Raw genomic sequence first — 112,031 nt, 5'->3', positions numbered from 1 at the left:
CGTGTGCTTGTGCTCAGATGTATATCTGCTTATCTAGGTCCGTCCATCCTTCAGTCCATCTAACTATTTATCCATCTGTCCATCCATCCATCCATCCACAGAGATTTATTCTAAGGAACTGGCTCGTATGATTGTGAGGGCTGGCAAACCTGGAGTCTGCAGGGCAGGCAGCAGGCTGGAGACCCAGGGGAGAGTGGACACTGAGCCCAAACAGGGCATCTTTAAATCAAATGCAGTCAGCTCTCTAAAGCAGTGCTGGGCTTACACTCCCTGTCTTCCTGGCTTGGGTTCCTGTGGTTTCTCTGACCCTCTCTCTGTTCCCCACATCCCCGCCCTGCCCTCTACCCCCTTCCCTGATGTGCTAACTCCTCTTCTCCCCCCATGGATGCTGCTCACTTGGTTGATGGGAGAAGCCCTGCAGTTTGTGAGGTGGGCAGATCCGGGCTCAAGCCCAGCAGCTCTGTTCCTAGTTGGTGACCCTGAACAAGTCCCTCAGCCCAGGCTCCTCTGTGAGGTGGTGTCGTTCGCCTCCCATCCCTCGAAGCCCCCGGTGGAGCGGGCGCCTCCTTGGCTAGGATGTCCTTCTCTCTCCTGTGATCGAGTGAGGCCTCCTCCCTCACAAGGAGGCTTCGCAGTCCCCCCGCCACGCACACGGGTTGGAAGACTCAGCGTTGGTGTGTCAGTCGGGGTCTTGTGAGAAATAGCCAGTGGAATGTGTGTTTACAGAGGGAGGTGGTGGGGACTGGAAAGTCGGAACTCCATGGGGGAGGCAGCAACTGGAAAGTCAGATAGGTGGACATTGCAGTCTGAAGGCAGAGTTCCCTCCCCCTCACAGGACTAGGGGCTCTTCTCTGAGGGCCGGCAATTGATTGGGTGAGGCCCACCCACATTAGGGAAGGTGGTCTGCCTGACTCAGAGGCTATGAATTTAAATGTTACTAATCATGTCTGAGAAACACCTGCACAGCAACATCTAGGGTGACGTTTGACCAATAACTGAGCACTATGACCTAGACAGGTTGACACGTGAAATTAACCCTCACACTCTCCCGCAAGGCTCATCTCTGATGGTGCTGGTATGAACTGGCTGACATACCAGTTGTTGCATAAAGCGTGTTCTTTGGCTCGTATGATTTAATCCTCATAGTAACTGTATGAAGTATGTTCTATTTTGAGCCTCAGTTTATAGAGCAGGGCCCTTAGGTTCCTAGAGGTTAAGTAACTAGCCCAAGGTTGCACAGCAAACTGTGTGGCTGGGGTTTGAAGTCAGGCAGTCCCACTGCGGAACCGACTGCTTTGGCCTCACATCGTCCTGCTGTCTCTCCCAGAATCCTCAAGAGACTCCAGCCTCTTCCCTCAGCCCCACTGGGACTTGCCGGTCCACTTCCCTGCCTGTTAGGAGCAGGCAACAGGTTTCTGAAGTACTAAAGTCTGGAACTGCCTGCGGCCAGGCCTGTCTGACTCCACTTTGAGCCAAGGAGGAAGGAGACCTACCGGCTCTCTGTCTTGGCAACTGGGGCACTCCTGCATGACCACCATCCCTGGTGGGGCAGAGGCCAGACTACAGTCCTGCAAAAGGCACTGTGACCATAGGCTCAGCTGATTAAGTGTCGGGAGGAAGACAAGCTCTGAGCTGCAGAGTCAAGTGAGTTCGGCCCCTCTTCCCCGCAGGGCCCCGTGGCCGGAGCACAGGCGATAACAGGACTTCCGCCTTCTCGGAATACTTGAGCAGTCCAGGAATGAGGTTTTATTCTGTCCTGGCAATGCTGCGGAACTAGCTTTCTGTCCCTGACCTCCCTGAATCTCAGGAAGCTGTGATCTCTGCTCTGTGTAGCCCTACACTGAGTTCACTCGCTGCCCTGGGCACCAGCCTCTTGCTAACCATGTAGTCATTTCATGAACCCAAGATGTTTGTATTATGATTCACATGGTGTTTATCTGTGTCTCGATGCATTTCTACCTCATGTCTTCGTGCCTTCGTGTAACACAGGTATGGAGGAAAAGACGGTTTCTAAGCTTTTAATGTTTCCAGGATTTAAAATGTACTTAAAGAAACTTGCTTGTTGTTGTTTAGTCACTAAGTTGTGTCCAACTCTTTTGTGACCCTGTGAACTGTAATTTGCCAGGCTCCTTTGTCCATGGGATTCTCCAGGCAAGAATACTGGAGTGGATTGCCTTTTACTTCTGTAGGGGATCTTCCCAACCCAGGGATCGAACCCATGTCTCCTTTGTTTCCTGCACTGCAGGTGGCTTCTTTACCAGCTCAGCCATGGGGGAAGATGGGTATCATTATACACCCGGGGCCTAACACATAATGCCAGGCACATTGTCCCCAATCTCAAGGGTTTATGGAATGACTCAAGCCCTAACCTGGAGATTGAGGATGCTCTAGCAGTTTATAGGTTTCAGCAGGGAATGTTGCCTAACTGTTTCCAGAAGACAAACAAAAGAAGGTGGATATGACCATTTCCTGTGTCTAAAAACCTGACATGGCTGATTTACAATGTCAAAGTCACCAGCAACAGTGGGTGGACTGAATGATTTGCAGAGAGGAGGAAAAGCGCACGCAGGCCAACTTTCAGATTATTGAAGGAAATCAGAAATGGGGAGCGTAGGATAGCACTGAATGGGGGTTGGTAGTGCACAGTTAACACTGTCTCCCAGGGCTTCCTGTCCAGCTAGGTCGGTCAATAGAGGAGGCAGCGGGGTGGTTAAAGGGCTACCTGGAAGCTCACAGAGAGTGGTGACTGGATGCTCAGAGCTTCTTGGCCGCAGGACTCTGATCTGGTTTTCAATCTGAACTCCGTCCCTAGCCCATTGTCTGACTTTGAGCATGTCACTCTCCAGCTCCTAGTTTCACATCTCTAAAATAGGGACAATAATATCTACCTCAGCGGGTTGTGGTGAGGACCAAAAAGGTCACAAGTGAAAGCATCCAGTGGTTTCTGGTACTTAACGCCACATTCGAGCAATGTAAGTTTCCTACGCTTATTTCACTGACTGCTCTTCTGAACTTCAATTTTTTTCATCTGCAAAAAATGGAATATGCGAGAGTGCCTGGCACATCATTGAAGCTCAATAGAGGCCTTATTTTTATTTTTTATGACTTTTATTTTTGAAACAATTTTAAAGTTGCAAAAAATACTAGAGTTCTCCTATACCCTACACCCAAGCTTCCCCTAATGTTACCATGGTACCTAATCAAATTAGTAGCTTCCCTGGTGGCTTAGCAGTTAAGAATCTTCCTGCAATACAGGAGACTCAGAAGACGCAGGTTCCATTCCTGGGTTGGGAAGATCTCCCGGAGGAGGGCATGGCAACCCACTCCAGTATTCTTGTCCAGAGAGTTCCAGGGACAGATGAGCCAGGTGGGCTACAGTCCATAGGATCGCAAAGAGTTGGAAGAGACGGAGCACGCACACATGCAATCATATTAGTACAATGATCCAAACCAGGAAATCAACATCTCACAACTCAATGCCATTAATCAAACTACAGACCTTATTCAAGTTTCCCATAGATGACATTTTCTATTCTGGGTTCCAAATCAGAATCCTATATCCCATTGAGTTGTTGTATCCCTTAGTTTTCTGTGATTTGTGACAGTGTATTTTGGTGTTTCATGACGCTGACTCTTTATATGTGTACTGGTCAATAACTTGGGAGAAACACTTCTCAATTGGGGTTTGTCTGGTGTTTTCTCATGATTAGATGGTTACTCACTCTTTGCAGAAATACCACAGCAGAGTTACTGTGTTACTTTTTGTTTTTCTTTTTCTTTTATTGTGATAAAATACACATAAGATAAAATCTACCATTTGAACCATTTTAAAATGTACAATTCAGAGGCATTGAGTACTTTCACAGTATTGTGTGACTGCCACCTCCGTGTTGTTCGGGAACATTCTCATCACCACCAGTCCCTAGCAATCACTAATCTGCTTTCTGTCTCTTTGGATTTGCCTTTTCTGGACATCTCATACACTGGAATTGTACAATATGAAGTCTTTCCTGATGAGCTTTTTTTTTACTTAGCAGCATGTTTTCAAGATTCACCCAGGTTACAGCAGTGAATCAGCCCACCACTCCCTTTCCATGGCTGACTAATATTCCACCATGCAGACAAACGGCATTTTACTTTATTTTCTAATTTAGCAGTGAAATCTGGTGAGGCAAGGTGGTCGCAGACCCTGGTGACTGGCAGGAGGTACTGTGAGGTGTGTGGAGGACAAAGTCAGGACTGGTGCCCTAGGGAGCAGAGGGCTGTATTTCACCTTGCAGACAGTGCTCACCAGGTCACTGTTGCTTTGAAAACTTCCTCTGTGGAAACGGAAAAACAGTTGTCCAGGAGGAGGGGGAGACGACCCAAGGACGGGAAGGGAAACCTTCCCTAGGGCTGCAGAAGCTGGGTCTCAGTGGCACCAGCTTTCCAGGGTCAACCATGACCTCCTGGGGGTCTGTCCGGCCGGGCCAGCAGAGGCTGGGGCTCGGACTGCACCGAGATGGTCGCCCCAAACACGCTCAGGGAGGGGCTCGAGTCCCGGGTGACACTTGCTCATTGCTTATGAGGAAAGGGAAGCCTCCCTTTAGGCACAGCAATTAGTTGCAAACTTCCATTTATAAACAAGGTGTGCTGAGCGGGAGGGTAAACATTTTCAAGTCCCAAACGTCGCACCTCAGGAGCTCCTTAACTAGCAGATGCCCTCAGGTTTCTGCGAGCGGGTCTGCTAGGCCGACCTAAGAGGGACGGCGGTCTCTCAGCCGCGTCCGCCGCCTCCGCATCGCGCGCAGCCCGCGGCCAGGGCGCGGCGCGGCCCCAGGCGCAGGGCGAAGGGCGGGGCCTCAGCACACGGCCCGCCCCTGTCCCGCAGCCTTGTCGTCCCGGCGCGGCACCGTGCGCGTGCCCCGGACCTGGCGGCGGCGTGCGCGGGCCGCGCGTGCGCGCTGCGGAGGGGCGAGGGGCGGCGCGGGCGCGAGTCTGTCAGTGACAGCGGGAGGGGGAGGGGGCCGGAGATGGTGGCGACGGCGGCGGCGGCGGCAGCTCTTCCGACATGAGGCAGCGGCAGCGCGGGGCTCGTCGGCGGCCGCGGCCGGGGCGGCATCTCTAGCTCAGGAGGCGGCCCCAGGCGGCGGGCGGGCGTCCCGGGTCGGCGTCGCGGGAGCGGGCTCTGCGGCAGCGCCGCGCACGGGCCGCCGGCTGAGGGGCCCGCGCCCGCCGCGCCCTGCGCTCGGCGCCCGGCGGCTACGGGGCGCGGGGCATCCCCGCCCGCCTCGTCGGCCCCGGAGGCCGGGAGGGGCGGCGCGGCCGGGTCAGGCCCCGCTAGACGGGCCGCGCCGACGGGGGCGGCCGCAGCGCCGCGGGCTCCGCAAACTCGCTCGGGGCACCGGGCCTCGCCGCCCGCCCGCCCGCCGCCCGCGGGGCCGCCGCGCGCGGGGCGGGGGCGGGGGTCCGGCCGCCGGCCTTGACGCGTCTGAGGCGCCGCTCCGTGCACAGCATGAGTGGCCGGCGGCCGCAGCCGGGAGAGCTGTGTTTGCAAGAGCGGCCCGCGGCGTGAGAAGGCTCGGCTGGACTTCCCTCAGGAGCGGGCGGCGGAGCAGGCGAGTGCGCGCGGAGGAAACGAGCTCGGGCGGCGGTGGACGGGCGCGGGGGCGGCCGCCCGCGGACCCCCGGGCGCTCCCGGTCCGGCCCGGTGGCTGCGGTCGGCCTCGAGGGTGGACGGTGGAGCGGTGCTCAGACATTCCCCAGTCGTCGTGAGCAGACGGTGGCTTTCCCAGTAGACCGCCAGGGCCCCCGCTGAGGAAGCCGGTAGGGCTGGTGGCCTTCAGGTGCGCGTTCCTGCAGGAACAGACCCCGGGCTGACTCTGGCTGTCTCGCCGACAGGTCCCGGTGACCCCGGCCGGCAGGGTTCCGAGCTCGGCAACATGGCTTCCCCGCCCCACCAGCAGCTGCTGCAGCACCACAGCACCGAGGTGAGCTGTGACTCCAGCGGAGACAGTAACAGCGTGCGGGTCAGGATCAACCCCAAGCAGCCGTCCTCCAACAGCCACCCGAAGCACTGCAAGTACAGCATCTCTTCCAGCTGCAGCAGCTCCGGGGACTCCGGAGGGGTCCCCCGGAGAATGGGCGCCGGAGGCCGCCTGCGCAGGAGGAAGAAGCTGCCCCAGCTGTTCGAACGGGCTTCCAGCCGGTGGTGGGACCCCAAGTTCGACTCCGTGAACCTGGAGGAGGCTTGCATGGAGCGTTGCTTCCCGCAGACCCAGCGCCGCTTCCGCTATGCGCTCTTCTACATAGGCTTCGCCTGTCTTCTCTGGAGCATCTACTTTGGGGTCCACATGAAATCGAAACTGATTGTCATGGTAGTCCCTGCTCTGTGCTTCCTCGTGGTGTGTGTGGGCTTTTTTCTGTTTACCTTCACCAAGATGTACGCCCGCCATTACGTGTGGACTTCGCTGGTTCTCACCCTCCTGGTGTTCGCCCTGACCCTGGCTGCCCAGTTTCAGGTTTTGACGCCCCTCTCAGGACGAGTTGACAGCTTCAATCATACTCGGGCCGCCAGGCCCACAGACACTTGCTTATCTCAAGTGGGGAGCTTTTCCATGTGCATCGAAGTGCTCTTTTTGCTCTACACCGTCATGCACTTACCTTTGTACTTGAGCTTGATTTTGGGAGTGGCCTATTCTGTTCTTTTTGAGACCTTTGGCTATCACTTCCAAGACGAAGCCTGCTTTCCCTCACCTGGAGCGGAGGCCCTGCACTGGGAGCTGCTGAGCCGGGCACTGCTCCACCTCTGCATTCATGCCATCGGGATCCACCTGTTCATCATGTCCCAGGTGAGATCCAGGAGCACCTTTCTCAAGGTCGGCCAGTCTATTATGCACGGAAAGGATCTGGAAGTGGAAAAAGCCCTGAAAGAGAGGATGATTCATTCTGTGATGCCAAGAATCATAGCTGACGACTTGATGAAACAGGGGGATGAGGAGAGCGAGAATTCTGTCAAAAGGCATGCCACCTCCAGCCCCAAGAACAGGAAGAAGAAGTCTTCCATCCAGAAAACCCCTATCGCCTTCCGCCCGTTTAAGATGCAGCAGATCGAAGAAGTCAGTATTTTATTTGCAGATATCGTGGGCTTCACCAAGATGAGTGCCAATAAGTCTGCCCACGCCCTGGTGGGTCTCCTCAACGATCTGTTTGGCCGCTTCGACCGGTTGTGTGAGGAGACCAAATGTGAGAAAATCAGCACCCTGGGAGACTGCTACTATTGTGTGGCTGGGTGTCCTGAGCCAAGGGCCGACCATGCCTACTGCTGCATCGAGATGGGGTTGGGCATGATAAGAGCCATCGAGCAGTTCTGCCAGGAGAAGAAAGAGATGGTGAACATGCGCGTTGGGGTTCATACGGGGACCGTCCTGTGTGGCATCTTGGGCATGAGGAGGTTTAAATTTGACGTGTGGTCCAATGATGTGAACTTGGCCAATCTCATGGAGCAGCTGGGAGTGGCTGGCAAGGTTCACATTTCCGAGGCCACTGCAAAATACCTAGATGACCGGTACGAAATGGAGGATGGGAAAGTTACCGAACGCCTTGGCCAGAGTGTTGTTGCTGACCAGTTGAAAGGTATGTGCATTTCTTTGCCTCATCACCTCCCTCCCCTATCCCGTTTGTGTTGAAAAAACAAAACAATCTCTTTCCAGTATCTAGAGGTAGATCAGTTGTCTCCCAGGGCCAGTGGGACTTTTCCCCTAGTGAGTCAGATATCACAGGTCTGTTCACTGTGACAGTGCTGACCTAGATGACAGCTTTAGAAGGAAGGAGAGCTTTGAAAATGTGTTGCCCGTCAGCCGATTGTTAATGTCTCTCAGATGCTGGGGCAGGTCCAATGAGTGTGAGGGGATCCGAGCCCTTCAGTGGTCAAAACTTTGAAGCACCATAAGAAATTGCCTTTGTGATCCATTAGGTTGCCCTTAAGCCCCATCAAAACATTTTTCTATGCCTTTCTCCTCTCTAGGCCTCACTTTGCTGGAATAAAGAAGTCGGCTAAGCCCTGCAGGACCCTTGAGAATTAGATGAAATTATGTACCCCCAAGTGCACACTGCCTTTTGCCTGGGTCTCTTTTTTAAATGTTTGCATTTTCAGCTTTCAATTTTCATATGTTCATTATGGTTTCCAATCATGGTATTTGTCTTACCTTTTGGACAGCAGCATTTTAGAATGGTGAACTTCTTAAACCACCAGGTGATTTGAAAGTGGGACATATACCCAGAGCAGTCTTTAGACCTCCTCCCCCAGCTCCTCAGATTTGTCCCTGTCTTAAGTTCCTTACTGCTATTCTTGTTTTTTCACCAAGCTACTTCTTTTAATTTTCTTTTTTTCACTTAAGGCAAAAATCTTTGAGGTCTGGGAAGTGATGACTTATAAGTAACTGGGATCAAAAGTAAGAATTCTAAATAACATCCTCTCCCCTCCTTTTTAAAAAGAATCCTTCTATTTTATTAAGGTCTTCAGGTGAAGGAGAACATCTGTTTTGGAAATATGTAGAGACAATAACATTGATCTTTAAAAGCCAACATTTGTAAAGCTCTATTGTGTTTTGTGGTACCCCGCGTTGTATAATTACATGATGAAAAACCCCTGGAAAGGGAGTACTCAGGATAAGTAACATCTTAAATCAGAGACAGGAGAAGTAATGGTGTAAATCTGCGCTCATAAGTGGTTGAGTTTGAGGGCCTGGATGGATTGTCACACCGCCTGTGTGCTCAGTTGATATTTCCTTTGTTCTCCCTATCATTTACTTATTTGTTATCTGGTGAAGGTACTTTATCCTTATCCTGATCTTTCTTTGTTCTGTTGATTTTGCTAACAGTTGAGGAATTTGTGGGTAGAATAGAAGAATATTTTCACCTGATAATTCTCTCTGCCTAGAGAGCTTTGTGTCTGCTTTCTGCTAAATACTTTCTCTCCTTCTGTCCTCCTCAAATTTCTCTCTGCCTCTCCTTTGTGTTAGTTTTGCACAGCATTATTAGCAGTGCTGTATATCGGGGAAGGGGGCTTCCCAGGTGGCGCTAGTGGTAAAGAACCCCCCTGCCAATGCAGGAGACACAAGAGACACAGGTTCAATCCCTGGGTGGGGAAGATCCCCTGGAGGAGGGCATGGTAACCCACTCCAGTATTCTTTTTTTTTTTTTTCTTTTTATTGCTAAGTATATTCTTTTTTTTTTTTTTTAATTTAATTTAATTTTTTTTCAGTGGGTTTTGTCATACATTGGTATGAATCAGCCATAGAGTTACACGTATTCCCCATCCCCCACTCCAGTATTCTTGATAGAGGAGCCTGGTGGGCATAGGGTTGCACAGAGTCAGACACAGCGTTGGACTTAATGCTAGCAGAGAGCTTGCAGTGCTACATTGATGAGGTCAGAAACTGCAGTTTACAGTTGGCTTGAGGTTCTACTGTGACAAGTGTCTTCATCTGTAGGTTGGTGGCCCCTGCTCTGGAGTCTGGAGATGCCTGTGGAGTGGGGTACAGATGCAACCATTGCTACTTTTAGGATCTGAGTGTCCCTGGCTCCATCCGCAGGGATTGTGGGACAGATTCCAGAGAATGGAGCAGCACTGTGCTATGTTAGATTAAGTGTGACGATGATAGCAATTTTGTAAGTGGTGCTCTGAGCAGTGTATTACTTGAATTTCAAAAATGAAGACAGATGTAATCAGTATGTCTGGAAATTGCCAGGTCTTTGACTCTTTGGCAGTACCCATTTTGGTTTATTTATGTGTAATTTTATTTTTAACTTACAGATCAAAGTTCTTGAAGACACTGACACCGCCCCCCAAAAAAAGCTAGAGTAAATTTTTAAAAACCCACATAGTGTAAATTTGGTAAATTAATTTCTTCTTTAAATTTGTGTACACTGTGTATTTATAAGGGAAGATTTTAGCACTGGATGGAGGATGGGGAAAGATAGAAGCCTTAGCCAAACTGGTGATTTTTTAAAATATAATATTCTCTTCTTTAACAGTTTCCCTGAGACCATGATTTTTGCTTTATTCAGCTCATTTTGAAACCCTCTGGACAGGACCCCAGTAATAGAGGATGTCTACACAACTTCCTGACCTTTTTTTTTTTAAACTGCACAGTTCACTTCTCCTGATGCTGTACAAATCTACTCAGCTGAGATGTTAGCATAGTTTGTAGAAGACCCTTTCCACAAAAGAAGTTAAGGTTATATAGATAAGATTCCTTTTAGCCCATCTTTGGGTTTGTGGCAGGTATTTTTCTCTATGCAATGCTGAATGCTAGCCTTTCCTCTCGTCCCCTTTTCTGATATTGGGGCTAAAAATACCCAGTCGAGGACTTTGTAGAAATGAAGATCCGTGGAGTGAACTGGGGGTTCCAGCGCTAGCCTGGCAGTGTGGGAGGAAGCTGCTGCTCTGTAGTTTGTGTGAATGGGCTTTGTGGAAAGTGGACTGACGTTATTTCTGCACTGTCACTCACCCCTCGAACATCTTTATTGTCCTCTCACGGCACCTGGCCCTGTGGGCACACAGGTGGAGTCGTGATGGTTCCTGCCCTGGGTGAGCTTGCAGATTGTAAACATTCTTCGAGTCCACAGAATTGGGAATTCTACAGAGATGTGCACGCACCCAGGGTGGGTCTTGAGGTCAAGCAGTGGCTCTCTAGGGGATAAAAGGACATTCAGTGCAGTGGGGGAAGCGTGGGCAAAGGCTTGCTGTGCTGTGCTTGGTCGCTCAGTCGTGTCCAACTCTTTGCGACCCCATGGACTGCAGCCTGCCAGGCTCCTCTGTCCTTAGGGATTTTCCAGGTAAGAATACTGGAGTGGGTTGCCATGCCCTCGTCCAGGGGATCTTCCCAACCCAGGGCTACCACAGTGCAGGCAGATTCTTTTACCATCTGAGCTATCAGGGAAGCCTGGGCAAAGGCTTGGGGTTACATTTCTTGGCAGACTGGGCAGTTTAAGTAGTTCATCAGGACAAAGGCAGCTGTGATTACCTGGGAAGGAGTTTGGGTTCAGTCCTGTAGGTAATGAGGGGCCATGATGGGCTTTAGGCAGGAAGCTTAGGTTCTCTGACTTGCAGTTTTAGAAAGTTTACTCTTTCAGTCCTAGGGAGTGTGGGTTGGATATTAGCAAGCCATTACAGTAAACCCTTGGTGGCCTGGACCAAGGGAACGAGAATGGCAATGGAGGTGAGGCAGCCGGTGTGAGCAGCAGTCAGGTCACCTGGGTTGGACCCACAGCCACATTAAACAGAGGAAGGGGGCAGGCGTGGGGCTGGATTGTTTGAGAGGCTTTTCAGGTTTCTGGAATTGATGTGGGGATCTTTTGGCATCAGGAATGGGTGAGAGGCCTTTGAAAAATCTGTGGTGTAAGTGGAAAGTGCAGGATCAAGTTGTAGAACTTGAAATAGGCCAGGAATCCCTGGCTTGTCCATTCATTCATTCAGCATTTTGGGGCACATTTCTAGGTGCTCACTGTATCCACTGCTGTGGATACAGCAGTGAACAAAACACAAAAATTTCTTCTTTGTAAAAGTAAAAGTTAGTTTGTTTTGTGTTCAGTTCTAAGGAGAAGCCATAAAGCAGGAAGGAGACTATGGAGTGTGTGTGTGTGTGTGTGTGTGTGTGTGTGTGTGTGTGTGTGTGTGTGTGTGTTCAGTTCTAAGGAGAAGCCATAAAGCAGGAAGGAGACTATGGAGAGAGAGAGAGAGAGTGTGTGTGTGTGTGTGTGTGTGTGTGTGTGTGTGAAATTTTAGAGAGGGTGGCCAGTCACTGAGAGAGAAGGTTAAAAGAATTTTCAGCAGGAGACTAGGATTTGAAAATGATCCAGAAAGTGAGGGGCAATTATTATTAAAGATTAGGAAGAAATAGTTTGATTTGAGTGATGGGAAGAAGGGTCCTTCAACTCCATTTGGGACATACCACTGGGCCCAAGAGGATGCTGGCTGCTGTTGTGTTCTGTCTTGGGCCACAAGCAAAAAAGATGAGTACTGTCAGTTATTACAGGTTTCCCTCTCATAGGCAGAGAATCACAAAGGAAGTGAAACTCAGAAAATACCTACAGACATCTTATTTTCCCTCCTTAACTATTGATCTAGGAAGATAAAGGTGCTCGGTCACCCTAAATCTACACCAACAATTGTGTATTTGTAGAGGGAATACCAACCATATTGCATTGTTATAAGCCAAACAAAATAAGACTTTCCCTGCAAACCAAGCTTTGGACTTGTGGAGCAGCTTGGGGAAAGATCTGTTGATGTGTCTGGGAGAGATGGTCACCCAGTGGCCATTTCAGTGACTGGCTCCTTCACCATGTGCTGCTGTCACTTGGGAGAGTTCCTATCTAGACCCTGTCTGGGGTCTCTCCTCAATCTGACAGTGGGCAGAGACACTCAGCACTTCAACCTCTGCCAGCAGCTGTCCCAAACTGGGAGTCTGGGCTCCTGGTTCCCTGCCAGCTACAGCTAGGATCCCTGGCTATGTACTAGTTCGGGGTGCAGGAAGCTTAGGTGCTTGCACCCCTGGCTTCACTTGATAGCTTGTCCCCAGCCTAGCCCATACCCCTTGCTACTCATTGAAAAAGACTGTGATGCAGGGAAAGATTGAGGGCAGGAGGAGAAGGGGGCGACAGAGGGTGGAATAGCTGGATGGCATCACTGACTCAATGGACATGAGATTGAGCAAACTCCAGAAGATAGTTAAGGGCAGGGAAGTCTGGTGTAGTCCATGGGGTCACAGAGAGTTGGACACAACTTAATGACTGAACAGCATCTTGCTACTGTAGAGCTTGCCCATGGCTGACCTCTTGGCGTCCCCTCTTAAGTCCTGTTGAATAAAAACTCCATGCTCACCTGCATCCTTGAGCAGACTCTCATGCATGTAGCCAACAGCCTCTGGAGTAGCAAGGAGGCAGAGATAAGATGAAGCAGAAAATCTGGCTTGACATCTGGGATCGGAGACGGCAAACAGCTGTGGAGTTGGTGCTCAAGCAGCCCCTGATGACAGTTTATTCAGACTCCTTCAGACCAAATTATATGGCTTCCAGAAGGAGCACACAGCTGTTGATCCTGAGGACCAGCTTTTGAGTAAATTAGCCTCTGGCAAAGAAAGTTAAGGATATGGTTTGCTGAATTGCAGGTGGAATGAAGGGAGGAGAGTCATCTTTTCAGGCAGGATAACTAAGAAAGGAAAAAATTGAAAAGAAGCAAATAGAATAGGTAAAGAAATTTCAGTGTTCTCGCCTACTAACCAGCCTTCAAATGATTGTGTTTTTACCTATACCAGTCAGTGTCTCCTGTGAACTTTGCTGTGGAATAATAATCTTGAAAAGAAGAACACAGTGAAGTTTCTATGGTGTATGCACATGGGCCTAAATTTTCATCTCTCTGCTGATTGGTGATTTCAGTATTGGTATTTCTGTTTAGATTTTAGTATTGCGAGAATATGGTCATTACATACAACGTAACAAAAATTTACCATATGAGCCATTTTTAAGCCTGTCAGCTGGATTTTCTTAACTGCTTTGGCATTGTCTGTTGCAGTATGTTGAAGAATGTGTAGAAAATCTGACTCTACAGAGAGAGATAGTTGGAAAGTAGAGGAGCATTTTAATAGCCATTTAGATAGTTGTGGATATTTTTCTTTGGTACTGCACGAACACCCAAGAAGTGGTAGTTTATTGAGGATTAGTTGCAATATCTAATCAGCCTTTTGTCTGCTGTCAAAAAACCCTGTTGGATTTTTGAACAGAACTTTTTACCCAAGTGTGACTTTGTAACATCATCATTGGTCTTTTAGAAAATTATGGTTTCTTGAGTTACGCAGATCTTCCAGATGTCGACATAAAGTCTTTAAATATTAGGACGATGTCAGCTTCACAGTGGTGGGTAACAATGTTCTAAAATTCTGGTTTTCCCTTGAAAGTTTGAGTTTCATCCTTGGCAACAAATATACTCAGTTGTTTTCGTTGAAGGGACAGACTCATTTCCTTCATTTCTTAGGAACAGTCTGCCAGATACTCAAGTGAATGACCAGAGTCTGTCTGTGCATCAAGTATAAGCGATGTTCTATCAAAAAAGCAGCCCAAACAGGAGCATAGACGCTTTTGGAGACAACTGGTCACTTTAGTTCTTAGGGCAGAGTTGTAGGCTCATTCCAACCTCATCCCTCAGAACACACTCAACATTTAACACAATTATTCGATTTTACTGCTTTATCAGGGGACATTCTTAAGTGCAAATGACTGTTTTTTCCTTCTGCAAGTGTGTGATGCAACAGAGCTGGTTAATGACCAGAAGAGTTTGGTGCTACTGCTCAGTTTCATGGTCAGGCACCGGCAGTTTCTTTAGGGGTCAGGATGAAGAATGTTGGCTTAGTATCATCACGTTTGCTTTTGTATCATAAAGGCCAATATCAACATGTGCGTGTGTGCTGAGTCACTCAATCATGTCTGACTCTCTGCGACCCTATGGACTGAAGCCTGTCAGGCTCCTCTGTCCATGGAATTCTCCAGGTAAGAATGCTGGAGTGGGTTGCCACGCCCTTCTCCAGCCAGAGATCTTCCCCACCCAGGGGTCGAACCTGTGTCTCTTGTGATTCCTGTAGTGGGGTGTTCCTTACCACTAGCACCATTTGGGAAGCCCAATGTCAACACGGAGAAAGGCAAGTCATGTGTTAGTATGAAAATAGTTTCGGCCTCACAGATGCCCTGCAGAAGTCTTAGGGATCCCTGGGGGTCTGCACACCACCCTGAGAACTGCTTCCCTGAGTGGTGGGAAAGGAAGAGCGAGAGTTTGTACATACTCCCCGGACACATTCTCGTGTAGATGGTAGAGTTCATGTTGGAATGAGGATGGACGTGTGACATTTATTGTGGAAGTAGCAAGTGACTTCAGTTCATGCATTTCCTTTTTCTCAAAAAGAAAGAAAAAAATCCTTTGTGACTCTGCCAAGTCCCTACTGCTGGTGTTTAGAGGTCAGGATAAAGAACGTCAGCTTTGTTTTTTGATTTATTTTTGCTGAGCTCCCTCTTTGGCGGAATAGTGTAGCGGTCGGTGCATGGGTTTTGGTTTCCCATACATTTGGAATCAGTTCTCAGTTCTGAACAGTGGAACCCAGGGAAAGCAGGAACGACAGTGCCTCTGTCAGAGGCCTGTTGGGAGACTATGAACAAGTTGATCATTCAAATAAAGCAGTTATTAGCATAGCGACGTGACTGCAAAAGACGTTCAGTAAACAATAACCAACTCTTCTGCCTGAGGAATCACGTTCCATGTTGCACTCAGTGGTGTGTTTTTTCTTGCTCTCTATCTGGTACACCTCTTGTGTAATTGGGTATTGAAACTGAGAACACACCAGGGACTGTGATTGTGACAGTTTCTTGAATGAAAAAGGGCAAGTGTCCAAAATACAAAAACATGGATAACTTGCCCTAGTTAAACTGTAGCTGCCAAGTTTGGCAGCTTCATTACTGAAAGCTCGAGGGAGTTCAGGCAGTATTGTTCTTGGGCTGGTCTTGTCCCCAGAGCTTAGAGGTACTTAAGGCGACGTGACCCTTGATAGTTGAGAAATTATGGGAAAATCTTCACCTCTGGGACTCTGGAGATATTGGATGAGATTTGTACCAGTTAGTTATTCAGCTCTGCTGTGTTCTACTGTAAACTCATTTATTTATTCAATAAACATAGAGTGACTTTTTTTTTTTTAAACTATTTGCAATGGCTCGACTAGGTTCTGGAGATAGAGCACGATGCCCTCTTAAAAGCCTACAACCTAGAAGGCAAAATAGATACGAATCAAATAATCACCTAAACAAATACTGTCTAAACTTGCTGATCTTATTACAAAAAGGCCTGGAGGTAGGAAGACTTACCATCTCCTCCTTATAGGTGTGGGAACTGAAGTACTGAGAGGTTAAAGGTTAAGTAACCTGTGATGGTCATCCAGCTAGAGAAGTTGCCAAATGGTGGAGCTAGTATTTATTCCCAAATGACTGTGTTAGAAAACATTGGTACCTGCTTCACAGAATTGTTGTAAGGATTAAAGGAGAGAATAATATTAAGTACTTAGAAATGTACTTGGCACATAGTACTCAGTAGGGATTAGATTCACTAACTAGCATTACTGAAAGTGGGGAACGTTTTCTTAGCAGCAGCAGCAACAGAAAAACAGCTATACTTTTCTTCATTCAGCTCTCTCCTGTTCATACAATGTTTTCAGGCATGTTATTATCTCAACCATTGTGAAATCCTAGGATCTTGGGATCTGTGTATCCCAAGAAGTTTATGTATCTGTGTATCCCAGACGTTTATGTTTCATTTACTTGATTCCTTCCCGTTGTCCACCAGTTTTCAGGCTGACTTGGTTTCTTAACATCCTCTGAAGAGGACTGGTGGCTTTTTTTTCAAGAATTAATGTAAACTCTTGGATTTTAGCTTCTTTGGTGTATTTCACTCCATTACAGATATGGTGGGGTTTTTTTTTATGCTCAAATTGTCCCTTCTTGGCCCCTTGGGAAAATCCTTTTGAGTTAGCCCCTGAGTTCTTTTCATACAAACTGGCAGTGTCTGAGGGCTCTTGTACTTACCTCATAATGTTTTTATGGAGTAGAGAAATTATAGGCATGAAAATTTCGTTATTTCTGTTTGTCTGGTATTTTTGTTGAGTGAGACTGAGCTAAGCTTTACCCTCTTCTTTTTTGAAAAGAAAATTAATAGTATATGCGTGTTTATATGGAGAAAGAGCACTTCTGAACAAATGGTTTGTACTTCTTCAAGCTCCTCAGAAGCTTTAATTTACATTCTCACAGTTGACAATTACAGAGCAACGCAGCTTTCTGTCTCCCGTATCTTCCCGCTAATGCTTGTTGAAGGACAGGTGCCCTCGAATGTTGGTAAATAAGGATAAAGAACAAGAAAATGAAAGGAATCCTAGACCAAAATGTAGGTCACCTGTTTGCAGACTGAAGCGCACGCCCCCTGCCCCTTAAGCCCCATCTTCCAGGATAGCTGTGGAAAGTTCCGGGAGACCCCGCTCCAGGAATTCCCTCCCTGGGCCGCTTGTTCTGAGCGACAGCTTTTGGAACGATGCCCCGCCACTTCCCTTCCCGCGCGTTACGGTAATGTGTATCTGACTTCTCATCCGTATCCACCGTGCTTGGATGTGCCTCAAGAGCAGGAATTTTTGCGTATTTTATTTACTGCTGTATTCCTGGTGCCGGAAACATAACTGGTATACAGCAGAGGCTCAATATTTGTGACATGAACAAATGAATGAATGAACATGGGTGGTGGTGTTCAGTCACTAAGTTGCATCTGACTCTTTGCGACCCCATGGACTGTAGCACACCAGGCTTCCCTGTCCTTCACAATTTGAGTTTGCTCAAACTCATGTCCATCGTGTCGGTGATGCCATCCAACTCTCTCATCCTCTGTCACCCTCTTCTCCTCCTGCCCTCAATCTTTCCCAGCATCAGACCTGTGTGCGAAACCATGCCCCAGACATCTGCATGGAAGGTGGAGAGAAGGCAGCAAATGGCCTTCCAGGAATAGCTGTGTGGTTAATTAAGTCGAGGCTGTGAGCAGGGTCTCTAAAGGCCCTAGAGAATGAGATGGGAGAGTGCCTGGGAGTGTGGATGGCCCGCAGGTGGGGAGTGGGGGCAGTCCTGGGCTCCCGGGTCCGTGGGGAAGGCTGCCAAGCAGGAGTGCAGAGGATTGAAAACCCAAGTGTTTATTCAGGGCCCAGGAAATGTGGGGTTGAATGGCTTAGTTTTGGCAATAATTTTTAAGCTTTTTAAGACAGAGATTTCAATAAGTATATTTATCTTTAATAATACTGTAGCTCCTTAAAATTCTTATTCGATTATCATTTGTGAACATGGAAAGCCAGTATATCCTTTTTTGGGCAAAGCTCCAGCATAATCTTTGTGCATAATTTCCAGGATTTTATGTAATGCTATTAAATTCTATTCATTTTTTTTCCTTCCAAGGAAAAATGTGCTACTGAAAGCAGCTTTTGGATCATTTATATTTGTGTTTGAATTGTGTGGGAAATATCAACTTTGTTTTTTTGTTTTTTTGTTCAACTTTGGTTTTTTACCAGGTAGTTTGTAGAGAGGAAGAAAACCCACATGCAGGTGATTTTATTTTCTTGTTTATGGATATCAACATACAATATCCCATTAAGGCTTTGACATTTTAGGTGGAAGAGACTATTGCCCGTGAATTTAGTTAGTTTTATCCTGTCGTCAAATGTTGACATCGCAAGTGTGGGTCACACTGCATTCTGTAACTTCACAAATGAGTTATCTTCTCCATGAGAAATGCTTCTTATGGTCATTAATTTTTGTTTTGTGAATGAGCTGTATAAAATCAGGAGAGGGGAGTGTTTTTGAAGGAAAAGTATGTTTATAGAATTATCTTATTATTTGAAAAAATTAATTTGTTTAGTAGGTTAGCTTTTCATCTTGAAATGCTTTCTCCACTAACTAGATAAGCACTTCCGGGAAAATAATCTCTTTGGTTCTCAGTTTCCTCCTGTCCGTAAAGCGTGAAGTTTGAACTAGATGTACTTAAAATTCCCTACCGTTCTTTAAGACCAGCTGAGCTTCTGTGATTGGAACACAGTACACATTCTTCATATGAGGAACTGTTTTCTTCTTCGTCCACTTGTTTAAACTATGAACCCTCATTTAGATAAATTTAGCATATGGAAACTCAGATTTACCTAACCACTAAATTGCAGGGCATGGTGAAATTCTTAATGTTCTAAAGGATTCTTTACTTCCTTCAAATATAAGTAAATAAAGATTGAGCTATAGAAGTGTAATTTACACATGGTTTTGTTTTTTTTTGGGGGGATCACAATTGTTGTATAAAGCAGAATATCATTAGAGGAATCTAATTTGATTTTGAAAGTTTGAGACATTCTCTGGAAATGTCTTGGAGAAAATGTAAAGTGATTAAATAATAGCAAAAAAAAAAATGTGCTTTGGTTCTTGTTTGAACATTATTTGGGAGAGAGATTGGAAGGTTAGTTGCCAGTAAAATGAATTTCACTTGTGTTGGCAAGTTTCTCCCTAATAGGACAGAGCAAATACTGGGTTAATAATGTGCTTACTGATTATTCCATTAATAAAAGACTCACTTGCTCCCAAGGTGGGTTCCTGGATCAGCTGACTGTATATTTAGGGTGCCAAGGTCCTATATACTTTGTAGTTAGTATGACTTCAGTAGGCCCCAAATTAATACACCCAGGAAGAGTCTACCTTAGGCCTCTCAATTAGAAATTACAGGTCACAGTGATAAAAGGAAACCCTTGGATTTCATTATAAAGGATTTATAAAAGATTTGAATGGTTTTCTTATCCTATCTTACAAAATAGCAAAGCCTTGCAAAGTAGCTCATGGAAAGTAATATGACATTTTCTGTGATCTGCAAGGTTGGTGAAACAAAGTAAAAAGGAAAAACACTCTACTACTCTGTCCTGAGAGTTAGCATTGTCCCTGGGTACATGTGCCATCCGACCTGAGAGAGAATTTCACCTCAACAAAGGCCCAACTTGTGAAACTGTAGCTTCCCTTAGAGAAGCTGTTATTCACAGCCTGCTGGAGTCACATGTTTTCTACTGACTAGAGCGCCTGACTCAGTGTCAGTCATTGCAGGAGGTTAAAGCCTTGTGGAACTACCATGCAAGCAAAACATCTCAAAGAACTTTTCTGGTCTTTCACACACATTTCATAGTGACTTTCTCAGCTGGGATAACTTAATTAGTCCTGTGTTCTCTCTGGCTCCTGAAAGAAATGGTGATTTATGAACACTCTTAGAGCCCACGATCCTAAGATAACAACTTTGTCCCTCTGCCATTTGAAGTTCAAATGGAAATGTTTGCTTTCATAACTCCAGTCATGATGTTGCTTTATTTAGTAGCTATTAAATTTCCAGTTCCATATACTGCCCTGGAGGCGTTCCAGTTTGCACTAAGGTTTCTACTTCTTTCAATAACATTGCTTATGGTGTGTGGAGCTTTCCTGAACAAGGAATATGAACGAAGTTCTTGGGGTGGATGATTTTGAACTTTTTTTTTTAAATTACAGCTTTTTTTGAGGTATAATTCATATACTGTGCCATACTATTCACTTGTTTAAAGTGTGAAATTCAGTGATTTTTTTTAGTACATTCACAGAAATGTGCAACCATCACCATAATCAATCTTAGAACCTTTTTTTTTTTCAGTTTATTTTTTGACAGTGCCTCGCAGCATGAGAACTCTTAGTTTACCAACCAGGAATTAAACCCATGCTCCCTGCAATGGAAGCATGGATTATTTAAAACATTATTTATTTATTTATTTTTATTTTTGGCTGTTATTGTTCCTGCTTGGGCTTTTCTCTAGTTGCAGTACATGGGCTTCTCATTGTGGTGGCTTCTCTATTGTCGAGCACGGGCTCTAGGGCTCGTGGGCTTCAGTAGTTGCAGCACATGGACTCTAGATTACAGGCTCAATAATTGTGGCACATGGGCTTAGCTGCTCCGCGGCCTGTAGGATCTTCCTTGATCAAGGATCAAATCTGTGTCTCCTGCTATTCTTTACTACCAGGCCACCAGAGAAGCCCCAGAAGCGTGGATTCTTAACCACTGGACTGCCTGGGAAGTCCCTGGAACATTTTTATCACTCCCACATGAACCTCTGCACAAATTAGCACTCAATCCCCATTTCTCCCCTAAACCTCCCAGCCCCTGGCAACCACTAGTCTACTTTCTGTCTCCGTGGATTTGCCTATTCTGGACATCTCATGCACAAAAAATTATGCAATATGCAGCCTTTTGTGTCTGACTTCTTTCACTGAGCATATTGTTCAAGGTTTATCTGTGTTGTACCTGTATCATTACTTCATCCCCTTATTTGGTCATATGAATAGACCACATTTTGTTTATCCATTCATCAGTTGATGGGAAAGAGATTCCTTTTTTGAAATCAACAGTCACACTGAATACAAATAGAAATGATAAAAGTATCTTTTATTATTTAATAATATAACTTGACTAAAATTTAGCTGTTTAATTTTCACTAATGTTTAAAGTTTTTCTGAAAGATGATTAAATGAGATTTATTGCTGAATTGTAATTTAATGTAAATGCTTCACATAATCAGCTTAGTGTTTTTTTTTTTTAAACAGCTCTCCTCTTTTCTAAGCTTGATTTGGGTTTACTAAATATTAAATTCTCTGATGCTCTTCCTTTCTCCCAGCCAGTTACCGAATAGACAGCTTTGGGAGTAGCAGGTGGTTGACTTTGAAACCAGCCTCATTTGATATGTTGTTAGATATAAATATCAAATATAGTAAAGCTTTTGGAATTTCTCAGGTGTTTTGAAGAGTTGAGGATTTTCCTCTGTAGTCAGTCAGATGTTTTCCTGTTTTAACCAGTTTAAATGTTTGGTTTTATGTTTCCATTTCAGAAATGTTTACATTTCATATGAAATACTTTTTTAATCTTCATAAAAATGAAATATACCAAATAAAATTTAATTTTCTTGCTGACTCAGTTATTTTTATTGCTTGTTGTTTGGCTTTTATTGATATAGCATTTTGCCTATAAAAATAGGAATTTTTGCTTTTTACTTTTGATAAAATAAGATTGTTCTGTTTTCCCAGTTCTTATGTTTTTAAATACCTTTTCTGCTTGCTCTCTTGCTATCAGCTAATGTAGCTATCAGTATGCTTTCTTGTGACAGGTTTGCTCCTGGTTTTCACTTTATTCCATTAAAAAAACCCCAAATAACCAAACTCATTAACCCTGCAGATATACTTTGATTAAAAAAGACTGAGTTCCATCTTTGTGTGATTTTTTTGGTTGTCTGCTATATTCTGAATAAGTTGCCAGGTACTGAGTTCAGGATGAGTAAGATGTTGTGACAGTTATTTTTAGTATATTTTTTAAGGGGAGGAGAAAGGGAAATTTGAATCAAATCTGTGCTTTCATAAATGGAGCATGTTTTCCACAAGACCGAAGTAGGTTTCTTTTGAGTGTGTAGAAATAGAAAATGGGAATTATAGATTAGATTATGAAGCTAATAATGAACTAGTTAGAATTCACTAACCGTGAATTCTATAACTGGTTGTATTGTAAAGGTAAAACATGAACGTTAAATTTGGGAAGTGTTGATTGTTGTTGAGATTTACCAGAGCTTTGAGAAAGTACTTTGCAGACTTTCCCAAGAAGCATTTGGTAAGAGCTCCTTGCAGAGTAGTCGTGTGTGTCAGGTGTCCTCGAATCCACTGCCAAGGAAGGAGAGGCCATGTTTCTTCCTTTTTGGTTTAAGCTGAAGGTGTGCCTGGGTTTGCATATCCCAGATTTATTCTTATGGCCTTTAAAATAGGTTGGTCTGTGGTGGTTTGTTTTAGAATGGTCTGTTCTTCCTGAAGGGCCTGGCCAGGGCCCAGGTGCCCAGCGCAGGCCCAGGTGACCCCAGTTACCTGATCCATGCTCACATCTCACTCCTCAGGTTATGTTCCTGTGTCTCTGCCCTCTAGTTCAGTAAGGTGTTCTCTGAGGTTAAAAACTAAGGTAGACTCCATCTGTAGGAGGATGGATTGTCAGCGTTTTAACTGTCCAGGTAGTCAACGTGCTAACATATGCCATCTGAGCACTGGTTTCCTCTTTAGGGAAGTGTGTTGTCTGACCTGAGAGGTTCTAGCTTCAATCAATCCAGTGCCATCATGCATGTAAGAGTGCCTGGTGTGTGGTAGGCATTCAGCAGATGTTGGTTTTCACCCTGCTCCCCTCCCCACAACCGGTTTCATCAGCGATGAAACCCATGCAGTCAGTGGTAATGTCGGTTAGAGACTTCCCTCATACCCGGGTGGAGCTTACCTTTCGTCTTTGGCGCCCACCTGCCTTTTGCAGATGCGTGTCTCCTGCTGTGAGCTCTGGACACAGCGGATCAGGGCAGGGGTGGCAGTCAGGGAGACTCTAAACCAGAGAACAGGAGGCCGACACAGTGGGGCTGCACGAATGAGTGGAGCAGCATGAGGGCGTAGTCGCTGCAGGTAATGAATTTGTGTCTGGTGGGCAGAAGATGCATTCGTCTCTCCAAAGAGACGTTCATTAATATTGTGGCTGAGTTAAGACTGTTGGCGCAGCACTTGAACTCATTTGTCCCCTTTTACAGGTAGAGAAAAAGGTATTTTCCACAGATCAAGTGCTCAGTTCATGCTTCCCCACGGGGCCTCCCGAGCTGCTTGCCCAGAGCCTGGGAGGGGGTCGACATTTCTTAATGATAATCGTTGTAAGACTGTCATGGAAAGTCTTTGGGTGGGGACTTGGGATTTATCTAAACCTGACTGGCTCCCAAGCCTGGTGGTGCTGCCCCTGTTGCTTTTATAAACTGATGCCAACTTCCTGTACACGAGAACTTTCTAAGGTCTCTGTTCTGCCACCCATCCCCTTGCTGTAATCCCAGTTTTCTGATATTCTGTTCACTTAAAAAAAAAAACTGGTATGAAATTCACAGAACATAAAATTAAGTTGACAGTTCAGTGGCATTTTATGTATCCACTGTGTTGTACAACCATCGCCTCCCACTCTAGCACATATTCATGGCTCCAGATGAAAACCTCACATCCATTAAGCAGTTGCCCCCCATGCCCCCCTCTCCCCAGAACCTGACAAGCGTCCAGTCTACTTTTCATCTCCATGCACTTGCCTGTGCTGGATACTTCATGTGAATGGACCATCTGTGACCTTTGTGTCTGGCTTCTTTGACGTATCATCATAATTTCCAGGTTCATCCGTGTTGTAGCATGTATCAGAACTTCATTCCTTTCTGTGGCTGAATAATACTCCACTGTGTGGATGGACCACATTTTGTTTATCCACTCATCTGCTGATGGCCATTTGGGCTATTTCCACCTTTTGACTCCAGTGAATAGTGTTGCTGTGAACCTTCTAATTTTTGAGCACATGTTTTCAGTTCTTTTGGGTATATGCCTAGGAGTGGAATTGCTGGGTCATAGAGGAACTCTATGTTTAGCTTTTGGACAAACCTCTGCAACTTTTTAAAATGAGAAACTTGTAAGAAGGACTGTGTTGAGTCACATCTGGCAATCAGATGTCTCAGCAAACATCCTCCAGGTTGAGAGCCAAGGTGGAATAGGTAGTGATGAATGAGGGGTCCTGATTGAAATCATGACTTTGTTCCCTGTGAGCTGGAGTGGTATTGTGGTATTAGGGAAAGGATAACGTAGATGACACTTGTTTAGAGGTCTTTTCTTTCTGATAAACATATGGGTTTGAACTGTCCCCTCTGGGCTGGCACTGGATTCAGCAACTTTGGAATTGTGTCTTAGATAAACAGTTGGTATCTAGGGCAAGCTTTAAAAAAAAGTGCTATTTAAATATTGACCAAAAGGAAAAAGAAGCCCTAAACAGCTCTAGGAACTTTCTTGTTCGAGTGAATCCAAATTATATAAATACAGCGTGGTAGGATCAGGCTCCCCTCTGGTTCCGTGAGTTGATAAGCCGGGGGCCTCCTGTGCCGTCTGGACACTCCTGTTAGCTGTCCTTCCAGCTCGGGGATTCGGACTACTGTGCACAGCCAACAGCGTTCCCACAGCTTGGCCTTAATATAGAACGTTTTTCCAAAAAAACATTGGCCGCTGAAAGAGCCCAACTCCCAAACATGGTCATTGGTTCATAGTTCGTTTGTATTTGTTTTTACGTAGTTAAAACAAGAAAGAGTATGTGAACTGGTCGGTGTTACCAAGCGTCAGTCCTGTTCAGGGCAGAAGAAGAGGAAAGTGAGTTTCTAGTCAGAAAATGACTCTTCCTCCTTCGGGGCAGAGGAGGGGGCAAGGGTCACCTCTGCAGTGACGAGGGTAAGGGTGGGCCCTCTGCTCAGAAACTGGGGTGGGCAGATGCTCCACCTCGGCCCCCACTCTGGGAAGTGGTGTCACTGCCTCAAGGCATGTTTATTGTTCCCCCTGAGAAGGTACCCTGTGCACGGCTTGGAATGCCCTGTAGGGCAGCTGGATTACGATGCCCACGAGTAGAGAGGTTTTGTAGCTCATCTCTGCACAGCGGAGGGTGATGAGGTGGACGGTGCTGCTGTAGCCTCCTGGGAGAGCTAGCAGTCCTGGGGGGAATCCATGGGCTCCAGGGGGATCTGGTTCACCATTTCAGTCATTCGGAACCTTCGTTTCCATCAGCATTCTGAGTTGTAGAAGTTTAAGACGACTGATTCATGCTGGTCATGAGACTGATCCATAAACTCGGTGCCAATGTGTTGGTTTACGTTGGGGAATATAGTGTATTTTTCTAGGGGTTAGAATATTCTTAACTACTGCCCAGGGCATTTCCTCCATGAACTGAAGATATGTGGGGGCCTAGGAACAAGGTTGCTAAGGAGGGTAGTGTAGAGTGAAGGATCTTACAGCATGTGACGCTTTACGTAGCCATGGGGGAATCACAGTGTGTACCTCTTACCAGGACCTGGAACACTTATGTCCACCAGATCGAATGCCTTCCCTGAACTGTGTAAGGTGCTGCCAGAGCTCTTATCTTGTGCTTTCCTTAAAGAAGAAGAGATGCTGCAAAATAAAGCTTCACCATAAAGTAAAAAGCTCCCTACTTCATAAGAGAGGGAAACATATGTAGAAAAGCTTACAAGTAAAATGAAGAGGGTTTCAAATTAATACCGTGTGAACTAATGAAGACCTAACTAAAAACTAGGCTTCTCTTGTGGCTCAGCTGGTAAAGAATCTGCCTGCAATGCAGGAAACCTGGGTTTGATCCCTGGGTTGGATAGATTCCTCTGGAGAAGGAAATAGCTACCCACTCCAGTATTCTGGCCTGGAGAATCCCATGGACTGTGTGTATAGTCCATAGGTTTGCAAGAGAGTTGGACACAACTGAGTGACTTTAACTTCACTCAACTTCAACTAAAAGTAGCTAGAAATAGAGGAATTTTAAAAAAAATCTCATGAAACAAGAAGTGTGACAGTTACAGGGTTGCTTAAGTCAGAGGTTTGATGATATTTTCAAGGGCCCAGGTGCTGACTGCCTTTGCTCTCTGCTGTCCCTGCTGTGTGGGAGATGTCTTCCCTCATGGCACAAGGTGGTTGCAGACATTCCAGGTGACACATGACATCCATCAAAGAAGAGGGCCTTTCCCTCACATGCATGTCTTGTTTTATTAGCAATGAAACTTTTCCTTGGTGTCCCCAAGCAGACCTCCCTCAGGTCCCTTTGGACAGAGCAGGACCATGTCCATGATCACCGGAAGGGAAGTGAGACCCTGTTGGCCTAGACTTAACTTGCTTCATCAACTGGGGCCCGGGGTGTCTTCCAGAACAAGTGGGAGAACCCCCAAAGAGTATCAGGCTTCTGTTGTTGAGAACAGTTGGAGGCGGGGCCTGAAGAAAGAAAATGGCCCCTAGGGATGCACAGCCTTAAGGCTGTGATTTCAGTGAAAACTCCATGTTTTTAAGATGAAAATTTAGGTGCTTGTTCTTAGGAGAAACTTGTGAAACTGGATCATGCAATCAACTCAGACTTTGCGTGTCTTCTCTTCATTTCCCCCAAATGGATCCAGTCCCCTAGACCTGGCACAACAGTTTTTTCTGCCTCGAGCCCGTACCCTCACCGGTTGAGTTTTTTTCAAAGGGCAGGTCCTCTGTGCAGTCCGCCCCTCTCCTCAGCCCGCAGACTGGAAGGACGTCCTCCTCCCCCACTCTCCTGGCCCCTGACATCAGCTCTGACCCGCTGGCCCCCCGCAGACGTAGCCACCCTCCTCCCCCTCTGGATGGGGGCTCTGCCATTGACCCTGTGGGTGTAAATGAATGAAGGAAGATATTTAGACTTGATGTGATGAGAGGTAAAACACTCTTGAAGGTTTTGAGCGGTGTTGTGACTGTCGCAATGAATGTGGTTTTAATGTGTAAGAGATTTATTCCTTTATAGTCACCTGCTAAGTGTCTTGGATTTCACCTCTGTGTCTTTTTCTTTTTTCTTAAAAAAAAAAAACAAATCCTTGTAACAAACATATTTCTTAAACTTTTGTCGGGAGCTCTGGAAAGTATTGGTTGTCCTGTAGGGATGATGAAGTGTCTAGAGCAAAGCTAGTTCTTCCGGAGCTGAGGAGCACTCTCGGTTCCAAGGATGGCAACAGGAGGAGGCAAAGATGATTTCACAGTGGGCTGTGAGCTGTTTACAGCATTTTCTTTAATGTTAAGTGAAACAGGGTTCTAAAATACTCTGCGATTATTGGTTCTAATTTGTATTCCATGAGAAAAAAAATACGTGAAGTGCCACTGGCCCCTGGAATATAAACACACAGTGAAAGTATTTTCCTTTCCTGAGCCTCCTGTCCTGGCCCTGGGCTGTTCCGTCGACATACATTAGCACGCCTGTCTTCCTTTTCCATAGAGCACAGGCCTATAAATATTTCGCAGTTTAAAAATAATGTTTTCCCTACCATGAGTCAAGGTTCAACTCTCGCCTATCCAATTTTAGTTCCTTGTTTTTATGAACTTGCAAATGTTTTCTTTAACCAGAAAATGGTGGGGGGTGGGGGAAGCACACACAGAGATGAAGGAGACTTCTTGGTACGTTTCCTATAGCATAGGCATTTCTGTGTGAGATTTGCTGTTTTGTTGGACAGGTTATAGAAAAACAAAATTTAACTAAGGAGTTTAGAGAAGATGCGGAAAGAGTGCTGTCTGTTAGTATCTACATGGAATGTTTTTCGAGAGTACTGTTAGAGACCTATGGAATGCTGACGTGGTTCTGGAAAGTCTTAAATTTTTGCCTCTATTAAGCTAATTTTACATGAAAAATGGAATGAAAAGATAAAAACAAAGAATTATATAACACCCATTACCTGAAGTGACCTCTTTGAAGACCGTAACTCCTTCACATCTTGAGGTACAGGCAGTGATTTTTTTCTTGGGTAAGATTGATGTCATCCAATACGGGTTTTCTACTTCTGCTGCTATTTTTATTTAGATTTCTCGTGCATCTGCTTAATTCACATATTCTTATTTGTGAGGATGTAATATCCCTTGGAACGAATGACCATGATTTGTGTAACGGTGTTCTGCCTGAGCTGTTAGATTGTTTCATCTTTTCTTCCCCTCTTGTCAGTATTGCATCTTTAAGGAGTTGTGTGACATTTGAAGACTTATGCTTAGACAGATGACCAGGTGGGTGGATATCTTATACTTACATATTTTTAATAACAAAAATGAAACATGTTTGTGGTCTAGCTTCAGAAGAGGCAGAAGAGCAAACAAAAGATTAAAAAAATGCTTACCACCCAGAGATGGCCTGTAAGAGATGTGAACCTCTCAATACAAAGCTTTTAGACCTTTTCAGTTCAGGTATACATACCAATAATTATCTTTTAACAAAATGGAAGGCAGCTATGTTCACCACTATACCACCAACGCAACAAAATGGTGTCACAGTAAACATGTTGTTTTATAATTTACTTGTTCATCTAATAGATTGTGAGCGTCTTTCCACCATTAATCTTTATATACATCTATATCGTCATTTTAAATGACTGTAAACTATTATCACAGGGGTATACTATGACTTGTCCAAGAAATCTCCATTGTTGGAAATTCAGATTGTTTCCAGTTTTGTTTTACTACATGTCGTGATGCTGAGAGGTGCATTTTCCAGACATCCCTCAAATCAGGATGCATCACAGAATTTAGTGTATGCCATAGTTTAATGGACAAGTTTCTTTTGCTTAGAATAACACTTTTAAGATTTCATCCAGGGACTTTCCTGGTGGTCCGGTGGCTAAGACTCTGAGCTCCCAATGCAAGGGGTCTGAGTTCAATCCCTGATCAGGGAACTAGATCCCATATGCTGCTGAGTTCTCATGCAGCAACTAAGACCCAGTACTTCCAAAGGGATAAGTAACTTAAAAAAAGATTCATCCATGTTGTTGCATGAATCCAAAGTGTGTTCCTTTTTATGGCTAAGTAATAGTCCTTGTATGGATGGATCTACCACAATTAAAAAGCTCCACTCATCAGCTGATGGCTGTTTGGGTTGTTCTCAGTCCTTGGCTATGATGAGTAAAGCCTCTATGAACATTCACAGGTCTTTTGTGGACATGTAATTCCATTTCTCTTGGTTAAATACATCAGAGTTGAATTACTGGATTGTGTGGTGAGTGTGTATTTAATTTCATGTGAGTGTGTGTATGCTCAGTTGTGTCTGACTCTTTGCAGCCCCATGGACTGTAGCCCCCCAGGCTCCTCTGTCCATGGATTTCTCCAGGCAAGAATACTGGAGTGGATTGCCGTTTCTTTCTCCAGGGGATCTTTCCAGACCCCGGGATTGAAAACATGTCTCCTGCAGTGCAGGCCTTCTCTTGCATTTCAGGCGAATTCTTTACCACTTCATATGACACTTTAAAACTGATAGTTATTTTTCTGTGTAACAGGCCTCTTAACTGAATGCTTATTTGTTGTGATGTTTAAAACTCACCCAGTCTTTAGATTTTCTTGGTATATATTCATACAAATTTAAAATCCCTTCCTTTTCAGTGCTTATAGTTCTTATTTCTTTTTACGGAACTGACATGTGCAGGCTCCACATGTGCCTTTTCTCTGCGTAGAGCTGCTGTAACATATGGCTCTGGGGTGTGTGTGTGTGTGTTCTTTCCTTAAGAAAAGAAAGGATGATGTAAAGTGCAGGAAATAATAATAAAGGAAATGCTGACCTATTTCTTAAGTGCTCATCGCTGCCAAACGAGGCTTCCCGGCGGTGGCACCCGCCTGCCAACACAGAAGTCGTATGAGACTTGGGTTTGATCCCTGGAGAAGGGCCTGGCGACCCACTCCAGTGTTCTTGCCTGGAGAATCCCATGGACAGAGGAGCCTGGCAGGTTACACTCCATGGGGTTGCAAAGAGTCAGACACGACTGAAGCAACTTAGCACAAACTGGTTGAAATGTGCATTGAAGGCATAGGTGAGGCAAAGTGAATTCAGAATAAACCCTGGTTGTATGCTGGGTGTGGATCAGAGGTGAACTTGTTCTGGGGTGAAAATATCACATTCTATACATTCTTTATTTCTTAAGTAGCTTGAATTACTGTGGAGAAGGCAGTGGCAACCCACTCCAGTACTTTTTTTTTTGGTTTATTTATTTATTTTTTTCACTTATTTTTATTAGTTGGAGGCTAATTACTTTACAGTATTGTAGTGGTTTTTGCCGTACATTGACATGAATCAGCCCTGGATTTACATGTGTTCCCCATCCCGATCCCCCCTCCCACCTCTCTCCCCATCCCATCCCTCTGGGTCTTCCCAGTGCACCAGCCCTGAGCACTTGTCTCATGCATCCAACCTGGACTGGCGATCTGTTTCACCCTTGATAGTATACTTGTTTCAATGCTATTCTCTCAGAACATCCCTCCCTCCACTCCAGTATTCTTGCCTGGAAAATCCCATGGGCAGAGGAGCCTGGTGGGCTACAGTCCATGGGGTCTCAAATAGTCGGACACAACTGAAGTGACTTAGCAGTAGCAGCAGCAGCTTGAATTACAAATCATAATATCCAAAGACTTGGTTTTCCCCCCAAATAGAAAACTTCTTAAACACCTTCAAATTTCAAAAGCGAAAGAGGAAAAAAAATGTTTCTGCTACCTTTTTTCTCTCTAGCCTATTTAATGAAAGAAGGAATCAATTTTTCACCAAAGGTGTAACTGTGGAGTTAGTTCAGTCACCAAAAACAGATTCAGTCATTTGATTCTGTTCATGTAGCGAAGTGTCGTGTCTGACTATGCTACCCCATGGACTGTAGCCCATCAGGCTCCTCTGTCCATGGAATTCTCTAGGCGAGAATACTGGAGTGGGTTGCCATTCCCTTTTCCAGGGGATCTTCCCCCTAGGGATCGAGCCTGGGTCTGCTGCATTGTAGGCCAACTCTTTTACCATCTGAGCCACCAAGGAAGCCCACTTAGCGAAGATGTACAAATTCACAAAGTAAATATTCGCATGCATTAGCTCACGGAGGAGAGTGCGTCTTGGGAGGTGACATCTCACTGCTGGTGGCGGAGAGCCCATCCTCTTGATCAGCTTGGGCCCTGACTTAACCTGCTCCCGAGGGTCACCTGAAGGCTGCGTTGGTTTTGGAGTTCCTCTGGGGGCCCAGTTATGTTTAGGACAGACCCTAAGCACAGCCCTCTGGGATGCGCAGGGTTACCCCAGAGCAGGCATTTAGCCTTGACATTGGCTCAGCCGCCTGTGTGCAGGGTGACTCAGTTGAGCCACAACTGTCTTAATTTGATAACTATCCTAATTTGAACCATAAGGCTTGGGTTTGCCCTGAACCATCTTGGTCTGCAGTGGAGTTGTGGTGTGTGTAACGCTGTCAGATTATGTATATTGTTAGAAGCCTGGGGAGAGGAAGTGACTTGCTTGGCCAACATAAAAATAGCCGTGGTAAAAGAAGAAGGATTTAAAAAATTAGTGTTTTTAATCTGCTTGTGAAGTAATGTTGGTTATAAATACTGTTTCAATCTATTTCTTAAATCCAGTTTTTGAAAAAACCTGCATTTAGGGCAGGAGTTCAAGTTTCTAACTTGGGGTGCGTTTTTCTCATCCCCTCCCCTCCCACTCATTATTCTAATTGAAAAAATAAGTTGCTAGTTTTTAAAACTTTTTCATAAGAGCTAGGCATCAGCAAAAATTTCCTCTTGATTCTGTCTCATGATGACTTTCAGTTTAGTCATATAACAGATAAGGAAATTGAACTAGTAAAGTTGCATTTGCTTTGATGTAATAAAGAATCTTTTCTGCATCTAAAGAAAATGGAAATTTATGGGAAAACAAATCCTTTCTTTGAATTGTATGTAAATAAGAAAGCTGGGATGGACAAGGTTATGTTTAACTGGGCAGTTTTGAAATTGCTCCTGTTTGAAGCCAAGTTTTTTGATATGAATTATTTGTTGTTCTAAAGAGTAATATTCACCTTCTTCTTGGGGCTTATGGAAATGTTATTGGATATATGATCTCTGTCATTAAGAAGTAAAACTATTGGATCTAGCTTAGGGAGAGAAAATTAAAATATAATCAAAGGACTTCCCTGGCAGTCCAGTGGTTAAGACTCTGAGCTTCCAATGCAGGGTTTGGTTTGATTCCTGGGAAGTAAGATAGCACGTGCCACAAGCCATGAGCAAAAATATAAATAAAATTTAAAAAATAAAATATAAAAAAGTCTAGTCGAGGAGCAAAGAGGAGTTTGTTGTAGTTGATCAAGATGATAAAACCAAGTGTTTTTCCAGACAAAAGACTTATGCAGTATTATGTATTGTAATTGAGCTACTTAATACTTTTTAAAACTTCAAGAGTGTACATTTTTGTAAATTTGAGGGTGTTCCTTGATGAGATGTACATGTAACTTCCCAGTTGCCCATCACAGATACTCAGGCAAATTCTTACCCATCCTTGGAACAGGCCCCTTATCTGTTGCTTGGAAGTGCCCCCATGCCTTGGGAGGCAGCAGCAGGAAGTAGAAAACACATCCCACTTGTTGAAGTCACGGGCCTGTACAGGAGGCTGATTGCTGCTATGTGACATTGGACCTCACCATTATTTCAGATTTAATGCCCTCCCTGTCTCTGTTGTGGTGGCGTTGTAAGGATCTTAAGAGGAGATGAATAATGCATGACAAATGTAAAGTATTATTCCATTTAGGGAAGAAAGAAAGAAAACTGGAAAGCACCAAATGTTTGGGAGGAAACTAAAACACAGCTTACTTTCCCTTTCTGCGAGGGCTGTATAGTGTGCACTTGGGGATAGAAAGTGAAAGGAATGCGCAGGTGTTCCAGACAGGATGGGGTGGGGCAGGACAGTGAAGATGACAACTTTAAAACCCTGGATGCTTTGATCTTAGAGCACCACTAATTTGTACTTAGCTCAGATCCAAGTAAATTACGGTGTAATTGACATAACAATAGAGGGGCGTTTTTGTAACAGACTCTAGTAGCTTCCAGTCCAGCACATAGATCATTAGAGACTGACACATGCAGTTGTGGAGTGGCTGGCTGGAAGCTGCCAAAAACTTAAGCCTGGTGACTGACTAGACTTCAGGAACTGCTGTAGCTAATGCTTCTGATCTTTCCCTTATCCTTCCTTTGTTACTCTGTATGTTTGCCCTCTTAAGTCTTCCCCACCCATCCATCCACTAGCCATGTGTACCAAGAGTGGGCCTGGAGCCATCATCAATCTAGAGGTGAGTGATGTAGGCAGAGGAGTGAGGAGTAAGTATTAAGGCAGCCCCTGAATTAGTTGTTAATTTTTTTATTTTATTTTTGAGATCTCATTGTCTTTGTTTGATGATGCATGAATTGGGAAGCATCTTATCTAGCAGAAAAAAAAGTTCTGTTAATTATTTTTTAACAAATAACGCTATATTATGGGTAACTTCCAGCATACAAAGGTGAAGACAACAGTACAATGAACTCAAGTACCCATAACTCAGCTTCAGTTATCTACTCATGGCCATTCTTGTCCATTTCTATAAGAAAAACTTACTGGATTGTGTCAAATCTGTATATATGGGGAGAAAATCTATTTTAACAATTCTGAGTGCTTCAATCTAAGAACCAGTATCTGTCTCCTTCCACTTATTTAGATGTTATTTAATATCTCAATAATAATGTTTTTTAGCATACAACAATTTTGTACTTCGTTATTAAATTTATCCCTAAATATTTATTAATTTTAATGCTGTTACGAATGGAGTTGTTTATTTTTGGATTGTTCATTGCTGGTATGTAGAAATACAGTTGGTTTTTGGATATTGATCTTGTATGTTGTGAGCTTGTTAAAGCTCACATATTCTAGTAGATTTTTTTTGTAGTTGCCTTAGGATTTTCTATGTACAGGACCCTGGCATATGTGAATGAGGACAGTTAACTTCTTCCTTTTCAATCATCTATTAATATATTTAAAATTCTCTTTTCCTGCCATGGTGCACAGCTGAGAGCCTCCAGTAGGTACGCTGTTGCCTGGAAGTGAGGAGGATGGACATCCTTGCTTTGTTTCTGATCAGAGAATGAGCTTTCAGTTTCATTGATTTTCTCTATTTTTTTTTCCTAATTCATTGATTTCTACTTTAATATTTATTCATGTCTGCCTTCTGCTTCTTTGGGGTTTAATGTGCTCTTTTTGGTTTCTTAAGGTGGCAGCTTAGATTACTGGCTTGAGACTTTTCTTTTTTTCCCCTCCAGGATTTTTAGAAAAATTATAAACTTCCCTCTCAGTACTTTCTACAGCTGAATTCCATAATTTTGATCTTCTGTGTTTTAATTTTCAATCAGTTTGAAGTGATTTCTTCTTTGATTCTTGAATTATTTAAACATGTTTTCTAATTTCCAAATATTTGAGGTTCCCCCAAATTTCTCTTCTTGACTTCTGTTTTAATTACATTGTGGTAGACAACACACTTTACATGATTTTGATCCTTTAAAATGTATTGTTAATTATTTTTTTGGCCTAGCCTATTGTCTACACTGAAGAATGTTACACGTGCACTTGAAAAGAATATGTATTTCGCTGTTGTTGCTGGAAGTGTTCTGTAGATGTCAGGTTAAGTTGGTTGTTCAAGTCTTATATATCTTTGCTAGTTTTCTATTTAATTGTTATATAAATTAAAATATCATTTTGAGTTGTAATTTCTCCCTTCTGTCAGTTTTTGCTCCATGTATTTTGGGGTTCTGTTTTAAGTGTTTATGTGTATATAATAGTTATATTTCCCTTATGAACTGATTCTTTTATCATTAAAAAAATTTCTCTTTGTCTAAGATTTTTTGTCCTACAGTTGGTTTTTCTAATATTAGTATAGTGACTGCAGTTTTCTTGTTGTTTTGTTTGCGTAGTATCTTTCCCCATCATTTTATTTCAACCTATTTATTTCTCTTGTAGCCAACATATGTTTGGGTTTTGTTTTTATTTAATTTTTTAAAATTTATTTTGTGTCGAATACAGTTGTTTTACAATATTGCATTAGTTTCAGGTGTACAGAATAGCAAATCGGTTTTTTTCCTTGCACATTACATTCTGCTATAGATCATAACAAGATATTTGATACAATTCCTTGTGATATACAGTAAATGGGTGTTGCTTTGTTTTTATTTTTTATCCAATTGGATGGTCTTTGCCTTTTACTGGAGTGGTTAGCCCACTCAAATTTAGTGTATTTATTGATATGGTTGGATTTATGTCTGCCATTTTGCTATTTGTTTTCTCTATCTTATAATTTTTTTTTGTTCTTCTGTTGCTCCTTTATGTCTTCTTTTGTGTTAAATAGATATTTTCTAAGGTTCTATTTTAACCCATAAATTTAATGTTAAATGAATTAAATTTAAATTTAATAAGATTTTTCTTGAGTTATATTATTAATGGCTAGAGATTACAGTATGAACTTCATCATGATCTACTTTAGATTAATGCTAGCTCATTTTCAATAAGATAGAAAGTTTCCCCGTTGAATCTCTGTCCTCTTCCCCCCTTTTGTGTCCCTCTCTGTGGTATTATTGTCATATATATTACATCTTTATATAACTGAATTATGAGGTCTAGAGTAAAGGTCTGTAGTTATTGTTTTATGTTCAAGTCTTTTAAATCAGTTACCTGTTGGGGGGGGGGAAGGCAAGAGACTATTCATAACTCTTTTTTATATTTATCTGTGTAATTACCATTACTGGTGCTCTTTCCTTCTTTGTGTAGATTCAGATTACCATCTGGTGCTGACTTCCAGACTTAAGGATATCCTTTAGTATTAGTAAGGCAGGGCTAGCAGCAGATTCTCTCAGTGTCTGGAATCTAGGGATGTCCTTGTTTTTACTTCATTTTTGATGTACAGTTTTGTTGGATATAGAATTATTGGTTAACAGTTTTTTTTTTCTTTTTTTTCTTTTAGCATCTTGAACATATTTTGTCACTGCCTTCTGGTTTCTATCATGTCCAATGTGATGTCAGCTGTTAATCTTTTTGTGGGTCCATCTTGGATGATGACATTTTTCTCTTGATGCTTTTCAGACTTTTCTCTTTGTGTTTGGCTTTTGAAGATTTGATTGTACTGAGTCTAGTGGATATTTTTGTGTTTGTGTTTCTTAGAGTTTATTGAACTTACTTTGAGTTTGTTGAATGGGAAGATCAATTTTTAAAAATCAAATATGGGGAGTTTTGGCCTTTTTTTCAAACAGTTTTTGTGCACTTTTCTGACTTCTCCTTTTGGGGTTTCCTTTACATATATGTTGTTATTCTTGGTGGTATCCCTCATGTCTTAGAGACTCTGTGCATTTTTCTTCATTCTTTTCTTATTTCTTCATCATATTGGATACTTTAAAGTTTGCTGATTTTTTTTTCTTCTTCCATGTCAAATTTATCATTGAGCGTTTAGTGAATTTTCTACTACATTTATTGAACTCCAGAATTTCTATTTGGTTCCTATTTATAATTTCTCTGTCTTTTTCTCTTTTTATTTTCTTTATTTGGCAAATCATTATGTTCATACTTTCCTTTTTTCTTTGAACACAGATTCCTTCATTTCTTTGACCATATTTATAATAGTTACTTTGAATTTTTTTAAGTTCTGTATCTGAACCCCCTTAGAGTTTCTGATGATGGTCCTTTTTCCTGAGTATTGTTCACAGTGCTTTCATGTTTCTTTGCTTGTCTCATATTTTACTTTTTAAACTGGATATTTTAGTTCACATAATATAGCAATTCTAGATTCTGATTACCCTTGACAAAAATCTAGGTTTGTTTTCATTGCTTTTTGTTTTTTTTTTACTTGCCTGGATTAATTCTGTAGAGTATGTCTTCTTAGCAGTGTGCAGCTGCTGCTGATCCTGTTCTTTTCTTCTTTTTGTATTTAAGTCCAGGTTCCTAAGGGTTGCCCCTGCATCAGCATAGCTTAATGGTCAGCCAGTGATTGATCAGAGTTATGTTTAAACACCTTAAACTGGCAGAGCTTCGTCATTTTGCAGTAAATCTGTGTTTACACTGAGGAATATGTGCAAGATTCAGGCCATTTAGGTCTAGCTTGGTTTACTTTTGGCCACCACCTCGCTTCAGCCAGGGAGAAATAGACCACTAGGGCCCTCTCTGGTTTCTCCTGCATGTCTGCACCCTTTCAGGATGCCAGGGACACATGGGAGCTTACCCTTGTCCACTATAGCTGTCTTGTTTTTAGCATCTGTCTCATGTATTTTTGGCTAGTCTTCTCGTCCATTTCTTACCCTGACCAGTATTGCAGCCTAAGGCTCTCTGAGATGTTGGCCTTGTATGACTTTCCGAGATCGCTGTTGTTTATGGTAGTGCCCTGGGCGTGTGCTCTCTCCACATCAGTCATTTCCTCCAGCAGTGGAGACACCAGTTTTCAGAGCCTGTCCTGCCCTAGTGGATCCAACACTGTGATGGAGCTGGGGTGAGGGGTGGGAGCACCACAGGGCTAGAATGCCGTGGATCCACACTGCTCTAATGCAAGGTTCTGTAGTTCTCTTTGAGTGAACACTTCTTGATTTGTTGTTTGGTTGATTTCCGTTCCCGAAATGGTTGCTTTTGACAATCCAGATCTTCTCTTTGCTTTTGGAGAAGCTTCTCACTTATTATTCCAGAAGTTCTGTCCTCACCTCCCCTTTTACCAAGCTGCCATTTTGTATCTTTTTCTCCCCAGGGTCCTAAGTGGTGTTAAGTTAGTTATAAAAACACAGTAGCATAAGGTGTATAGAATGGAAATGAAAAGCATCCACTGTTCCCATAACGACAGCCTCTGCTGATAGGCCAGTGAGTGGCTTCCAGACCAAAGGCTTGCTTTAACCATCGTGCTTTTGGTTGCATCCCCTCTCCACACAGTTCACTTACCCTTTGCCACAGTGGTTTTTAACTCAGGGACTTCTTTTAGCTCCAAAGAGATAAACTTAATCAATAATAATTAGTTGAACTAAAAGGAGACAAGGGGCCCTCTCATAGCAAGGATATAATACTCAGACTGGTGCGATTTGTGGCTTGTGAGTAACTCTAGTTCTGCCTGCACCTTTCACAGCACTCGCCTGCCTGGTCCCCTCTCTGCTGGGTCCCCGCCCCTCTGCCCTTTATCCCGCTGAGAGTGCATGCCTTCCCAGACTCTGCGGGAAAGTGCCCATCAGTCATGTCCCCTGTGATGTCACTCTGGCGTGACTGCATTTTAGAGAGTTCTCAGAAAGAAGAGGGGACACAGAGCAGGGTTAGGGCCTGAGCTCTGGCATCATGCTGCTCAAGGTTCAGATTTCAGCTCTCTGTCCTCTAAGCCTCTGTGACCTCAGTTTTCCTGTCTCTGCAGTGAGCCGGGTAGCAGTCCTTGCTGTCCTGGGCCTTGAGAAGGAGGTGGCAGCATTCTCTATGTCATGGGCTTTGCAGTAGCGCTTGGGACTTTGGAGTAAGCAGCAGATGCTTTCCCTGTCTCTCCTCCTGTTTTCCCTTTTGTTCATCATCATCTTTTTGTTGTTGTTCTTTATTACTAACGAGGAATCAGATAGGAGAGGATATCTAAAATGGGGCCTCTTCCGTGCTCGCAGCAGCTTAGTTAAACCTCTGAGTGGAGTCGAGCCTCTTCTACCAGGCGGGGCATGGGGGATGCCATTGCAGGGGCACAGGGGTGGAGGAGCGGGCGCTGCTGGCAAGCACACGGCAGAGGCCTGAGGCCAGGCGGATGGAGAAGCACAGAGAACAGAGGACATAGAAGCTGCTGGAGGGCACAGGGCTTGCTCTCAGGTTGGTGAAAATGTTCTCCGTGGACCGGCCTGTGTTTGCACAACTCTGTGAATACATTGAAAGTCTCTGACTTTTGTACTTTAAATGGGTACATTGTATGAGGTGTGAATTTTATCTCAATAAAGCTACTATTTAAAAATGGTGTTAAAGAAGTAAGGAAGTTAACAGTGGTTAATCTCTCCGGTTAGGGTTGCTGATCATCTTTATTTTTCCATTACACTACACATTTCACTTTTTAAGGTATTTCCAGCAGAAATATACTTATTGCCTTTAAAATGAGAAAGCAGCCATCAATTTTTTAAAAGATTTATTTATTTATTGGCTGTGGTGAGTCTCTGTTGCGGCATGCAGATTTTCTTTAGTTGCAGCAAGCAGGGGCAACTCTTTGTTGTGGTACACAGACTTCTCAGTGCAGTGGCTTTTCTTGTTGTGAAGCACAGGCTTCAGCCACGTGGGCTTCAGTAGTTGCAGCTCATGGGCTCTAGAGTGCAGGCTCAGTAGTTGCGAGGCACGGGTTTAGTTGCTCCGCAGCATGTGGAATCTTCGTAGACCAGGGATCAAACTGGTGTTCATTACATTGCAAGGTGGATTCTTAACCACTGGACCACCAAGAAGCCCCAAACATCAGTTTTTTAAAAACCATGTTATTTTATCTGCCAAGAGCTATGATAGATGTAAAATAGTAGCAGAATAAGATTGAGGTGAGTTTCGCCAGTGCAGGTGACGTGAAAGAACTGAGGTCTCGGGCTGAACTCAGCTGGAACCAGCCCTGCACCGGCACCAACCGTGACCCTCATAGCAGGGCTTCGAGACTGGCGCTCGTCTGACCCCAGGCCTGCAACAGCTCAGGCGTGACAACTTCAGAAATCACAGGGGCAGGGAGTGCGCGGGGCGGGAGTGTGTGTGTGTGTGTGGACTGCTGTCAGTGGGAACCGATAATAAAAACACACATGTAAAGCTCTGCACATCTCTGGCCTTCATCATGCTCAGATGTAACAAGGAAGTGTGTTTCCTGAGGACCCCCTGCGTGCAGGTGTGGCACTGGATGTTGGATGCAGAGATCAGCTGGGGTGTCTATTGGTCTGGCCCTCGTGGTTCATCCGCTGCCTCCCAGTGGTCCCAGGAGACCAATTTTGAGGTTAGAATTCTGCTTTTTACAGTGAGGGCTGGTTCTGATTCCTGAGAGGACTATCGCGTCCCTCCCCTTCCCCCCCTTACATTTGCTTTGGAGCCACAGAATTTTTGTGCAGGTAGAAAGATAGCTGTGCGTGAGGCAGCGGGTCTATAAATGTTTTGAGCTCTGCTATTGAGGAAGTTATTCGTGAACCCACAATGTCATAGATTTTTCTGAAGATGACCTCTGTGGGTAGGGGAACAGGAGTCTTTGGGGGAAGTTGACCCACTGCTTCTCACTTGTCGACTTTTAGATTCCCGAGCCCTGACTGACAGCTCCCCGCCAGTGCCTTTCAAACAGTGCCCGACAGCAAGGCTTAAGAAGTGGCTTCAAAGCCATTTGCCAGAGGTCCTCAGCAAGCCAGTCATCTCGCCGACCACCTGCAGGGGCTTTATTGTTCCTCAGGTGTCTTTGATAAGGAGTTACTCACATTTAGGAAGCCACACCTTTATTCTGCTAGTGAATTTCCACCCCAAAAGCATTTCTAAGCTTTTCTAAAGACTTCCTTACCTGTGAATTTGCTGAGTAGAACTAGCTTTCTGAGTCTCGTCATGCCTGCACAGCGTGGAACGGAGGCTGAGCAGAAGCTCCCAGGATAGCCCCCACCATGTCCCCACTTACTCTTCTCCCGCCTCTGCCTGTGCCCTCTCCCCTTTCACTGGAGCCCTGATCTCTGCCTCTTCCTGACCTTCCAGAATTCCCTGTGGTGACTTGAATTTTATTTCCCTAAAATCAAATTTTGTGGCTCAACTGGTAAAGAATCTGCCTGCAATGAGGGAGAGACCTGGGTTCAATCCCCGGGTTGGGAAGATCCCCTGGAGAAGGGAAAGGCTACCCACTCCAGTATTCTGGCCCGGAGAATTCCATGGACTGTATAGTCCATGGGGTTGCAAAGAGTCGGACATGACTGAGTGACGTTCACTTTCAGTTTTCATCAAGTTTTCATGATATACTGCTGTGAAGTGGTGCTGGAGTGACTGCAACCACCTGGATGTTGCTGCAGAAACACACGGTGGCTTCCCGTGGAGAGAACCTCAGGTCTAGAATGTGTCTCCCATCCTGTGTGTGTGCACAGTGGCTCAGTCATGTCCAACTCTTTGCGACGCCATGGACTGTAGCTCGCCAGGCTCCTCTGTCCATGGGGTTCCCCAGGTAAGAATACTGAAGTGTGTTGCCATTTCTTACTCCAGGGCATCTTCCTGACCCAAGGATCAAACATGTGTCTGTTTGTGTTTCCTGCGTTGGCCACCCGGGAAGATGCATACTGCTGTAAGACCCCGAAAAAGACTAAAATCTCAAGTCATTTGTTGTGCACAATAGAGTGTCCTTTTGCCTTAGTTGATGTTCTTTCATACTCGCTGAATTAGGGCCATGCTTTTCATTAGCACCAGTGCCTCCCAAGTCCGACACCTCCAGCAGGGTTTGCCCAATGGATAAATAGTGATTCAAATAGTGTCAGAGACACAGTTTGAATGAAACGATTTCAGAATTGAACACTGTGAGGCATTTTACCAGTCTTTCTTGGCATTTTACCAGTTTGAGGACATCAAGTATTTATGAAGTCCATTTTTGTTTTTGCATGCTGTGAGTGTATGTGAACAAAACCCGAATCTTTATGTTTGGGGGAGAATTCTGGAACCTGACCCTGGTCCTCAGGATTCCCATGTGCTTCCTGAAACCATTGTCTGCTACTTAAGTCACTTCACAGGGCCACACTCGGTAACTAGTGTGGGCCAGCCCCATGTCTCAGTTCTGCAGATCCATAAGTGAAGGGAACAGACAGTCTGCCTGTCCCTGCTTTTGTGGACCACACGTGTAGGATGAGGGCATCAAAATGTGGGCACGCATCTTAGGGAAATATGTGGTGTGTCAGAGAAAATTCAGCCAGGAGGCCGGGCTTTGGGGGAGTTGCGGGGTAAGGGCAGCAAAGAGGCTTAGAGGGGGTGGTTGCTGCGGGAAATAAGGCCACCAAGGAAATCCTTGCTCCGTTGGGTCTTCCCTGTCAGGGAGACCCTCAGAATATGTGTCCAATGCAGTTTTTTTTACCAGGAAGGAATGGTCTGTGAGCACTTCCAGGCAAATAACTTGCAAAGTTGGCATTGGTGGGAGGTTGTGCAATCAGGCTCTCTGGCTGAGTCCCAGGCCGCCGGTCTGAAGGGCCCACGACTGTGCGCTCATTCCCGTGCCATCCAAAAATATTTTGTGACCTTGCTGGTTGGCAATTTTTTAAATGTTATTTTAAATCTCCAAAAAAGGGAAACATCAAAGTGCAGGCTGTCCACGGCTGCCCTTCTCGATACACACAAACAGCTGCACAATACAATCGCCCATTGTGGCGCCCGATGCCGGCCGTTATAAATAGACCCGCGGCCCCACGTGAAATGCTCCCGAGGAAGGGCAAGTGCTCTCTTGATGAATGTGAGCCGCTGTTCCCATCGAAAGCCCTTCTCAGACATCAATATTATTTTATGTTTCACTGACTGAACTACAAGGACAGCAACTGTGTTTCTGCATAAGCCCTACGTTGTTTAACTCTTTCCAGTCCTCTCATATCACTGTGCTGTGTGTGGTGTGATTCATGGCTGGGAATGTCCAGCTGTTAAATATCCTGTTCATTCCCACATTTTCACCCCTATTCTAGGAAGTTTTTATTGTGGTTTACTTGGAACATGTCAGAATGTCTAAAACTGTGCCATTCATATAGTTGGCTGTCACTAATCTAGAAATCAGTTTGTCTCTTAAGAAAAATAAATACAGCATACACTTCTGTCAGTCTCCACTATTCCAGAGCAGATTAAGAGCAGCTCATAAAGAGTCATAAAGAAACAGTGCTTATGTGGTGTGTGGCCTAAGATGCTATGTCATAGTCACTTAGCTGAGATATGAATATGTCAAATGATTTACTTAATTATGTAAATATGTTAAGTGAGATTTTAGTATTGTTCACAAAACCACTTTACATATTCTCGGAGTTATAGATTCACTCCCCAGGGCTGCTACAATAAAGTGCCACCCACTGGGTGGTTTCTGATGACAGGAATTTACTCTGGTACAGTTCTGGAGGCCGGAAGTCCAGAGTCAGGGCGTAGGCAGTTGGTTCCTTTCTGAAGATTCAGGCGAACCCATCCCAGGCATGTCACCTGGCTCCTGGGGCCACCGACCATTCTGGGTGCTGCCTGGTGGTAGACACAGCGTTCTCCATCTCCACATGGCTTGCTCTGGGTCTCCACGTGTTCTCTTCTGTCTCTTGTAAGGACACTTGTCGAAGTTGGGGCCCACCCTAATCCAGTGTGATTTCACCTTGAACCTTATGTGATTACTTATAATCACATCTGCAAACACAGTGTTTCCAAATCAGCCCACCTCCTGAGGTTCTGGTGGACATGAATCAGGTTGGACACTTTTCAGCCCACTACAGGGAGCTTGCATTCAACACTCATTGTTTGAGCACACACTATTTGAGCATTTACAAGACCCCAAATGTGGCATGGGGGCAGGGTTCAGAGATAAGTGACATAGCCTTTCCCTTAGGCGTTTGTGGTGTCCTAGTCTCCACTCTTGGCATCGGTGATCAAATGTCATGGATTAGCATTTACAGTTAGAAGGGCACCACTGACATGCCTTTCTGTCCAGTGGGTCGTCTTAAGAGCTGTGTCCAGTGGCTGTGACAGAACTGCGTGGCTGTGTCTCTGGGGTCCACTGAAGCCCTTTGCCCAGATTCCCCAAATGCTACTGTTCTGCCACATTTGTCTCTCTCCAAACCACATACACACATTCTTTTTTTTTTTCCTCTCTGACCCGTTTGGGAACAGATTGCAGACAAGAGTCCCTAGAGTCCCTAAATACTTCCTTGTATACTTTTTCTTTTCTTTTTATTTATTTATCTATGGCTGCTATTGGTCTGCGCTCCTGCACACAGGCTTTCTCCAGTTGCGACAAGTGAGTGCTGCGCTCTAGTTGTGGTGTGTGGGTTTCTCATTGTGTTGGCTTCTGTTGTTGTGGAATGTGGGCTCTAGGGTGCATGGGCTTCAGGAGTTGTGGTTCATGGGCTTAGTTGCCCCAAGGTATGTGGGATCTTCCCAGACTAGGGATTTAACCCATGTCCCCTGTGTGGGCAGGTGGATTCTTAATACCTGGACCACCAGGGAAGTCCCTTCCCTGTGTATTTCTTAAAAACAAGGACATATTATGTGTAGTTACCGTATACCCACCAAGTCAGGAAATGAACACTGTCACCATACCCTCCCCAGTCGCCCTTCACATTTTGTCACTTGTCCAGTCATTTCCTTTATAGGCCCAGGAGCCAGTCTAAGCTTACACATTACATCACCTGTCATGGCTCTTCAGTCACCTTCAATCTGAAACAGTTCCTTGTCTTTGTGTTCCATGACCTTGACATTTTTGAAGAGAACAGGCCAGTTACTTTGGTAGAATGTCCCTCAGTTTGGTTTTGCCTGTGTTCCCTCATGGTGAAATTCACGTTGAACATTTTTGGCAGGACTGCAGAAGTGGGTTCTCGTAAGTATGTCAGTGGAAGGGCACTCAATTTTGATTTGTCCCATCTCCAAAGATGTTAGTTAGGGGTTATCATTGGCTGAGAAGGTGTCTGCCAGGTTTCTTCACTACAAAATTAATTAGCATTTTTGTAATTATTGAATAACTACTTGATGAGAAACATTTTGAGGCTATATAAGGCTGTGAGACTGTCTTTCGTTCAGTTTTTACCCACTAGTTTCAGCATCCTTTCCTGTGGCCCAGGTTAGGTTCTGCTCAGCTGTGGGAGGCGAGGAGCGGTCCCTGAGTAGGCCACAGCGTTGGGAGCAGACCCGTGGCGGGTGTCATGCCGGCAGTGGCTCTCCTGGCTCCCGTTGGTAATGCCTTGCAGGGAGTGCTGCCTTCTCCTGACCTTTGCTCTCCCCGTCCCTGCTTCTGTGTATTTGAACCTTTCTGATCTGGGATTACTGTTTCCTTATCGGAATCATAACTGACAAAGGCCCCTCGGTCGTTTGGAGTCCTGATGGCCCCAGGGAGTTTCTGGTCACTTGCTTGGTCTTCAAGTCATGATCTGGAGACCCGGGGCTTCATTTGATGGGGACAGTGTTGGGTTTTATCCCGTGAGTGACCAGAAGCCCTGCCCACCTGGCTCCTTGAGAGCTCCAGGGTTGTGAGTGGTCTGGGGGCTGGAGCGGCCGTGCTGGGGGTGGAGGATGGCCGGTGGAAACGGTGGGAAACCAGCGTCACTGAACACTTGCTCTGTGCGGGATACCGGGTCACGCTCTGAAGAAGAGAGGGTGGTGAATAACGACACATGTTCCTCGCTTCAGGGAATTCCTACTGTATCTCGAAAGGGCAGAGGTGGGCCCTTGGAAGGCAGGGAGCAGGCCGTGACCACGGCCCTGTGGCTCCCATTTGGTCTTCCTCTGCAGGTGGGGCGAGGTGCCAGCCTGAGCCGTGCTTGAAGGTGTGCCGACGTTTGTTTCACCTTTTCACATCACAGAAGGTGGTGTTGTGTTATTCTTAGGTAGGTTTTAATGGCTCGGTTTTCACAGTAAACTCCGTCTTGGCCTTGCACCACCGTTTGTTGAACAAAGAGAAGTTGCTTGGCTACAGAAGGGCGAGAACTTGACAGAAAGATGAACTGCTGTGTGTCTCAGTAAGTGTCTAACTCACTGAGGATGGTTCTTCAGTGTCGAGCAGAGGTGATTGAGATTTGAACAATGTGCAGTCACTCTCCTTTAATAGAGGCTTCATTCTAGTGTTATTAGTGTTATCTCCTTTTAAAATGGCAGTGCAAATACAACTTTAAAGGAGTATTTTTGATTAATTAAATCTCTTTTTATGTCTGTCTGATAGTTTCTGATCATCAGGTGTTTCCTTTTCCCTGAAAAATGGCAGGGACTGGAAACCCACGTAAAGATCTCTGCTTGGCGTGCTTCCCAGCCTCAGATCTGATCCCGCCCAGGGGGACCTTGGTGGAGAACTGAGTCCTCCCTTGAGGCCAAGGGGAGGACGGCCTTACAGATCCAAGTGGGTCAGGGCGGGGCGGAGGAGCACAGAAGTATGACTTCAGAGCTGCTGCCGCCATGAGGCCCCCTTGTCACCCAGTGAATAGTCCAGGGGGAGGTTAGATGGATCTGCAATTTAAACAATGGCGGACATACCAGGGGATGCCGGTTCATCCCAGAACCAAGGTCTGTTTCTCTTATATTCTGAGCGTACGTTGTATGGTTTTCAGACGCTGTCGGCAAAGTCTGTGGGTAGCTCTGGATCCATCTCCCACCCCACTGATCAGGAAAGCAGGCCGTCTGCCAGTCCTGGAACCTGTGTGTGTGCAGTTTTGAAAGCTAAGAATGAAAGCTGTCCAAATGCTATTTATGTTTAAAGTGTGTGTTGGAGGGGGTAGGACTGTGGTTACCTGGCTGCTCTCACACGGAAACTCTCCTGCCCAGAGCGACTTCTCAGTTTCCCTCAGGCAAAGCTGTAAAGACCTGTGATTGTACGTACCCATGTCATCTCCTTTTCCATCCTGAGTGAACACTGATATCTCAGAGGCCACACAGAAGTGAGTTGCTTGCAAAGAAAGCCTCTTTGTCAGTCCAGTTCCTCCCTCCCCTCTGCAAAACAAACAAACAAACAAAACCTGAAGATGTTTTTACATAGTGACTTTGTAACAGATATATAAATCCCCTGGTCTTTAACTGGAGAGAAATACTACCTTGATAAGGAGACTAGTAAAGAATCTTGGTTTAAGACTATGTACACTGATGACTTGCCTGGAATTTTTAGAGACTCTTATTTTCTTTCCAGCTCTGCGAGAGAGAGTCAAGTCCTAGATCTAAGTGAAAGGGCACTATAACAGTTAACTTCAGCCCTTTTCCACGAAGTACAGGCATTTAACATGGCCTTGGAAATAACCACTAGCCCTCTCCTTTAAAATTGATTCCTTCTGCATGAGTGGAAACATTGTTGGTTTCTCCCTTTATTCTCCCTTTATATAAAGGGAGTGCTTAAAATACACATGCACTGTGAACATACACAAGCAACAAAGTTGCCTGGCTGGTACAATTTTGTCCCTATTTACAAAGCTAATATAAACAATGTAGCAGTGCTCACACATGACTCTTCACAAAGTATACCTAATTACATAACTATGGGAAATACAGGAAAACCTATGTGCTTTGGTTCAGGCTAAACCCTGCTGCTTACTACTAAGGTGACCTTGGACAGTTACCTAAAGCTTAGCCTCAGTTTCATCATTCAAATGAATCACAAAGTCATGAGGATTTTCAAAGCTAGTTATTATCTGAGGTCTTTTTCCTCTCTAACATTAAGCAAGAAAATTAGAAAACAAAATTGTTTGGTTCTTCTTTAAATAAAAGAGTACAAACTGCTTATTCTTTTTTTAAAAATTTATTTATTTGGCTGCTCCAGGTCTTAGTTGCGGCACGTGGGATCTCTTTTTGGTTGTGGTATGTGGGATCTACTTCCCTGACGAGGGGCTGAACCTCGGCGCCCTGCATTAGGAACATGGAGTCTTAGCCACTGGATCCCCAGAGAAGTCCCCAGACTGCTTCTTCTTACTTAGGCTTTGATATTTTCTCAGTAACCATTTTATTTTGGTTTTATTTCTGTTCTCAGCGTCCCCTCAAATATTGTCAAAGGGTCTAAAAGATGGAACTGGGCTCTTCAATTCAGGGCTCTGTTCAGAGTCACTTATAAAGATTTATAATTTATATTTCTACCCATAAATTAAGAAGGTTGTATTAATTTATAGGAGTTTATTCTAACAAATGTTTATTGCGTGGTTGCTTCATGAACAATGCAGAGCCAGCGCAGTGTCAGAGAATTTATAGTTGGTTAGGGCAGCCGGGAGCCAGTCACTGGAATGCTGGGGAGAGGAGTGTTTGTCTGGGGACAGACAGATTGTTCCCGGGGTGACAGAGGCGGGATGGAGCGTTTACCCACCTGGCCGAAGGGCTGGAGTGGCCTCTGATGAGGTCCTGGAAGATTGGTAGGACTTAGATGCCGGCTCAATCTAGGGACGGTATTTAAATATATTAAGGTTGGGAAGTGACACCCTCCATCCTTCACACAGATCAGCCTTCTAACCTGGGATCTGTGACTAACCAGAGACAAAGCTGATTTCCATGAAAAACAACTACATACCTCTGTTTCCAGGATTAAATGCAGTATGTTTGTTGACACTGAGCTGTGCTGTCGCTGGTGGCTACATTGTTAACAGTTTGATAACATGGGTTTATGAGAAGTCCAAGTCTCTAAAACAGGTCTTACTATCAAGGAGCCTTGATTTAGATTTCCTTTTGTCTTGGACAAAAAAGCCTCCATCAGATCATAGACTTTTATTAGTTTTATAAATCCTTTTTTAAAAGATTTAGTTAAAGACATTTTGTAGTTTAGATGATTCTAGTTAAACTGTCTTTTTTTTTTTTTTTCTTCTTCTTTTTTCTTTAAGGGAGAAACTGAGGTCCGTAGAACTTCTGTGCCCTGCCCTAGGTCACACAGGTTTGTTTTTTTTTTTTTAGCAACTGTTAATGTGTTCCTTCTTACAGTGAGCAGAAGTTCTAGGGGAAGAATCAAAGACTCCAAATTATCAGAAAATAAGAGAATGAGATTTTGATTTTGTTCCGTTGGTACATTCCTTTTCTTATGATACTTTGTCTGTATATAAGACTATAAAATAATCTAAAAATAGTGTGTGGGGTCCTATATTTTTTCCTTTTTCTTTTTAAAAATGAATTCAGGGACTTCCGCAGCCATCCAGTGGTTAAGACCCCACACTCCTGATGCAGCGGTGTGGATTTGATCCCTCGTTGGGGAACTAAGATCCGTAAGCGGGTGGTGTGGCCAAAAAATAAAAATACAGTGAATTCAGATAAATAAAAACAAAAAGAAACTTTAAACTTATGAATCATCGCCAGCTTTTCCTTTGCACATCATCTCTCTCTCTGGTACTTGCACAGCAGTAAAATGATAGAACATGAGGGTGGAATTTGCTAGTACTTTGTGATTTCAGAGCTGTTGCAGTCAAGTGTTCCTTAAGTCTGGCAATAAATCTAAAAATTTAGATAAGAGCCTAGCTATTTAGGAGAAAAAAAATATCGATAGAAACCTAGAGAATGGTGAGTAGAGGCAGCTCCCTTGTTGGTGAGGGTGAGGTGGTCGTGGAACCCTCTGTCCTTGGAGAAGTATGACAATACTGCTGGTCTTTAATGCTCCATATGTGATTTTGCTCTCTGAGCCTTTGTTTTCTGTCTTATCTTACGTGGTCTTTTCTATCCTGACGTTCTGGATGAATATTTACCTCCAACTTAAGCTTGGCCCTGGTGGTTAAGTACTGCCCCTGCCAACCCCCCCCCCCCACCCACCCCCCAGCCGTCTCTACTGGAGGCAGGATTATTTCACCTATCTCATCGGAAAATCAAATGAGGTAATGGAAATGAAAAGTACTACACAGGTATAGTTATTAAAGACAATTCAATCAGCAGGTGAAAGGCTTGTTTTAATACTTTAACCTGGAATCAATATCTTGCACTCAGTAGATACTCCTTAAATGTTTGCTTAATTGAATGTCACTTTAATGAGCAGTTCCTTTTCAAGGAAGGAACCAGGAATCTGATAGCACCCAGCAACTTCACCAGGCACTTGTCTTCAACGCAGAGATACCCAGAGCAGGAGAGTATCACCTTGTAACTTCCCTGCTCCTGCCAAAGAGGCTTTCTTGGTTAAGAAAGAATGAAAAAAGAAAGAGAGAAAGCCTCAGCAATGAGACAACAGACCACCATGGTCTGAGCTAAGTGCACCACCTAACGTCCTGAACCTAGATTCTCTTTGGAGGAGAGGGTGAGCGTGGTTTTGGCTATAAGAGGGATGATTGCGTTACATCAGGTGCAAGCCCAATTTTACTATTGACTTCATTAATTGTGGTTAAAAAGAGGAGCACATTGGCACTCCCCGGTGGTCCAGTGGTTAGCCCTCTGCACGTGCATTGCAGAGGGCACAGGTTCGATTCCTGGTCGGGAACTAACATCCTGCGCACCACATGGTGCACACACACACACACACACACACACACACACACACACACACACAGAATGTGTATGTATGGGTGCCAAGCCGACAGGTGGACTGTAGTGGACTCATGTGTCAGCTTGGTTAAGTTGGATCTCTGCGTGTGCAGCTTCGGCCACAAGAGGCAATCTGCACAAGCTCTGGGAGGAAGAGGCGAAGCAGCAGGACCTCTTCTCACATTCACAGTCAACGCAGGGCCTGGAGCACCTGGTCCTGACCTGTTGGCTGCCCTGGTCGGGCGGGGCAGCAGTTCCTCCGACACCCAAGCATCTTTGGTTGGTCCTCCCATCTGCACTCGTGATAACCAGCTTTTCTGTGTCTTCATCCATGCTGTTGACCAAACAGTAACATGACTTTGTAACAGGCCAGCATCAGGGGCACAGCTCTCTGTACGGTCTCAGGCTGCAGACTGCAGATATCCTGGCGTGACAGTAGAGGAAACAAACGTTTCCTGAGTGCTTACTATGTGTCAGGCATTTTCCATACATTATTTTAATCCTCACAACTGTCCTGTAAGCTTGCAACCGTTATTGCTCCAGTTTTACAAATGAGTAAACTGGAGCAAGAGTGTTAAACAACAGGTAGTTTTGAGGTGGTAGAACTGGTACCTAAGGCCAGACAGCCTGTTGCTAGAACCCGCGTTCTCAGATTCCAGAGTGGTGTGTACCCCCCAGAGCCCATTCCTTCACATGGGATACTTTCGGCCGCATTCTCTGGGTGTGGTGGTTTGGCCAGCTTATTACCATGTACCGCTGCTGCCCCCTTTCATGTGAAGATGGTCTTTCGTCAAAGCCTTGTGTGATGTCTGTATGTGCCCGGCATGACCCTCAGCATTCTGTGTGTGTTTACTCGTGTAATCCTCAGAACAACCCAGTCAGTAGGTGGTATTATGTCCTTTAAGATGAAGACATGGAGGCACCATAAGCTTAAGTCATTTGCTTGAGACGCCACAGGTTGCACGTAGAGAGTTCTGAACCCAAGCAGTTTGGCGCTGGAGTCTGAGGGCTGAAATGGAACACAGATACTGTTGTCGCTTGTCGGAAGTGACTTCACTGAGAGGCTGTGGAGGGTTCCTCTATCTGTGTGTGGAGAGGGTTTGTCCTCAACATGGAATCATGCAGGTTTAGCTCTGCAGTTAATTTGTCTACTGACTAACTCATTTGGAGTTAAATTCCAAGGCAGCTGTAAACAATAAACATTTTGTTTCTAGTTATCTTCATAGCACTGCCCAGAGAGGAGAATTAAGAACCAAAACCTATGGGAGTTTTCAATATTTTTGCTAAGTTTTTATTTGCAATTTACGGGAAAATGACTTGCTGGGAAACAATTTTGTTTCCTAAAAAAAAAAAAAAACCCCACCATCTTGCAACACCTTTAATAAATCATCCTTCAGTGTAAGTTAGGTATGTTTTCATAGCAACCAAATTGTGAGAACATTTGGCAGCGAAGAGGCAGTAATGCTATTATGATCGTGTAACCATGCCAGCAGCTGCCACGCCAGACGTGGCTACGCAGTGAGGCCTGCAAAGTGTGGTGGCAGAGGCTGTGGAGCTGGAGCAGAGCGACCGAGCTGGTCTCTCTTCGTCCAGCTTGGCTATAATTGCCTTTCTCACACTGCACACACAGCTCCACCCTGCTCAGGCTCTCTGTTCCTCCGTAAAACCACAGCTTTGTAAAAGTCATGAAGCAACACAGCCACAGAAGGCTGCATAAAATACACCTGCGACCTGATTAAAGTGTCCACCCTGTGTTTCTGGACCAAGTTAAAAAAGAGATCTCTGCCACTGCTCATGTGCTCCCAACCTGTCTCGTCCTGCCAGAGATAACTGTGGTGTTGCGCTCTCCTGGGGCCACTTCTCTTGTTTGTGGTTTTCTTATCAAGTGTGTGTGTGTGTGTGTGTGTGTGTGTGTGCGCGCGCGCGCGCGCACTGAGTTGCTTCAGTTGTGTCCAGCTCTTTGTGACCCTATGAACTATAGCCCACCAGCCTCCTCTGTCCATGGGATTTCCCAGGCAAGAATACCAGAATTCCAGAATTTTCCATTTCCTCCTCCAAAGGCTCTTCCAAACCCAGGGATCGAACCCAGGTCTCTTACGTGTCCTGCATTAGCAGGTGGATTCTTTACCACTAAGGCCATCTGGGAAGCCCTTTCTTACCAAGAGTGCTTCCTTAAACACCTGGATTAGGTTGTTTGCTTTTGCCAGATTTTTGGTTCTCTTTTGCTTCCCCCCACCACAGTTTTTATTTTGAAAAATTTCAGACCCACAGAGAAGTTGAAAGAATAATGTAGTGAACAGTAGTTTGCCTTTCTCCTGGATTCACCAACTTAACATTTTACCAAATTTGTTTTCTTTTGCTCTATACATGTATCTATGTGTACATTTATGCAAACACATATATCTATTTGTCCTTTATATATGTGTATCTATACGTGCTCTTTATATGTATTTATGTGTGTATGTGTGTATCTCCTCTTTATTCTTTCCTGAGCCACTGAACCACTTGAGAATAAGTTGCAATCAGTATGACCGTGCCCCCTTAAATTCCTTAGCACGTGTCTCCTAAGGAGGAGGACATTCTCCCGCATACAAAGACTTATCACATCAAGAAGTGTCACCATTAACACCGTGCTCCAGGCAGATGTGTCGTTCACAGTCAGTTGTCCCCAGTTCTCCTGTGGTAGCTTTCAGAGCTTTTCTTACTTGCATCCAGGGTCCAGTCAGGGATTGGACTGTTCATTGTGTTAGTTCCACATCTGTGTGGCCTCCTTTGACCCAGAACTATTTCCTAGCCTTTTTTGTCTCTAGTGATATTGGCATTTTTGAAGATTTTGGATGCTTGTTCTTAAAAAGAAACTTCCATCTTGACGTATAATTTGCATAAATAAAAATGCATGACTTGTAAGCGGACATTTGAGGAATTATCATAAAGTGGACCTGTCTCCACAGCCAGCACCCAGAAGAGATGGAATGCTCCCAGCCCCCCTGAACCTCCCTTTATGTGCCCCTCAGTACTGCTGTCTCTTCCTCCTGCAGGGACCTCATCCTGACTTCTGGCCCCATCAGCTGGTTTTGCCTGTATTTGCATTTTATACAGATGGAATCCGCAGGATGTCCTCTTCTGGGGCTGCTCCGTCACTCCACATTATGCTTCTGGGGTTCATCCCTGTTGGACCGTCCAGACGTTCATCATTGCTGTTTTCCCATCCTCACTACCATGATGTGTCTCCGGGTCTGTACTGCCGCCTCTGTCTCTCCTGTTGATGGACGTGTGGCTGGTCCATCCTGACTCCTGCTGAACTCCTGCAAACATGTCTGTGCCGTGTCCTGGAGACACTTGCATGCACTTCTTTTGCATAAATAGTCATCCAGGAGTGGGAGTCTTGGGTCATAGAATATGAGTATCTTCAACTTTAATAGACAGATGACACCCAACTGTGAATTTACTGATTTTTTTTCTCCCACCAGTAGCTCCTATTGCCCCATGTCTTCATGGGCACTGTCAGTCTGTCTGACTTTAGCCACTCTGGTTGGTGTGTGGAGTTTCTGTTGGTAGCTTTAATTGGTGATTCCCTGATTTGGTTCGCGTTTCCCTGGTCGAGTGCCTTTTCTTACGTCAGCCAGCCATCTGGTTTTGTTCTTTTGTCAAGTGTGTACTTGAGTAGCTTGCCCATTTTCCATGGAGTGGTCTGGTTTTGTTTGGTTTGGTTTTCTTATTGATTTTTAGAAGCTCTTTATATTCAGGCTACTGGTCCTTTGTCAGTGATATGTGAGACAAATGCCTTCTCCCACTATGGTCTTGCCTTTTTACTATGAAATAGCCATTTTTAGAGATCACAGTGATCAAATTCTGGCAGTTTCATGTGATTTAATCTAGTATGAATTTTTTTTTTAAATTAATTTATTTATTTTTTTTATTTTTCAGTGGGTTTTGTCATACATTGATATGAATTAGCCATAGAGTTACACGTATTCCCCATCCCGGTCCCCCATCCTGAATTTTTTTAAAATATTTATTTATTTGGCTGTGTTGGGTCTTAGTTGTGGCACACAAGATCTTTGTTGTAGTACTTGGGCTCGGTAATTGAGGTGCGCAGGCTCAGTTGCCCCGTGGGATTTGGGATCATATTTCCACTACCAAGAATTGAACCTATGTCTCCTGCATTGCAAGGTGGATGCTTTTTTTTAAAATTTATTTATTTTTAATTGAAGGATAATTGCTTTATAGAATTCAAGGAGGATTCTTAACCACTGGACCACCAGAGAAGTCCCAGCTCATGGTGTTAGTTTGCATTTCCTAAGCGGCTAATAATATTCAGTAGCTTTCCACGTGCATATTTACCAGCCTAGAACTTTGAGGGTGGCTCTAAAGGAAGCAAGCGATATCCACTCAGAGCTTAGCACCGTTCTTAGAAAGGCCATCCTTTCCCCATGCTCTGCAGTGTTGCTTTTGTCATAAATTGTGTCCATATGTGTGAGTCTGTTTCTGAACACTGCCCTTTCATCTATTAATACTTGTCTGCCCCTGTGTTGATACTCTGCTCAACTGATGTAGCTGCGTAAGACCTGTTGGATTCCCGTAAAACAAGCCTTCCCCCTTGTTTTCCTTCAGGTCATGTTGTAGAAATGGAATGATCTTTTGTGACTGTCTTCTTTCATTTAGCGTAAGAGTCAAGGTTCATCCGTGGTGTAGCATGGATCAAACCTCCGTTCCTTTTTGTGGCCGAATATTTTATTGTGTGTCTAGACTGTCAGTTGATGGACTTTTGGGGTGTTTGCATTTGGGGCTGTTACGAATAATGCTGCTAGGATATTAGTACACAAGTGTTTGTGGACGTGTGTGTCATTCTCTTGGGCTGATAACCTAGGTGTAGAATCACTGGGAGCTCAAATATTTAGCATTTTGAAGAACTGCCAGTGTGTTTTCCACAGCAGCTGCCCCATTTTACTTTCCCACCAGCAGTGCATAAAGACTGCAGTTTCTCTTTATCCCTTGCCAGCACTTGTTATTGCCTGTCTTTTAAATTATAGTCATCCTAATGGGTGTGACGTGATAGCTCGTTGTGGTTCTGATTTGCGTTTTCCTGATGGCTAATGATGTTGAGCATCTTTTCACGTGCTTTACTGGTCACTTGTATATCTTCTTTGGAGAAATGTCTATTCAGACCCTTTCGCCTTTACAGAAAAGAGATTATTTGTTGTTTCACTGTTGACTATGAGAGTCCTTTGCACACGTCACCTCCGGGCATCCACAGCCCATCATACTAGTCTTCTCTCCTGTCGTCTCTTACTCCACTTTCGAATAGGCTTCAGGTTGTCAGTTGGCGAATTAGCATGTCAGCCTGTCTATTCTCTCTTTGATTTCTATATTTGTTCATCAGGTACTTAAGTGCCTCATCTGTGCCTTTGCTCTTTCTCTGCCCTCGAGTGCTGTCCTGAGAGAGTCGGCCCCCTGCCGTTTGGCTGGCTGGTAGTACTGTCACCTTCATGATTCCAGGTACCCACCCTTGGGAGCATGTCCGCCAGCCTGAGCCCGACATGACATCCTCACAGTCACAACCAAACCTTGAGAGTCCCGTGCCTGCTCCCACTCTCTTCCTGAGAAGCCTGCAGATGGTTACGTCTAGTTGGTTCTTCTTCCTTTTACAGAAGACGTTTGCCTCCTGGTAATTCCCCAGGCCCTTCACTTGAGTTATGGGTTCTGTCTTCTCTCCCTTTTCAGCAGCATTGCTCCTTGAGCTGCCTTCCTTTCCCTGCACCTTTAACCTCCCCACTCTCCAGGACCACCCTGTCAGCCAGAGCTTTCTTGAGCGCCTACGCCCTGCACAGATTCCCCCCCCCCCCCCAGAACACCAGATCACCTCAGTTCTCTGCCACACGTCATGACCACACTTCTCTGACGGATTGACATGTGCTTTCCCCACTCAGCCCACCAAGTCTAACCACTCAGGTGCATCCCTGCTTGGCATGGCGCTGCCAGTCTCCATGCTGCCTAGCCCAGGATGGCTTTTCAACAGCATTTGACAGAGTGGCCCATTCCTTTTTCTGAGTTGGCTTCCTCAGAATCCTGTTTGTCTGACTGTCTTCTTGGACTTCTTTGCTGGACTCCCTCCCCTACCCCTTCATGACTCAGAGGTCCTCAGGCTCCCTTCCTGGCCCCTCCTTTCTTGTCATCCTCTCCATGGGTGTAGCAGGCACATCCCATCTCTGGTCTGGATCTCCCCTCTTATTGGGACGGTGTGATTGCTTTCTTGATGTCCTTGCTGGGGGATTTCACAAGCGTCTTATAATTAAAGGGTCTGGAACTGAGCCTCTGGTCTTACCCCTCAAACTTGTGCCTGCCCTGGTCTTCCTCAGCCAGTGAATAGGACGGAACACGGGGAGTCGGCCTTGTTCCCCTTCCTCACCCCCACGTCCAGCCTGTTGGTTCTGCCTGGAAGTCATTTCATGAATCTGCCTGCTTCCACCCAGCGGTAACCCCAGGCCGGGCCTCTCTGACCCTCCGCTTGAGTCACAGCAGCAGCGTCAGGGTGAGCCGCTGCTGGCTCTCGATGCCCTCCAGCCGCTCACCTGTCCCAGCCAGTCAGGGTCTGGGTAGGGTCTTGGATCAGAAATCAGATCAAACATTGGTGACATTTCATTTGAATAAAGTTTGTAGTCCAGTTAGCAATATTATACCAGTGTTGATTTCCTTTTCTTGATTACTGGTCTATATTTTTTTAATTAATTTATTTTAATTGGAGGATAATTACTTTACAATATTGTGATGGTTTTTGCCATACATCAACATGAATTGGCCATAGGTATATGTGTCCCCCAATCCTGGACCCCCCTCCCACCTCCCTCCCCTTGTTCTATGTTTGACGTTGCACAATAAGACAGTAACACCAGGACAAGAGGGGTGAGGAATAGAAGGGAACTCCTAGTTCTTTTTGTAACTTTTCTGGATTGTCTAAAATTACTTCAAACAAAAAGTTTTTTAAAAATTAAAATGAAAATAAAAACAGGGAAAATTGGGCTCTGTGCACCCACACCTAAAGCTCCGCCGAGGTCTCCCCTGCGCTGACTCAGGCTGCGCCCGCTGGGTCCAGCCCTGCCCGCTGCTCCAGCCTCACCCAGGCCACACTCCTGCCTTACCCTGCTCAAGGGAGGAGCAGCTGATTGTTTATTCTTCACTCCCAGTTCCAGGGGGTCAGGGACAATGGTCTGTCCTGCACACAGTTTTGTCACTAGCCTGGCATATAGTGGGTGCTCAGGTAGAGTCAGCAGACAAGTGACTCCTTGTTCCTGTTCAGAGGAAGCACAGCACTTTCAGTGCTTCATTCTGCCCTCACTTGGTTTTTATGCCATGTAAACGAGCCCCTGATGCAGGGGTGCGGTCCGCTCCTGATGCGTGTGGATGCCGCGTGTGCTAGGCCTTCAAGCCGGTGCTGTCAGTGCTCAGATGAGTAAGGGAGAGGCCATGTATGGTATTAAGGGCATTTGTAGTGGGCCTTGCCTCATGCTTGACAGATCTCAGGAGCTCATTACTTGCTGAAGGAGTGAGGAAGATAAGTTCAGAATCTTTTCCTTTTAAAATTGCTGCAGATACACACATAACATGCACACACACATACATTATATGTACAATTATGTAATAGATGCATATGCAGCATTGTGGAATTTTTCAGTTTTTTTAATATCCTTTCAGCTGGTTCTCTCTTGGCAGGGGGAGGTGTGGGAAGAGAACTGCAGGACTTCTGGCGACTTGTGGGCAGGGGCCCTACCGTGGCCTGGCACCCACTTTCCTGGGCACCCCCTGCTGTGTCCCAAGGCGGCTTGACACAAAGCCACATGGTGGGAGATGGGTAGAGATATGGCTGATGATCTCAGTGGTGAAGGTTGCATATTGTCCATGAATTTAATTTCATTCAGGAAGGTAAAGAGGACACTGCAAAGGAAGTATGTAGTAAAAATGGGATAACACAGGGCCTTTGAGGTGGATTGGATTGAGAACCATCTGTTCTCTTGAAGGTGTCAGTATAGGTCCTCAAGGAACTTGAAGTATTTCAGAGGATCCAGCGGGAATGCTGTGCTTCATGATGATTCCAGACGAAGCTCAGCTTTATGCTGGAACCAAGACCTGCCCTTGGCATGGGGGTCCCTTCTGCAGTGCCTCGCAGAACCTGTGCCCGACTGTTGGTGACCCCAGAGTTTCTGGGCTGTGACGGGGGACCAGATACTGTCACCGAATTCGCGTCAGGAAGGCACAGCATGCAGGTCAGCCAGCTGCAGGGTGAGTGCCTGATCACTGTGGGCAGCTGCCGCGTGAGAGAGGAGGCAGGGGCGGGGTCCCTGGAGCCCCCTCCTCCCTCCCGTCCTGGGCGATGTCACAGCCCCCTGGGACCCTTCATCTCTTGGATGCCGTGGGTGCAGACAGCAGGAGACAGGACAGAGGGGACCCAGGAAGAAAAGAAAGGGGAGGTTGGCTGAGGTGACCAGAGTCGGTTTACCTGCTTCACAAGTTGCTTGGGGTTGCAAGGGCCGGTCAGCAACACGGCTCATGAGACGCCTCCTCTGGCCTGGCCTTGGCCGCTTGCAACAAACCCATTAGCAGCGTGGCCGCGTGCCTAATTCAACATTCAGGCCGGTGCAGTCAGAGAAGCCACCCCCCACTGGATGGTCATTTGTTCAAGGGCGTGTTTTACTACATGTGTTGCTTTTAATGAGTGTGAAAGATCACCGAGCTCAGTGTTCATTTTACAAACTGCTTTTAGGAATCATGAAGTAAATTTCCAAGCACTCCTGTTTCCTTATTCTTAAAGATTGTCTACCATTTTGTTTGCTTTCAATTTGTTTCTATATAGTGTCTGTTTCTACCCTGCTTTTCCAGTTTGCCATTGCTGCTCTCAGTGTGAAGGGTAATTTGCCCGTTGTCTTTGCTACTAAATGTTATCTATAAAAAAGTTCATACTGGTTTCACATTTAGTTTTCCTCTTCTCTCCAGTCTTTTTTTTTTTTTAATACCTCTTCTCTAGTTAATAAAGATAAGGAGTTTTTCTGTTGCCTGTTCATTCTGGTTCTCTAACAAGGAAGGATCTAGATCTTCACTGTTCAGTGTGGTGGCAGTGAGTCACATGTAGCTATCTATAATTTATAACGAGAGAACATTAGAAATTGAGTTTTTCACTCGTGCAGCCACATTTTGAGTGCTTGGTGGCTTGTGACCGCTGAACCGATGGCTGTAGGACATTTCCTTCATCAGAGACAGTTCCCTTGGACTGCCGGGCTACCTGCTTTACATACCCCAGTAGTGCTCTTCCTGTATTACCTCATCAACCCCCTGAAAGCCTCTTCAGTTTTCCAGAACCTTCTCCTGTTCCTCCCAGCCCAGCTGTGCGGGGCTGAAGAGTAGAAGGCACATAACCTAACTCTGTAGCAGTCCCAAGGGGTCTCTGAACCAGGGGAATGGAGTTGTCGCCTCTCAGCCTCTGTAACTCACCGTCTGAGAAGCTCTGTGTTCCTCTCATTTCTCTCGTTTGTTTTTTTCTATTTCAGTATGGTTTTGTGGTGCCTGGCCTGCCATCTTAGCTGAGCTGGATTTCTTTGACTTTTGGGGGGCAACTTTTCTTCCATCCTTGAGCTCCTCTCCTGATTTTTTTTCTTTTAACTAGTTCCATTTCTTTTCACAAGTTCCATTTCTTTCTTAAATGTGTATTTATGACACATTCTTTGAATCAGTGTCATTTTTGCATTCAGTATGTCTTTATTGATTTATCATATTTCTCTCTTATTTTAAACAGAACACAGGATTTATCATTGGTGTTAATTAATGTAATACTTGGAGGTTTTCTTTATTGAATAATGATATATTTATCCAGTGGGACATTTCATAGTTTTGAAAATAAATGAATGTGGATCACATGTATCAGTATGGATGACTCTCAAACATATTGCTGCACCCAAAAAAAAAAAAAAAAAAAACTTTTAGAATGCGTGTAAAATAATATCATTTAGGTGAAGGCAAAAAAATATATTAGTGCTGAGTATTGTTAGCATGATGTATGTACTTAGTGAAAACCTAAAGAAATACGTGGGGAGAAGCCCCTGACTGTGAGTTCAGGACGGGTCTCTGCTCTGCTGTGGAGGGGTTGGGTGGGGAAGGCCTGCAGGGAACCTGGATGCTGCAGACGACCCTTGCTCCTTGAACTGGAGGGACTCCAAGTCTTCAGTCTACTTTTCCTTACATGTTTCTATGTCTGAGAAATTTTCTCATAAACTCAAAACCTCATGCTTATTTAAAACATAAGTAAATAAGAAAAAAATCTAATATGGAGAGTGTTTTCCATAGTTCTGTTGCCCTGTGAATATTTTGGTACATTTCTGTGGGTTTTTCATTCCTTAAATTTTTTCAGCTTTATTGAGGTGTAATTGACAAATAAAATTGTAAGATATTTAAAGTATAAATTGTGGTTTGATATATGAACATGTTGTGAAAGGATTTCCCCATCTAGTTAATTAACACGTTCATCATCTCATGTATTTATCTTTTATGTTTGTGTGTGAGAGAACATTTAAGTTCTAGTCACTTAGTAGATTTCAATTATGTAATATGGTATTGTCAACTGTTGTCACCACAGTTTACATTAGCTCCTTAAGCTGTAATTCAGTGTTTTTAACGTAGTGGTTTAGCTGTTAGTCGTGTTCGACTCATTGTGACCCCACAGACTATAGCCCACCAGGCTCTCTCTGTTCATGGGATTTCCCAGGTGGGAAACTGGAGTGGGTTGCCATTTCCTTCTCTGGAGGATCTTCCCAACCCAGAGATTCAACCCATGTCTCCTGCATTGGCAGGTGGATTCCTGACCACCGAGTCACCTGGAAAGCCCATCTTCTGGTGTTATTGGGAATAACACATTTTTCTTTCCTGTGACGCCAGCTGCTCTTCATGCCTCCTCTTGTCCAGGTACTCAGCTGTGGGGTTTTGGGCCAGCACCTCTGCAGCATAGGGACCTGCTTGCTAGAGTGTCTGCCCCCGCTCCTGGGGAAGTCTGAGTCCCTGGCCTTCTGCCTGGGTCTGCCTCTCCTTTAGTAAAGCTCCACTCTCTGCCCTTAGATTAGGGGACTTGTCAAGATTCATCCACCCTTCTTGGGCATGAGAAGCTGTTTCCTGCAGCTCCAGGCCACATGTTTATGTAAGTCGCATCTCTGTGTGTCCACATGCCCCCTGCATTGCCCCTTGACCTCTTCTCACAGGTGGGCACTCACTACTCCCTGCCTTGGTTTCACTTTCAGTTTGCCTCTGGGAGAGTCTACAGCATAGCTGTGATTTTCCCGAGGCAGGAATTACAGTGGGAGGCTAGCATGGGAGAAGGAACCCCCAGCCGGTGTCCCCCCACCCCACGGAGGTGCACTGTTGCCCGGCAACACTTTTCAGGTTGTCAAGAACAGACCACACAAACACAGCTGAGAAAGATCTAAGAAAGGAAGACCACCTCTAGTGCTGAAGTGAAATTAGAGAAGCCGGCGATGTCCAAGACGATATTGCTTCCTGATCAGGAAATAGAGATTGGGGTTTCCCAGTTCTGGGCTTGCGCAAGTCTGCCTCTGGCAAGAAAATGCCATCTGGGAAACTGTTTCTGGCGGCAATCCAGCTGGTATGCAAAACACTCATCGAGAGAGAGAAAACTTTGATGTGACCTGAAAACTGGTTGACTTGGAAAGTGAGGACACTCGCAGCAGGCGTGTGACTGTGCTGGAAGTGTGATCTGGGAGCCTGCCAAAGCCTACATAAACATTCCCACGAAGGAACAGGTGGTGACGGCCCCACGCCGTCGCTCCTAGGAAAGGCTAGTCAGGAGTGGGAAGAAGTGTGGGGTTTTGTTTTTGCATAAGGTGAAGTCTCCAGGTGAGGCAGGGTGAAGCTGTCAGCGTTGCCTTCCATCCCAGCTGTAGGTGCTCCTGGGAAGTGTCTCGTGGTGGCTCCCCAGCCTCTGCAGATGAAGGTCCTGGTGGGTGAGAGGGGAGCGCAGTGCTGGGGGTCTGGCAGCACCCCGCCGTCTGCCACGGTGTGGTAAGGCTGTGGCCCCGCTCGCTGCTCAGGCAGGCTTGCTTGCAGCGCAGTGAGCAGTTGTCTGGGGGGCGTTGCTTCGGTGATCTACGAAGACAACCTGGGTGTCAGCCCAGCTCTTCTGGACTGGCCTGTAGCAGTGAGTGTTGCACATTTGCTGATTCTTGGAGATATCTTGTGAAGGTCAAACTTCTGTTGTGTTTTGTTTAATCTCTCCCAGACTTCTGAACTTTTGCCATGTTGAATTTTTAGTTCTTCAAAGCTGTTTAGCTTTATTTCTTATTTATATGTTTTTCCGTCCTAGCTCTACTGTGTTATCTACTTCCAAGCCTTTCTTTGTAATATTTTTCTTTCACCTGCTACTGCCCACTCCTTTACCTTGAATTCCCAAGGACAGTGTATTTCTTACTGACTTTTTTTTTTTTCATTTCTCCTTCAAATCTCAGGACTGTTGCATCTTAATGTTTGTGTAGTTTTTGTTGTTTAAAAAAGAAGCAGCCTTATTGAGGTATAATTAACATACTGTATAGTTCACACTTCCAAAGTATACAGTTCAGTGGTTTTTAGAGTGTTCTCAGTTGTGCAACTGTCACCACCATCTGACTTTAGAATATTTTCATCATTTCCCCCAAAAGGAACCCTGGCCCATTAACAGTCGCTCCCCATCCCTCAACCTGCAAACCTCTGGCCACCACGAGGCTACTTTCTGTGGATTTGCCTGTTTCAGACACTTCCCATCAGTGGGATTATGTCAGACGTAGCCTTTTGTGTCTGGCTCCTTTCACTTAGTGTCCTATAGCTTTATTTCCATTTCAATATATTCCCCTCTTAGGGTTTTGCTTTTCACTTATTCCCAGATCTTAAGTTAAATCTCCTATTTATCTATTTTCTAGAACGTATCTTCCATTGTCTGTGTCCTGTGTGCAAATCTGAAACTCTTAACATTAATTTTTAAACTATTAGTTTAACTATTAAGTTAAAATCTTAAAATTAGCTAGTATTTCGCAGGTCTCCAGGGGGAAGAGTACAGTCTGTGTCTCCTGTAACTGCCACAGACGTGACCCGACATGCTCGCCTATGTCTGATGGTCACTCAGGGTCACCATTAGGTGAATAACAGTTCATTAGTTGTCAGTTCGTCTTAGTTCCTGACTCCTTTCCTTCTAGCTGTCTTGTTTTGTAGTCTCTTCTGATTGTTTAATTCTGTCATATGTAGTATTCCATAGTTACCATAGACCTTCACTTTCCTTTTGTTTTCTAAAACTCACTGTAAATATGCCTTTTGTCACTGGTGAACCACCTGCCAGCACAGATTTGACTTCACATGATTCTCTCTTCTTGTCGGTAGTCACTGTCCTCATGCTCACCGCCAGCCTCCCATCCTCCCATTTAACTCTTTGTGAGCATTACTGCATGCCCTTCCTCGGTCTACTCTGAGTTCCTCTGGAGTGTTCCTGGAGCTGCCCTGAGGGGAAGCACTGACTCTTTTAATCCTCACATAAGCCCTGTGAGGTGGGTCATCATTAGGTGACTTGTATTTCCATTTTAGGTCACGGTTTTCATCTGCACTGTTGCAGATGAAACCATTATCCATTTCTTTCAACACTCAGCCCAGGTCCCTGCCCTCAGTAGGTTACTCAATAAATATTTTGTTTGCTGGGTAAGTGAATGTGAGAATGAGCCAATGCATGAAAGAGATGGTTAGTACCTGGCAGACTGTTTCCATAAACAGCCAAATGCTGTCTTTCAAAGAACTCATTTTGTATCTTTTGAAGACCTGTGGTATTAAACCCTAATTCAGGAGCTTCTTAGAGGTGGAGGGAGTGGGTCTTTGAAGGTGGTTACACTGGCCTCTCCCTGTGTTGGTTTCCAGCATTGAACAGGGTAGCACGTCCTCTTGCCAAGTAGGAAAGTTCAGAAGACAGCTCACGGGAACGTGGGCACCAGGTGACTGCCCGGTCACTCACCTTTGGCCGTGATATGTACCCACTCCTGCGAGAAAACGGAGGCTGGCATTGGGGGTGCCAGCCGCAGGAGCAGGTGTGGGGCAAGTGTGTGCACGTGTGTGTTCTTGTAAGAGTTTGTGGGTTGGGCTAAAGGTGTAGTCAAGATCAAGCCACGCAGGCACAGTGCCCATCACTTCACTTTTTTAGAAGAGCGTAAGTTTCACCCGCAGCCATTTGCTATCTTGAGAACTTGTGATTTACTGTCAAATGTTGGGACAATCAGGATGAATCACCTCCTTGCAATTAATTAATTGTTTCATGTAGGAGTAGAGAGGGCTTAGGCCCATCCACAATGTTGTGATGTTAATAAGATGGAAAATACTTTTTTTTCCCCACCAAAACTTTTGGTCTTCTTAAGCAGAAGCAATAGATAGTTATGAAATATCTATAATTTTGTAGGCCCTGGTTATTTGGTAGATTAAGGTTGAACACTTTGAGTCTTTATTTTCTGTGTTGACTGACTGCATTTTAGTGTAAATAATCCTCATGCTACTTGGTCATCACAGACCTAGTTAGGAGGAAAAATTTGTTACAAAATGAAGTGAGTTTTTAGACTGTTTGGTTCTGAATTAGCCCAAACCGATGGCCTCCCCTTACATTTATTGTTTTGAGCTCCCAGGTGTCTGCTGTTTCACGCCTCTAACTCCCAAGGTCATGCCTCCAGGCATTCTTTCCTTCCTGATTAGTCTCCTCTTTTCTTTCGGGGTTTCGGGTTGACACTCTTGTCCTTGGTTCTTGGGTTGGGATATCGCCCTCCAGAGCAAAAATCCTGCAGAAAAAGACTGAAATAAAGAGGCCAGAATTGTCTTTCTTTTCCAAAATGAACTTTGGCACTCACTCAAATTACACTCAGCTCACAAAAACTAGACACGAGTTGTGTGCAAGGCTTAGATTTTCTCCTCAAAGAATTGATGCTGTAGTTAAGATTGTGGACCACGTCAGCCTCTTGAGCACATGTAGCCACAGGTGGCACTTCTGCCCGTTGGAAGTTCCGGGTACCTTCTTTAGCTGCTATGAAATTAAACCAGTGGAAGGCATCTACGCTGGCGAGGTTCAAAGTCAATTACCAGGAAAGAATATAAGAAATCTTATTAATTGTTCTCCTGTTTACACTGTACATAAGAAAATAAATAATTCAGCTGCCTTATTTTGCCCTTCCGCTCAAAGAGAGCCTTCCTAACGAACTTGGACCCCTGGTTCTCTCTGCGTGGTTACTCATTAAATCCTTATGTCTTATGACCTCTCTTGACTGGAGACTTTAAAGGGGTTGCAGCCCAGTCACCCGGCCCAAGTACCTTCCCTGGGATAGTTCACATCCGGCCGGGCTGTGTCACACTTGCCACTCCGGTTTCAGCAGACTACACATTAAACTTAAACTTTTCATATTGAAGCATAAATTGAACGTTGCTTAACTTGGTCACCGATTTGGTCACACATCCATGTGTCTGTCCTTTGGAACACTAGCACTGCTGTGTTACTAATACAGGTTGGTCACTAGGGGCTCCCCAGAGGAGAATTCAAGTTAGGAGCAAATTCGGAGCAGTTATTGATTTAACAGTCCTCCAAATGCTTTTGTACATAGGAGGAGCGTAAAAAAAGAGTCCCAGCGATAAGCAGGCCAAACACACTGGTGGATAATAGTAGCTAATGTTACTGGCTTTTTGCCGTGTGCCAGGCACTGCTGTGAAGGCCGCACGTGTGCTAATCATTTAATCCTCGAGTCAGCCCCATGGGGTGAGTCCTGTTCTCAGTGGGACGCAGAGCCATGAAGAGTCTCACCCCGTCACATGTATCGAAGGGATGGAGCCTGAAGCCCTGGGCTCCCCCACCCTCGGAAGCCACGCACCCTCACCCGTCACACCTGCCTGCCACAAAGCCTTCCCGCTGCCCCACACTTTGGGGAGCAGGTTTCTGCCCATTGGTCTCCCACCTCCCTTGTCCCCTGACTCCCTCCGCACCCGCTTGTGGCCAGTGTTCCCAGGGCTCCCCAGTTTTTCCTCAGCCTCCTGCCTGCTTCTTCCACCTCCTCCCCATGGCCCCAGCGTGCAGCTTCCTAGAGTCGGCCCACCCAGTGCAGGGCATGGACTCCAGCCCCTGTGTGACCACCCCTCTCCCCCACATGTCCTCTGTTCCAGCCACGCGACACTCACCTCCATCCCTGACTCTGCCCGCCAAACACTCCCTTTCTGGAGGCCACTTCCCCAGTTTTTCTGTCGACACCCACAGCCTGACCACGGCTGCCCCAGCCCCTGGTCCTGGCAGCTCTCACGGGACTGGCCTCTCTATATCGTCTTCCTCAGCGTGGAGGAGACATCACCCAGGAGGCCTCCCTGAACCACTGAGTCTTTGCAAGGTGCACCCTGTCCTGTGCCTTCTGGGCCTGGACCGGCTGCCAAGGTCCCCCTGCAGGAGCCACCTGTATGGGGAAGGCAGTGGCCACTGTGTTCACAGTTGTCCCCCCAGCATGGTCACAGTGCATCGTAAATAGAGGCTCCTGATACACGTTTGCTCGGTGAGTGGCAGCTCAGTAGCCACAATTCAGAGCGAGAACAGCAACAAGCCTCAGGGGTGTCCCCCCCCCACAGCAGGCATCAGAGCTCGTGCTGTGGAGCTGGCGCCGGGCCCTGCATCCCCAGGCAGAGATATTCTAGTTAACGTCCCTCTCTAGTTTATGCAGGACTGTGACTAATCCTATACACATTTGGGATGTATATTTTTTTTGGAAAAAAGTATATGGAAGTTTAGGACCTCAGGTTAAGAGTGAGCATTTGACACTCTCCTTGGAGTCAGTCAGTATCTAAAATTATTTATCTCAATCTTTGGATTCCCACCTCTGAGTTGGCTGCACTCCTAGGTGTCTTTAGGTGTCCTCGGTGTCCTTGACAGATTCTCAAAATAGTTGACTTAAAAACATACATGAAAAAAAAAGTACACCGTGCAGTATTTTACAAGGAGGGCGGGAGAGAAAGAAAGATGAAGTGACGAGATGGTTTAACTATAAAATGATTAAGGATTATTGAGGAATTAGCCCCGGGGTCATTTGATTAATTTTAGAGTATTTATTAAATATGAATTGATTACGAAAAACTGTGAACTCAGAAGTGTAGACACTGGCCACCTCTTGATTGAGTCTCTCCATGATGGCTTTTCTTTACTGCCTTCTGCTGCAGCTTAAACTCTTTAAGATGGAAACCCTGCTTTGTTCTGATTTTATTCTCTGTGTACAGCATACACCAGGCCTAAAATAAATATTTATTGAATAAATCACATTGTCACTCCCTTTCATAAATTCACAGTCTGGGTCAAATTCCAGTAAAGACTAACAATGGATTTCTTTCAGTCAGGCTTGCTTCTTTTTCAGAAAGCCCTTGGGTTCCATCTGGAAAAGCTGTTCCTTGTTACCTTCCCAGCAGATAGTCCTGCACACCCAGAACAGGGCCCACCACCCGTCACAGTGGCTTCCCGGGGGAGTGTATACTGCTACTGCAGCCTTTAGTGGGCATTGTAAAGTTGTAGGCTAAGTGTCCACTTAACCAGCTTTTTTCATCTGTTTTAAATGGGGATTTGGTGAGAGAATAAAATTCACATAGATGGCAGCTTGACATATGCTGAAGTTCTTGCCATGAATGTCTGGATCCCATAGAAACTTGATGAATGTGAATTGAGGGAGGGCTGAGTTCCCTGATGGTGCACATCCTGGTCTCCCCCTTCAGGGTGGTTGGCAGTCCCTGACGTAGGTAACACAGTCTGTAATGACCCTCATGTCTAGAGTGGCCAATATGAAGATCAACAACCAGTCTCTCCAGATAGAAAAAACCCCAGAATTGTAGAGGGTCCACCATCAGTGGGCTCTGCCGCTGGCAGAAAGAGGGCATGAGACCCTTCCAAAGAGGGACTTTTAACCCCCATTTCAGCCCCAGAATGTGACACGAGCTGCCGCCGCTCAGAGGACACAGCTGGAAGACACGGTGTGTCCTAGAGGCGGGTGTTCTCCGTGAGGCTGTGCGTCTTTGGGAAGTTCACGGGTGCAGTAGTGAAAATATGACCTTTTCTCATTTTCACTTTACTCTCAACTTTGCAGGAGAGTGTCCCGCGCAGAGAACAGGATGGAGCTGTGCTTTGACCACCGCTGGTGTCACCTGTGCTGACTGTAATTTTTATCCATAGGTTTGAAGACATACCTGATAGCGGGTCAGAGAGCGAAGGAGTCTCACTGCAGCTGTTCAGAGGCCTTACTTTCTGGCTTTGAGGTCCTTGACGGCTCGCGGGTGTCCTCAGGCCCTAGGGGACAGGGGACAGCATCGCCAGGGAGTATCAGTGACTTGGCGCAGACTGTCAAAACCTTTGATAACCTTAAGGTTAGTTTTTTTTTTTTTTCCTACTTCTAAAACATGATATTAATTCTGCAGTAGAACATGTGAAATAATAAGCAGCCTTCAGGTCTGTGGCAGAGACTTGGAATGCCCTTTCATTTTTTTTTTTAACATTTTAAAATTTAGTATAAGGTTAGCAGCATTTTGCATTTTTAATATCTTTGCTTTTATGATATTTTATGCACCACCATTTTCTTCTTACACATAGACTTGCTTCTAACTTGAGTTACTATTTTCTTTCTCTGTGAACTACAATGTCTTGGGGGGATTTCTGAAAGCTCACCAAACGTGATGATAGTCAAGGTGATTCTCTCAGCATCTTGCTTTGAGACCTAGTTCATATCTTATTTCAGAGACCACTTTCTCAAGTACTCATACGTCTCCTGAAACCCAGTGTTTTATATAATTATTTTAAGTTTTGCTGGTGTGGATAAAGCCTGTGCTGTATACCTCACTGGAAGAGCGCAGGCTCGCCAAGAACATTCTAGAAGTTCATCAGTGGGACAGAGATCGCCTGGTGGTTGCATGGCTGCACCCATTCCTGTCCTAACAAACCGCCAAGGAGTTAACACAATGGGCCCCGAGCCTGCAAAAGCACTCTAATATGTGAGTCGTTCCTCGTTCCTCGGTTGATGTAGTTCCCCCACTGCCCTGATACCTTTTGTTTATTTTTACAGTTTACATATTTGCCGTTTCTATTTTTTTTTTTTAAAGAGACAGTTAAAACCTTTTCACTTCACTGTTTTGTGCTCTCGAATAACACTGTGACATGTGGTCAGGATGATGGCCTGCCGATGTGGCTATGACCCAGCACGTTCCCCCGTGTCCTCATCCATTAACACAGTTGAAGGCTAGCGGTCTTGGTGTTTCATGGTGTCACACTTGGCTGCAGCCTTCAGCTTATTTCACTGTGTTGGACTCCGTGGTGCCTCTCCTCCAGGTGACGTGTGTGGTTCCCATGTTCAGGTTTGTGAACCGCACACACATCATTTTCATCACGTGCTTTGTTTCCTCGGGGCAGGGTTCCTCAGTCTCGACACCACTGGTGTCAGCTTCAGCCTCGACTCCATTGACACTCTGGGTGGAGAACTCGTTGTGACGGGGGTGTCCTGTGTACTATGTGATGCTAAGTAGTCTGCAGGCCTGGCCCCGTGTCCCCTTGCGGGAGGGGAGAGGTACAGTCACCCCTGCTGAGGAGAGGGTGTTAGCCCCCTCCTCCCGCACACACTCTGGCGGGTGTGCCACAGTGGGTGTGGCAGAGAGCTCTGCTGTGCCTGCACACTTGGAGCCAGCTCCTTTGCCTGGGCTGCTGTCTCACAGGAGTCAGAGAGAGGAACCCCCTCCCACCCCACCCCGCAGTTCAGCGGCCAGCACCCAGCACAGGCCAGGCCGGGAAGAGCAGGGAGGGAACAGAGGCATGGCTTCCAAGTCCGGCCTTCTTACCAGAGGAGAGTGTTTCCTCAGGCTTCCAACTGGACTGTAGTCAAGTAGAGAAACAGCTCAAGCCAGAAGTAAGCGCTTCATTGCATTTGTGTGCCACTTGAGATGATGTGCGCGCGTGTGTTTGTGAGGGCGGGGCCCTCGTGGACCTCACCGCGCCACATGCCCGCAGCATTAGCGACCGCAGTTCTGCACTCAGTTGCCTTACGGAGGTGTTCTGTCCTCCCGACAGCACTTCTTATTCTAGCTATAAATCTACTTATATACTTACATATTTTGGGTCTGGTTAGGCAAAAGCAATTTAGCATTCTCTATTGCCATGTGTAAGTTTTCCAGATAATCTTGTGATCCCTGAAGGATCTTTGTGCCCCTTCCCAGAGGGGACGATGAGAGCATATGAAGTATACTCTCAAATTAATTTTGGGAGGATAACAGGACATCCCCATCCTGAGACGAGGACACCCTGAAGGTAGCGTTCCTAGATTCACGGAGTGGAAGGAGCAAGAGGAGATAGGAGGCCTGGTCTCCATGCCAGAATTTGCCACTCAGGGTCCCTTCTCATAGCCCTGCTCTGGGCCCTGGTTCCTGGGCGTCGGCTGGGCCAGGGCATGCGACTGAGAGTCATACGCTCCGGGGACCTGAGTGAGTCGCTGTGAACTGTCATCCTGGACTCAAAAGGCAGAACACTGAGGCCTCCTGTAAAGAGTACGTAGATTACAATCTGACGGGCAAGGCCTCCCCTCCGGCAGGAGTCTCTGAACAGTGCACAAGTGCACGAGCACTCACTGGCCCCGGGTCTCTGGGAGGATTCCTCCTGTGAGCGGGCAGCACCTCACGTGGACCCCTGGCCTGTCGCCTGTGTCATCCACACTACCGTGAGCTTTTCTAATTTGCTGGGTCACAGACAAGTTCCTCCCCATCCTTTCCCAGGATCTGCAAACCCTGTCTGTCCACAGTCTTCTTTCCCTTGGATGCCGCCGCCACCCTGGCCATCAAGAGTTGGCTCTCGTGGGCATTTCTATCTCCCTATATCCCCCTGACCCCTGCCTAGCACGGGAAACCCTACCCAGCTGAGGGGGCCTGTCAGAGAGAGGGTTTCCCCAAGTAGGTTCCCTTGAGCAGTAGTTGCTCAGGATGGCATAGGTGTCAAGTATGAAAAAAGTGTTCTGCAGTCAAGTCAGTGTGGGTTAAGGTACACTGAAAATGTCTCTCTGCGGAGTTAGTCATCGTGTTGCAGCATTTCTTAATTGTGGTTTCAGGAGTCAGGATGACTCTGGTTCATGATTCTCTGGCCTGGGGTCCCTGGTGACCCATGGCTGGGGTCTGTGGCTCATCTAACCCTGGAAAAAGCAACCTGACGGTGATGCCGACAGCAGCAATTCAACGCGCTAACGATGCTGTCGGCGACACCATCTTAGTCTCCTGACGCTGGCTGAGGCGTGTTCAGTTAGCCCTGCGTTGAGGTCAGAGGGCACAGGAAAGGGAATAAGGTTTTTGATAGAGAGATTGATCGTAAACTCAGCAGGGGAACTTGGTGTTAGAGTAGCTCAGCAGCAGTTTCAGAAAAGAACCAAGGACTTAGAAGAAAGGGGTTCCATAAACTCTTGGGGAGTGAATCCACGAGTCTGGTCCTGTCACGCCTCTCGCCTGTGATGCGCTTGCTTCGTTGGCCCCACAGACTCCCCTCTTCCTGTTGCCCTGCCCCTTAGTTTCCTGTGATTCCTCCAGCTTGTAATGCTGCCTCCCTGTCTCTGAAGTCTAGCTCAGTCAGTCTGTACCGCTTGGTTATAACACACGCAACCTGAAATATGTGCTTTCATTTCTTATGCACCTTTCTGTGAGCTCTTTGCATGCAGGGCCCATGTGTTACATAACTTCAGTTTCTCCTGAGTGCCTAGCATGGTGCCTGGCATGAAGTAGATAAGTACAGCTTCCTTTTGGGTTATTTTTAACTTTTTAATTATGCACAGAGACCTGTAACTCTCCAGAGCTAGACTGAGGGCTGCACTGGTAGCCTGAGCAGAACTGAACAGAGCCAAGGTGAATGCCTGCAAAGCTCTTATTTTCTGCTCCTGTCACTTGTACCTCATGTGTCTGTAAGTTATCACCCAGTTCACAGCTGGAGAATTGCCTCCTGATATTTCATAAGATAGTCTGAGTACGGTGATGACCTGCTAAGAAACAATAGTGGTGTCAGAGGTCAAGGGCTTTGGCCCTGAGGTTTTAGGTCAGAGGGAACCCTTCACACCCAGGCCTTGGCTTCTTGAGTGACTGGCTGAGTGATGCTGCTCAGTAAGGTCCTGGCATCACATATTGTGGGAAAGGGGTCCCCTAGAGCGCTAGCACTCACCCACTGAGCTCCATGAGCTGTGAGAGCATCTTACGTCGCCTCTGAAAGGCCTCCCCAGGAGGCAGCTGCTTGGCTGGTCTTCGTGCATTTGCCTCAGTCCCTTATTCAGAACCCAGGGCATGTGCTCACAGGGCCTTTCTCCCTGTTTGCAGTTGGTAATGAGACTAGTAGTGTGGATTTGCCCATGTAGGGGTGATTCATAGAGGACCTGTTCCAGCTCATATGGGTTATATTATACTTATATGACTTGTGGTAAAGAATCTGTCTGCCTATGCAGGAGGGCAAGAGATGTGGGTTCAATCCCTGGGTCAGGAAGATTCCCTGGAGGAGAGCATGGCAACCCAGTCGAGTATTCTTGCCTGGAGAATCCCATGGACAGAGGAGCCTGGCGGGCTGTAGTCCATAGGGTTGCACAGTCAGGCATGACTGAAGCGACTTAGCACACATGCACACCTGGGACCACCCTGCTGTTTCAGTTGCTGTGGCTTTTTAAATGACTCTAAGAAAATAATCTCCTCTTTTATCTCCTTGTTATTTATATGTGAAATCATTATGAATAGGCTCAATCCAGTTTGAGGAAGTGAGGGTCTTTTATTTCATTGTATCAATAGATGGAAAAAGTAATAGACTTTTCTCTTTGTCTGTGTGTGTAGTTTGTGCATGAGTGCTCAGTCATTTCTGACTCTGCAACCCCATGGGCTGTAGCCCGCCAGGCTCCTCATAAATCCCATAGATATATGGGATTTTCCAGGCAAGAATACTGGAGTGGGTGCCATTTCCTCCTCCAGCAGATCTTCCTGACCCAGAGATCGAACCTACGTCAGTTTAGACATTAAGTATTTATTGTAAATAGTTGTCTGAGTTAGTTGGTGGTGATGGTTGCACAATTCTGTGACTATACTAAAGACTTGAATTATATACTTTAGATGGTGAGTAGATACAATGTAAATTGTACCTCCATGAAGATGCTGTGCAAGTAAGTAAATAGTAATCTGAATGCTGGCTCTGAAATGTGGATGCAAAGTAAGTTTGTTTGTTTTTTTAAAAAAGGACTTTTCCAGTTGTGTCTATAGTTTTAGTCCTGTGCATGTTTCCTTCAATTAGAAGGAAGCACATCAAGTATAAATTGATAGCTCTTCCTTGTAGAAGAACTCCAGCTAATAGATTATAAAAAGAATGAGAGAAAGAAAATCAGCTTTAGAGCATCACAGTAATAATTGCTTCAGGCAAGATCCGTTGGTGAGTTCTAACAGAAGTGGATAAAAGTTTAAGGACAAACAGGACATTTGCATAGCCTCCAAGCATCTCCCCTCAGGTAGTTATTCATTTTAAAGGGAAGTATATTGAGGGAGTTCCCTGGTGACCTAGTGGTAATGGCTCTGCACTTTCACTGCCCTGGCCCAGGTTCAGTCCCCGGTCAGGGAACTGAGATCGCCCAAGCTGTGCAACTCAGCCAATAAAGGGAAGGAGAGAAACTTGGCAATGGAAAACCTAGCAGAGCCCACCTTCAATGATGGTTAGCATCACAGTGAATGAAACCAACTGTGTTGTGTACCCCCACCACCGCATGTTGTGCAGAGAAGAGGGCATCCCCTCTGTGGGATTCTTCTCTGAAACCCTGAACTTCCATCAGCTTCTGAGAAAACATTAGATAAATCCAAGTTCAAGGGCCAGGACTCTTAAAAAGTGTCCCAGACTGGAGGAGACTTAAGTGTGCATGGGATCCTGGAACAGGAAAAGAACATCTGAATGAAAACTGCATCAGGGACTTCCATGGTGGCCCAGTGGTTAGGACTCCACAACTGGGGCCACAGGTTCCATCTGTGGTCGGGGAACAAAGATCCCACATGCCACGTGCCATGGCCAAAATGAATAAATAAATAAAGTAAAATATATGCAGTGAAAGCAAATCTGTTGCAAATAGTGGAATGAATCTTGACGAATCAGTATTTTTTTTTTTTTTTCCAAATCTGCAATGTGGTTAATAGTACGGTGCCAGTGTTAAGCTCTTAGTTTTGATAACTGGACCAAGGTTCATGTAAGATACTAACTTTTAGTGAAGCTGAGGTTTTCGTATGGGATTCCCTGAATTGTCTTTCCCACTCTGTTTAAGTCTAAAAGTGTTTCAAAGTAAAACATTAAGTATACACATATAAAATATTATGTTTGTATTGTTTTGTTATAAATATAGTTATTATTGTTATATACTATACTACACATGAATTGAAATGGGAAGGTTAGTCCAGCTCATTTAATTGGCATCATCAGGTAGTAGAGTGTTGCACATGTAGGGGATTTCCCCAAATACCAACTATTTTCTTACTTTGACTTTTCTGGTGGAACTTTATCACAGCACAATGACACTCTTCTTGCTTATCAGCCTCAGTTATTAAACTAAGTGGTTGTTTAGGGCTCAGAAACCTGAGGAGGTTTCCGGGGTTCTGCATTCCATGACTCAGAGGTTTTGTGCCTGGTTCTTACAGATGTGTGTTTCATTTGTTTGTTACTTTGCCTCCAGTATTTGCAGGCTGTCCGCTTGCTGTTCTTACCACTTCTGGATGCCTTTCATTTTCTGTAATAATTACTGCTTCTGTCTTTCTCTAATATTCGGCCTCTACTTTTCTCTAGGATTTTGTTAACAGCAGTCATCTGTTTGGGAGTGTGCATGCCTGTGCCGACCCGCTAGCTTGGGGAGGGTGCCTGGCCTTCCTGTGGCAGGTTGCAGCTTGGACAGCCTCTGCCCCACATGGGAGGCGGCCCCTGCTCACCCAGCGATGTCACATGTGTGGCTGGGGTCTGCACCTGTGCCTCAGTGCCCTCGGGTGGGAATGGGCTGATCACAGTGTTACCCAGGTGCTCGTGGGGACTCAGCACAAGCCCCTGTGGGGCATGCGTGCTCTTGCTGCATGTGTGCTCCTGTCTGCCGCATTCTACCTGCGTCTCGAATTTCGGAGGCGAGGGACACTTCTCCTGGTCCTAGGAGGCTTGCTGAGACTGAGCAGGCAAAGCAGGACTTTCCTCATGTTTCCTCCTTGATTCTCAGAAGAGAGGTCTCCCTGTCCCCCTCCTCCACCCCTAACAGCTATTGGCTTAGAGCTGGTTTTATCTTGTGAAGAGAAGTAGCCTTCTCTTCTGAAGAAAAAATTATCTTATAGCTCCGTGCCATACATTCTAAAGAGAATATAAGGTGTGTGTGTTGAAATGTGAAATGTGTTAAAAAACAAATACAGAGGCACCTGAGTGCATTAGAGAAATAGTTACAACCTTCCCTCCAGAGCTCTCATCCCGATGGGGGTGGCCGTCGGGTAATCTGGGAAGATGCAGAGCTTGCTCCTGGCTGTCTCCAGGGGAGCTTGGGTTTCCTGGGCAACATCCAGCACACGCTTTGGTGAGAACAGTCACTTGTCCCTTAGCTGGTCTTGGTGAAGCTTCCTTTGGTGCCACTTAAAGGAGCCAGGAGATGACTGTAACTGCCTGGGTCACTTCAGGAGAACGAGGCAGAGGCGATCAAAGTGCCAGGATTATTCTTGGGTCCCCTTTGTGGCAGGAAAGGAGGCAGAGAGAGGCTGCTGTGTGGTGGTCAGGGGTCAGGAGCCCCGCTGTCTGACCCCCACTGTGGCCAGTCACTTCTGCTTTGCAGCAATGACAGGAGGATTATTAACAGAGATCAGGCACACGAGACCATGGGTGTTGCATGGATAAGGACCTGACGGTGCGTTGGCACGTCCTAGGCACGGAGGCGTCTCCATGTCATGGCAGCTGCTGTCATTAGAACAGTGGCTTTGACCCACCGCGCCTTCAGAGAGGCTGCCCTGCATGTCAGCTGCTCAATTCAGGCGTGCCCCCAAAGCCCCCAGCGAGGGCTTCTTGGGGTCAGAGATGCCGACAGCTGCTCAAGAGGAGAGACAGGCCTTTAATGATCTAGCAAACGTTTCACAGAGGGTACTTGTGTGCTTGACAAAACCCAGTATGTAGGGTGTTTTAATCCAATTAAAACAAAGCTGGCAAATAGTTCAAGCTGCTGTGTGTCTAGGGGGCAGGGGATCAAACCCACCCACTGTTACTTGGTGAGACCCTCATGGAGCACAAGGGGTTCCCCCCAGAGATCAAGGGAATGTCAAGATACGAGAACATCTCCATCAGGGCAGACGTATTTCTCTAAGGTTTCTGTTTCATTTGCTTTAAGCTTAGAATCAATACAATTTCCCCCAGAAAAGAAAAGGGATTTGAACCCTGGTTTGTGAGGAATGAAAGTTCTGCCCTTTCTATTTGGTTGGCTGAAAAGTTCGTTTGAGTTTTTCTGCACAATGGTATGAAAATCCAAACAAACTTTTTGGCCAATACAATATTATCCAGGTCAGTACTTGTTTAAAAATTGAAGTATGGTTTTTGTACAATATGATATAAGTTGTGCATGCTAAGTCTCATCAGCCGTGTCCGACTCTATGCGACCCTATGGACTGCAGCCTGTCAGTCTCCTCTGTCCTTGGGATTCATCAGGCAAGAATTATAGGTGTACAATATAGCAGTTGACATTTTTAAAGATTATCTTCTCTTTGTAGTTATTGTAAACTACAGGTTATATTCCCTGTGTGGTATCAATACTATACCCGGCAGTGTTGGGGCTTTTTGAGGTCAACTAATTCCTGCAAACGTGTGAGAAGGGCTGGGTCTGTAAGCTCATCCCTCTGCTTTACAAGAACAGCCCACCTTCCCAGGGAGCTTGAGAACCTTCACTTAGGGTTCGAGTATGGGTTAGCGGCTCGTTTAACAAGAGCTTTATTGAGATATGATTGATGTACAATAAAATTCACCCTTGTAGAGCATCTAATTCAGTGGTACAGCCATCTCTACGGTCAATTTTAGAACATCTTCATTCCCCTGAAAAGAAACCCCACACCCATTCCAGTCACCCTCCATCCCCTTAATGCCTCTCATTCCTGTAAACCAGTAGTCTCCCTTCCGTCTCTGTGGAGTCACCTTTTCCGGACATTTTATGCGGATGGAGTCCTATGACACGTGGCCTCTTGTGTCTGGCTGCTTTCACTGAGCGAGTTTTCAAGGTTCATGCATTTTGTCGTGTATATCAGGGCTTTATCCTTTTGGAGAGCTGCATAATGTTTTGTTCTATGGACATCCCCCATTTTATTGATCCACTCACCCACTGATGGACATTTGAGTTGTTTCTGCTGAAGAGTAGCCCTGTTAGGGTGCATTCACGTACAGGCCTCTGTGTGGATGTGTTTCCATTTTCACGCTGCCTGTTCCTTTGTAACTCATCCTGAGATGTTTGGTAAACTTTCCATTGGGTTGTGCCCTTCTTGTGTGACAGTTTGCAACAGCAGCGGGCTCATCTGAGTCACGTAGTGAGCTTGTGTTGCCGAGTGAGCTCCTACGCTCTGTGCTTTTCTTACAGACCTGCCCGTCATGCGGAATCACATTCACTTCCAAGTCAGAAGCTGGTGCAGAAGGCGGAGCGGTCCAGAACGGCTGTCAGGAGGAGCCCAAGAACAGCGCTAAGGTACCAGCTCTCGGCCCTGGTCCTTGCCAGCGCCTCTCCTGGTGTACCTACCAAAGGGGACGTCCCGTTGGGTCAGCTTCTCAGTTCCGAGGGTAACTCCTCCTGGGTGACATCACTGCACACCTTCTAGTCCTCTGGGTTTTGGACAGAAGGATAAAGAGCAGGATGGATGCTGACCTGGTGGGACTCCCTGACGGCAATGAGACCTGAGGGCATGTGGCTGAGGGGAGTTAGGGAGGGTCCATGGGGCTGGACTCAGTGCCTGGTGGAAGGTGGATGTTGAGGAGAAGAGGGGCATCCTCAGGGTGAGAAAGAAGAAACTCCAGAGCTTCGGTCTGCCCCCACCTCCTTACTGGTCCTCCCTGCGGTACCACTGTCCTGGTCACCTGGAGGAGCGGGGGGAGTGGGGAGAAGCAGACGGTTGCTCGGGTTAGAGCAGAGGCCCAGAGGTGCAGGTTGCGGTGTGTGGGGCACAGTCCAGGGGCCTCTGGTGTGGCTGCGTCGGGGGATGGCGCTACTGCGGCCCACACGCAAGCCTCTGCGTTTGCCCCGCTTGTCCTGATGCAGGCCTCCGGAGGACCCAGCTCCAAAACGCAAAACGGACTTCTGAGCCCTCCCCCGGAGGAGAAGCTCACCAACAGTCAGACCTCTCTGTGCGAGATCTTACAGGAGAAGGGCAGGTGGACAGGCGTGAGCCTGGATCAGTCGGCGCTCCTTCCGCTGAGGTTCAAGAACATCCGGGAGAAAACGGACGCCCACTTTGTCGATGTTATCAAGGAAGACAGGTAAGATGCAGTCAAGGTCTGCAGGTAGAGCCCCCGCCCCCGCTGCTGCTTTTCTGAGCCCCCCGCCCCCATGTGTTTGCCCTCCAGTGTCAATGTGTCAGTAATTTGAAACTAACAGAGTGGATAATACAGAGGACTCCCTTTATTCCCCTTATACCCAGTTTACCAACGTTTAACACTTTGCTGTGCTTGTTTCATCCTCTTTTCCCTCCCTGTGAAAGTTACCTGTTTTTTTTTTTTGTTTGTTTAAACCATTTGCAATACATTGGACACATTGTGCTCTCTACCCCTTAAAACTATTTCTTGAGAACAGGGGTGTTCTTGTATATGATCATAGTTACAGGCTGCAGTTCCTGTTCCAGTTCTGTGGGGTGGCCCCCTGCGTCCCCAACAGCATGTCCTCTCCTCTGGTCTGAGACCCAGTCCAGGGTCACGTGCTGTGTTTATGCGGTTGTCAGATCTCTTCCATCTTCAAATCTGGGAGCAGTTCCTTAACCATCCTTCATCTTCCAAGATGGTGACTTTTTGAAGCACGCAGGCCAGGCTCTTACATAAAATCTTCCTGAAGTTGGTTTTGTCTGATGTCCCCTCAGGATTCTGTCCTGGGCTGTGGGTGTGTCCATACCCAATGGAGGGGACTTGTCTTCTCCAGCCCCAGACCCAGAGGCCCGAGGTGCCTCTGTGATGACCTTCGTCAGGCAGTGAGATTGATCAGCTGGGCAAGTGTCGCCAGCTTCTCCAGTCTGTGCTTGCTGTTTTCTCCCTGTGACTAGTCGGCCACCCATGGGATCATGTAGAGATCCCATTCCTCATCACACTTCACTGGTGACTCTTGCCTGTAATAGTCCTCACTGTGCTGGTCAGCACGGCGACTGTCCTGCATCAGTACTGACAGCACATTCACCACTCACCACTTGGCATTCTGCAGTGAATAGCCTCTCCCCACTTACCACTTAATCTCTCCATGTATGGACGTGGAGATCCATGTAGACCTGCATGGAGTCCTGTTTTACTTAACAGGGCATCATTGATCACTGTCCTAATGAGTGTGATGCCCTAGTCATCCTGATTCTGGCCATAGGAAGCCCCCATTCAGGCTGGCTCTTGCGTCCTTTTGACATAGCTCTTTCATTTGTTTCCTTTGTTTTAGCTCATTGATTTCTTACTTTCCAGCACAACAACTCCTTTTATATTTTCCCTGCCCCAGCACAAGCATTATTTATTTCTCTAAATAGCCCTGGCTAGTGAAAAAATGGTATTTAGATACATTAGTTATTAATGTTCGATTAATTGTCTTTGTACTCAAAGGCATACGCTCACTATGTGACTTCATTCCTTTTGCGTTCATTAGAACTTGTTCTGTGATTTCTGCCTGTGGTCTGTTTTGGTGAATGTACCATACACACTTAAAAAGAATGAATGCTCTGCATTCTCAGAATGTTGCGATCCATAAACCTCAATTAGATTCAGGTGGTTGGCAGCAGTGTTCAGATCTTGTGTCTCTACTGAAATTTCAGGCTGTTTTTCTATTGAAATAATTGATAAGATTATTATTATTTCTATCAGTTAGTGAGATAATCTCCAGCTATGGTTATGGAATTGTCTGTATCTGTCTCACAGAATTGTCTGTGTCTTTGTTTCAAGTATTTTGAAACTCTTTTTTAGGTACATACACACTTGTGATACAAGGTAATACACACTGGTAATTAATCCTTTTATCATTTTGAAGTGTCCGGCTTTTTGCCTAGTAATACTCTGTCTTGAAGACTGCTTTATCTGATATTAACAGTCGCTCTAGCTACTGTTTGCATGCTATATCATTTTCCATTAAAAAACATTCTAACCTGGGTCTTTATATTTGAAATAAATCTCCTGTGGGTCTTGCTTTTTAAATCACTCTGACAATATTTGCCTTTTTATTTTAATGTATTTTCTTTTTAGCCATAACTCTTTGCATTATTTTTCTTTCAGTGGCTGCTCTAGGCAGTCTTATATTTTTGTAGTCTTCCTATGGTTAATATTGTATCGTTTCACTTTAAATGTAGAAATCTTATATCAGTATAGGTACATTAACTCTCCTCTCATCCTTTATGTTATGGTTTTCACATGTTACATATATATACATTATAAACAACAACCTTCAATTCCAACCTCTTGGTAACCTCAGGTTGGTCTCTTTTGATTGCTTTTTGTTGAGGAGGGACCAGTGTTTTCCTGCTTCCTTGCTTGTCTAGTAATTTGGGATTATGTTGTGCACATTGTATACAGAACTCTCCATTCTGTTACATTCCTTTGAAGAGTATCAATTTTTTGTTTGTTTCAGCAGCCAGATAACTGGTCTGAACTCAAACCAAACTCTGTCTTCCCTGAGGTGGGCAATAGCTGCTCTTTTTGCCTTTATTAGGCTGCTTGGAGTCGGCCACACACATGTGCATTTCAAGGGTCTGCCAGGGATGGGAGCAGAGTCTGTGTGCAGAACGTAGGGCTCCCCCTTCTCTGGTCCTCTCCTGCTGGGATGTCCAGTCTCATTTTCCATCTGTGGGCATGCTGAACTCTTATCTCCTGGGTTTCCAAATCAGTGAGACTGGAACTTTTCTTTCTGAGTTTTAGCCATTCCTACATGTGGTGCTGATTAATGGCTCTCTGCAGATGAAAAAAAAAACCCACAAATTCAACTTCTTCCAAGTGTAGCTCCATTTTCTTACTGCCTCAGTCCAATTGCCAGTGCCTTCCAATTGCTTTTATATTTTGTTCAGGGTTTACCTTGAAACTCGGATGGTTAAGAATCTGCCTATAATGTAGGAGACTCGGGTTCGATTCCTGTGTCAGGAAGATCCCCTGGAGAAGGAAATGGCAACCCATTCTTGGACTTCTTGCCTGGGAAATCCCACAGACAGGAGCCTAGCGGGCTAGAGTCCATAGGGTTGTCAAGAGTCGGACACGACTGAGTGACTAACACTTCAGGGTGTGTGGTCGCTGTCTGAGAGCGGATTGATCCAACATGAGCTCATCCCTGTTCCCAGAAGCACTGGGATGGCCCAGTATTCATTTCACAGGGGCAGAGCAGCTTATAGCGTGGATCCTGCCTCTTGACTCTTTGCGACCCCATGGACTTCCATGGAATTCTCCAGGCCAGAATACTGGGGTAGGTAGTCATTCCCTTCTCCAGGGGATCTTCCCAACCCGGGGATTGAACCCAGGTCTCTTGCAGTGCAGGCAGATTCTTTACCAACTGAGTCACCAGGGGCAGGAGGCCTGGGTTCGATTCCTGGATTGGGAAGACCCCTAGAGAAGGGAACGATTATCCACTCCAGTATTCTGGCCTAGAGAATTCCATGGACTGTATAGTCCATGGGGTCGCAGAGTCGGACACGACATAACAGCTTTCACTTTGCCTCTTGACTGCAGAAATAAAGCCGTTACATTTCCTCCTTGTAGCTGCTTTGTTTTTCCCTCTGTCCACACTCACCAAGTGAAAGGGAAGATGAGGGGGATGGGGTCAACATTTGGGAGTGGAATTTTTTTCTCTTCTGAGCCTGAGAGCCAGTAAGGAATCTCACACTTAGCACCAGGAGTCCAGTCTGAGCATGGAAAGGAGGAAATGCAGTGACCCTTACTGTGTGTTCGGTGCCTGAAAGGCACTTCATGTATTTCATCTGCTTTAATAATTCTGGTAGTTACTGTGTGAAGCAGAGAGACATCACACAGCTATATTATCATTTTAAAATTATATTAATGTCCCCTTAGGTTTATAGTAATTTTCTGCAGGATAAAAAGGATATGACTGTTTGCTAGCCTTCCATAAAAGAATGAGAGTCACGTAAAGGAGGCTTGATTTCTCTGCTATTAAAATCATTGAGCATTATCATTTTTCAGGTTTCACATGCAATCTGCATATGTGACAACAGCTCCAAAATTACACTGACTGTAAACACAATTTTGTGATAACAACCTGTTAGCGGTGACGGTGGTAATTACTGTCAGTGCTCTGAGTGACAGGACAGCCGGTTCTGAATTATGTGTGCAAGGAAGCCTCCGAATCAACAGAAGCACGATCCGTGCAGGGACCTGCTGGTCCTTCAGAGGGGAGCATTTCATGGAACAAAAAAAGCTGCCGCCTCCTTCTCATTCTGAATGCCAGAAGATGTTTTCAAAAGCACAGTTCTAATGCTGTGTGTTATATTTGTGGTGAATGGGCATTCTTTCATGGAGGTGCAGCCTGAAATGGGATTCTGTGTAGAAGCATGAAGGACTTTCCAGAGAGTTCTAAAGGGGTGGTTGAGCAATGTCTATTGTGCAGTGACTTTCAGGTACAGTCTTTGTGACACGCGCCACAGATGGCATCTCAGTAGCTAATTGTGGTCCTCTGATAGAATAAATGTGACTGCATGTTGATTGATTGCATTTATCATCTCTTCTAGCCTGATGAAAGACTACTTTTTTAAGCCACCCATTAACCAGTTCAGCTTGAACTTCCTGGATCCGGAGCTCGAGCGGGCCTACAGGACCAGCTATCAAGAAGAGGTGCGTGTTTCCTCATAATTTTACTAAAGACATGCAGGTTTTACTCAGTAGCTCTCAGTCTTGTACTTGGGCAGCCTTTTTTCGTTTTCCTGAGCAACAGGAAATTGAAGGCTCATTTTGATCTTCCACAGTCTGTACGTAAGCCCTGAATTTCATCTGTATGTGAATTTATCACCACAAGGGAGGAAACCCTAAATTTCTCTCCAGTAACTCAGGTCTTGGTCTCCTTCCCCTTCAGGTGGTGGGTGCCCAGGCTCCCCGGCCGTGCTCCAGCCCCTGGAGGCCTAGTATGTGGAGGGGGCTCCAGCCCCACCCGTTCTGTTCTCCAGCAGCACTTCTCTCCCTGTTCCCTGTTGGCTTTCTTCCCACTGAGATGGGACAAGAGTCAGAGGCCTGCCACCTCGCTGGGCTTTCCCAGATGCTTCAGAGCAGAGCTCCCTTCCACTGCCCTCCCCTGCCTTAATTCCTGCTGTCCTGTAACGCTAAGCCCAGACGTCACTTCCCCTAAGAAACAGTCCCTGACTGCAGACTGGATTCCCGCCCCGCCCCCCACTCTGTTACACCATATCTTCACAGCTAGAATCCCTTTTTGAAACCTCTTTTTGTGGGACTGTTGAATCATATGCCTCCCTCCCTGGACTCTCAGCTTGGGGAGGCAGGCAGGAGCCCATCTCTTAGTCTCTACTCTACGTGGTGTCCAGTCCCCAAACCTGCAAATGCTTGGTGGGTAGCGATGGACAGATGCAGGAGCCTAGAGCCTGGTTTGAGTTACAAGTAGCCAGCCCCCTGCAGTCTTCCCAGACCTAACCCGGCTTAGTGTTACAAGGTCAAAAACACATACCCTCCCAGCCCAGAACCAAAAGGATTTCTCCTTCGACTTCCATTTGTTCATCCAGAGGATCACCCCTTAGTGCCTGTTGCATCCAGGGCCCGACCAGGCCCGAAAGTCCTGGTGAAACAGACAGGGTAGGTCATGCCTGTGGGGTTGGGTTTCATGAGCCTCTTGGGACCTGAATACCTGTGAACACCCCAGGCGGGGCTCCTCATGTGGACTTTCAAGTCAGTTGATTGGTGCCTGGAGAGCAGAACATCATCACATTTAGTCCACATAGCAGCCTTTCAAGCAAGCTTACGATGATCCCCATTTTGCCAAAAGAAAGCCAAGGCCAGGGAAGGCTGAGAGGCTGAGACCCCATCGCCAGAGTGGAACACCCCCCAACCCCGATGCTGAGTTGCAGAGCCTCCCTAGCAGCGGGCACAGGCTACCCACCCCTCTCATCACCGGATGCTCCCTGAGCATCCTGCTCCTGGGACTGAGGCGGAGAGATGACAGACACTCTCGGGGAAGCAGTAACCTGGCAGAAGTCAGACCCCAGACTCCTGGGTCCCGGAAGGCCCTCAGAGCACACCGACCCCAACTTGAGGGCCTAGAGGGAGCCGTGTCAGTGGGAGGGCTGGCAGCTAACCCAGTGAGGGAACGTCCCAGAGAGGGGCCAGCAGCTGTAGACCTTGGAGATGAGATAAAGCCTGGGTACCTCCAGGGATCTGGGGGCGCTTCCATCTGGCAGATGGGGTGGAGGTGGCAGGTGGGCAGCTTCCTGCATGGTGGACGTTATGCCAAAGGCCAGGAGAGCTGGGAAGGATCCAGAACAGGGGGTGGCACCATCAGACTGTGCTGTGTAGAGGTCACATGGCCGAGCCATAGAAGTTGATGGGAGTGGATGAGCCTGTAGTCTGGGGCGCAGGTGGGGTGCTGCCCCTGAAACTTGGGGCAGGGTGGCGAGGAGGGGAGGGTTGCAGGAGCAGCGGAAAGCTCCAGGCTGTCCCCACTTAGGCCCCTACCACACTCAGCGTTTTCCCAGTGAAGCATTGCCGTTGCCCATAAGGTGTTGGTCCAGAGTTCATCCTTGTTCCCAGATAAAGAAACGAGGCCCAGGGATAGTAGGTGACGTGGTCAAGGCACCACAGCCCTGGCCGGGCTCCTTGCCTATGTGACCTCGGGTAGCCCCTCGCCTTGGCCTCTGACCTGTACCCCGAGACGAGGAGCATCTCCTCCTCAAGAACTGTGTGAGCATGGAGTGAGGCCTGTCCCCGCAAAGGTTCATCTGGTGCCTGGGTCTGGCCTCTCTCTCGGACTCTGGCTTTGTCACCAGTTTTCCCCCTTGCTGTGATTCCCTAGTACCCCGTGCATGTCGCTTTGTCACATTGACCACACCACCATCTCAGACCCTCGTCTGCCCACCTTTAGGCTGTGAGCCCCCCAGGGGCATTGTTTCCCGCCTGTCTGTTCCCCTGCACGCCATGCAGGCCCAGGCCCAGAGCAGACTCTTGCCGTCACTGTTACTGCTGACCTGCTGCTGCCCTAGTCCCGCCTTCTGCTTCTGTCCTGAAGCCCCGAGTCTGGGACCCGGCTTCTAGCACGTGACTTTCCTGTCACCAGCGTATTTTGGGCTCAGTCTGTCCCACGTCTGTGAGGATTTACTGGTTTGTAGTCAGTTGCTCTGTGACCTTGGACAAATTTCTGCACTTCTCAGTGCCTCAGTTTCCTCACTGTTGGGCGGGGGGTAGTAGTAGGGAGATGGCTATGTGAAGCATTTCTCGCCCTGCACCTGGTCCTCGGGAGGCAAGTGCTCAGTACACATCCACTGCTTTCCGCCTGGGTCGCCTTCCTCCAGGTGGGTACGTCCAGCAGTGTCTGTTAACGTTCCCCCACCACCACCTCCCAAACAGGTTATAAAGAACTCTCCCGTGAAGACTTTTGCCAGTGCCACCTTCAGTTCCCTCCTGGATGTGTTTCTGTCGACAACAGTGTTTCTGATTCTCTCCATCACCTGCTTCCTGAAGTACGGGGCCGCCTCCACGCCGCCCCCGCCGGCCGCCCTGGCAGTCTTTGGAGCGGCCCTGCTGCTGGAGATCCTGTCTCTCGTGGTCTCCGTCAGGTAAAGGCCCACCTGCGAGCGGCTCCCCAGCTATTAGCCTTCAGCTCCCTCTGCTGGTGTAACTGCCAGCCGGCTCCGTGAGTGCGTTTCTGGATGGTCCTCTTCTTTTCCTGCCCCAGCCTTGCTTCACAGGCTCTTCCCTGGCGAGCCCCTCAGCACAGGGGGTCCCCCGCCTTACCTGCAGGTCAGTGTCCTCTGCGGCCTCAACAACACCAGTTAAGTCCCTTGAGCGCCCAAACCAGACAGTTAGAAAGTAGGAAGATAAGGGTAAGAAAGCGGGGCAGAGAGAGAGAAAAGGAGGTGTGCAGGGTGCCCCTGGGAGGGGCCTCTCCTGGGTGCAAGAGTGAAACTCGAAAGCCCCAGAGGAAGCGCAGGCCCAGGTCCATGGGCTTGGGTCAGGCAGTGGTTTCTTCAAGGTGCCACGGAAACATGAGCAACCAAAGAGAACGTAGCCAAGTTGGACTTCATTAGAATCTAAAGCTTTCATGTTTCAAAGAACATGGTCATCACCTTTCACCCCCCAAGTGAAAGAGAACATACGGAACAGAAGAGTATTTGCAATCATGTCCATGACAAGGGTCTAGAATGTTAGCTCAATAATAAAAAGACACTCCATTTAAAAATGGACAGAGGGTCTGAAGAGACATCAGGGCCTCTCTAGGAGGCAGGGCCCTCAGGACCCGCCCAACCTACCTTCAGGTTCATCTCCAGCCCCAGGATCTCACAGTGATTCTACCAATGCCAGCAGTGCCCCAGGCCCACCCCTTCCTCCAGCCCTGCTGCTCTCAGCAGGACAGCCCCACACTGGGGGTCAGAGAGAAATAGGGAGACTGGCCCTAACCTGGAGTTTCTGCTCTTCCCCAACATCCCAGGACAGGAAACTAGCTTTGGGTCTGGCCCTGAAGCTTCCAGTGCATGACCCTTCCCTCCCTCCATGCTCACCTCCAGCCTCCCCTGAGGCCCCTTCAGCTCTTCGCCAAAGGGTTTCGCTGCCTTGCCCACATCAAGGCCTCCCTCCGTGTCTCGGCTCCAAGCTCCTCACCAAGCATGCTGGGGACCCACTCCCAAACTAGCTGCGCCCTGTGCGGGCCTGCCCTTGGCCAGGGAGCACTGAAAAGACCCAAACCCTGATTTTCCTTTCTCCCTGCTCCCCAGGATGGTGTTTTTCCTGGAGGACGTGATGGCGTGCACCAAGCGCCTGCTGGAGTGGATAGCCGGCTGGCTCCCACGCCATTTCATTGGGGCCATCCTGGTGTCCCTCCCCGCCCTGGCGGTGTATTCACATGTTACCTCCGAGTTTGAGACAAACATACACGTAAGTAGAGTCACAGTGATTTTGTGTCCAGGCTCCTCTAGGCTTACAGATCACTTTTTTTTTTTTTTTTTAAGTAAGCCTGCTGGCTTGAGACAGGAATTTAAATACAGAGGCCCGTACCCTATCAGTCCTCTGAACTTGTCTTTTTAAAAGACTTGCCTGGGACAGAGGAGCAGCCTCAGAGGTTGGACCAGGGCCTGCCTGTCCCCCGTGGGGCTGGGTCCTGTCCCATCCCCTGAGTGTCGCCAAATCCCAAGTCAGTTATCTCCTTACACATTTTATGAGGAAGCATCTGTCCCACATATCCAAATGTTACAGGGTAATATGCTGTTGTCTGTAATCTGTACTTCATTTTAAAAGAAAAGTAAAAATAATAACCTTAGCCTGCAGAACTGGCACCAACCATCCACTGGCACCTCAATCGGCTGCTGTTGATCATGGAGGGTTCTTCCAAGTTAAACCCATAAAGAGTGAATTCACGCCTCTGTGCAAGATTGTATTTCTGGTGCCTGCAAGTGTAGCACAAAGAGTTGGCGGACTGGCTGCATTAGATATTTACACACCCAATTTCATTTCTGCTGACATGCAGCAGGGTGCCTGCAGGATGGGTTTTGTGGAGGGAACTGATGACAGGGTGGCTTCATGGGGGCAGCCTGCCTTTCCTCCCCTCCAAGGTGACGTGTGCGGTTCCCACACATCGGAGAGGAATCTTAGTGCCAGTGAGACCTCTAAGCGAGAAAACTGTGGGTACTTAATTAATCCCGTGGTTTATGATCTGCCCCTGAACTGAGGGTGTTCTGTTCCACAGAAGGACAGGTAAACGAGTGTGTCATCTGCTCTCGGGGTACCCAGGCAGCGGGGAGGCAGGTGGGTGCACTGGGGTCCTCACGAGCCCCCACCTCGTTTCAGTCCACCGTGTTCACGGGCTCCGCCGTGCTGACTGCCGTGGTGCAATACTGCAACTTCTGCCAGCTCAGCTCCTGGATGCGGTCCTCCCTGGCCACTGCCGTCGGGGCCGGGCCCCTGCTGCTCCTGCTCTACGTCTCCCTGTGCCCGGACAGGTACGTGAGCCCTGCTCGCCACACAGGGGTCACCTGCCCTGATGCTGCTTTCGTCCCCCTCATGCCTCCTCTCTTAATTGAGATATATAATTAACATAGAAGTATTAGTTTCCAGGTGCACTATGTAATGATTTAGTATTTCTGTACTTTGTGAAATGATGACCACCATGTCTAGTTAAGTTACTCTCAGGAATTGCCTAGAAGTTCAGTGGTTAGGATTTGGTGCTCTCACTGCTGGGGCCCAGGTTCAATCCCTGGCGGGGGAACTAAGATCCCACAAGCCATGATGTGAAGCCAAAAAAAGAAAAAAAGTTACCCTCTCAGCAACTTTCAAATATATAGTACAGTATTATTAACTGTAGTTACCATGGTGTATGAGTTTGAGTAAACTCTGGGAGTTGGTGATGGACGGGGAGGCCTGGCATGCTGCAGTCCATGGGGTTGCAAAGAGTCAGACATGACTGAGCAACTGAACTGACCACGGTGTATGTTACTTCCCCAGGACTTATCTACTTTATAACCGGAACTTTGTACCTTTTCAGAACCTTCACCCATTTTACCCACTTTCCACCCCTGCCTCTGGCAACCCAGTCTGTTCTCTGAAGAGTTCATGGTGTGTTTTTTGGTTTGTTTTTAGAGTCTACATGTAAATGAGATCATACGGTATTTGTCTTTCTCTGACTTACTTCATTTAATGCCTCCCAAGGTCTGTCCATGTTGTCACAAATGACAGGATTTCTTTCTTTTTTTATGGCTGAATCATATTCTGTTGTATATATACCATGTCTTCTTTGTCTGTTCATTCATTGACAGATACTTAGGTTCCTTCACATCTTGGCTATTGTAAGTAGTGCTATAATGGACATGCGGATACAGATGTCTTTTCAAGTTGCTGTTTGTGTTGCCCTCAGATGTTTCTGAAGTGAACTGCTAGGTCATATATTAGTTCTATTTCTAACTTTGGGGGAAGCCTTCACAGTGTTTTCCATGGCGGCTGCACCAGTTTACTTCTCACTAGCAGTGCATGGCGGCTTCCCTGCAAGCTCAGCTGGTAAAGAATCCGCCTGCAATGCAGGAGACCCCAGTTTGATCCCTGGGTCAGGAAGATCCCCTGGAGAAGGGATAGGCTACTTGATTCAGTATTCTTAGGCTTCCCTGGTGGCTCAGCTGGTAAAGAATCCTCCTGCAATGCAGGAGACCTGGGTTCGATCCCTTGGTTGAGAAGATCTCTTGGAGGAGGACACGGCAACCAACTTCAGTATTCTTGCCTGGAGAATCCCCATGGACAAAGAAGCCTGACGAGTTAGAGTCCATGGGGTCCCAAAGAGTTGAACACAGCTAGTGACTAAGCACAGCGCAGCAGTGCCCAAGAGTTTTCTTGTCTCCATCTCTTCAACATCACTTGTTACTTATCTTTTTTTTCAATATCTGTGCTAATAGATGTGAGGTGATGTTTTACTTGATGTGCATTTCCCTGATAATTAGGGGGATATTGAACAGCTTTTCAGGTACTTATGAGCCATCTCTATGTCTGCTTTAGAAAAATGTCTATTTAGATCCTCTGCCTGTTTTTCAATTAAATTTCTGGGTTTTGCTATTTAATTGTGTCTGTCACTTGTGCTTTCTCATCAGTACTAATGCCCTCCACTCCAACAGACATTTACTGTCTCAACAGGAAATGGCTTTCAGCCTCATCAAGTCAACAACTTGATGAAATGCCCAAAGAGTAATGTGTAAAGGAAAGAAAAAGGAAATAATTTTTAATAGCAAAATAAGTATTTACCTGTAGACCTCCTGGGGTGACCACCCCCAGCTGATGTCATGCAGTAGTCACATGCTAGAACTCACAGTTGTCCCATGGTATCCTCAGGGGATTGGTTCCCAGACCCCTTCCTCTAATACCAATATCCAGGGATGTTCAAATTCCTCCTATAAATGGCGCCACATTTGCATATAACCTACAGAGCTGTTTAGGCTACTTATGATACCTCATACAGTGTAAGTGCTATGTTGTAAGTTGTAAGCATGCAGCGAATTTAAATTTTGCTTTTTTTGAACTTTCTGGAAATTTTCTTCATAATATTTTCGATCTGAAAGTGAAAGTTGCTCACTTGTGTCCCGACTCTCTGCGACCCCATGAACTCTACAGTCCATGGAATTCTCCAGGCCAGAATACTGGCGTGGGTAGCCCCTCCCTTCTCCAGGGGATCTTCCCAACTCAGGGATCCAACCCAGGTCTCTCTCGCATTGCATTCTGTACCTGTTGATCCACAAGGGAAGTCCAAGAATACTGGAGTGGCTACCGGGCTTCCCTGATAGCTCCTTTGGTCAAAAATCTGCCTGCAATGCAGGAGACTCCGGTTTGATTCCTGGGTTGGGAAGATCCCCTGGAGAAGGGATTTTTGATCTGAGGTTGGTTGAATCCAGAGATGCAGAACCTGTGGATGTAGAAGTCCATTTGTATTTACAATGAAGAAGTTTGAATTTAAGAAAGTAGGACTAGAAGCCATTTCATACAAGACTATGAAGAAAACGAAGTGATGGAGGTGGACCTGACACACAAATGGAACGAAGTAGCAGGCTCTTGTAGCAAGGCCAGTGTGCTGAGACAGGTCGCAGCCTGGCGAAGTGGAGGAACTGAAGAATGAGGGCCTCAAGAGTGACTTGGCCTTCTTCATAAACACCATGTCATAACAGTTCTCTGCCTTATGATGTGAAATGTTAGGGCAGTGGGGAATCACTAGAAATACATCTCTTATCTTGAAATCCTTCCACATATTGAAGAATACATTCTACTCAAATGGCCTTCAAAGCTCTTTCACTCGTGATGTGGGGAAAAGAAACAGGAGCTTTGTGAAGACCCCTGGGGACAGGATCCGTTCTGTGCTATGAAAAATGTAAAAATTAAAATAAATTGGATGGTGCTGATAGGTGCTATGTTTAAAACAGCCTTTGTTAATGAATCCATCAAGACTCCTACTTTCCATGTGTCCTACTAATTAAGTTGTGTTTTGGTTCTCCTAAATCACCAGTTGCACATTTGCAGCTGGCTTTGTGACTTTTAACCTTTTCAACTAAATATATAGTTGGAAATACGATGCTACCTTGTAGCAGAGTGCACATAGTAAGTAATTTATTCAGGAATTTGGAGGGAATGTCTCAAATCATTAAGCTTCTGTTTCTAAACATTGGACTTTTTGTGTAACTGCTTATGAAAATGTTTTATGTTAGCACACATTAAAGAACCATTTATTTATATTTACAGTGAGTTTAGGTTAGCAGGATATTTCAAAGTTACCTGGGACATTTCTCCATTGTGCTCTGCAGGACACCTAACATTCCTGGCTCCCCAGATTATTATGAAAACTAGCAGGGACTTCGGTATTCCCAAAATGCTCCCCTGTGCTGTGCTGCGCTTAGTTGCTCAGTCATGTCTGACTCTCTGTGACCCCATGGACTAAAGGGGTCCCCTTCGGACTAGCCGCCAAGCTCCCCTGTCCATGGGGATTCTCCAGGCAAGAATACTGGAGTTGGTAGCCTTTCCCTTCTCCAAAATGCTCCCCTAGGAGTGGCATTACCGCTGAGAATCATTGCTTTCGTAAATTCAAAAGTAGAAAATGGTCTAATTTGTTTCAATATCCAGATGAAATCACCATAGTGCATTTGGGGTATTACCAAAGCAGTGGTCAGTAATTGACAGAGTGAGTGTCCTTCCTCAATTTACTTAATAAAATAATAGCGACATGAAAGATGTTCAAGTTCTTTGCAAACTGAGATCAAAAAGGGAATTCAAAGTATTCAACATACACTTTATTCAAGAAATTTACTGCTATTCAGCATTTGAAAGGAGACTTTAATGAACAGTTAAATTACTTTAAGCAAAACAAAGTGTCCTTTTTCCTTACTGAAGGTGTGTGCAGCCTTCTGGAATTATGGTCTTTATAAAGCTCTTTCCCAACAGTATGAAATTCAGTAATCCATTTTTTAACCTTTTAAATCCATCACAATTACCCCACCAGTCATTCAGTCACAGGGATGAACCTTTTCCACTTGAATCTGGAGAGCATTAGCTATGGGGAACCCAGAAATCAAGCAGGAGATCTCGAAGTGGGGCTGGTGGTTGAATCTCTGCTTGACTCGGTTCATCCCCATACTCACAGGATCCTCTCAGCCCACCCACCCCATCACTACTGAGCCCAACCAGGATAGGGGGCATGTTCCGTTCAGTTCAGTTGCTCAGTTGTGTCCGACTCTTTGCGACCCCATGGACCGCAGCATGCCAGGCCTCCCTGTCCATCACCAACTCCCGGAGTCCACCTAAACTCATGTCCATTGAGTTGTTCATGCCATCCAACCATCTCATCCTCTGTCATCCCCTTCTCCTCCTGCCCTCAATCTTTCCCAGCATCAGGGTCTTTTCCAATGAGTCAGCTCTTTGCATCAGGTGGCCAAAGTATTAGAGTTTCAGCTTCAACATCAGTCCTTCCAGTGAACACCCAGGACTGATCTCCTTTAGGATGGACTGGTTGGATCTCCTTGCAGTCCAAGGGACTCTCAAGAGTCTTCTCCAACACCACAGTTCAAAAGCATTAATTCTTCGGTGCTCAGCTTTCTTTATAGTCCAACTCTCACATCCATACATGACTACTGGAAAAACCATAGCCTTGACTAGATGGACCTTTGTTGACAAAGTAATGTCTCTGCTTTTTAATATGCTATCTAGGTTGGTCATAACTTTCCTTCCAAGGAGTAAGCGTCTTTTAATTTTATGGCTGCAGTCACCATCTGCAGTGATTTTGGAGCCCAAAAACTAAAGTGTGCCACTGTTTCCACTGTTTCACCATCTATTTGCCATGAAGTGATGAGACTGGATGCCATGATATTAGTTTTCTGAATGTTGAGCTTTAAGCCTACTTTTTTCACTCTCTTCTTTCACTTTCATCAAGAGGCTCTTTAGTCCTTCACTTTCTGCCATAAGGGTGGTATCATCTGCATATCTGAGGTTATTGATATTTCTCCCAGCAATCTTGATTCCAGTTTTTGCTTCATCCAGCCTAGCATTTTTCATGTACTCTGCATGTAAGTTAAATAAGCAGGGTGACAATATACAGCCTTGATGTACTCCTTTTCCTATTTGGAACCAGTCTGTTGTTCCATGTCCAGTTCTAACTGTTGCTTCCTGACCTGCATACAGGTTTCTCAAGAGGCAGGTCAGGTGGTCTGGTATTCCTGTTTCTTTCAGAATTTTCCACACTTTATTGTGATCCACGCAGTCAAAGGCTTTGGCATAGTCAATAAAGCAGAAATAAATGTTTTTCTGGAACTCTTTCTTTTTTGACGATCCAGTGGATGTTGGCAGTTTGAGCTCTGGTTCCTCTGCCTTTTCTAAAACCAACTTGCACATCTGGAAGTTCACAGTTCACGTATTGCTAAAGCCTGGTTTGGAGAATTTTGAGCATTACTTTACTACTGTGTGAGATGAATGCAATTGTGTGGTAGTTTGAGCATTCTTTGGCATTGCCTTTCTTTGGGATTGGAATGAAAACTGACCTTTTCCAGTCCTGTGGCCACTGCTGAGTTTTCCAAATTTGCTGGCATATTGACTGCAGCACTTTCACAGCATCATCTTTTAGGATTTGAAATAGCTCAACTGGAGTTTTATCACCTCCACTAGCTTTGTTCGTAGGGGGACCAAAACATGAACTCAATTCCTATGAAGCAGGGAGGACTCTTCTAGCTTTGAGGAGACAGGGGGGACTCTTCCAGCTTTGCGGGGGGACGCACATGTGGGTTATAGCAGTGTCACAGTCTTGTCTGGACTGGATGAGAAGAGGACATAAAGTCTTAGAATTTGCATTTTGTGTGTAGCTCTCTCTTTCCTTCTCTGTGAAGGCAGCTTCTGTAATCACGTAAGCCACTCTGAGCCCTCACTGGCCTGTGCTGCCCAGGAGAGCTGCTCCCAGGTGCTCCATGAGGTCTTCTTTGCAGGAAGCAAGGCTGGGGGCCTGGAGGATGAAGTGTCAGGGCCCTTGCCCCAGAGAGAGGGGAGGTTCAGGTGATCTGTGGGCCTGACTGGATGCTAGGTGTAAGGTGACCCCAAAGGAAGGCATGGAGAGGGTGGGCTGTGTGTCTCGGGCACCTTCCCCAGCAGCACTGAGAGAGAGGTTTTTAGGCACTGGTAGTTTCAGTGCCCTAAAATTGGGATTTGATTGCTTTGGACACCACCAATAGCCAAGTTCAGCTTCCAGAGTAAATAATTCAGCAGCACCTCCAGAAGGGCCTTTTGAAATTGATCCTCTGTCAGTAGACTTCAATGTCTGAAAATGACCAAAGTTTCCAGCCTGTAGACACTGTGGATGTGTTCTTAGCAACAAAATGAAGGCTTTAGAGACCTTTCCTGATTTTGCTCTTTGTTTACTGTGCGTACCTTCCATGGCTAATATTAAAAGTTGCTGTCGTTGTTAATGTTTATTTATTTATTTGATGTCCTGGGTCTTAGTGCAGCATGTGGGATCTTTCTTTAATTTTTGTTGCTGCACGTGGGATCTTTAGTTGTGGCATGCAGGATCTGGTTCCCCGACCAGGGATTAACCCAAGCCCCCTGCACTGGGAGCGAGGAGTCTTAACCACTGGATCACCAGGAAAGTCCTGCTAGAAAGGCTTTTACATCATTGTCTTTACCATTCTGTTATTCTTCATTAGCGCACAGCATCAAATTATAATTAAAATTTACTGTCCTTAACTGTCTACCTTGAACTCCACCTTGAAAATAGAAAAGTTGTTTTTATTTAAACTCTTCTCAGATTGCTTTGTATAGTGCCTTCCTAGCTTTTTATAATCATAGTTTTCTGCATTTTAATTTCAGTTCCACTGTAATTTCACACCTTGATGCAGTACAGAATTTCAGGTAAGCTTTTAACATTGTGCCTATATCTGAATAAGTGAGAGTAACTATATTATTGCTAGCTATTTCTAAGCTTCCTGAAAACAGTTGTGTCTTGAATAAAAAGAACAACATATGCACTCTTAAAAGAGCAAGCGGAAAATATCTTTATTAAAGTAGTGATTATATTTAGAATACCTTATTGGGACAGTGAATGACTGCTAAGCGCAGGCAGGTTCCTCCTGCTCTCTTGCCAGTGGCACTCCTGTGAGAACTTTCCTAACCCTCACTGTGGAGCAGCAGGTACCGCAGGACACAGCTTGCAGTCGGAGGCACAGAACGCGCCGAGGTGAAGTGCCGATGCTCACAGCTCAGAGCTGCGGTGGCCGATGCAGCGACGCTGAGAGTGGGACCTGGGGAGGACTCCCTCCTTTCAGAGCGGCGCTGCTTTTCCAGCATCCACTGCAGAGCAGACGCAGAACACGGTTTTTACTTTCTGCCTTTCTCCCTAAAGGCCAAATCCCCTTCAGATTCCTTTCATTAGCAAAAACAGGTGCTAATATAGATCTTTCATCCAAGCAAAGCAGCGAAAAGCCAACTTTCAAAAAGCAAAGGATTCTGGTATTAGATTTGGTTTAATTTTATATACAACCTTTTATGTACGACTGTTACAAAGAAGATCTCACAAATCACACAGTACTTTATTCCCTAAAATATTTTGAAATAACTGACTAGAAATTTGAAGAAGAAAAAAAAAGGTTGGGTCCTTTCCTTACTATAAACATCAAAATTTAATTCTGAATAAATTGAACTCAAAATTTTTTTAATTATCTAAAAGTATATAAATATCTAGAAAAACAAAATTAATCAGTTCTCAAGTCTCTAAGACAGAGATAACTTTCCAGTCTTACTAATACTAAATAAAACCACATTCACAAAAAAATAAGTCTGACCGAGTGGGTGGTGCCAGCACGCTGAGATAAATATCTGTGGGACTGTTACATAAAGAGCTAATTAAGACCTGCATAGATGAGAGAGAGAGAAATCACAAAACAGGAAACGTAGTAGGAGATAAATACACTACTCCCTAAGTCATTGCACAGTTAAACTACAAAATTCCCTCTGATCTCCTACATTTTTCCTTCAAAATGTTACCATATGGATACCCAGCGCAGGCCAGGGTATGGCACATTTATGAATTGATGGTGGTGTTTAATATAGGTTTGTTGAATCTGCACAATAACTTCATACATTAGGAGACTTTGTCCCTAGTTTCTAGATAAGGAAGCTGAAGCTCAGAGAAGTTAAGGAACCTGCCTGTGGAGACACAGCTAGTAACTGGCAGTGTTTTAACCCTTGCCTCCGTCACTGCCAGGCCATGCTTTTTCTGCCATGCTTCATTACTTTTCAGATGGTACAGTAGTTTTGGAAAGTAACTTGACAGTCTATAAAAAATAGTCCTAAAAATGTTCATCATCTTTAGCCTAATAATTCTATTTTTTAAGCTTATCTGCTGAGGAAATAATTCAGCATTTGGTAAAGGCCACATGCCCCCAAATATTGATCATAGTGTTTTATAATATTGAATGTTCATCAGCAACTTCAATTGTCAGTAAAGGAGAAGTTAGTTATGAAACATGTACCCAAATATTGCAGCCATTAAAACATGGAAGTTATGGAAAGCATTCATGATTTTTCATCTTTCATTTATTATGTGAAATTGCATATGTCTTATAGCTACAGGTAGGTATTTCATTATATATTTTAAAAAGTAAGATATGTAATATTTATGATCTAATGGTGAGTGGTGATTTTCTTCTATTTCTATAATTAAATTAAATATCTGTGTACGTTTAGATGTTGGGAAGGAGAATTAAAGTGACAATAGAAGTAGAATACATTTGCACAGAGAAGTCCCTAGATGAGAACAACTCAGTGAATTTTCACAAGTGAACACACCCATTTAACTACCACCCAGACCAAGAAGTGGAACAGTACTGCAACCCAGAAGCTCCCCATCACACCCCCTCCTGGGTCCCTGCACCCATCCTAAGCGTAGATTTTAAATGGCATTGAAATACACCAGAATGTTGACACATCCCATGTTGAACTGACTAGGACGACCAGTGGTCTGTGTTTTCTGTTTCTCTCTATTTTGTAATCCCGCTCTTCTGTGGTAATGAACTCTATCTTACTGTAACCTCCATTTGTCCACCTGTTGAGTTGTCTCTTGCATTTATTCATATCAGATCCCTCCTTTAGGGACTGACCTTCACTATTTGCATTTAGGAGTAGAGCTATTGCCTTCATTATCCCTTCTGCAGTAGAATAAGAAACACAGGTGTAGAGTGGAGGTAATTCTCTCACCCGCTGGTGGCAGATCTCTTTGGCTGCAGGGCAGCCCAGGGCTTGATGTGACAGTCTGTGCACTAGGACCCTTCCTTCTCTCTCTCTCTCTCTCTCTCTCTCTCTAATTGAAGGATAATTGCTTCACAGAGTTTTGTTGTTTTCTGTCAAACCTCAGCATGAATCAGCCATAGGTATACACATATCCCCTCCCTTTTGAAGCTCCCTCCTTTATAAGCAAAGGCCAGAGCAGGCAGTGCTGGTGTTCCCTCTCCCTCTCCCACCCACCACTTCTCACATTCCCCTGCTCCATCCAGAGCAGACTGGCCCGTGCCCGTCCCAGGCTTGGGCCACACTGCCGGCTTTGGCCACAGCGCAATCGACTTCTCCGCCCTGCCCACCTCTCCCTCTGGATTCTACAATGCCTGGTTTCAAGATGACCTGAAGCCTCAGTGACATCTCCCCATACAGAGGCTGTTCCTCAGTATTACCTCTTCGGAGAAACGAAGGAAAGGCCAGCTCCTCAGCCAAGGAGAGGAGCTCACGCAGGGAAGACTCCTCCCTCCAGACTCTCTCCTCCTCTGGGCCAGCCAGAGGTCTTAAGGGGCTGCACATGGATCTGTTTCAGTACCTAAAAGAGTTATGTTTAGTGCTTGTGATTCATTGTATGTTTTGCCATTCATTTAAGTGACAGTTGGCAAAATAAATGAGTGAAGTGGGGTGAATCTTGCCACAGAGGCCTTTTTTGGTTCCTGGTTCTTAGGCATGAAGTCAGGGTCCCCAAGACCACCCACCCGCAGAGATCATTCTCTTGGGGGGACTCAGAACTCATCATATGGTTGTACCCATGACCATGGTTTAATACAGCAAACAGGACAGAAAGCACAATCATCGGGGGCAGGGGTGCGTGAGAGAAGGCTGGAGGAGACCAGACGCCTGTGTTCAAGAGCCTGCGCCCAGTGGGGTCATGCCAGATGTGCGGAACCCCCAGCCGTGAGCTGCAACAGCCAGTGTGCACCGCCCGCCGGGGAGGCGCGTCACATGGGCGCCCTCTGCCTGGCAGGTTCCAAAGTCCCAGGTTCCTGGAGGAAGGGCAAGTGCCCAGCACACACTCTTGTTTGTACAAGCAGTTCAGGCACAGTGAACCCCTCTCCTCAGGGACTGGCGGGAGTGCCCCAAAGCCAAGCTCCCAATGCCAACCTAGGGTGCCCTGCCCGTGGGCCTCTCTAGGACACAGCCTCAGGCCCTTTCTGCACAGGCCCTTGGGCCGGTAGAGACTTAGCCATACTCCAGCCCATCTTCAGTTTACACATGAGGAAACAGACCTGAAAGGTGGCGTGACCTGCCCAAGGGTCCCAGAGCTCTTCAGGGGGGTGCTAATCTGGCCATTACTCCAAGGCTGGGGCTTTTGGGACTATGTTTCATGGAAGGCGTTATGGCCAGATTGGTCAGTTTCATTATTTTTAATATCCTTAAGTTACTGCTAACAGTGAAACTCATTTAAAGCACTCTGATTACAGAATTGAGCTTTCTGTGCCACGGCACTGTCTACACTCAGGATCCATCTGTTTTGTATGTAATTATTTTCCTATAAGTGACCCAGCAGCCCGCTCTGTGCATTTTAGAGTACAGCAGGGAGCAGTTTACATAAGCAGAGCAATCACAGCCGTGTAAGCTAATAGAAGAAGGATGAGAAGGAAATTCAACAAGTATTAACAGTGATCGCCTCTGGATAGTACAATGACAGTGAATCTTTTCTTTCTTTCTACTTTTGCCCTAAACTTTCTATGCTGAGTATGTAGTATTTTTAAGTGGAAAAAAAAATTCTACTTAAAGAATAAACTTTAGAAGAGGCAGTAGCCCATGCTCATCTTCAGTCCTCGCGTGCCAGCTGTGGCCCCACAGTGCCTTCACCACACTGCGTGGAGCTGCAAAACGGACCGAGCGGACTCGGTCATCAGAAGGAAGAGAAACGGGTTCCACCTTTAGAAGGGTAGTTTGGACATTTCTACTGGAATTCTAAGTGTGCAGTATTTTACATGACTCAGCAGGTCCATGCTCAGGAATTTATCCCATAGACAGGCTCCTTCATATGCACAAAGATGCACTTGGGAGTACCAGCTGCAACCTTGTTCCTAGAAGCCTAAAGATGGGCGAAGTCAAGCACCCTCACCCAGCGTCTGGTTGTGACAGCACAGCCAAGGGTTAGAATAGTGCGAAAGGGCACCGCATAGGAAAGATGCTTATTTTCCATTGGTTATAATGTTTGAGTTTCTTATAGTATGTTACTCTTAAAAGTATACGTTTTATATATATATATTTAAATGTTAAAGTTGTCTTAAATGACTTTGGTAAAACAGAACTAACCCGGGTGGGGGAATGGGAAGGAGGGAGCAGGCAGATTGTATCAAAGTTTATGGATATGAAATATCTTGGGTATGGCAGTGTGGTATGGTTCCCAGGGAGATGGCCTTGCTCTTAGGAGACAGGTCCTGAGCAGTTCAGGACTGAAGTGGTCTGGTGTCTGCAGCTTGCTTTCAGAATGTTCAGCAAAGTGTGCCTGTGTGAGGGTGCATGCACATGTGTACCCCATGTGTGGAGTGTGTATTGACAAAGGGAGGGGGGAGCAAAGTAGCACAATGTTGACAACAGTTTCATGCAGGAGAATGGTGTACAAATGTGTGTTTTGCTAGTCTCTTAACCTTTTTTTGTAAGGTGGAGACTCTTCAAATTAGAAAGTTGGGAAAACAGAAAAGATTTTAAAAATCAAGGAGCTCAAGACTTCTGAAAAACAGCACTTAATATAGAAATCTTACAAGAGTGACTCTACCTTGCCACATCTTTCTAAACAGAAACAGGTCACTCAGCAGCTGCAGGTGATGGAAGGTTTGAGCTGCACAAAACTCTGTGCAGGATGCTTGTTAGGCAGGGCTGGCTCAGACCTGGAAGTGCTGGGCAGTAACCTTTCCTTAAAGATACATTTCAGGAGGCACGCCCTCTCTCCTCTCTTTCCCCTCCAGCTCCACGAGGAAGCTGTGCAACACCTCGCTGCCTCACGACAGCAGGAGCCCAGCCAGCCTGATTGGCCAGGAAGTAATTCTCGTCTTCTTCCTCCTGCTCCTGTTGGTCTGGTTCCTGAACCGAGAGTTTGAAGTCAGCTACCGCCTGCACTACCACGGGGACGTGGAGGCGGACCTGCACCGCACCAAGATCCAGAGCATGAGGGACCAGGCCGACTGGCTGCTGAGGAACATCATCCCCTACCACGTGGCTGAGCAGCTGAAGGTGTCCCAGACCTACTCCAAGAACCACGACAGCGGAGGTGTCATCTTCGCCAGCATTGTGAACTTCAGCGAGTTCTACGAGGAGAACTACGAGGGCGGCAAGGAGTGCTACCGGGTCCTCAACGAGCTGATCGGGGACTTCGACGAGCTCCTGAGCAAGCCAGACTACAGCAGCATCGAGAAGATCAAGACCATTGGGGCCACGTACATGGCCGCGTCCGGGCTGAACGCCACACAGTGCCGCGACGGCAGCCACCCACAGGAGCACCTGCAGATCCTCTTTGAGTTTGCCAAGGAGATGATGCGTGTGGTGGACGACTTCAACAACAACATGCTGTGGTTCAACTTCAAGCTCAGGGTGGGCTTCAACCATGGCCCCCTGACGGCGGGTGTCATCGGCACCACCAAGCTGCTCTACGACATCTGGGGGGACACGGTCAACATCGCCAGCAGGATGGACACCACGGGCGTGGAGTGCCGCATCCAGGTCAGTGAGGAGAGCTACCGCGTCCTGAGCAAGATGGGCTATGAGTTCGACTACCGAGGGACGGTGAACGTCAAGGGCAAAGGCCAGATGAAGACCTACCTGTACCCCAAGTGCATGGACAGTGGGTTGGTGCCACAGCACCAGCTGTCCATCTCGCCAGACATCCGCGTCCAGGTGGATGGCAGTATCGGACGCTCCCCCACAGACGAGATAGCCAACCTGGTGCCTTCCGTTCAGAACCCGGACCAGGTGTCTCTGGGTTCCGAGAACAATGCCCAGACCAGGGACGCTCACCCGTCTGCTAAGAGACCCTGGGAGGAGCCCATCAGAGCCGAAGAAAGGTGTCGGTTCGGCAAAGCCATAGAGAAAAGCGACTGTGAAGAAGCGGGGATGGAGGAAGCCAACGAACTCACCAAGCTCAACATCTCAAAGAGGGCGTGACGTGGCCCAGCCCGCCCGCGGTGCTCTGTCCGTCCAGGCGCCACTGTTCCCGTCCCCGGACGTGGTGTCGTGTGGTTACTGCAGCCCTAACTTCTGTGTGGATCACAGTCATTCAGGGTTCACTTTCATCTGCCTCCTTCCCCTTCCCCCACTCGGTGTGACCGTCGGAAGCGTGGAGAACAAGTGCCTTCAGGGGTTGGCGCGACCTGGAGTCCAGGGAAGCGCAGCCAGGGTGTGGCGCTGGGTGGTGGTGGACGTTAAAACAGAAGCTGTGGTTAAAATCAGATTTTTATTGCTTTTTCTCACGAGACACTTTTTTTTGGCTAATATAATGTTTTTGAGGTTGTTTTTTTTTTTTCCTGTATACATACTAGTGTTTTTCCAGTGACCTGACCTTTCTATGTAAACACATACACGCACACACACTTGTATTCATGAATATGAGATCAAGTGCCAGTAACTCACTGGGCGGGGTGCTGGGGGCGCAGGCTGAGGACTTCGAGGAACCGGCAACCCCCTACCCACAACTTCCAGGGCGATCAGGCCCTCAGGGGCTGTGGCTGCACGCACTGGCCCCCCACACCCAGCGGATTTAGGGCTTCCTCCTCATGCAGGCCAAGATTCCAAATGCCAACCGGTCTCACAGCTTGTGAACCCAGGCCTCAGGTATCTAAAAGCCCTTTTCCATTCTGCCCCTGCCCTGAGGGGTCTTCCAGCCGGAGTGGAGGGGCTCGTCTTTGAAGCTGACTCGTCCCAGAGGGAAACGCAAAATAAACATCCAAGGGTTGCATTTATTTATTTATTTATTTATCAGGAACCGTGTGTGTCTCGGGGAGGGTTGCTGGGCTGTTCTCTCTAGCAAAGGGAACTAGGCTTGGAGCAGAGGGTAGGTCACAGTGGAAAGATGAAGATGGGGCCATTAGAGCTCCAGCCACCCAGGGCCATCTCCCCTGAGGAGCAGGACCCCAGTGGGCATGGCCCATGCTCTGGGTTGGGGCACCCTCGGCCACCACTTTGAACGCAAAAGCTCTGCTCCTACCCCTCGCCCATGGGGTCTGCCCATGGCAGGAGCTGGGTCAGAACAGCTCAGTGTGAAGCAGGTCTGGGCCGAGCACCAGGGCTGGCAGGCAACGCTTGGCCTCCACTTTCGGGAAGTTCCTCCATCCTTTCCGTTCTCAGCCTGCCCAGCGCTTGTCTGTGGCGGGATCGGGCCTGGTGAGTGGACCCCAGTCCTCTTTAGGTGGAGCTCTTACACTGTCAGTAGGGGCAGAATCGTCTGGATGTAAATGAGGTGTTGGAACCCGGGGGAGTAAGAAAACCCAAGGAACTCACTTCTGTGCCCTTTGTTACGAATCCTGTTATCCCCCTTGTAATTGTTTTGCCACATTGAGTCTGAAGTTTATGTAGACTTGAACTCAGGCCAGAGTTGTCCTGTCACAGTCACATGACCCCTCCCTCTTAAGGTGGCTGCAGCCCATGCAGTAGGAGAGGGGTAGTTCCTCCTCTGTGTGAGGCCTTCACCAATGTGCCCTATGCGTTTTCTTGTCCCCAGCAAATCTCTGTGTAGCTTTTGCATCTGCACCAAGTCCCTTTATCACTCCTCCTTGCCAAACTCACACAGAATCTGCCCTCCCCGGCACCATGAAGTATTGACTTGGATCAGCCAGCTCCCTAGTGACATGCCTGGGATGGCCCCCAGCAGCGCAGTCATAAGCCAGGATCTCCACGTCCAGGGGGATTTGCCTTCAGGTTTTGCTGTCAGACTGTTGGTCTTCCAATGCCGGAGAAAGGCTGTGACAATACCTCTTGCTTCTAAAGAATGTATTCTTATAAAATATCGCAGAATTTTTATTTTTTCTTAGAAACACTACCTGATGCTCTGCCTGTCCGTCAGGATTCTGGGCACGTCAGGGGTTCCTTCCATCAGTATTAAGGTGGGTGTCATGTATGGCCCTCACCCTCTGTCCCCCCACCCCTCGGCCCCAGGCTCTGCAGCTACCGTGGTGGCCAGGGGCTGCTGGGCGGTTGCTGAGTTCTCTGCTCTTCTGTTCCACAAAACTCATCTCTGCACATGCTTCCTCCCTTGAAAGCTCTTTTTTTTCCTTCCCCTCCTGCAAAGGTTATTTGTGATTCCTAGGAAGCCAAGGGACTGCAGATACAGGGATAGCGTGGTGACCCCCGCCGGCCCAGTTCAGCATTGTGCAAATGGGAACCTTCAAAGGACGGTTTAAACTGTCTTTAAAAAACACCCCGAACCTTCCTAAGCAACCAGTTACAGGTATTCCCTCTGGGTGTTCCACTCGTGACTTGGGTCCCTCCTAGCCACTGCTCAGAAGCGTACCTCAGCGCAGAACCACGGAGTGTCCGCAGGGGCCGCACTGGACCTCCGACACAGCCGGTTGCTGAAGACAGACAGACTTCTGAGCAGCAGTCTCAGGCACTACCGATTCAGTGGAGGCGTCCTTCAGAGCGGTATACCTCCTGTGAACTTAGGGCAGGAAGCAATACTTCAGAATTGAATGTGTGTAAATATAGTTGCTTTGAGTTGCAATCGCTGTTTTCTTCTTGGCCTCAGGTCTGATCAAATTCTCCATGTACAAATCCATATAAACAAGCACACAGAATTGTATCCAAGGCAGACAAACGCAGAGCATCAGTTATGAAACCTTCACAGAGCCTGGAGGCTCCCCACAGCTCCATGACCCTGACCGTGCTGTGGAGACGCCCGCACATTTGCACTTGACACTGAGAGCCAAAGGGCTGCGTGCTTCCCGTTATGTGGGCTGTCGTGATTTGTAGTTTCCAAAGGTCTGTCCGCGTTTGCATTTCTAGGTTTTTGAGGTAAGCACTTTTTGGTGGTTGTTTCGGAAAATCACGTCATGCCTAGAATCTGAAATTATATTCGTGAGAACCAACTGTTTGAGTTCTCCATCTTTCCTTTGCTCTACCTTTTTAAATTGTTAATCCTGATAATTTCAAAATGCACCCCACTCCCCACCACCCCAAAGAAATGAACATTAAAATACTCTAAAATCTCAACATTTGCTGCCTGGTATTTCCTCACTGACAAGATTGGTACCACTTCTGAGATTACAGTAGTCCTTCTTGCCAGCCAACTGTGGCTGAAATAAGGTTTGCGGGTCTTTTACATTGTGACTTTGAAAACAAGGCAACTAAAAACCCGTGTGTGTGTGTGTGTGTGTGTGTGTGTGTGTGTGTGTGTGTGTGAAATGACTGTATTTGCTATAGTTAACTTTTTTTGAGAAGTATTTATTTCTGCATGGAACTTTTAACAAAAGCAGGTTACAGCACAAATTTTGCTTGAGACCACATCCTGATTTTATTAGGCCTCCTAAAGATTTTCTCCCACAATGTCTCAAGCAATTGACTGAGAAAATGAAGTCAGTTTTTTAAAAGGATGTGCCCACACAGCCTCTCCCTTACAGAGTTCTGGGAGGCCCGTGTCACAGGGAAGGTCACAAACTCAGTTCAAAATCTGTTTAAATTCAGAGTGTCTTTGCCAGAAAATACACATGCCATTTCACACATCACAGGGGCTCACAGCACCTCCATACCTGGAACCAGATGCTGGCTCTGCTGGGGGTTAGCACCTTCCCCATGGTTTTTCCTGGTGGTATTTAGGTGCAACTGCAAAGTCGGCCTCTTATCGACTCAGGAAAGGGGGATGCAGACGTGGCCCAGGCCTTGTTCATCAGCTCAGAGGCACCCAGCATCTGTGTGATCCTGGAACCCATGAGGACAGCACTCATTGACGAGGGTGCTCTTTCCTCTGTACTGTAGGCATCTTCAGGAACTTTCCAGGAGGTGAGGGAATAGCAGTCTTTGTTGCATTTCTCTCTTAGAAAGGACACCTCAGGTACTTTCAGAGCTTTCTCTGTCTCTTGAAAGGCAACCTCTAATTCTCGCAGCAAGCCCCAGGTCTTTCCATTTGTGGTTTCGCTTTCACTTTCTTTTTCATCTATTCTGTCCCTTAAAAAAAAAAAAAATACTTTAGCTTGCATTTTAGAGACAGTTCTGAAATAAGTGCGAAGAATTGACCTTACCCAAGTTGAGGGCTGGCCTTTTCTCTGGTCTCTTGGGAAGTGATCTCTGAGCTCTTGGAATGTCCTGCCTGATACATATCTCTGGGTAACTGGGGGCTTTGGGTCACACCAGCTCATCCGGTGGTGTGGTTTAGTGTGGTTGTCACATGGACGTTATGCTGGGGCTGGAGACAACTTCTCTCTTTCAGCTGAAATCTCTCCACGTGGCGGCTTTTCTCTGCTGTGGAAATCTGTCATGGTGGCCACCTGGGTTGGATCCCAAGTGCCAGGGAGAGGAAGCGGACTGGGGCAGCAGATAGCGAGAGGAAGTGATTAAGAAAAAGTACACACTTGCTCACCACATAGGCGTAAACTCAAAATCTCCCTAAGTGTCTATTTTTATACTCTTCCTTTGTAAAAATTGTTTTTTAAATAACATGACTTCAAAGCGTTGTTAACTTTACATCAGCGTAACCCAAGCGTGGGGAATTCTCACATCCTTGCTGGGCCTGAAAATCGGAAGGAGGAAGGAATTATGCAGTCAGACATTGAGCAATCTTAGCGCTTCCTGAAATCTCAGTCATCAACAGCAGCGATTCCTAACCTTTCAGCAGGGGGGGAGCTTACAGAGCCTTTGATAATTTGATGAAAGCTGTGACTCCTTTCTCCAGGAAAAAAAAAAAAAAGGCACATTAACTCACTTCATGTTCCTTGATCCAAACCAAAATACCCGTGATCTACAATAACAGGATGGATGGTGATTTTTAATTGCAAGCATCTGTGGGTGAAGTTTCCACGCATTTCTGGACTCTCCATTGGAAATGTGAATAAACAGATGAATGCTGCTTGTTGATTTATGCATTTCCAATCCAATTATGTTTTAGACTTTAATGTCCAAGTTACCTAAGTACATCTGGAGAGCCACTCAAAGAACTTTTCAGTATAAAGACGAAGCTCGTCAGAGTCTCTCCAAGATAACTAGCATTCAGAGAGTATGCGCTGAGCACCTACCGCATGCCAAAGCTCACTCCAGCGTGGTTGCGCCATGCCACTTGAGGCTGTTTGAGGCGCCCCTGGGATCAGTCACTGCTTTTCTGATGGCTCTCCCATTAGGAACCCCACAAGGAAACTGAAAAGAATTCTGAGACACCCCTGTCCTTGCTGACATTTTTAAACAGTGGCTCTTTAGTGTCGTCTGTTACTGATGATTTTCGTGTTCACGGTCTCATGGAGTATTCAGTCTTTCTGTGAAGAAAGGGCAACAGAAGAAGTACCATTCAGAAAAAACAGCTGCACCAGTACTGTGTTGGTCCCTCTGTGAGGGAGGGGGCAGTCCACATTGGTCGTATATTTTATTTTTAAAACAGGCCTCTCCGGATGGCACCTGGGGTCTCAGAGCTGGGCAGGACGAGCCACTGGCCTGGACGGACCAGGCTGGGGGCAGCCTTTCAGGAGCCACACCGTCAGTGAAGCATGCCCCCGCTGCTTCCCCGGGAATTGCTGGGGGTCAGAGGACCAGAGCCTCTGCCCATCCTACCTCCTTCCAAGGGGCCTCTAGCAGGCTGCAGCGTTCTCAGAGCTGCTCCTCCTCTGACCTCCTCTATCTACTCAGCAAGCAAAATTCTTGCCCTGTAGGTTGACAGGGCAAGAGGTGTGATCACAGAAAGCAGGAACCGTTTGGACTTGTCCATGTGATTCCAGGAAGGAAGCTGAAGGGGAGTGACGTGGCTGAGCACGCTGCGCTGGGCGTCCCCTGGGCACAGACACCCTGGCGCCCAAGGCTTCCATCTCCAGCCCTCCCTGCTTCGCAGCCTCCAGTCCCCAGCTCCGGCCTCGGTCTCACGGAGGTCACTCCTCTCCAGGACGCTTGTGGCTCCCTCCCCTCTACCTGCGGCCCCTGCCCCCTGCCCACCATCACCTTTGACCTCCCAAGTAGGTTTCAGTGCTATGCTGCCTCACTCCCAAACCTCAGGAGTACAGACAAACCTGCGGCAACACTTTGGAGCAGATGCTTTATTGATTTAAAGAAACTAACTCTTCAGCCACAAAATTAAGTTCTCACATATGCGAATGTGCCTCTACACATAAGGCAGCCTCTCATTCTATGACAGTTTTCTGCCAAGGAACTCAAAGCACCTGGAACCCCTTCTGTCTTCACCATACCTCACTAAAGGTGGAGGAGTTTTCTTCTGTCCAACAGGTTTGAAAACTCAGGTTCAGAGTCTCTTGAGTGGCTGGCCATCCTCAGCCAGTCATTACCAGTGACTTCCAGCTTCAAAGCCAGAGACAGATCACCCTGTCAATCCAGACCATCTCGTGACTTGACAGCCCCTTCCTTTACAAGAATAGAATAAAGAATCCAGGTGGTGGAGTGAGACACTGTGCATTTAACTGGTGAGATTAGGCAGTACGTCAGCAAGTGACTAGCAAGGTAAATCCATTTCCCCTTCTCTCCCTCTCCCCTTCTTTTTGTAAGACTGGCTACTTGAATTATGTGTAGAATGTTTAAGGTATTATTGTCTAGTGTCTTCTTAGAATGGAGAAGTTTTCAACTTATTCAAGTGTCTGTGTGGACTTGTATCCATCTGCTAACCAAGACCATCAGGGAATGGAGGCAAAGTTTGCAACACGTGGGTGCCTTCAGAAAGGTCCGTGTGAAACACAGATTATATTAGTGTCATGTGTGTCCTGCTAATGTAACAGAACTAGAACACGTCCCTTTAACACAAGATCCGGGTTTCTTTTTCCTCTAACTGTTGATTACACAATAAATGTATTATTATATGTAATGTTATATTGTTTTTGAAATGCCTTTATATATCTGTATGTACATCTCTGGCAGTATTTCAGGGAAGTATTAGAGGGAAAAAAAATTATTTAGCCATTTAACTTGAAATATTATAAAATAATTCCCAATTTCCATGCCAAAACCAACTTTGTTGACTATTTACAAAGGACAGAGGAAACAGATAGTTTGCCTTTTGGAAGCAAATCTTGGCAAAATGGTGAGCTGGTGGAACTTGTCTTCAGTAATTTTGATTTGCCAGAATCATGACTCTTCTTCCTCAAGAGTAAAGACTTCTTGTGGCATCATAGATACACCTAGAGTGTTCACTTAGTGCAGAAGAGCATGGCTGAATGTTGTCCTTGGTCTCCTGTTTCTATTATTAATTGCATGTGAGTTGTGCTTTCCCAAAATTTCAGTCAAGGACTTCCAGAGATTCCTAAAGACCCTAATCTACCATAGTACCTAGAGAGCATTTGGATTCAGCTGGTTGTTTATATTTTAATATTGAAGAATGTGACTTATGTGAGCCTTCGGAAATTGATTCAACTAAAACCTAAATCTAAGAAGATAAGGTAAAATTACTTGGAAGAAAAAAAGAGATTTGAAGCACTTATCCCGATACTTTAGGATAAAAGCATCCTTTTGCAAAAAACATTTCAAATGCGACAAAATGAATTTATTGCATGAATCACATGGACAGTGATCTACATTCTTCAAGTCACTTTTCTTACATGGCCAATACAGTGTGTCACTTCAGTCCCTTCAGCAGCTCATTTCCCAATTTCCTCATCTGTCACTGTCTGTTATGTTGGCAGGATTACAGTAGACTCAGACCCGCATGTTTTGAGAGAAAACCTGGCGTGTTCTTGTGAACTTGCCGTTCAGTAGTTACCGAGACTCCGAAAGTTTGTCTGTGTTCCCCCTGGCCGGTGGTTTTTGTCACCATTGCAAACATAAGACCTCCTGCATCTGTTCCCATAGCAACAGCCTTGTGGGTGACCTCTGGCAGGAGCTCTGTAGCGCCAGCGTGACCATCCCACATGCCTGAGACAGTCTGGCCACCAGGAGGAGACTGGCTTTCCTCTCTCATCCCTCTGTAGTACAGGAAGGCAGCCCCATGCTCCAGCCCAGCTTGAGATGCTGCAAACCCCTCAGCACAAGCTGCTGCCAGGTCTGGGGCAGGCCTGTGACACCCTGCACCCTTCAGGAGACCATCTGCCAGTCCCTTCCAGTTCTAGCCTCAAGAAGCTGCCCGAGCAGCAAGCTGGGGCTTGGGGCCTGATTAAGGCTCACAAAGAGATTCTTCATCCCTCCAGTCCTGGGCTGGCCCAGGTAGCAGCAAGCCAGACTCTCAGGCCCTCATCGAAGCCAAATAAACTCCCACCAGTGCCACACATGGTCCTGGAGTCCCCAAAGCTGTCCTTGTACCTGGGGGTGGTCAGGGATAAAGAAGAGGAGCAGCTGGGAACACCTAGAGAAGTGGATGTCAGCGAAGTGGGGACTCCAGCGTTTTGTGACCTAACACAGCAAGGGTGCAGCCCCTCGGCTGCCACCGCTGCCCCACATCATAAGCCATCGCGTGGGTTGTGCCAGGACAGGCTTCTGGGGCACACCCACTTCACGCTACTGCATTCAACCTAAGCACCAGTAACACACAAACAAGCACCAGTGAAAAACCCAAAGCCTTAACATCCTCTAGAAACCCTGTGTCAATTTCATGATTTGTAACAGACATTGTTTTAGCATGGAGCTTTTCCCTAGGATGATCCAGTTACTAAAATCAACATCCACCGTCTTGATCCATGCACTCATGCTCCTACCAAAACCAGTTCTGTAACGTGACAGAGCAGTGTCACCCCATCCTGGCAGCTTTGTCCTGACAGGTCGCCGGGGCGTGTTTTCCTTGTTTACATCATTGTATCACCATGAAGGGGCAGCAGCGATTTTGTTCCAGCAGCGTTTTGGCCCTGGGTGGTTGCACGCTCCATCCTAGAACGGGCATTCTCACACACTGCACGTGTTTGTGGAGAACAAGACAGCACTCCTGGAAGGGAGTAAATCGTCCTTCCGTTCCAGAGCATGAATAGTTTACTTTTTCAATTGTCATGTTATGTTGAGCCTGCTCGTGGTTCTTCCTCTCTTCCTCTCCGAACTTCTTCCCATCTGCACTTTTCCTGTCGCCTCTTTTCCACAAGATGAGAGCACTGCTGAGAGGGGGAACTCCATTTCCTTCCAGATAAAGGGAAGGAGCCTAATTGTAAATTTTAAAAATAATGTAAGAAACTGCTTATGTTCTGTCAACAACCAAAAAAACAGGAAGAGTTGTATCTGTGAACAATCAAGCTGTTTCTGTAAATAGATTAAAAAGCACATTATCTTTAATTTGTCACTACAGGCCTTGTAATCTATTGTATATTCAAATGTTTCACTGTATCAGAAAAAAACAGTATGTGATACATTCAGAAAAGCTGGGAAAATAATTCAAAATACAGTATAATTAACTCAAATTTTGTTGTTTGTTTATTCTGGGCATGGCACAATTTCCAAGTGGAAAATGTGCTTACCTTAAATTATCAACCAGAAAATGAATTTATCTGTGAGACTTCTGAGATTTATTTATTTTTTATTGGAGTATAATTGCTTTACAGAGTTGTGTTAATTTCTGCTGTAAAACAAAGTGAATCAGCTACGTGTGCTAAGTTGCTTCAGTTGTGTCAGACTCTCTGTGACCCCCTGGACTGTAGCCCGCCAGGCTCTTCTGTCCATGGGATTTCCCAGGCAAGAATACTGGAGTGGGTTGCCATCCCCTTCTCCAGAGAATCTTCCCGATACAGGGTTTGAACCCACGTCTCTTAACCTCTCCTGCGTTGGCAGATGGGTTCTTTACCACTAGTGCCACCTGGGAAGCCCCTTGTATACATACATCCCCTCCTTCTTGGGTCCCCCCCACCCCCGCACCCTCCTGAGACCTCTTTTTAATGCAGTGCCATTCAGAGAGCTTGCAGTGTGGCTTCACCATGCAGCCCAAGGGGTCAAAACCTCGTTGTACCAATTTAATCCAGACGCAGGCATTACAGGGAGAAGGGGCTGCAGCCTGGGTCCAGCCTGCTTCGCACCAGGCCACTGTCAGCTCCCTTTTGCTTGAGAACAAGTATCCAGAACTCAGAGTGGCTACGAGTGTCCAGGGCCTCCAGGGCCACTATCGGAAGTTCAGGAGCCCCTTCCCTCCAGCAGGACACGTACAGACAGACAAGTAGAGAAAGAGGACAAAGAAGTGCCCCCCACCCCGCCTGGGGGTCTCTCCTGCTGAGAAAGGGCTGGAGAGGCCTCCGTGGTAAGAAA

At 46.2% G+C, this 112,031-nt stretch overlaps 1 protein-coding gene across 2 annotated transcripts; it reads left to right on the top strand.

The window, feature by feature from the left end:
* Nucleotides 1-5,465: 5,465 nt before the first annotated feature.
* On the top strand, nucleotides 5,466-104,897 carry ADCY9 (adenylate cyclase 9). 2 transcript variants are annotated; one of them, XM_065924218.1, is made up of 11 exons: nucleotides 5,466-5,597; nucleotides 5,881-7,614; nucleotides 68,277-68,467; nucleotides 77,689-77,793; nucleotides 78,361-78,578; nucleotides 83,000-83,102; nucleotides 85,833-86,041; nucleotides 87,197-87,356; nucleotides 88,266-88,417; nucleotides 95,283-95,324; nucleotides 100,667-104,897. In XM_065924218.1, the coding sequence occupies exons 2-11, from the start codon at nucleotides 5,922-5,924 to the stop codon at nucleotides 101,856-101,858; spliced, it is 4,065 nt and encodes a 1,354-aa protein (XP_065780290.1). In that variant the 5' UTR covers nucleotides 5,466-5,597; nucleotides 5,881-5,921; the 3' UTR covers nucleotides 101,859-104,897. The 2 variants fall into 2 exon arrangements, with proteins under 2 accessions (XP_065780290.1, XP_065780291.1); XM_065924219.1 differs by lacking the exon at nucleotides 5,466-5,597 and adding an exon at nucleotides 5,642-5,750.
* Nucleotides 104,898-112,031: the final 7,134 nt, after the last annotated feature.

This window comes from Muntiacus reevesi, chromosome 2 (assembly GCF_963930625.1).
Source record: "Muntiacus reevesi chromosome 2, mMunRee1.1, whole genome shotgun sequence".
Classification (NCBI taxonomy): Eukaryota; Metazoa; Chordata; class Mammalia; order Artiodactyla; family Cervidae; genus Muntiacus; species Muntiacus reevesi.
Note: the sequence above shows the minus strand (reverse complement) of the source record. Positions and strands in the feature narration are given on the sequence as shown.

Coding starts and splice junctions, on each gene's coding strand:
- ADCY9 (XM_065924218.1), top strand. CDS start 5,922: ATGGCTTCCCCGCCCCACCAGCAGCTGCTGCAGCACCACAGCACCGAG. Junction 87,357..88,265: donor AGTTTGAGACAAACATACAC/GTAAGTAGAGTC, acceptor ACCTCGTTTCAG/TCCACCGTGTTCACGGGCTC. Junction 95,325..100,666: donor GATGCAGTACAGAATTTCAG/GTAAGCTTTTAA, acceptor TTTCCCCTCCAG/CTCCACGAGGAAGCTGTGCA.